The sequence below is a fragment of the Coregonus clupeaformis genome, chromosome 24 (assembly GCF_020615455.1).
Source record: "Coregonus clupeaformis isolate EN_2021a chromosome 24, ASM2061545v1, whole genome shotgun sequence".
NCBI lineage: Eukaryota > Metazoa > Chordata > Actinopteri > Salmoniformes > Salmonidae > Coregonus > Coregonus clupeaformis.
Window position 1 is genome coordinate 53,798,072 of NC_059215.1, and position 144,179 is coordinate 53,942,250.

Genomic DNA, 144,179 nt, shown 5'->3' on the forward strand with positions numbered 1-144,179 from the left:
TGGGGGTGTTGTCTCTGGGCCTCTCCTCTGTGTCATACAGCCGGGACAGTGCGTCTGCCTTCACGTTCTTCGTACCCGGAATGTATGACAGTGTAAAATCAAACCGGGTGAAGAATAGGACCCACCTGGCCTGGCGAGGATTCAGCCTCCTCGCTGCCCGGATGTACTCCAGGTTACGGTGGTCCGTCCAGACGAGGAAAGGGTGTTTCGCCCCTTCGAGCCAATGCCTCCACACGGTCAAAGCTCGGACCACAGCCAACAGCTCCTGATCACCAACGTCGTAGTTCTGCTCTGCCGGGCTGAGCTTCTTAGAGAAGAAGGCACAGGGGCGGAGCTTGGGTGGCATGCCCGAGCATTGGGACAGGACAGCGCCTATCCCTACCTTGGACGTATCCACCTCCACTACGAATGGTAGTGATGGATCGGGGTGAGCCAGTACCGGAGCTGAGGTGAACAAACCCCGCAGTCTCATGAAGGCCAGGTCAGCCTCAGCAGACCAGCGGAGCCGGGATGGCCCACCCTTCAACAGGGATGTATTGGGAGCTGCAAACTTGCCAAAGCCCCAGATAAACCTCCTATAGTAGTTGGCAAAGCCAAGGAAGCACTGCACCTCCTGAACAGTGGTTGGAGTCGGCCAATTACTCATGGCTGAAATGCGATCTCCCTCCATCTCCACACCTGAGGTGGTAATGCGGTATCCGAGGAAGGAGTCGAACTGCTGGAAAAACTTCTCTGCCTTGGCATAAAGGTCATTTTCCAACAGTCGGAACAGCACTTTGCGAACCAGGGACACATGCTCGGTGCGAGTAGCAGAATACACCAGGATGTCATCGATGTAGACCACCACACCGCAACCAAGCATGTCCCGAAACACCTTGTTCACAAAGGACTGGAAGACAGATGGCGCATTCATCAAACCGTAGGGCATCACCAGGTATTCACAATGCCCCGAGGTTGTGCTGAATGCTGTCTTCCACTCATCCCCCTCCCGAACACGCACCAGGTTGTAAGCACTCCTGAGATCTAGCTTAGTGAAGAAGCGCGCCCCATGCATTGACTCAATCATTGAAGGAATGAGGGGGAGAGGATAAGTAAATCTAATTGTCGCCTTGTTCAGTGATCGATAATCAATGCACGGGTGCAGACCGCCGTCTTTCTTCTTCACAAAGAAGAAACTCGAGGAGGCGGGTGAAGTGGAGGGACGTGTATACCCCTGGCCCAGGGACTCGGAGACGTATGTTTCCATAGCCTCCGTTTCAGCCTGCGACAGGGGGTACACATGACTCCTGGGAGGTACAGCGTCTACCCGAAGGTTTATCGCGCAATTCCCCGCCCGATGAGGTGGTAATTTAGTCCCACGCGTCTTTGAAAACGCGTGCGCCAAATTGAGGTATTCGGGGGGAATGCGCACGGTGGAGGTACCGTCTGGACTTTCCACCGTGGTTGCACCAATGGAAACATCTAGACACCTACCCTGACACTCTCGCGACCACCCCGTGAGAACCCTCTGCGGCCATGAGAAGGTGGGGTTGTGGAGTGCTAAACACTTTCCACAGGGAAAGCAGGAGACTCAATAATCGAAAAATTAACCTGCTCATAATGTGTCTCCTGGGTGATCATGGTGACTGGTATAGTGACTTCCGTAACAAACCCGGACCCTAATGGTCGACTATCGAGTGCTCTGATGGGGAGTGGAATGGATAGGGGAACAAATGCCTTGACGGCGTGCGAATGCCCTGTCCATAAATATCCCAGCTGCGCCTGAATCGACTAGCGCCTTACACTGGGGAACTACCATGTGATCGCAAAAGTGGATAGGTAGGGTACAGTGCGCAGCAGAGGGCTCTGAACAAGTGTGGGTGTTCGATACCTGGGGTGATGCGTGAGTGCCCTGCCTGCCGCCTCCAGGCCCAAAAGAATGTTGACTACGACATGTGGTGTACTGTCCCTTCGTGCCACCAGAGTGGCACTGTCGCTGTCCTCCTCCGCTCTCTCGGCCGGCGGCTCCACCCAGCTCCATTGGCTCGGGACCCGAGTCTTCTGGGGTGGAAAGGGGCAGACCCCTACCAGGACGTCCTCTGGCTGCCAGTAGGTTGTCCAAATGAATGGCCATGTCCACCAGTTTATTGAAGGACAACATGGTGACCCGGCAGGCTAGCTCCCGTCGGACGTCCTCCCGCAGATGGCACCGGAAATGGTCGATCAGGGCCCGCTCGTTCCACCCAGACCCCGCTGCCAGCGTCCGAAACTCCAACACAAAGTCCTGCGCGGACCTCGTCCCCTGCCTCAGGTGGACCAGCCGCTCGCCCGCCTCTCGACCCTTGGACGGGTGATCGAAGACCGCCCGAAAGAGGCGAGCAAACTCCTGCAGTCCTCCTCCTTCTCCAGCTGACTCCATAGCAGGTGGGTGATTCTGTGATGAGTGTGATGGAAAGGAGTCAGGCGCAGGAGGGTAATCACTGAATACAGAGTTTATTCCTTCGTAGACACACAAATGCACTCAAATAGCGATCAACGAAACAGGCACAGGGGAAACTATCATCCCTGGCAAATACACTGTAACGGATAGCAACAATACATAGGCACAGGGGAAAATCTACCCTGGCAACAATATGTTACGAGTAGCTCCACCGAGCTACACTACTCTCACAAATAACAATCACCCACAAGGACAAGGGGGCAGAGGGAACACTTATACACTGACTAATTAGGGGATAGGAACCAGGTGTGTGTGATTGACAAGACAAGACAATTGTGATGATGATTGGGGCGGCAGTGGTTAGTAAGCCGATGACGACGAACGCCGAAGCCTGCCCGAACAAGGAGGGGAGGCAGCCTCGGCCGAAGTCGTGACAGTTGTAATATCCTACAAAAATTCATTAAAAAAAGACTGACAATGCCACAGTCCAATATTGACACATTTCTGTTTATTAGTGTGTGATAATCTTCTCTTAACATAGTATTTTCTGAGGTAGACCATTATTACAGTTCAAAAACATTGTTATCAGTTTGAAAACAGACATAAAAAAACAAACATGAAATCAATACTTTCATGTACAATATGTTGCAAAATGAGGTAGAAATGGTTACAGAAAATGTACAAGAACCAAAAACAAAGTCACTAATAATAGATTAAAAACAGCTAACAAAAGCCTATTTTGTTGGACAAACTGTTTTCGTATTTTTCATTTCCTCATTAGCTTTATGAAGACAAAACACTGATTACACAAACGTGTATTGTGGACATGATGGACTTCAGTGACATGAACACAAAATCCTAACCTGCTGCTGCATTGGTGAAACATTTTCTCCATGAGTAGGAATGTCATTTGAAACTTTGGCATTATGGCGTTATCCCAGATCAATTCAGGACAGGGCTTTCTCTCTCAGTATTTATGTTCAATCTGAGACTGTTTAGTGACTATCCTATGACTATTTATTCATATTGGGTGACTATTCTGTGATAATAGCCTCCTGTAGCTCAGTTGGTAGAGCATGGCGCTTGCAACGTCAGGGTTGTGGGTTCGTTTCCCATGGGGGGCCAGTATGAAAAATGTATGCACTCACTAACTGTAAGTCGCTCTGGATAAGAGCGTCTGCTAAATGACTAAAATGTAAAATAATCAGTTTATCATCAAGTTGCACAGGTCTTTTCCCAAGAAATCAGTCAGACATTGTGAGGTCATTGGACTTCACTTGAAAAGGGCTACCTCACCTAATCATCAATACCTTCTAATGATCTGAGCCATTCCTGCTAATTAACTTGGACTGATGCAGTAACATACATGTTTAGCGAGGTAATCCATAAACTAAAAACAACAAAACAACAAAAACTGACAGAAACATTTACAAAATAAGTACGTTCTTCTAAATCTACATGTTTGACAAACATGGACATTTTGGGGAATCTGAGCTTGGTGAAATGGATGAAAGATGTTTAGCGAATCACATTGACTAATGAGAGTATAGATATAGGCTGCTATTCATGAACTAAACTCTCATTACCTCTGTTTTAAACTGCGACAGTTGGCCTCAAGCCCCAGGCCCTGCCTGATATGCAACACCTCTATCTGAAAGCTAATTATAAGAGCCTGTAATGATTATTATCAATTATGTATCTTAATGTAATTACATATAAATGATTACATATTTAAACCCATCTCTCAGTACCTCCCTAAGGCTGAGTTCTCCTGCTTAGTTTAAAGATGTGTATTTTTAGTTTCTTAGACCTGTCATGTGGCCCATGGCACCCTATTCCCTATATAGTGCACTACTTTTGACCAGGGCTCTAGTCAAAAGTTGTGTACTATGAGACGAAGTGATCAATATGTGCCTGAACCCTGGGGTTAGTGTGTTTGACCCGGCTGTATGGCATGACTGAAGACACCAGCTGTACTGAGGACTCTGGGAGGCCAGAGCGGGGATACATACAATCAGAGCAATGCCACTCCAAAAGAAGGAGGGAGCGAGGAGGGCGATACTACCATAATATATATTAGAGAGAGAGAGAGAGAGAGAGAGAGAGAGAGCATTACTTCATCCTCCAGTGTGCCTCCAGTCATGACATCACGTCAGTGCCTGCAGCTGAACTGAATGACCACATTTTTCCGGGCTGTTGTTAAACAGAGTAGTAGCGATAGCACAACCCTTTCCCCAGGCTGTTGTTAAACAGAGTGGCAGCGATAGCACAACCCTTTCCCCAGGCTGTTGTTAAACAGAGTGGCAGCGATAGCACAACCCTGTGAATATGTTTTCCTCTGGATTGTCTACATGTTATATCTAGTATTGTATTGTACATAAAGCATAATACTGATTAACAATATATTGTTATTGTTAGACATCATCTTTAGGTCCTTGTCCATTTTCTATTTTCTTCTGTTATTTCAAGTTAGCTAGCTGAATAAACTAAGTTAGAGTCTATTCCTAGAAAACATTGAACCGCTGTAGTTTACAACAATTATAATTTCTAAAGTGGAAGTTGGGAGAGTTATATTTGAGTGTTTCAGTGAAAGGTAAGTGAGGGAGGCCCCGCTCTCTCGCTTCCCCAGATGTTTAATTATTTTATTCCGATCTCTTTTGCATTATTGTAGCCTTTTCTGTAGCCTGTCAACTATGTGCCTGTCTATCCCAGTTCTCTCCTCTCTGCACAGGCCATACAAACGCTTCACACCGCGTGGCTGCTGCCACTCTAATCTGGTGGTCCCTGCGCGCATGACCAACGTGGAGTTCCAGGTCTCAGGCAGCCTCTGGAACTGCCATTCTGTGGCCAACAAGGCACAGTTCATCTCAGCCTATGATACCCTCCAGTCCCTCGACTTCTTGGCGCTGACGGAAACATGGATTACCACTGAAAACACTGCTACTCCTACTGCTCTTTCCTCGTCTGATCATGTGTTCTCGCATACCCCGAGAGCATCTGGTCAGCGCGGCGGTGGAACAGGAATCCTCATCTCTCCCAAGTGGACATTCTCTATTTTCCCCCTGACCCATCTGTCTATCTCCTCATTTCAATTCCATGCTGTCACAGTCACTAGCCCATTCAAGCTTAACATCCTTATCATTTATCGCCCTCCAGGTTCCCTTGGAGAGTTCATCAATGAGCTTGACGCCTTGATAAGTTCCTTTCCTGAGGATGGCTCACCCCTCACAGTTCTGGGTGACTTTAACCTCCCTACGTCTGCCTTTGACTCATTTCTCTCTGCCTCCTTCTTTCCACTCCTTTCCTCTTTTGACCTCACCCTCTCACCGTCCCCCCCTACTCACAAGGCAGGCAATACACTTGACCTCATCTTTACTAGATGCTGTTCTTCTACTAATCTCACTGCAACTCCCCTCCAAGTCGCCGACCACTACTTTGTATCCTTTTCTCTCTCGCTCTCCTCCAACACTACTCACTCTGCCCCTACTCAGATGGTAATGTGCCGTCGCAACCTTCGCTCTCTCTCTCCCGCTACTCTCTCCTCTTCCATCCTATCATCTCTTCCCTCTGCTAAATCCTTCTCCCTCCGATCTCCTGATTCTGCCTCCTCAACCCTCCTCTCCTCCCTTTCTGCATCTTTTGACTCTATGTCCCCTATCCTCCCGGCCGGCTTGGTCCTCCCCTCCTCTCCGTGGCTTGACGACTCATTGCGAGCTCACAGAACAGGGCTCCGGGCAGCCGAGCGAAAATGGAGGAAAACTAGACTCCCTGCAGACCTGTAATCTTTTCACTCCCTCCTCTTTACATTTTCTTCCTCTGTTTCTGCTGCTATAGCCACTTTCTACCACTCTAAATGTCAAGCCTCTGCCTCTAACCCTAGGAAGCTCTTTGCCACCTTCTCCTCCCTGCTAAATCCTCCTCCTCCTCCCCCTCGCTCCTCCCTCTCTGTGGATGACTTCGTCAACCATTTTGAAAAGAAGGTTGACGACATCCGATCCTCATTTATTAAGTCAAATGACACCGCTGGTCCTGCTCACACTGCCCTACTCTATGCTTTGACTTCTTTCTCCCCTCTCTCTCCAGATGAAATCTTGCGACTTGTGACGGCCGGCCGCCCAACAACCTGCCCGCTTGACCCTATCCCCTCCTCTCTTCTCCAGACCATTTCCGGAGACCTTCTCCCTTACCTCACCTCGCTCATCAACTCATCCTTTAACGCTGGCTATGTCCCTTCCGTCTTCAAGAGAGCGAGAGTTGCACCCCTCCTCAAAAAACCTACACTCGATCCCTCCGATGTCAACAACTACAGACCAGTATCCCGTCTTTCTTTTCTCTCCAAAACTCTTGAGCTTGCCATCTCTAGCCAACTCTCCTGCTATCTCTCTCAGAATGACCTTCTTGATCCAAACAAGTCAGGTTTCAAGACTGGTCATTCAACTGAGACTGCTCTTCTCTGTGTCACAGAGGCTCTCCGCACTGCTAAAGCTAACTCTCTCTCCTCTGCTCTTATCCTTCTAGACCTATCTGCTGCCTTTGATACTGTGAACCATCAGATCCTCCTCTCCACCCTCTCCGAGTTGGGCATCTCCGGCGCTGTTCACTCTTGGATTGCGTCCTACCTGACAAGTCGCTCCTACCAGGTGGCGTGGTGAGAATCTGTCTCCGCACCACGTGCTCTCACCACTGGTGTCCCCCAGGGCTCAGTTCTAGGCCCTCTCCTATTCTCTTTATACACCAAGTCACTTGGCTCTGTCATATCCTCATATGATCTCTCCTATCATTCCTATGCAGACGACACACAATTACATTTCTCCTTTCCCCCTTCTGATAACCAGGTGGCGAATCGCATCTCTGCATGTCTGGCAGACATATCAGTGTGGATGTCGGATCACCACCTCAAGCTGAACCTCGGCAAGACGGAGCTGCTCTTCCTCCCGGGGAAGGACTGCCTGCTCCATGATCTCGCCATCATGGTTGACAACTCCATTGTGTCCTCCTCCCAGAGTGCAAAGACCCTGGACAACACCCTGCCGTTCTCCGCTAACATCAAAGCGGTGACCCGATCCTGCAGGTTCATGCTCTACAACATTCGCAGAGTATGACCCTACCTTACACAGAAAGTGGCACAGGTCCTAATCCAGGCACTTGTCATCTCCCATCTGGATTACTGCAACTCGCTGTTGGCTGGGCTCCCTGCCTGTGCCATTAAACCCCTACTACTTATCCAGAACGCTGTAGCCCGTCTGGTGTTCAACCTTCCCAAGTTCTCTCATGTCACCCCGCTCCTCCGCACACTCCACTGGCTTCCAGTTGAAGCTCGCATCTACTACAAAACCATGGTGCTTGCCTACGGAGCTGTGAGGGGAACGGCACCTCCTTACCTTCAGGCTCTGATCAGACCCTACACCCAAACGAGGGCACTACGTTCATCCACCTCTGGCCTGCTAGCCCCCCTACCTCTACGGAAGCACAGTTCCCGCTCAGCCCAGTCAAAGCTATTCGCTGCTCTGGCACCCCAATGGTGGAACAAGCTCCCCCACGACGCCAGGACAGCGGAGTCACTGACCACCTTCCGGAGACACTTTCTATTCTTTAAGGAATACCCGGAATAGTATAACAGTAATCCTTCTACCCCCCCCCCTCCCCCTCCCCCCCATTTAAAAAAAGAAGGAAAAAAAAAGAAAAAAAAAGAGTGGTTGTTCCACTGGCTATCCTAAGTTGAATGCATCAATTTGTAAGTCGCTCTGGATAAGAGCGTCTGCTAAATGACTTAAATGTAAATGTTATATCTTGTCTGTGTCCAGGTTTGAAATATAAGTATACATAAATGTGCACCTTTTCTTTATATCTTTCAATGAAGATTTGCATCTATTACAATACAATCTGCATATAACATTCATTTGTGAACAGTACATGTAAACACAATGCTTTGGGTTGATTTGTAAACAGTTTGTCCAACAAAAAATGAATATTTTCTGTGCTCTACATATCAATTCATAAACACAACCATCATTCCACCCAAAAGAATCTACATTAAAAATGTAAAAAAAAGTATTTATATTCATATATAATAATAAAAACATTGATTTTATGGCGTCAAACATCCTGTGAAATACCTGAATTACATTCAATGTTACTCTTTGTAGCATTTTCAAGTTTCTCCCCCAAGGTATATGCACAGACAGCTTCTGTTAGGGCTCTTCTCTTATTCTTCCTCCTCTTTCTCTCCTTCTCTACTCTCTCCACCAAGACCCGAAGATTACATACATACATTCTTTATTACAAATGTCTGAGGTAAATACATTTTTCCTGAGCATTTCAAACAAGACTACCGCCATCTTGCCTTGCTGTGCCTGTCTGTGTTATGTGTGTATACGGCTGTATTAAAGCAACATCCAAGGAGCCGCCATCTTGCCTTGCTGTGCCTGTCTGTGTTATACGGCTGTATTAAAGCAACATCCAAGGAGCCGCCATCTTGCCTTGCTGTGCCTGTCTGTGTTATACGGCTGTATTAAAGCAACATCCAAGGAGCCGCCATCTTGCCTTGCTGTGCCTGTCTGTGTTATACGGCTGTATTAAAGCAACATCCAAGGAGCCGCCATCTTGCCTGGCTGTGCCTGTCTGTGTTATACGGCTGTATTAAAGCAACATCCAAGGAGCCGCCATCTTGCCTTGCTGTGCCTGTCTGTGTTATACGGCTGTATTAAAGCAACATCCAAGGAGCCGCCATCTTGCCTTGCTGTGCCTGTCTGTGTTATACGGCTGTATTAAAGCAACATCCAAGGAGCCGCCATCTTGCCTTGCTGTGCCTGTGTGTGTTATACGGCTGTATTAAAGCAACATCCAAGGAGCCGCCATCTTGCCTTGCTGTGCCTGTCTGTGTTATACGGCTGTATTAAAGCAACATCCAAGGAGCCGCCATCTTGCCTTGCTGTGCCTGTCTGTGTTATACGGCTGTATTAAAGCAACATTCTCAGGAACGGGTGGATGAGGAATGTGTGATAAATCACCATTCAAATAAATGTGTGGACATTATGTTTATGTATTTGAATTATAGTGTTGTATATTAAAGCAATAAGGCCCAAGGGGGTGTGGTATATGGCCAATATACCACGGCTAAGGGCTGTTCTTAAGTACGACGCAACACGGAGTGCCTGGATACAGCCCTTAGCCATGGTATATTGGCCATACAGTATACCACAAACCCCTGAGGTGCCTTATTGCTATTATAAACTGGTTATAAACGTAATTAGAACAGTAAAATTAATGTTTGTCATACCCGTGGTATACAGTCTCACGCTTTCAGTCAATCAGCATTCAGGGCTCGAACCACCCAGTTTATAATCAACTACAACCCAGTCTCATGACCAATATGTTCCATTTCAACGTTTTTATAAAAGTTAGCTTACAGTAATTGTCATGATGTCATGATTTTGGTGAGAAGCTATGTTTTAAGTTAATAACCCATAATGATAAGACATGATGAGGTACTGTTGATGATGTTTGGTTAAAAAAAAGATATAGTTGTTCAAATAGAGCCTATGCCCTTTTCACACACCAAATGACCAATAATTATGCAAAATAAGGTAATTAAATCTAAAACACCACAGGAGTGGACTGGTAATAAATAAGGTCCTGAGAGTAGCAGTCAGTCAATGGGGGGATCTCCCAAATCAACCCTGGGTCCTGTTCATTAGGGCAAACATTTTTAAAAGTTTTGCAACGGAAAACAAAAATGTGCATTCTTTGTTGGACGAGTCCAGGTAGTTCTGCCCCGTTTCAGTCTGTTTTGCAATGGAAATCGAAAATAAGTGTTTCTTATTAAACAAATCCAGGTGGTTCCTTCCCTGTTTCTGTATGTTTTCTTTCGTTTGGTGCCTCATGAACAGGACCCTGATTATCCATCACCTTGGATGACATCACCTTGACAACACATTACTGATTTATGTCCTGGATCACGAATAATCAGGATCTTTGGATGGAATCCTAACTAACTCGAGATGCATGTTGCGCTCAACTCAGCTTTGTGTAAAAAGCGTCAGGCAGGCCCACGTGGTAGCTCTTGGCGAAGCTCCGATGCACAGCATCCTGGAGCAGGTCTGGCCTGCCGGTGGCACACACCATGATCACCAGCCCAGGGGCTCCTCCCGCCGACCCTAACTCCATCTGGGTCTTCTCCAGGGCAGATAGCAACACCTGCTTCAGCCCCTCCTCCTCCATAGCTTCCACCTCACTGAGCAGCACCACGGAGAGCTGCCTCGCCCCCGCCACCTGCAGTGTGGCCCCCAGGATCCCCTCAGCCTCTGCCTTGCCTTTAGAGGCTAACATGGCCCCGCTGAGCCTATAGAAGGAGGCCCCAAGCTGGGAGGCCATGGAGCGTGCCAGGGTGGTCTTCCCGCCTCCCTGGGGGCCGAATAACAGAATGGTGGCTGGGGGGCGGACAGCGGGGCTGGGCCTAAGACAGGGCCACAGCAGCTCCTCCTCCAGGGCAGCCTTGACGTGGGTCAGCCCAACCAGGTCCCCCCATAGCAGGGCCGGGCTACAGTCCAGCACCTCTCCGTTGACTAGATCCAGAAGCCTGGGGTCTGGGCTCTTCAGGCTGCCCGACTCCCCTGGTCCAGACCAAGGCTGGCCCTGGCCATGCAGGGAGGGGCTTTTATGGTTGTGGGCCAGGGAGGAGTGGTGCTGCTGGGAGAAGCCCTGGTTCTCTGACTCCCCTCCTCCTCCTACGTTCTCCCCAGTCATCCCTGCTGGTGGGCTGTACTCCCCTGCTACAGCCACCCTGTACGGAGGGGACACGAGGGGCTGGGAGGAGGGTTTACTGGGCTTGAAGGCCTGGGGATCTGTGCTGCCCGTGGTGAAGCCACTGTTTTCTTTATCTCCCACTCTGTAGGGAGAGAGAGAGTCCCCTCCTCTGGGCTTCACTGGGTCGTAGCCTGTATACTTCCTGTATCTAGAGCCATCCTCCTCCTCGTCCAATGACATCTCAAACGCCTTCCTCTTCAACCCACCTCCGGACTCCTGGTAGCCGTATCTACCCCCAACCACGGTAGGCCGGGAGGGGAGAGGAGTGGGGGTGGCCAGCCCCGGGGGTAAGTACCCCGCAGAGGGGTGGCTGTAGGTGGGGCCCAGGCTGGGCTGGTGGGGGTAGCTGGTGGGGGTGTAGTTGTAGACCGGGGTGGAGAGGGAGTAGCTGGGCACCAGGGTGGGTGTGGGCTGGGGGGGGTGGTGGAGGGAGGCGGGGGGAAGTGCTGAGGGGGGCTGGGGGCAGTAGCCAGACGAGAGGTAGGTATCGTTGTAGCTGGGGCGGTTGTAGTCACCGGAGTGAGAGCCAGAGCAGGAGCTGCTACCACTATAACCAGAGTCTGAGAGGTTACTGTTGACCCCCGACATATTGCTGGCCCCTGGGGGCCCTGCTGATGTGGCCCCGGCCTTGGGGCCCGACAGACCATCCAGGGACCCGGGGTAGAGCCCCTCCACGCGGTGGCTCAGGGGCCAGGGTTCCAGCTCAGTCTTGAGGCCATTGAGGCCCCCGAAGGTCCCTGGCTCTGGGTAGGCCCCTACAGCGGGCCCCGGTGGACGGTCGTATGGCGAGTCTAGAACATCACAATACTTCTCTGCATAGCTCTTCAGCAGGTTGGAGGCGGTGAGGGCCGAGATGTCGTCATTGGCCCAGGCATAGCTGTGGGCGGAGCCTCCTCGGCCGTGGGTGCGGCCAGCAGCGTAAAGCTCAGACTTGTGGGCCGGTGAGGAGGTGGTGGAGGACACATCCAGGTGCTGCTCAGGCCACTGGCTGAGGGACTGGGCATGCTCCGGGTTCCAGTGCATCTTATACAGGCCTGGAGGAGAGGACACAGACAGAGAGACACCAAGTTATATACTGTAAGGTGCTGCTTAAAAACTCAGACACACCAGTAGGATTGTCAAACGTTTGCCTGCTGACAGTACTTAGCACCTCTGAACAGAGTGTCGGCTGTCAATGTCTTTTGTGTTCACACAGCAAAGACCTTGGGAGTTGTCAGCCACTCAGCCTTGTTAAAATATTCCAAACCAGAAGGTGGCAGTAGCGTTGTTTGGCAATGCATATCTGTGCGTCTTGCTTATGGTCTAGATTCCAAGCTATCTGCGCTAATGTTGCTATTTTGTAGAAAGCCCTTGTTGATACTAGCCAGATGGCAACAGCTAGATAACTATCTAGCAAGATGACAAAAAACAATTTAATTCACTGCTCATAATCCCATACTGCCAGTGACAGCCCATAGCCAAATGTTTATCTAGCTAGTTAGCATATTAGCTAGCTAGCACAACATAGCTAGCTAGCTAAGGACACTGCACTAACTCGGCAGCTAACACAGGCAGTGTCACGGTTTCGGCCGAGGCTGCTCCTCCTCCTTGTTCGGGCAGGCTTCGGCGGTCGTCGTCTCCGGAGTACTAGCTGCCACCGTTCTATGTTTCATGTTCGTTTGGTTTTGTCTGTTTGTAACACCTGTCCCTTGTTTGTGTTTGATTGTGTTCCCTATTTAGTTTCGTTTATTTGGGTCAGGTGTTATGTGTGATTGTTATTGTCAGCTTGCCTCCGAGGAGTTTCTCTCTCGTTTATTGTATTTTCGAGAGTTCGCACTGCGTGCGCTTTTTCTTGTTTTCCGCACTGTGTGTTGTGCGTAATTGTTCGCGCCGCCCGGTTGGGTTGGCGACTCATTCCTGTGTTGGATATTACTAAAGTCTGTTGAAGTACATCCTTGTTCCTGCGCTTGATTCCCTTCACTACATCCACACACAGCACTCTGACAGAATCACACATCAAGCATGGAATCAGCAGGAGCGACCGCGCCAACAGCAAGTATGGAGAAACGTCTTCGTGGGCAGGAGGACCGGATTAACCAGGTCTGTCATGCCCTGGAGGGGGTGATGAACACTCTCCACCGATGGGAAACCAGCGGGGTACCCACGACCCCACCTACCGAACCATCCCCATCGGTCAGTCCTCCTGTCCCATCTCCGGAACCCAGTGGGATTCGGCTCTCGCTCCCGAGGGCGTACGACGGCTCCGCTGCCGGGTGTCAAGGGTTCCTGCTGCAAGTGGAGCTCTACCTCGCCACCGTACACCCGGCGCCCTCGGGACACGAGAGCGTCTCAGCCCTCATCTCCTGTCTCACCGGCAAGGCGTTGGAGTGGGCCAACGCCGAATGGAGGAGAATGGACGCCGCTACCACTACCTATGCGGAGTTCTCCCGCCGCTTCCGTGCTGTGTTTGACCATCCACCGGAGGGGAAGGCGGCGGGGAGCGTCTGTTCTACCTCCGACAGGGGATGAGGAGCGCCCAGGACTTTGCCTTGGAATTCCGGACTCTAGCGGCCGATGCAGGGTGGAATGAGCGGGCCCTTATAGACCACTTCCGTTGCAGCCTCCGGGAGGACGTCCAGCGAGAGTTGGCGTGCAGGGACACCTCGTTGACGTTTGACCAACTTGTCGACATGGCCATTCGGCTGGATACCCTGCTCGCCACCCGTGGACGTCCCGGGTGGGGTTCGCCCATTCCACTCTCCAGCACCTCTGAGCCGAGCCCTATGGAGCTCGGGGTGCTGGCGCTAGAGAACGGAGGGAGTAGGAACCCGAGGGGCCGTTCCCTGCACTAATTGTGGCCGTGGAGGGCACACCGCGGCTAGGTGTTGGGGAGGGTCCCCCGGGGGAGGAGAAGGCAGGTCACGCATTGGGGGGTCCCCCCAGGTGAGTAGGCGCCCTACTTACCCAGAGCTTTCTGTCGTTCACCTAACCTTGCCTGTTTGTTTTCCACAGGTTGCACCTCGTTCCCAGCATAAGGCGCTGGTAGATTCAGACGCAGCTGGGAATTTTGTAGATCGCCAGTTTTGTATAGAGTTAGGGATTCCCCTCCTTCCAGTTGATAAGCCTTTCCCTGTTCATGCCCTAGATAGCCGTCCGTTAGGGTCTGGGTTGATTAGGGAGGTCACAGCACCCCTTAAAATGATGGCGCAGGAGGGTCATGAGGAGACGATTCAGCTCTATCTGATTGACTCTCCTGCGTATCCGGTAGTGCTGGGCCTTCCCTGGTTGATGACCCATGACCCTACTATTATGTGGCGAGAGAAAGCTCTTAAAGGGTGGTCTGCCCAGTGTGAGGGGCGGTGTCTGGGTGTTTCCATAGGGGCGACCTCGGTGGAAAGTCCGAATCTAATGCCAGCACTGCATATTCCCCCCGAGTATGAGGATTTGAAACTGGTGTTTAGTAAAACTAGGGCGGCGCAGCTGCCGCCTCATAGACGGGGGGATTGTGCGATAGATTTCCAGTCAGGAGCAGCTCTCCCGCGGAGCCATGTGTATCCCTTGTCTCAAGAGGAGAGGAAGGCAATGGAGACGTACATCGCTGAGTCTCTGAGACAGGGATACATACATACGGGCCTCCACTTCACCCGCTTCCTCGAGTTTCTTTTTTGTGAAGAAAAAGGATGGAGGTCTGCGCCCGTGTATTGATTACCGCGGTCTCAATCAGATTACGGTGAAGTACAGCTATCCACTTCCTCTGATTGCGACTATGACGGAGTCATTGCACGGTGCGCAGTTCTTTACAAAATTGGATGTAACGATCCCGGCAGTCTGAGTCGGGTCCTGTCTGGTGACTAGTTTTTCCTGTTCGTGATCTCCAGTTTCCCGAGGGTTCGGGAACGCTCCGGGGAGCTCTCTTGTTTTCCGCACCTGCATCCCATCAGCAATCTGCACACCTGGTCCTGATCATCACCCTTCTTAGGCTCTGGCCGAACATCCAGTTCCTGCCGGATCGTTAGCCATGAACAGTATGTTTGTCCGTGTATCAGCCTGGAAACATCTAGCGTTAGTTTTGTTGTTTTGCACCTTGTTGAATTGCTGTGTACTTACCTCCGTTTTGTTCTGTCTGCAGTCTCTCACCCGGAACCTTCACCCAACCTCTGCCTGATGGTCGGCGGCTGCCGAGCCATTTCTGGACCCACCACTGCACCCTCAACAACCCATCCACGCCACCCGCCCTGTTCCCTGGATTATTCAGCCTCACTCGGAGTCTATTCAATAAACACTCACCTTTGTCTCAAAGTACCTTGTCCTGGTCTGCTTCTGGGTTCTGGCTTAGTAAACCGTGACAGAACGATCCGGCCAGTAATGAACCCAGCGGACCTGGACTCTGTTCGCGATGCCATTACCCATCAGGAGAAGATGTTGGGCCATCATAGCACGGAGCTACAGGAGATCGCGTTGGCAGTTCGGAACCTTTCTACCGGTCTGACGGAGGTCCAGAACCAGCGCGAGTTTCCAGTGGAGGATCCACTACCGGTTTCACCCATCTCGCCTGCCGCGTCTGGAGCGGTGTCCTTCCGTGAGCCCAAGGTTCCGGCGGATAAATATGAGGGGAGCTGGGAAGATGCCGTTCTTTCCTTATGCAGTGTGGGTTAGTGTTCGATCTACAGCCCTACTCTTATGCCACAGACAAGGCTAGGATAGCCTTTGTGATTGAGTTGCTGCGTGGTCGAGCGCTGGAGTGGGCTTCAGCCGTTTGGGAACGACAAGACCCCTGCATGGCTTCATACCCGGGGTTCACGGGCCGAGCTGAGGAAGCTTTTCGACCATTCCGTCCGAGGAGGGACGCAGCTAGGCGCCTGTTTTCGCTTCACCAAGGAACTGCGCAGCGTGGCCGACTTCGTGATCGAGTTCAAGACGTTGGCTGTGGAGAGTGGGTGGAATGAGGAGTCCCTGCAAGCGGCCTTCTACCAGGGTCTGTCGGAGCAGCTCAAGGATGAGTTGATCTCCTATCCGGAGCCTAGTGACCTGGACAGCTTGGTAGCCTTGTCTATTCGGGTGGATAATCGAGTCCGAGAGCGAAGGAGGGGAGAAGCAATGGGTTCCGTCCAATCGATCAGCTTCTCAGGTTCCAGTCGGGTCGGGGATTGGACCAGAATACGTCGATCATCGTCCACCACACAGGATTAGTGGAGAGGTCCTGTCTCCCGATTCGGAACCAATGCAAGTAGGGCGGCACGGGTTAACCAAGGAGGAACGCCAACTCAGACGTAGGACTAACTGTTGCCTCTACTGTGGTGGTTCGGGACATTACCTCGCCACCTGTTCCCGGCGGTCGTCAAACTGCCCGGCTCGCTAAAGTTGGGAGGACTTTTAGCGAGCCAGTTTCAACTCTCTCAGTACCTCTGTCAGACCCCGTTTCCGGCTACCCTTGTGAACAGGAATCAGAGCTTAGCGATTAACGCTTTTATCGATTCAGGTGCCGATGGAAGCTTTCTTGATGCCGAGTTGGTGGAACAGCTGGGGCTTTCCAAGGAGCAATTGCCGGGAAGCCATTGAGGCGACCACTCTGAACGGCAGTAGTCTGGCACGTATCACGATGAGGACTGAACCGGTTAAGATGCGGTTGTCGGGGAATCATTCTGAGATGATTTCATTCTTCATTCTGCCGTCTTCCCATGTTCCTCTGGTCCTTGGATACCCCTGGCTGAAGGAACACAATCCCACGTTCGATTGGGTGACGGGCAAGGTAACGAGTTGGAGCCTTGATTGTCATGCTAACTGTCTCAAGACTGCCTGCCCCCATTCGGTTCCCAGTCAGGTGATTGAGGCTAAACCCCCAGATTTGTCCCTGGTTCCCGAGACATATCACGATTTGGGGAAGTTTTCAGTAAGCAGAAGGCTCTGTCACTCCCCTCCCCACCGACCATATGATTGTGCCATCAACCTGTTCCCGGGAGCTGTCTACCCCAAGGGAAGGTTATACAGTATCTCCCGACCTGAACGTGAGGCGTTGGAGACCTACATCAAGGAGTCCCTAGCGGCTGGTCTCGTTCGTCCCTCGTCATCACCCCTGGGGGCAGGATTCTTCTTTGTGGGTAAGAAGGATGGCTCTCTTCGACCGTGTATTGATTATCGGGGGTTGAATGCCATCACGGTCAAGAACAAGTATCCCCTGCCCTTGATGAGTTCTGCCTTCGACTCCTTACAGGGTGCTACGGTGTTCACCAAGCTAGACCCTACGCAATGCGTATCACATGGTCCGGATCAGAGAGGGGGACGAGTGGTTGACGGGTTTCAATACACCGATGGGTCACTTCGAGTATCAGGTGATGCCGTTTGGACTGACCAATGCTCCAGCGGTATTCCAGAGTATGGTGAACGACGTCCTGAGAGATATGATCGGTCTCTTTGTGTTTGTTTACCTGGATGACATTCTGATCTTCTCGAAGGAACCTTCCGACCACGTCCAGCATGTCCGGCAGGTTCTGCAGCGATTGTTGGAGAATCGCCTGTTCGTGAAGGCCGAGAAGTGCGAGTTTCACGCCCACACGACATCCTTTCTCGGGTACATCATCTCCAGGGGAGAGATTAGGATGGACCAGGAGAAGGTTAGAGCGGTTCTGGAATGGGCCCAGCCCGGTACGAGATTGCAGCTCCAGAGATTTTTGGGGTTTGCGAATTTCTACCGCAGATTCATCCGGGATTACAGCTGTGTGGCCGCTCCGTTAACTGCCTTGACTTCCAGTATCAGGACCTTCAAGTGGAATCCGGAGGCGGATCGAGCGTTTCTGGATTTGAAGAGGCGATTCACCAACGCACCGATTCTCTCTCAACCGGACACGGCCCGTCAGTTCGTCGTTGAAGTGGGCCCGCGTCTGATGTGGGAGTTGGCGCCATCCTGTCGCAGCGATGCTCCACGGACAGTAAACTCCATCCCTGCGCCTACTACTCTCGTCGCTTTCGCCTGCGGAGAGGAATTACGATGTGGGTAACCGGGAGCTTCTCGCGGTGAAACTTGCCTTGGAGGAGTGGCGCCACTGGTTGGAGGGGGCGGAGCAACCGTTTATTGTCTGGACTGACCACAAGAATCTTGCTTACGTGCAATCGGCTAAACGTCTCAACTCCCGTCAGGCCAGGTGGGCGTTGTTTTTCGGACGATTCAAGTTTTCCCTGACGTTCCGACCTGGATCTAAGAACGGCAAGGCGGACGCCTTGTCCCGGATGTTCTCCAAGACGGAGGAGAGTGGGTCCAAGACCGAGACAATTCTCCCCCGGAACTGCGTCGTGGGAGCAGTTACGTGGAAGATTGAGGAGGAGGTGCTGGCGGCCCTTCGGACTCAGCCCGGTCCCGGTAACGGTCCACCCGGTCGGTTGTTTGTGCCTGAGTCGGTTCGTCCTGCTGTCCTCAAATGGTCCCACGCCAGCAAGATGGCTTGTCACCCTGGCGTGGCTCGGACAATGGCGTTTCTTCGCAGACGTTTTTGGTGGCCTGCCATGGCCGAGGATACTCGGGGTTTTGTTGCTGCCTGTCCAGTGTGTGCGCAGAATAAGAGTACCAATCGGCCCAGCTCTGGACTACTTCACCCCCTTCCTATTCCCCGGCGACCATGGTCGCATCTGGCCCTGGACTTCGTCACTGGGTTGCCCGCTTCTGAGGGGAACACGGTCGTTCTGACTATCGTGGACAGATTCAGCAAGTTCGCCCACTTTGTGCCAATTGCCAAGCTTCCCTCTGCCTCGGAGACGTCCGAGATCCTGGTTAGGGAGGTTTTCAGGGTCCACGGTTTGCCCAGTGATATCGTTTCCGACCGTGGCCCTCAGTTTACCTCTGCTGTCTGGAAGTCCTTCTGTTTGGCCATTGGAGCTACAGTCAGTCTCACATCTGGTTTTCACCCCCAATCCAATGGTCAGGCGGAGAGAGCCAACCAGAAGATGGAATCCACGCTACGCTGTCTGGTCTCTTCCAACCCCACCTCCTGGGTCTCTCAGTTGCCTTGGGTTGAGTATGCCCACAATACTCTCCTACATCTGCCACTGGGATGTCCCCCTTCCAGTGCCTGTATGGCTACCAACCTCCCTGTTCCCTTCTCAGGAGAAGGAGCTCTCAGTGCCTTCTGTTCAGGCCCATATTCTGCGTTGCCACCGGACCTGGCATCGGGCCAGAAGGGCACTCCTTAGAGTTTCGGACCGGTATCAGCTCCAGGCGAATCGTCGCGGATCCCCGCTCCCACCTATACCATCGGAGATAGGGGTTTGGTTGGCCACACGGGATCTTCCGTTACGGACTGAGTCTAGGAAGTTGTTACCGAAGTTCATTGGTCCGTTTGTGGTGGAGAAGGTGATCAATCCAGTGGCAGTTCGACTCAAACTACCGAGGACGCTCAGAGTCCATCCCACCTTTCATGTCTCCTGCCTCAAGCCTGTCTTCCTCAGTCCTCTGTTGCCTCCTCCGCCTCCTCCTCCTCCTCCTCGGATGATCGGAGGTGGTCCTGCCTACACGGTGCGTCGCATCATGGATTCCAGACGGCGGGGCCGGGGTTTCCAGTATCTCGTGGACTGGGAGGGGTATGGTCCTGAAGAGAGGAGTTGGATTCCGCGGCGACAGGTCCTAGATGCTGACCTCATCAGTGATTTCTACCGCCTCCATCCTGGCGCTCCGGGGAGTCCGCCCGGTGGCGTTCGTCGGAGGGGGGGTACTGTAACGATCCCGGCAGTCTGAGTCGGGTCCTGTCTGGTGACTAGTTTTTCCTGTTCGTGATCTCCAGTTTCCCGAGGGTTCGGGAACGCTCCGGGGAGCTCTCTTGTTTTCCGCACCTGCATCCCATCAGCAATCTGCACACCTGGTCCTGATCATCACCCTTCTTAGGCTCTGGCCGAACATCCAGTTCCTGCCGGATCGTTAGCCATGAACAGTATGTTTGTCCGTGTATCAGCCTGGAAACATCTAGCGTTAGTTTTGTTGTTTTGCACCTTGTTGAATTGCTGTGTACTTACCTCCGTTTTGTTCTGTCTGCAGTCTCTCACCCGGAACCTTCACCCAACCTCTGCCTGATGGTCGGCGGCTGCCGAGCCATTTCTGGACCCACCACTGCACCCTCAACAACCCATCCACGCCACCCGCCCTGTTCCCTGGATTATTCAGCCTCACTCGGGAGTCTATTCAATAAACACTCACCTTTGTCTCAAAGTACCTTGTCCTGGTCTGCTTCTGGGTTCTGGCTTAGTAAACCGTGACATTGGATCTCAGGAGCGCATATAACTTGGTGCGCATTAGAGAGGGCGATGAATGGAAGACAGCGTTTAGCACGACTTCCGGACACTACGAGTATCTAGTCATGCCATATGGGTTAATGAATGCTCCCTCAGTCTTCCAATCCTTCGTCGATGAGATTTTCCGGGACATGCAGGGACAGGGAGTAGTCGTGTACATCGACGATATTCTGGTGTACAGTCCTACCCGAGCAGAGCATGTAGCCCTGGTGCGCCGAGTATTGAGGAGGCTGTTGGAGCATGACCTATATGTCAAGGCAGAGAAATGTCTGTTTTTTTCAGAAGTCGGTCTCCTTTCTGGGTTATCAGTTGTCTGCGTCAGGGGTGAAGATGGAGGTAGACCGGGTGTCAGCTGTGCGTAATTGGCAGACCCCAACCACTGTGAAGGAGGTGCAACAGTTCTTGGGTTTTGCAAATTATTACCGGAGGTTTATCCGGGGTTTTGGACAGGTGGCAGCTCCCATAACGTCTCTGTTGAAGGGGGGTCCGGTGCGCTTGCGGTGGTCAGCTGAGGCGGACAGGGCTTTTGGGAAACTGAAGGACCTGTTTACCTCGGCGCCGGTGTTGGCGCATCCGGATCCCTCTTTACCTTTCCAGGTAGAGGTGGACGCGTCAGAGGCCGGTATAGGGGCCGTTCTTTCCCAACGTTCTGGCACACCACCTAAACTCCGTCCCTGTGCGTTTTATTCTAAAAAGCTCAGTCCGGCAGAGCGGAATTATGACGTAGGAGACAGGGAGCTGTTAGCCGTGGTACAGGCCCTAAAGGTGTGGCGGCATTGGCTCGAGGGGGCTCAACACCCTTTCCTCATTCTAACTGACCATCGTAACCTGGAATACATCCGGGCAGCTAGGAGACTGAATCCTCGCCAGGCCCGCTGGACTATGTTTCTAGCCCGGTTTGTGTTTAAAATCACTTACATCCCTGAGTCCCAGAACGGGAAGGCAGATGCTCTGTCTCGGCGGTATGACGCGGAGGAGAGGTCCGTTGAGCCCACGCCCATACTACCAGAGTCTTGTCTGGTTGCACCGGTGGTGTGGGAGGTTGATGCCGAGATCGAGCGGGCGTTACGCACCGACCCAAGTCCTCCACAGTGTCCAGTGGGTCGGACGTACGTTCCGCTCGAGGTACGCGATCGCCTCATTTGTTGGGCTCATCGTCCCCCTCCTCTGGACATCCGGGTATCGGCCGGACAGTGCACTGCCTTAGCACGAAGTACTGGTGGCCAACGTTAGCTAGGGATGTGAGGATTTATGTCTCCTCCTGTTCGGTGTGTGCCCAGTGTAAGGCGCCCAGACATTTGCCCAGGGGTAAGCTACAACCCCTGCCTATTCCACAACGACCCTGGTCCCACCTCTCGGTGGATTTTGTTACCGACCTTCCCCCCTCACAGGGGAATACTACCATCCTGGTCGTTGTGGATCGGTTCTCGAAGGCCTGTCGTCTCCTTCCCATGCCGGGTCTACCCACTGCCCTACAGACCACTGAGGCTCTGTTTACCCATGTCTTCCGGTATTACGGGGTACCCGAGGATATAGTGTCTGACCGAGGCCCCCAGTTCACCTCCAGAGTGTGGAGAGCGTTTATGGAACGGTTGGGGGTTTCGGTAAGCCTTACCTCGGGTTACCATCCGGAGAGTAATGGGCAGGTTAAACGTGTTAACCAGGAGGTGGGTAGGTTTCTGAGGTCTTATTGCCAGGGCCGGCCGGAGGAGTGGGCGAGATACGTTCCCTGGGCCGAAATGGCACAGAACTCTCTCCGCCACTCCTCCACCCAACTAACCCCTTTCCAGTGTGTGTTAGGGTACCAGCCGGTTCTGGCACCTTGGCACGAGAGCCAGATCGAGGCCCCTGCGGTGGATGAATGGGTACGGCGCTCGGAGGAAACATGGAACGCTGCCCACGTACATCTGCAGCGGGCCATCCGTCGGCAGAAAACGAGCGCCGATCTCCACCGCAGTGAGGGGCCTGTGTACGCACCTGGAGATCGAGTCTGGCTCTCGACCAGAAACCTGCCCCTCCGCCTGCCCTGCCGGAAGCTGGGTCGGCGGTTTGTGGGGCCATTCAAAGTCCTGAGGAGGTTGAACGAGGTGTGTTACAGGTTAGAACTGCCTATTGACTATAGGAATATTAACCCCTCGTTCCATGTGTCTCTCCTCAGGCCGGTGGTAGCTGGTCCACTCCAGGAGTATGAGATAGAGGAGACTCTCCGCCCCGTTGGACATCGAGGGGCTCCGGCGTACACTGTGAGGTCCATCCTTGATTCGAGACGCCGGATGGGGGTCTTCAATATCTCGTGGAGTGGGAGGGGTACGGCCCGGAGGAGCGGTGCTGGGTGCCAAGGAGGGACATATTGGACCAGTCCCTGCTGACCGAGTTCCATCGGGGTCATCCTGCACGCCCTGCTCCGCGTCGTCCGGGTCGTCCCCGAGCCCCGGGTCGGCGCACGGCTGGAGCCGCGCGTCAAGGGGGGGGTACTGTCACGGTTTCGGCCGAGGCTGCTCCTCCTCCTTGTTCGGGCAGGCTTCGGCGGTCGCCGTCTCCGGAGTACTAGCTGCCACCGTTCTATGTTTCATGTTCGTTTGGTTTTGTCTGTTTGTAACACCTGTCCCTTGTTTGTGTTTGATTGTGTTCCCTATTTAGTTTCGTTTATTTGGGTCAGGTGTTATGTGTGATTGTTATTGTCAGCTTGCCTCCGAGGAGTTTCTCTCTCGTTTATTGTATTTTCGAGAGTTCGCACTGCGTGCGCTTTTTCTTGTTTTCCGCACTGTGTGTTGTGCGTAATTGTTCGCGCCGCCCGGTTGGGTTGGCGACTCATTCCTGTGTTGGATATTACTAAAGTCTGTTGAAGTACATCCTTGTTCCTGCGCTTGATTCCCTTCACTACATCCACACACAGCACTCTGACAGGCAGCTGTTTGATGGAAACTAGCTAATCCATTGTGATTTAATTACAATGTCAATACTACAGTGAACAGCTAGCTTGGAAAAGGTATTTAGTGTTTTGTGTGCATTGCGTCTGTGCACTTAGCTAGCTACCATCCCTTAGCCTACATTGCATATCAAGTGTGACTGGCTCATCCGTGGATGTACGGATAATTTTTGTTGGCTCCCACACTTGGGGGTCGTTCTCTCTGATTGGCTCAAAGTCAAGTTGTTGGCCACTGATAAGCATTGTGATTTTACAAGTTGAATCAGTAGGTTCGTTGCTACCGGGTCGGCACGCAGCAGGTACCGCTTTTGTTCTAGCAAGAGAAGGAACGGCCTCCCACTGTGATAAGTACCTATCGGCAATCTATCGGCAGTTGAGATTCTCGATGTGGTTCATGCTTAAGACAGTGGTTTCTGGTGCATCTTATAGAAGCCTGGAGGAGACAGACACAGAGAAAACAGATCAGAGACTGTATGATCATACAGATGTAGGATCTTAATTTGATCACCCTGTTGCAGGAAAACTTTCCTGTAATGCAGGAAATTTAAAACGTGTAGTGCATTTGAGGTTTAAAAAGGCTTCTGAAGTTTATAATTTCCACTTACGAAAAATGTATCAACCCCTACATAAATGTCCATTAATTATAGACGGGTTAGCTGACAACATCACGAAAACAATGCGCACGCAGTGTGTTGTGATTCTGGATGGCCAGATAGCTAGCAACAATGACAAGAAGCTGCCATGTGGGGAATCGTACAGTGGGGGAAAAAAGTATTTAGTCGGCCACCAATTGTGCAAGTTCTCCCACTTAAAAAGATGAGAGAGGCCTGTAATTTTCATCATAGGTACACGTCAACTATGACAGACAAATTGAGAAAAAAAAATCCAGAAAATCCCATTGTAGGATTTTTAATGAATTTATTTGCAAATTATGGTGGAAAATAAGTATTTGGTCACCTACAAACAAGCAAGATTTCTGGCTCTCACAGACCTGTAACTTCTTCTTTAAGAGGCTCCTCTGTCCTCCACTCGTTACCTGTATTAATGGCACCTGTTTGAACTTGTTATCAGTATAAAAGACACCTGTCCACAACCTCAAACAGTCACACTCCAAACTCCACAATGGCCAAGACCAAAGAGCTGTCAAAGGACACCAAAAACAAAATTGTAGACCTGCACCAGGCTGGGAAGACTGAATCTGCAATAGGTAAGCAGCTTGGTTTGAAGAAATCAACTGTGGGAGCAATTATTAGGAAATGGAAGACATACAAGACCACTGATAATCTCCCTCGATCTGGGGCTCCACGCAAGATCTCACCCCGTGGGGTCAAAATGATCACAAGAACGGTGAGCAAAAATCCCAGAACCACACGGGGGACCTAGTGAATGACCTGCAGAGAGCTGGGACCAAAGTAACAAAGCCTACCATCAGTAACACACTACGCCGCCAGGGGACTCAAATCCTGCAGTGCGAGACGTGTCCCCCTGCTTAAGCCAGTACATGTCCAGGCCCGTCTGAAGTGCATTTGGATGATCCAGAAGAGGATTGGGAGAATGTCATACGGTCAGATGAAACCAAAATATAACTTTTTGGTAAAAACTCAACTCGTCATGTTTGGAGGACAAAGAATGCTGAGTTGCATCCAAAGAACACCATACCTACTGTGAAGCATGGCGTTGGAAACATCATGCTTTGGGGCTGTTTTTCTGCAAAGGGACCAGGCGACTAATCCGTGTAAAGGAAAGAATGAATGGGGCCATGTATCGTGAGATTTTGAGTGAAATCCTCCTTCCATCAGCAAGGGCATTGAAGATGAAACGTGGCTGGGTCTTTCAGCATGACAATGATCCCAAACACACCGCCCGGGCAACGAAGGAGTGGCTTCGTAAGAAGCATTTCAAGGTCCTGGAGTGGCCTAGCCAGTCTCCAGATCTCAACCCCATAGAAAATCTTTGGAGGGAGTTGAAAGTCTGTGTTGCCCAGCGACAGCCCCAAAACATCACTGCTCTAGAGGAGATCTGCATGGAGGAATGGGCCAAAATACCAGCAACAGTGTGTGAAAACCTTGTGAAGACTTACAGAAAACGTTTGACCTGTGTCATTGCCAACAAAGGGTATATAACAAAGTATTGAGAAACTTTTGTTATTGACCAAATACTTATTTTCCACCATCATATGCCAATAAATCCATAAAAAATCCTACAATGTGATTTTCTGGATTTTTTTTCTCATTTTGTCTGTCATAGTTGACGTGTACCTATGATGAAAATTACAGGCCTCTGTCATCTTTTTAAGTGGGAGAACTTGCACAATTGGTGGCTGACTAAATACTTTTTTTCCCCACTGTAGGTGGCTCGTTTCAGCTAGTTTTATCTTGTTCTTGATACCATGTCTTGTTTTGAGGTGTTTGGACTGATGTCACGTCTATGCTAATATGGCAAGAATTTGCTAGCTAGCTAACCAACAGCTGTAACAATGTATTTGAAAGACAACAAGTGCTCATTGTGCAAATTTAGCAAACTGGCTCAAAGTCAAAGTTGTAACTGAGAACTTGTTCTCAACAGGCTTACCTGGTTAAATAAAGGTTAAATTTAAAAATAAATTTAAAAAAGATCCTACATCTGTAAGAAATAATATAGCACATATGATTCATACAGGGAATTACTATTTATTTAACCTTTAATTATCCAGGTTAGTCTCATTGACATAAGATCTCTATTGCAATAGAAACCTTTTACTAATGAGCACGCTCATGTCTTTTCAGATTGCGAGTAGCCTGAGGTTTTATGGTTAGAGAGGTGATGAAGGTCTGAGGCCTTTCAACACTCCTTTTTTCAAACCTCTCTTTTTCCTCAGCCTGTTTTCCTGTTTTCCTCTTTGCTACTTCTGTTTCCACAGTGAGACATGGTCTGAACTCCTCTCATCCCCTCCTCCTCACAGAGACAGAGAGGCTGTTAGTGGGAATGCCTTTCTCCTGTTTCTCGTGCTGGTAGTGGTATGGATTTTAGTGTTACCGTCATGCATGGCAGCAGAAGGAGCTCATATTACAGAGAGAGAGAGAGAGAGAGAGAGAGAGAGAGAGAGAGAGAGAGAGAGAGAGAGAGAGAGAGAGAGAGAGAGAGAGAGAGAGAGAGAGAGAGAGAGAGAGAGAGAGAGAGAGAGAGAGAGAGAGAGAGAGAGAGAGAGACCAGTCAGTGGATATACAAGGTTTAAATGGCAATAAGAGACCAGTCAGAAGAATGATTAATGAATCATCACACAGTCCTCTACTGCTAAAGGGAAGACTAGGTCTGCATCCCAAATGGCAGCCTATTCCCTATATAGTGCACTACCTATGGACCCTATGGGCCCAAAAGTAGTGTGCTTGATAAGGAATAGGGTGCCATTTGGGGCAGAGGAGAGGAGGCACCACATAATAATAATAATAATAATAATAATAATAATAATAATAATAATCACTTTATTTGTATAGCGCTTTTCATCAACTAATAAATGTTGTGTGTTCGAGGTAGAGCGAAATGAAATGGGGCCAGGAGGAATTGAATGTGTTAGTAGTGGTGCGGACTGTGTTAGTACACTCTTAGAAAAAAAGGTGGTATCTAGATCCTTAAAGGGTTCTTCGGCTGTCCCCATAGGAGAATCCTTTAAATAACCCTTTTAGGTTCCATGTAGAACCCTTTCTACAGAGGTTTCAACATGGAACCCAAAAGGGTTCTACCTGGAACCAAAAACGGTTCTCCTTTGGGGACATCCGAAGAACCCTTTTGGAAGCCTTTTTTCTAAGAGTGTAGTGGTACTGTGTTAGTAGTGGTGTGGGCTGTGTTAGTAGTGTTGTGTCTGTGTTAGTAGTATGGGTGGTCCTCTGTAGCTCAGCTGGTAGAGCACGGCGCTTGTAACGCCAAGGTAGTGGGTTCGATCCCCGGGACCACCCATACACAAAAATGTATGCACGCATGACTGTAAGTCGCTTTGGATAAAAGCGTCTGCTAAATGGCATATTATTTTTATTATATTATTAGTGGTGTGGGCTGTGTTAGTAGTGGTGTGGTCTGTGTTAGTAGTGTTGTGTCTGTGTTAGTAGTGGTGTGGTCTGTGTTAGTAGTGGTGTGGGCTGTGTTAGTAGTGGTGTGGTCTGTGTTAGTAGTGGTGTGGTCTGTGTTAGTAGTGGTGTGGTCTGTGTTAGTAGTGGTGTGGCTGTGTTAGTAGTGGTGTGGTCTGTGTTAGTAGTGTTGTGTCTGTGTTAGTAGTGTTGTGTCTGTGTTAGTAGTGTTGTGGTCTGTGTTAGTAGTGTTGTGTCTGTCTTAGTAGTGTTGTGTCTGTGTTAGTAGTGTTATGTCTGTGTTAGTAGTGTTGTGTCTGTGTTAGTAGTGTTGTGTCTGTGCTAGTAGTGTAATGGTGATGATAGTGATAAGGCCATACCACTACTCCCTGCACCAGCATCTGCATCATCCCCAGAGGACCTATTGTTATCTCCCTGCTGCATGTTTCACTGCCACCCCTTCACCCCCAACCAACCCCCACACCCACAACCCCCACCAACACACACCATCGCTCCAAAACAGAGCAGTGGTCGGCTGGACAGAAAAGGGGGGAGAGGGAGGAGGAGAATGCTGGACAGCGGTGTGGAGAGAGAGGGGGAAGAGGGAGGGAGAGAATGGACACCGGACAATGCTGTTGGAAGAGGGGGGGGATAATGGACACTGGACAATGCTGTGGGAAGAGAGTGGGAGGAAGGAGGGAGAGAATGGACACTGGACAGTGGTGTGGAGAGAGGTGAAAGCAGTAGGGGGTTGGGTAGGTTTGGAATCACAGAATAGTATGCTGTTCATCTGCAGCCTCCCATGGAACATTGGGAGAGTGGAATGCCTGTTCCTCTCTGTTACTCTGTTCTCTGGCTGACTAGATAGTGCTGTTCTTCTGTGTGTGTGTGTGTGTATGTGTGTGTGTGTGTGTGTGTGTGTGTGTGTGTTTGTGTCTCTGATTGATCACGCCTGCTCTACACCGGCCAGACGGCCAGACAAACAGATGCAAGAACAGCCAAACAGTGAGAGGGACAACCAATGGAAGAAGGGAAAAAACAACTGATGTCAGTAGAATCAGACGTTTCATGAAGGCTATACTCAGTCAGACTACTTCTTGCTGAGGCATTAGCTTTACATTCCAAGCATAGTTTGACATTATTGAACTGTCACGAATTGACCTGGGGTGAGGAGGAGGGGAGTACTAGAACTATAGCCAGGAAGATGGAGAAGAGAGGACAGGAGAGGAGAGAGGACAGGAGAGGAGAGAAGAGAGGACAGGAGAGGAGAGAAAATGAGAGGTAAAGTAAAGGAATGATGTGCCCCAAATGGCACCCTATTCCTTATCAAGCACACTACTTTTGGGCCCATAGGGTCCATAGGTAGTGCACTATTTAGGGAATAGGCTGCCATTTGGGATGCAGACCTAGTCTTCCCTTTAGCAGTAGAGGACTGTGTGATGATTCATTAATCATTCTTCTGTCTGTCTGTATGACTGTGAGGCTGGTCTCTTAAATCAAATCTTGTATATCCACCGACTATTGACTCACTCTTTCTCTTTCTCTCTCTCTCCCTCTCTCTCTCCCTCTCTCTCTCTCTCTCTCCCTCTCCCTCTCCCTCTCCCTCTCCCTCTCTCTCTCTCTCTCTCTCTCTCTCTCTCCCTCTCTCTCTCTCTCTCTCTCTCTCTCTCTCTCTCTCTCTCTCCCTCTCTCTCTCTCCCCCTCTCCCTCTCCCTCTGTGGCTTGTCTATGGAAATGTTGTCTAGATGTAAAGGTGCGGGGGGAATATTATGCCTCCACATTATACAGTACCTTGCCATACACTTTTCCTGCACTGCGTTCTTCTGATTCGACTCTATCATAGTCCGTCCTATGCATCCCCAAAGCATTTGCAGTTTAGTTTAAATTCTGTAATGCTAGTCTATCAACCCTCGATGAGTGAAAGAGACTCCATTACTGAATTATCAGTAATCAATGATTTGCAGGAAACCAAACCACAGTCGCTCCCCCACGACGCCAGGACAGCGGAGTCACTGACCACCTTCCGGAGACACTTGAAACCCTACCTCTTTAAGGAATACCTGGAATAAAGTTTTTAATGAAAATATGTAAATCATTATTTGAATATGTTGGCAACTCGTTGTATAAAAGTGATAATGCCGTCGAAGCCGGTGTTCTCGGGCATTATCACTTAAGTGTAGAGGCAACAAATCTCAATCAGATAGTGATCGGGTCATCTTGATTGGATGATAACAACCTCATGTTAATGAAAGGTGTAACCACGGCTCTTCAAATTACAGCTTACCTATTTATCAAGTCCTGCATATTTAAATACCTTTGCCTCCCATACATACACTGCGGTTAACAACATTAACAACGTCTACTGGACCCCATTGTATTTTTAACATGCTGAAGACATCTGGACATTCTCCTCCACACCCAGCCAGCTGACCACATATTTCTGTGGTTTGACTCAAAGGTCATTGTCCAGCAGGCTGGAGAGAATGATGGAGAGAGAGAGAGGGGGAAGGGGGAGAGAGAGAGAGAGAGAGAGGGGGAGGATTGGGGGAGGAGAGAGAGAGAGATGAGAGAGGAAGGGGGAGGGGGGAGGAGAGAGAGAGAGAGAGATGAGAGGCAGAGAGAGAGAGAGAGAGAGAGAGGGGGGGCCTTCTATGCCATCAAAAGGATCATCAAGGGGTGGAGGCGGAGAGGGAGAGGGAGAGCGAGAGAGCGAGAGAGAGAGAGAGAGAGGGCCTTCTACGCCATCAAAAGGAACATCAAGGGGTGGAGGCGGAGAGAGCGGGAGAAAGGAAGAGAGAGGGGAGGAGAGAGAGAAACAGAGAGAGAGAGAGAAAGAGATTAGATGTATTTATGTATTAGGATTCCCATTAGCCTATGCCAATGGCGACAGCTAGTCTTACTGGGGTCCGACGTATAACGAGAAAGACATTACAGACAAAATACTTTAGAATTTACATTTAAAAAAAATTAACATGTAGTGTGTGTGTGCATCTATCAGTTACACATACATACATACTGTCACGGTTTACTAAGCCAGAACCCAGAAGCAGACCAGGACAAGGTAGGTTGAAACAAAGGTGAGTGTTTATTTAATAGATCCACGAGTGAGGCTGAATAATCCAGGGAACAGAGCGGGTGGCGTGGATGGGTTGTTGAGGGTGCAGTGGTAGGTCCAGTAATGGCTCGGCAGCCGCCGACCATCAGGCAGAGGTTGGGTGAAGGTTCCGGATGAGTGACTGCAGATGGAACAAAACGGAGGTAAGTACAAAACAAGCAAATAAGGTGCAAAACAACAAAACTAACGCTACATGCTCTAAGGCTGATCCACTGATAAACATACTGTTCATGGCTAACGATCCGGCAGGGAATGGATGTTAGGACAGAGCCTAAGAAGGGTGATGATCAGGACCAGGTGTGCAGATTGCTGATGGGATGCAGGTGCGGAAATCAAGAGAGCTCCCGCCTAGCAACGTTGCCCGGCAACCAGGCAGGGAGCGTTCCAGAACCCTCGGGAAACTGGAGATCCCGAGCAGAAAAACTAGTAACACAGACAGGAACCGACTCAAACTGCAGGGTTCGTTACAGTACCCCCCTCCGACTAACGCCACCGGGCGGACTCCCGGAGCGCCAGGATGGAGGCGGTAGAAGTCACGAATGAGGTCAGCGTCCAGGACCTGTCGCCGCGAATCCAACTCCTCTCTTCAGGACCATAACCCTCCCAGTCCACGAGATACTGGAAACCCCGGCCCCGCCCGTCTGGAATCCATGATGCGTCGCACCGTGTAGGCAGGACCACCTCCGATCATCCGAGGAGGAGGAGGAGGAGGCGGAGGAGGCAACAGAGGACTGAGGAGAACAGGCTTGAGGCAGGAGACATGAAAGGTGGGATGGACTCTGAGCGTTCTCGGTAGTTTGAGTCGAACTGCAACCGGATTGATCACCTTCTCCACCACAAACGGACCAATGAACTTGGGGACAACTTCCTAGACTCAGTCCGTAAAGGAAGATCCCGTGTGGCCAACCAGACCCTATCTCCGATGGTATAGGTGGGAGGCGGGAATCAGCGACGATTCGCCTGGAGCTGATACCGGTCCGAAACTCTAAGGAGTGCCTTTCTGGCCCGATGCCAGGTCCGGTGGCAACGAATATGGGCCTGAACAGAGGGCACTGAGAGCTCCTTCTCCTGAGAAGGGGAACAAGGGGAGGTTGGTAGCCATACAGGCACTGGAAGGGAGACATCCCAGTGGCAGATGTAGGGAGAGTATTGTGGGCATACTCAACCCAAGGCAACTGAGAGACCCAGGAGGTGGGGTTGGAGGAGACAAGGCAGCGTAGCGTGGATTCCATCTTCTGGTTGGCTCTCTCCGCCTGACCATTAGATTGGGGGTGAAAACCAGATGTGAGACTGACTGTAGCTCCAATGGCCAAACAGAAGGACTTCCAGACAGCAGAGGTAAACTGAGGGCCACGGTCGGGAAACGATATCACTGGGCAAACCGTGGACCCTGAAAACCTCCCTAACCAGGATCTCGGACGTCTCCGAGGCAGAGGGAAGCTTGGCAATTGGCACAAAGTGGGCGAACTTGCTGAATCTGTCCACGATAGTCAGAACGATCGTGTTCCCCTCAGAAGAGGGCAACCCAGTGACAAAGTCCAGGGCCAGATGCGACCATGGTCGCCGGGGAATAGGAAGGGGGTGAAGTAGTCCAGAGCTGGGCCGATTGGTACTCTTATTCTGCGCACACTGGACAGGCAGCAACAAAACCCCGAGTATCCTCGGCCGGCAGGCCACCAAAAACGTCTGCGAAGAAACGCCATCGTCCGAGCCACGCCAGGGTGACAAGCCATCTTGCTGGCGTGGGACCATTTGAGGACAGCAGGACGAACCGACTCAGGCACAAACAACCGACCGGGTGGACCGTTACCGGGACCGGGCTGCGTCCGAAGGGCCGCCATCACCTCCTCCTCAATCTTCCACATAACTGCTCCCACGACGCAGTTCCGGGGGAGAATCGTCTCGGTCTTGGACCCACTCTCTTCCGTCTTGGAGAACATCCGGGACAAGGCGTCCGCCTTGCCGTTCTTAGATCCAGGTCGGAACGTCAGGGAAAAATTGAATCGTCCGAAAAACAACGCCCACCTGGCCTGGCCGGGAGTTGAGACGTCTAGCCGATTGCACGTAAGCAAGATTCTTGTGGTCAGTCCAGACAATAAACGGTTGCTCCGCACCCTCCAACCAGTGGCGCCACTCCTCCAAGGCAAGTTTCACCGCGAAGCTCCCGGTTACCCACATCGTAGTTCCTCTCCGCAGGCGAAAGGCGACGAGATAGTAGGCGCAGGGATGGAGTTTACTGTCCGTGGAGCATCGCTGCGACAGGATGGCGCCAACTCCCACATCAGACGCGTCCACTTCAACGGCAGAACTGACGGGCCGTGTCCGGTTGAGAGAGAATCGGTGCGTTGGTGAATCGCCTCTTCAAATCCAGAAACGCTCGATCCGCCTCCGGATTCCACTTGAAGGTCTTGATACTGGAAGTCAAGGCAGTTAACGGAGCGGCCACACGGCTGTAATCCCGGATGAATCTGCGGTAGAAATTCGCAAACCCCAAAAATCTCTGGAGCTGCAATCTCGTACCGGGCTGGGCCCATTCCAGAACCGCTCTAACCTTCTCCTGGTCCATCCTAATCTCTCCCCTGGAGATGATGTACCCGAGGAAGGATGTCGTGTGGGCGTGAAACTCGCACTTCTCGGCCTTCACGAACAGGCGATTCTCCAACAATCGCTGCAGAACCTGCCGGACATGCTGGACGTGGTCGGAAGGTTCCTTCGAGAAGATCAGAATGTCATCCAGGTAAACAAACACAAAGAGACCGATCATATCTCTCAGGACGTCGTTCACCATACTCTGGAATACCGCTGGAGCATTGGTCAGTCCAAACGGCATCACCTGATACTCGAAGTGACCCATCGGTGTATTGAAACCCCGTCAACCACTCGTCCCCCTCTCTGATCCGGACCATGTGATACGCATTGCGTAGGTCAAGCTTGGTGAACACCGTAGCACCCTGTAAGGAGTCGAAGGCAGAGCTCATCAAGGGCAGGGGATACTTGTTCTTGACCGTGATGTCATTCAACCCCCGATAATCAATACACGGTCGAAGAGAGCCATCCTTCTTACCCACAAAGAAGAATCCTGCCCCCAGGGGTGATGACGAGGGACCGAACGGACCAGCAGCTAGGGACTCCTTGATGTAGGTCTCCAAAGCCTCACGTTCAGGTCGGGAGATACTGTATAACCTTCCCTTGGGGTAGACGGCTCCAGGGAACAGGTTGATGGCACAATCATATGGTCGGTGGGGAGGGAGTGACAGAGCCTTCTGCTTACTGAACACTTCCCCAAATCGTGATATGTCTCGGGAACCAGGGACAAATCTGGGGGTTTAGCCTCAATCACCTGACTGGGAACCGAATGGGGACAGGCAGTCTTGAGACAGTTAGCATGACAATCAAGGCTCCAACTCGTTACCTTGCCCGTCACCCAATCGAACGTGGGATTGTGTTCCTTCAGCCAGGGGTATCCAAGGACCAGAGGAACATGGGAAGACGGCAGAATGAAGAATGAAATCATCTCCGAATGATTCCCCGACAACAGCATCTTAACCGGTTCAGTCCTCATCGTGATACGTGCCAGACTACTGCCGTTCAGAGTGGTCGCTTCAATGGCTTCCGGCAATTGCTCCTTGGAAAGCCCCAGCTGTTCCACCAACTCGGCATCAAGAAAGCTTCCATCGGCACCTGAATCGATAAAGCGTTAATCGCTAAGCTCTGATTCCTGTTCATAAGGGTAGCCGGGAAACGGGGTCTGACAGAGGTATTGAGAGGTCGAAACTGGCTCGCTAAAAGTCCTCCCAACTTTAGCGAGCCGCGCAGTTTGACGACCGCCGGGAACAAGTGGCGAGGTAATGTCCCGAACCACCACAGTAGAGGCAACAGTTAGTCCTACGTCTGAGTTGGCGTTCCTCCTTAGTTAACCCGGTACCGCCCTACTTGCATGGGTTCAGCATCGGGAGACAGGACCTCTCCACTAATCCTGTGTGGTGGACGATGATCGACGTATTCTGGTCCAATCCCGACCCGACTGGAACCTGAGAAGCTGATCGATTGGACGGAACCCATTGCTTCTCCCTCCTTCGGCTCTCGGACTCGATTATCCACCCGAATAGACAAGGCTACCAAGCTGTCCAGGTCACTAGGCTCGGATAGGAGATCAACTCATCCTTGAGCTGCTCCGACAGACCCTGGTAAAAGGCCGCTTGCAGAGACTCCTCATTCCACCCACTCTCCACAGCCAACGTCTTGAACTCGATCACGAAGTCGGCCACGCTGCGAGTTCCTTGGCGAAGCGAAAACAGGCGCCTAGCTGCGTCCCTCCCTCGGACGGAATGGTCGAAGAGCTTCCTCATCTCGGCCGTGAACCCCTGGTATGAAGCCATGCAGGGGTCCTGTCGTTCCCAAACGGCTGAAGCCCACTCCAGCGCTCGACCACGCAGCAACTCAATCACAAAGGCTATCCTAGCCTTGTCTGTGGCATAAGAGTAGGGCTGTAGATCGAACACTAACCCACACTGCATAAGGAAAGAACGGCATCTTCCCAGCTCCCCCTCATATTTATCCGGCGTCGGAACCTTGGGCTCACGGAAGGACACAGCTCCAGAAGCGGCAGGCGAGATGGGTGAAACCGGTAGTGGATCCTCCACCGGAAACTTGCGCTGGTTCTGGACCTCCGTCAGACCGGTAGAAAGGTTCCGAACTGCCAACGCGATCTCCTGTAGCTCCGTGCTATGATGGCCCAACATCTTCTCCTGATGGGTAATGGCATGGCGAACAGAGTCCAGGTCCGCTGGGTTCATTACTGGCCGGATCGTTCTGTCACGGTTTACTAAGCCAGAACCCAGAAGCAGACCAGGACAAGGTAGGTTGAAACAAAGGTGAGTGTTTATTTGAATAGATCCACGAGTGAGGCTGAATAATCCAGGGAACAGAGCGGGTGGCGTGGATGGGTTGTTGAGGGTGCAGTGGTAGGTCCAGTAATGGCTCGGCAGCCGCCGACCATCAGGCAGAGGTTGGGTGAAGGTTCCGGATGAGTGACTGCAGATGGAACAAAACGGAGGTAAGTACAAAACAAGCAAATAAGGTGCAAAACAACAAAACTAACGCTACATGCTCTAAGGCTGATCCACTGATAAACATACTGTTCATGGCTAACGATCCGGCAGGGAATGGATGTTAGGACAGAGCCTAAGAAGGGTGATGATCAGGACCAGGTGTGCAGATTGCTGATGGGATGCAGGTGCGGAAATCAAGAGAGCTCCCGCCTAGCAACGTTGCCCGGCAACCAGGCAGGGAGCGTTCCAGAACCCTCGGGAAACTGGAGATCCCGAGCAGAAAAACTAGTAACACAGACAGGAACCGACTCAAACTGCAGGGTTCGTTACACATACAACAAGTAGGTCACATGGGGGAGAGGCGTTGTGCCATGAGGTGTTGCTTTATTTGTTTTTTGAAACCAGGTTTGCTGTTCACTTGCGTTATATAAGATGGAAGGCAGTTCCATGCACTCATGGCTCTGTATAATACTGTACGTTTCCTTGAATTTGTTCTGGACCCGGGGATTGTGAAAAGACCCCTGGTGGTATGTCTGGTGGGGTAAGTGTGTGTGTCAGTGCTGTGTGTAAGTTGACTATGCAAACAGTTTGGAATTTCCAACACATTAATGTTTCTTATAAAAACAAGAAGTGACGTAGTCTTTTCTCAACTCTTAGCCAAGAGAGACTGGCATGCATAGTATTAATATTAGCCCTCTGATTACAATGAAGAGCAAGACATGCCGCTCTGTTCTGGACCAGCTGCAGCTTAGTATGTCTTTCTTTGCAGCACTTTACCATATGACTGCAAAATAATCAAGATAAGATAAAACTAGCCTGCAGGACTTCCTTTGTGGAGTGTGGTGTCAAAAAAGCAGAGGATCTCTTTATTATGGACATATCTCTCCCCATCTTTACAACCATTGAATCCATATATTTTGACCATGACAGTTTACAATCTAAGGTAACACCAAGTAATTTAGTCTCCTCAATTTGTTCAACAGCCAAACCATTCATTATCAGATTCAGCGGAGGTCTAGAACATAGGGAATGATTTGTACCAAATACAATGCTCTTAATTTTAGAGATGTTCAGGACCAGTTTATTGCTGGCTACCCATTCCAAAACAGACTGCAACTGTTTGTTAAGGGTTTCAGTGACTTCATTAGCTGTGGTTGCTGATGCGTATATGGTTGAATCATCAGCATACATGGACACACATGCTTTGTTTAATGCCAGTGGCAGGTCATTGGTAAAAATAGAAAATAGTAGAGGGCCTAGAGCCCTGTGGTACACCACACTTTACATGTTTGACATTAGAGAAGCTTCCATTAAAGAAAACGCTCTGAGTTCTATTAGATAGATAGCTCTGAATCCATGATATAGCAGAGGTTGAAAAGCCATAACACATATGTTTTCTCAACAACAGGTTATGGTAAAAAATATCAAAGGCTGCACTGAAATCTAACAGTACAGCTCCTGCAATCTTCTTATTAACAATTTATTTCAACCAATCATCAGTCAGTTGTGTCATTGCAGTACATGTTGAGTGCCCTTCTCTATAAGCATGCTGAAAGTCTGTTGTTAATTTGTTGTCATTTTTTTCCGACAGTTGCTAAGAGCTGGCAGTAAAGCTGATAGGTCTACTGTTAGAACCAGTAAAGGCCGCTTTACCACTCTTGGGTAGCGGAATGACTTTGGCTTCCCACCAGGCCTGAGGACAAAGACTTTCCTCTAGGCTCAGATTAAAGATATGACAGATAGGAGTGGCTATAGAGTCAGGTACCATCCTCAGTAGCTTTCCATCTTTGTTGTCAATGCCAGGTTTGTCATTATTGATCGATAACAATAATATTTTCCATCTCTCCCACATTAACTTTACAAAATTCTAACTTGCAATGCTTTTCTTTTCTTTCATTTATTTTTATTTTTATACATGAGTACAATGGCTCACTGTTCGTTGTTGGCATTTCCTGCCTAAGTTTGCCCAGACCTATTAGCCACTTATTTTGCCCCATCTCTTTCAGCCATTCAGTTTTTCAATTCCTCATCAATCCATGGAGCCTTAACAGTTCTAACAGTCAGTTTCTTAACAGGTGCATGTTTATCAATAATTGGAAGAAGCAATTTCATAAATTTCATAAATTCATCAAGTGCAGCATCTGGATGCTCCTTACTAATCACATCAGACCAAAAAATATTTTTAATATCATCCACGTAAGAGTCACAGCAAAATCTTTTGAATGATCTCTTATACACTATTTTAGGCCCAGCTTTTGGAACTTTGGCTTTCCTGGATATAGCCACTATATTGTGATCACTGCATCCAATTGGTACGGATACAGCTTAAGAACAAAGTTCTACAGTATTAGTAACAATTTGATCAATACATGTGGATGATCTTGTTCCTGTAGTGTTTGTAAACACCCTGGTAGGTTGACTAATAACCTGAACTAAATTATATTACAGGCACTGGTTACAGTGAGAAACTTCCTCTTGAGTGAACTGCTTGATGAAAACCAGTCAATATTCAGGTCCCCAAGAAAGTAGACCTCTGTTCACATCACATACACGATCAAGCATTTCACATATATTATTTAGATACTGACTGTTAGCACTTGGTGGCCTATAGCAACACCCAAAAAGAAAAGGCTTTAGGTGTGCCAGGTGAACCTGCAACCACAACACTTCAATAACACTTGACATAAAATCTTCTCTAAGCATTACAGGGATATGGCTCTGAATATATACAGCAGCACCTACCACATAATCATTATCATTATTATAGTCTCTTCTATAGAGGTTATATCCTTGTATGGCTATTGCTGTATCATCAAATGAATTATCTAAGTGAGTCTCAGAAATGGCTAATATATGAATTTTATCTGATGTTAGCAAGTAATTGATTTCATGAACCTTATTTCTAAGGCTACATATATTAATATGGGCTATTTTCAGCCCTTTCCTGGGTAGCTTATCAGAGATCTGTCAGCTTTCATGGCTGGGATAAGTTATTTCCTCTTCTGGCGAACAGCTTCAGGATAGTCCTCGTTGAGGAAGACATACGTTCCTCTCAAGTTCTTGGCTCTTTCCAGAACAGCTACCTTGTCCTTGAACCTCAGGAACTTGACCTGGGCCTGTGGTGGGTTTTCCAGTCCTGTGGGTGCACTCCACTTCAATCTTCCTGTGGTCCATCTTCAGTCCTCAGACTACGTCCAGGTTTCATGTGGAGATTCTACAATTCCGTCAACAACCATGTTGTTCCGCCTTGATTGTCCCTCGAGATCAATCAAATATCAATCAAACATGGATTCACATACAGAACTGTTATCCTCTCTCAATGACTTCAGATTGCTGTCATCTTGCCGTTCTCCTGTTTAAACTAATTGAGCTGACCCTGGGAGAGCTGCAAACTGTTCATTCTTGTATTAGTTGACTCCACCAGTATTTGGACAAAACATTTTAAGCTATTTTCTTGTTGTTGTAACAACTGCTTGTACAACTATTTTTGTTCGTTTAAAATATCCTTCACCTGTGATAGAGAGACACCACTGTCCTCAACGATACTCCCGCCGGCTTTGGTGTTTGTCATGGTAACAACAGTAGGTTACGCTGTTACTCCTCGCAGTTCCAGACAGGGCAGGTCGCAGGGAGTATTGAAAACAACAACAACAACAACAAACAGCGGGGGTCTAGAACTGCCGTTCTGCGGCCAACAAGGCAGAGTTCATCTCAGCCTATGCTACCCTCCAGTCCCTCGACTTCTTGGCGCTGACGGAAACATGGATTACCACTGAAAACACTGCTACTCCTACTGCTCTCTCCTCGTCTGACCATGTGTTCTCGCATACCCCGAGAGAATCTGGTCAGCGGGGTGGTGGCACAGGAATCCTCATCTCTCCCAAGTGGACATTCTCTCTTTTTCCCCTGACCCATCTGTCTATCTCCTCATTTGAATTCCATGCTGTCACAGTCACTAGCCCATTCAAGCTTAACATCCTTATCATTTATCGCCCTCCAGGTTCCCTTGGAGAGTTCATCAATGAGCTTGACGCCTTGATAAGTTCCTTTCCTGAGGATGGCTCACCCCTCACAGTTCTGGGTGACTTCAACCTCCCTACGTCTACCTTTGACTAATTTCTCTCTGCCTCCTTCTTTCCACTCCTCTCCTCTTTTGACCTCACCCTCTCACCGTCCCCCACTACTCACAAGGCAGGCAATACGCTTGTCCTAATCTTTACTAGATGCTGTTCTTCTACTAATCTAACTCCCCTCCAAGTCTCCGACCACTACTTTGTATACTTTTCTCTCTCGCTCTCCTCCAACACTACTCACTAAGCCCCTACTCAGATGGTAATGCGCCTTCGCTCCCCCCCCCTCCTCCCTCTCTGTGGATGACTTCGTCAACCATTTTGAAAAGAAGGTTGACGACATCCGATCCTCGTTTGTTAAGTCAAATGACACTGCTGGTCCTGCTCACACTGCCCTACCCTATGCTTTGACTTCTTTCTCCCCTCTCTCTCCAGATGAAATCTTGCGACTTGTGACGGCCGGCCGCCCAACAACCTGCCCGCTTGACCCTATCCCCTCCTCTCTTCTCCAGACCATCTCCGGTGACCTTCTCCCTTACCTCACCTCGCTCATCAACTCATCCTTGACCGCTGGCTATGTCCCTTCCGTCTTCAAGAGAGCGAGAGTTGCACCCCTTCTCAAAAAACCAACACTCGATCCCTCTGATGTCAACAACTACAGACCAGTATCCCTTCTTTCTTTTCTCTCCAAAACTCTTGAGCGTGCCGTCTTTAGCCAACTCTCTTGCTATCTCTCTCAGAATGACCTTCTTGATCCAAACCAGTCAGGTTTCAAGACTGGTCATTCAACTGAGACTGCTCTTCTCTGTGTCACGGAGGCTCTCTGCACTGCTAAAGCTAACTCTCTCTCCTCTGCTCTTGTCCTTCTAGACCTGTCTGCTGCCTTTGATACTGTGAACCATCAGATCCTCCTCTCCACCCTCTCCGAGTTGGGCATCTCCGGCGCGGCTCACTCTTGGATTGCGTCCTACCTGACCGGTCGCTCCTACCAAGTGGCGTGGCGAGATTCTGTCTCCGCACCACGTGCTCTCACCACTGGTGTCCCCCAGGACTCAGTTCTAGGCCCTCTCCTATTCTCGCTATACACCAAGTCACTTGGCTGTGTCATATCCTCACATGGCCTCTCCTATCATTGCTACGCAGACGACACACAACTAATCTTCTCCTTTCCCCCTTCTGATAACCAGGTGGCGAATCGCATCTCTGCATGTCTGGCAGACATATCAGTGTGGATGACGGATCACCACCTCAAGTTGAACCTCGGCAAGACAGAGCTGCTCTTCCTCCCGGGGAAGGACTGCACGTTCCATGATCTCGCCATCACAGTTGACAGCTCCGTTGTGTCCTCCTCCCAGAGTGCGAAGAGCCTTTGGCGTGACCCTGGACAACACCCTGTCGTTCTCCGCTAACACCCTGTCTCCGCACCACGTGCTCTCACCACTGGTGTCCCCCAGGGCTCAGTTCTAGGCCCTCTCCTATTCTCGCTATACACCAAGTCACTTGGCTCTGTCATATCCTCACATGGCCTCTCCTATCATTGCTACGCAGACGACACACAACTAATCTTCTCCTTTCCCCCTTCTGATAACCAGGTGGCGAATCGCATCTCTGCATGTCTGGCAGACATATCAGTGTGGATGATGGATCACCACCTCAAGTTGAACCTCGGCAAGACAGAGCTGCTCTTCCTCCCGGGGAAAGACTGCACGTTCCATGATCTCGCCATCACGGTTGACAACTCCGTTGTGTCCTCCTCCCAGAGTGCGAAGAGCCTTGGCGTGACCCTGGACAACACCCTGTCGTTCTCCGCTAACATCAAGGCGGTGACCCAATCCTGTAGGTTCATGCTCTACAACATTCAGAGAGTACGACCCTGCCTTACACAGGAAGCGGCACAGGTCCTAATCCAGGCACTTGTCATCTCCCGTCTGGATTACTGCAACTCGCTGTTGGCTTGGGCTCCCTGCCTGTGCCATTAAACTCCCTACAACTCATCCAGAATGCCGCAGCCCGTCTGGTGTTCAACCTTCCCAAGTTCTCTCACGTCACCCCGCTCCTCTGCACACTCCACTGGCTTCCAGTTGAAGATCGCATCTGCTGCAAGACCATGGTGCTTGCCTACGGAGCTGTGAGGGGAACGGCACCTCCGTACCTTCAGGCTCTGACCAGTCCCTACACCCAAACGAGGGCATTGCGTTCATCCACCTCTGGCCTGCTGGTCCCCCTACCTCTGCGGAAGCACAGTTCCCGCTCAGCCCAGTCAAAACTGTTCGCTGCTCTGGCACCCCAATGGTGGAACAAGCTCCCTCACGACGCCAGGACAGCGGAGTCACTCACCACCTTCCGGAGACACTTGAAACCCCACCTCTTTAAGGAATACCTGGGATAGGATAAAGTAATCCTTCTACCCCCCCTTACCCCACCCCAAAGAAAGAAAAAAATAACATATTGTAAAGTGGTTATCCCACTGGCTATAAGGTGAATGCACCAATTTGCTAAATGACGTAAATGTAAATGTAAATGTAGACAGCCACAAGCCCGAGACAATCCTCGGTCCCAGCTACAATGGCTAACCGCGTCGCAGGCTGCGTTGAAGCCCTCAAGGAAACCCTGCTAGCTTGATAGGCAGCTAGCTATCAGCTAGGCTTGGTCGGCAGGATCACTGGACAGATAGTAGCGGTCCCAGCAACTGATGCCACCTGAGTCGCAGGATCCAAACTCAAAACGTAGCTAGCTAGTAACCAAATTAGTTTTTCAAACGACTTTCAAAACTTTCCAAAACAACAAACCGAGCTCTCCCTCATCTCGCGTTCAACAGGAAGTGACGACAGGAAGTGAGAGAGAGAAAGAAAGAGAAAGAGAGTAAGAGAGAGAACGAGAGAGCGAAAGAGAGAGAGAGAGAGAGAGAGAAAGAGAGAGAGAGAAAGAGAGAGAGTGTCACGACCCTCCGAAGCTGCCTCCTCTCCTTGTTCGGACATGCTTCGGCGTTCGTCGTCACCGGCCTTCTAGCCACTGCCGCTCCTCATAATAATAATAATAATAATAATAATAATGTCATTCCATTTGTTTTGTCTTGTTTATTACACACACCTGGTTCATATCCCCTCATCAGTACCTGTATAAGTATTCCCTCTGCCTCCCATGTCTTTGTGTGTGATTGTTTATTGTGGAGGTCACTATAGCTTGGTGGAGCTATATTGTATTGTGTATCGCCGGGATATTCACCCGTGTGCCTTGTTTTCCCCTGTGTGCCGTTTTACCACACTGGAGTGTTGGACGTATTGCTGCGTACCTCTGTATTGCCGAATAAACCATTTATTCTGTGATTTTCCCTCCTGCGCCTGACTCCGTCCAAAATCACCCGCTACAGAGAGTAAGAGAGAGAGAAAGAGAAAGAGAGAACTGCAGGCCGTTCCCATCTGCAGCAGGACTAGACCAGGCAGCATTACTATAATATGCCATTTAGCAGACGCTTTTATCCAAAGTGACTTAATGTGTGCATACATTTTTACGTATGGGTGGTCCCGGGGATCGAACCCAATCAGGCAGCAGGATTAGGCCAGGCAGCAGGACTAAACCAGCCAGCAGGACTAGACCAGGCAGCAGGACTAGACCAGGCAACAGGAATAGACCAGGCAGAAGCCCTAGACCAGGCAGAAAGACCAGGCAGAAGGACTAGACCAGGCAGAAGCCCTAGACCAGGCAGCAGGACTAGACCAGGCAGCAGGACTAGACCAGGCAGCAGGACTAGACCAGGCAGCAGGACTAGATAAGGCAGAAGGACTAGACCAGGCAGCAGTAGGCAGTTTGTGAGCAGCATAAGGCCCAATAATGGAGCCAGTGTGTGACAGAGATGGATGGGAGCCCAGGGGAACTCATCAAACCTGCAGTGGATGGAGGGAGGGAGGGTGTTGTCCTCTAGTTGCTCTCTCTGTCTGGTCTTGTACTTAGATTTAGTTCTGTAGAGCAGCAGCATCTCTATTCCCTCCACAATAATCGGAACAGGTTTTAATCTACATGTCTGCTAGTCCCAGATTAATCTGCTGTGGACCCAAGGTAGGCACATGGAGGGAGGATGCTAAAATTAACAGGAGGAAATCAGCACAATGTGGATGGACTAGTGGGCTTTAGTTACGTAGTATTTCATAATCACACAGGATTATTGGTAAAAACCCACATTTAGAAAGGTTATAGGCAGTAACAACTACCGTATTATGAAACTGAGAGATTCTCTCAGTCTCAGTTGTTTTGGATGCTTACTGAATGAAAATATCTGCTTTACTGTGTGAATGGGAGAGTATGTAATCCTTTCCGGCAGTCAAATGACCTAGTGGGTGGAATATTATTAATATTTTTCATAATTTCATAATGAATAAACATCATTTTGTTTTTAACGCTGGAAATCTGGTGTTTCTATGTCAAACCATTTTGTTATATTTCAGTCTTCTGTGATGTATATAAAGTGTAATATTGGGATGCAAACTGATAATTGAATACATTTAAACTCTATATCTGACATGGTACAGGTGTATTGTTTTTTTAAGCCTATAACCATGTGTGTGAGGTGTATACTTTAATTTCAAAGTAGTTTGTTTAAGACTACCAAGAATCACTCTGTGTGACCCTGATTTATCCCACTGCAGTTAAAGGAAAGGTTCTCTCATTTTGAATGTTATATTGTTTTTGTGCATCTCTGAGTGACGTTCTATCGATTCCCTGTGTCATTTCATGTTTTCATGTGTATCTTAGTTATTGGCATTCAAGCAGGCAGAAATCCGCCCGGTATGATGTAGCACCGTGATAAAGTCGGTCTCACTACACTGGACGTTAATAGGAATATTACTTTTAGATCGGGAAAACGTCTATCATACAGTGCCTTGCAAAAGTATTCATCCCCCTTGGCGTTTTTCCTATTTTGTTGCATTACAACCTGTAAATTAAATTGATTTTTATTTGGATTTCATGTAATGGACATACACAAAATAGTCCAAATTGGTGAAGTGAAATGAAAAAAATAACTTGTTTCAAAAAATTCTAAAAAATAAATAACGGAAAAGTGATGCGTGCATATGTATTCACCCCCTTTTCTATGAAGCCCCTAAATAAGATCTAGTGCAACCAATTACCTTCAGAAGTCACATAATTAGTTAAATAAAGTCCACCTGTGTGCAATCTAAGTGTCACATGATCTGTCACATGATCTCAGTATATATACACCTGTTCTGAAAGGCCCCAAAGTCTGCAACACCACTAAGCAAGGGGCACCACCAAGCAAGACCAAGGAGCTCTCCAAACAGGTCAAGGACAAAGTTGTGCAGAAGTACAGATCAGGGTTGGGTTATAAAAAAAAATCAGAAACTTTGAACATCCCACGGAGCACCATTAAATCCATTATTAAAAAATGGAAAGAATATGGCACCACAACAAACCTGCCAAGAGAGGGCTGCCCACCAAAACTCACGGACAAGACAAGGAGGGCATTAGTCAGAGAGGCAACAAAGAGACCAAAGATAACCCTGAAGGAGCTCCAAAGCTCCACAGCGGAGATTGGAGTATCTGTCCATAGGACCACTTTAAGCCATACACTCCACAGAGCTGGGCTTTACGGAAGAGTGGCCAGAAAAAAGCCATTGCTTAAAGACAAAAATAAGCAAACACGTTTGGTGTTCGCCAAAAGGCATGTGGGAGACTCCCCAAACATATGGAAGAAGGTAATCTGGTCAGATGAGACTAAAATTGAGCTTTTTGGCCATCAAGGAAAATGCTATGTCTGGCGCAAACCCAACACCTCTCATCACCCCGAGAACACCATCCCCACAGTGAAGCATGGTGGTGGCAGCATCATGCTGTGGGGATGTTTTTTCATCGGCAGGGACTGGGAAACTGGTCAGGATTGAAGGAATGATGGATGGTGCTAATTACAGGGAAATTCTTGAGGGAAACTTGTTTCAGTCTTCCAGAGATTTGAGACTGGGACGGAGGTTCACCTTCCAGCAGGACAATGACCCTAAGCATACTGCTAAAGCAACACTCAAGTGGTTTAAGGGGAAACATTTAAATGTCTTGGAATGGCCTAGTCAAAGCCCAGACCTCAATCCAATCTGTGGAATGACTTAAAGATTGCTGTACACCAGTGGAACCCATCCAACTTGAAGGAGCTGGAGAAGTTTTGCCTTGAAGAATGGGCAAAAATCCCAGTAGCTGTAATTGCTGTGGCTCTACAAAGTATTGACTTTGGGGGGGTGAATAGTTATGCACGTTCAAGTTTTCAGTTTTTTTTGTCTTATTTCTTGTTTGTTTCACAATAAAAAATATTTTGCATCTTCAAAGTGGTAGGCATGTTGTGTAAATCAAATGATACAACCCCCCAACAAATCAATTTTAATTCCAGGTTGTAAGGCAACAAAATAGGAAAAATGCCAAGGGGGGTGAATACTTTCGCAAGCCACTGTACATGTCAGATTTCAATACTGGCCGATGTCATAACTCAGGAGGATGTCTTCTCTCGAATGGGCCATTGATCATATTGTTGCGATATTCCTACCTCGAGAAATGTCTAGAAAATGTTTCCTATTTGTCTGCCTCTTTAGTCCAGGGTGCATTGCATGGTGCAGTTGCCAGAGATATTATAGAAAGGAGATAGGAATCCAATGAATGAAGGAAGCCTTGGGACAATTGAGACAAGAACTGTGTCCCAGTCAGAGGTTAATGGGAAAGACAAAATATTTAAGTGCCTTTGAAAGGGGTATGGTAGTAGGTGCCAGGTGCACTGATTTGAGTGTGTCAAGAAATGCAACGCTGCTGGGTTTTTCAGGCTCAACAGTTTCCCGTGTGTATCAACAATGGCCCACCATCCAAAGGACATCCAGCCAACTTGACACAACTGTGGGAAGCATTGGAGTCAGCATCCCTGTGGAACGCTTTCGACACCTTGTAGAGTCCATGCCCCAACGAATTGAGGCTGTTCTGATGGCAAAAGGGGAGGGGGTAACTCAATAGTAGGAAGGTGTTCTTAATTTTTTGTACACTCAGTGTAAGTTGCATTTATTTGCAAAAATAAAGCCCTTCCTCAATATCTCTACTACATCTTCACATGGCAGTGCACCCTGTGCAGGATGGCTGAAAAGGAACTTCTGGGTATTTGCATGTTTGCCTATGTTTGTTTGTGTTTGTGTGAGTGTGTTTATGTGTAGGTGTGTGTGTGTGTGTGTGTGTGTGTGTGTGTCCTCACTCAGTCCCTTTAGAGAGGGAAGGGACAGATGTTCCCTACTGACCGTTTTAGTCCTACTGTCTCTGAGTCTCTTCAGTCATTGTGAGAGCTGCTCGTTCACCAGACATCCTCTCTGGCCCCTCTGTGTGTGTGTGTGCCATCCACTACTCGGACTATCCTGTTGGCTCTGAGACAAAGCCTAGAGGATCCCATTGTCAGAGGTCTAATTATGGAAATCGTATTAATCTATACAGCAGCAGCTAGCCTTCTGACAGCCTTTGTTCCTGCCAGGGATTTATTGAAGGACCGTGTGTGTGTGTGTGTGTGTGTGTGTGTGTGTGTGTGTGTGTGTGTGTGCTGCTGCATCCTTTGTAGGGGAGAGGAGCCTCCTCGACTACTTGAACTTTGTTGCAAAACATTTGCAGTTGCAAAACATTTTGCCACATTCACTAATCACAGGGTCATTCACCGGTCTGGTATTCCTCATTTTCCTATTGGGTTGACTGAGTAAAACTGGGAGCTTTAGAGTTGTGATGATGGACTGGAGCTGAACTCTCAGTCAATGTGTTGTGGTTTTCTCTGAGGCAGAGATTGAAACTTGAGCTTGGCAGGGAACCTTGTGCTGGAGGGGCCCGGTGCTGTTTCATTGCTCCCCTGGGGCTCTTCCCCCTCTCCTCTTCTCCCTTCTCTCCACCTCCGCCTATCATCTCCCCTGGCCGCAGAGGAAGGGAGGGGATGGAGTAGAAAGGAGGGGAGAGGAGAGGATGGATAGGAGAGGAGAAAAAGCAGCTTGTAAACAACAAGAGCTCTCTCTGGATCAATCCAGTCAGCCTGTATTCAGGAAGAGAGAGACACACCAAACCCTGTAAACTAGCTACGTCCTCCACCTCCTCTACCTAACCCACCAAACCCTGTAAACTAGCTACGTCCTCCACCTCCTCCACCCCCACCTAACCCACCAAACCCTGTAAACTAGCTACGTCCTCCACCTCCTCCACCCCCACCTAACCCACCAAACCCTGTAAACTAGCTATGTCCACCACCTCCTCCACCCCCACCTAACCCACCAAACCCTGTAAACTAGCTACGTCCTCCACCTCCTCCACCTCCACCTCCTCCACCTAACCCACCAAACCCTGTAAACTAGCTATGTTCTCCACCTCCTCCACCTAACCCACCAAACCCTGTAAACTAGCTACGTCCTCCACCTCCTCCACCTCCTCCACCTAACCCTGTAAACTAGCTATGTCCTCCACCTCCTCCACCTCCTCCACCTAACCCACCAAACCCTGTAAACTAGCTATGTTCTCCACCTCCTCCACCTAACCCACCAAACCCTGTAAACTAGCTACGTCCTCCACCTCCTCCACCTCCTCCACCTAACCCTGTAAACTAGCTATGTCCTCCACCTCCTCCACCTAACCCACCAAACCCTGTAAACTAGCTACGTCCTCCACCTCCTCCACCTAACCCACCAAACCTTGTAAACAAGCTACGTTCTCCACCTCCTCCACCTAACCCACCAAACCCTGTAAACTAGCTACGTCCTCCACCTCCTCCACCTCCTCCACCTAACCCACCAAACCCTGTAAACTAGCTACGTCCTCCACCTCCTCCACCTCCTCCACCTAACCCACCAAACCCTGTAAACTAGCTACGTCCTCCACCTCCTCCACCTCCTCCACCTAACCCACCAAACCCTGTAAACTAGCTACGTCCTCCACCACCCCCACCTAACCCACCAAACCCTGTAAATTAGCTACGTCCTCCACCTCCTCCACCTAACCCACCAAACCCTGTAAACTAGCTACGTCCTCCACCACCACTTCCTAACCCACCAAACCTTGTAAACAAGCTACGTTCTCCACCTCCTCCACCTAACCCACCAAACCCTGTAAATTAGCTACGTCCTCCACATCCTCCACCTAACCCACCAAACCCTGTAAACTAGCTACGTCCTCCACCTCCTCCACCTAACCCACCAAACCTTGTAAACTATCTACGTCCTCCTCCACCCCCACCTAACCCACCTAACCCTGTCAACTAGCTACGTTCTCCACCTCCTCCACCAAATCCTGTAAACTAGCTACGTCCTCCACCTCCTCCACCTAACCCACCAAACCCTGTAAACTAGCTACGTCCTCCACCTCCTCCACCTCCACCACCTAACCCACCAAACCCTGTAAACTAGCTACGTCCTCCACCTCCACCACCTAACCCACCAAACCCTGTAAACTAGCTACGTCCTGCACCTCCTCCACCCCACCTAACCCACCAAACCCTGTAAACTGGCTACGTCCTCCACCACCCCCATCTAACCCACCAAACCTTGTAAACAAGCTACGTTCTCCACCTCCTCCACCTAACCCACCAAACCCTGTAAATTAGCTACGTCCTCCACCTCCTCCACCAAACCCTGTAAACTAGCTACGTCCTCCACCACCCCCACCTAACCCACCAAACCTTGTAAACAAGCTATGTTCTCCACCTCCTCCACCTAACCCACCAAACCCTGTAAATTAGCTACGTCCTCCACCTCCTCCACCTAACCCACCAAACCCTGTAAACTAGCTACGTCCTGCACCTCCTCCACCCCACCTAACCCACCAAACCCTGTAAACTAGCTACGTCCTCCACCACCCCTTCCTAACCCACCAAACCTTGTAAACAAGCTACGTTCTCCACCTCCTCCACCTAACCCACCAAACCCTGTAAATTAGCTACGTCCTCCACCTCCTCCACCTAACCCACCAAACCCTGTAAACTAGCTACGTCCTGCACCTCCTCCACCCCACCTAACCCACCAAACCCTGTAAACTAGCTACGTCCTCCACCACCCCACCTAACCCACCAAACCCTGAAAACTAGCTACATACTCCACCCCTTCCACCCCCACCTAAATCACCAAACCCTGTAAACTAGCTACGTCCTGCACCTCCTCCACCCCCACCTAACCCACCAAACCCTGTCAACTAGCTACATCCTCCACCTCCTCCTCCTAACCATGTCAACTAGCTACATCCTCCACCTCCTCCTCCTAACCCTGTCAACTAGCTACGTTCTCCACCTCCTCCACCTAACCCACCAAACCCTGTAAACTAGCTACGTCCTCCACCTCTACCACCTCTACCACCTAACCCTGTCAACTAGCTACGTCCTCCACCTCCACCACCTAACCCACCAAACCCTGTCAACTAGCTACATCCTCCACCTCCACCACCTAACCCATCTATCCCTGTCAACTAGCTACGTCCTCCACCTCCACCACCTAACCCACCTAACCCTGTAAACTAGCTACTTCCTCCACCTCCACCACCTAACCCACCAAACCCTGTCAACTAGCTACATCCTCCACCTCCACCACCTAACCCATCTATCCCTGTCAACTAGCTACGTCCTCCACCTCCACCACCTAACCCACCTAACCCTGTCAACTAGCTACGTCATCCACCTCCACCTAACCCTGTCAACTAGCTACGTCATCCACCTCCACCTAACTCTGTCAACTAGCTACATCCTCCACCTAACCCTGTCAACTAGCTATGTCCTCCACCTCCACCTAACCCTGTCAACTAGCTACGTCCTCCAACTCCACCTAACTCTGTCAACTAGCTACGTCCTCCACCTCCACCTAACTCTGTCAACTAGCTACATCCTCCACCTAACCCTGTCAACTAGCTACATCCTCCACCTAACCCTGTCAACTAGCTACGTCCTCCACCTAACCCTGTCAACTAGCTACGTCCTCCACCTAACACTGTCAACTAGCTACGTCCTCCACCCCTTCCACCCCCACCTAACCCACCAAACCCTGTCAACTAGCTACGTCCTCCACCTAACCCTGTCAACTAGCTAACCCTGTTGCTGCTCCTAATCAAATGTTTGCAGAGTGCATGAAGCCTCTCTCCCTACAAACTCAGATGTGGGTTGAATAGCTGTTTATTAAATGGACAGTATCTTTCTTTGATGTACCAACTAACTTATTCTCCTCAATTCCTCAGTACACCAGGAGTGGAATTGATTCCAAACAATTTGCTTACGTATGCTTTCACAACTGATTAACTGAATACAATGCATTCATGTTTACCTAGCAACCTATTAGCTGTTTGACCATGATTACTCTCCTTACCGCTCTAAGCCTCCATCACACGAACATGGTTGATAGATCACTGTCACGCCCTGGCTCTGGGGACTCTTATATGTTGAGCCAGGGTGTTAGTTTCTATGTTTAGTGTTCTATGTTCTTGTTCTAGTTCATGTGTTTCTATGTTGGCCGGGGTGGTTCCCAATCAGAGGCAGCTGTGGCTTGTTGTCTCTGATTGGGAACCATACTTAGGCAGCCTGTTTTGCACTTGTCATTTGTGGGATCTTGTTCCGGAGAGGTTTGTGTTTGTTAACCTTAGGACTTCACGTATTGTTTTGTTGTTTTGTTATTGTTATAGTACTCATTAAAAGATGTACGCATATCACGCTGCGCCTTGGTCCGCTTCATCTTATAACAATCGTGACAATCACTTCTCAGTCTTGAACTAAAACACACAGTGCAAGTGTGTAGTAATGAAGCACATTCTAGGTTAACTAAGTGCCTCCACCTACTATAATTGACCTCAAAATGCCACTCTGTCTGTGTGTCTGTAAAGCAGATGACACATAAATTCCTTGAGAGAATTCACAGCTCTAACAGGTTCTGAGACGGTCTGAATGATTTGGAACCGAGGACTGATCACAAAAGTGGAGACAAATTTGACTCCAATAACTACCGTGGTATATGCGTCAACAGCAACCTTGGGAAAATGCTCTGCATTATCATTAACAGCAGACTAGTTCATTTCCTCAGTGAAAACAATATACTTAGCAAATGTCAAATTGGCTTTTTACCAAATTACTGTACGACAGACCACATATTCACCCTGCACACCCTACCCTCGACAAACAAACAAAACAGAGGCAAAGTCTTCTCATGCTTTGTTGATTTCATAAAAATTTATGGAAAGTGGGTTTGGGGGGAAAACATTCAACATTATAAAATCCATGTACACAAACAACAAGTGTGTGGTTAAAATTGGCAAAAAACACACACATTTCTTTCCACAGGGCCCTGGAGTGAGACAGGGATGCAGTTTAAGCCCCACCCTCTTCAACATATATATCAACAAATTGGTGAGGGCACTAGAACAGCCTGCAGCACCCGGCCTCACCCTACTAGAATCTGAAGTAAAATGTATAATGTTTGCTGATAATCTGGTGCTTCTGTCACCAACCAAGGAGGGCCTACAGCAGCACCTAGATCTTCTGCACAGATTCTGTCAGACCTGGGCCCTGACAATATACAGTGGGGAAAAAAAGTATTTAGTCAGCCACCAATTGTGCAAGTTCTCCCACTTAAAAAGATGAGAGAGGCCTGTAATTTTCATCATAGGTACACGTCAACTATGACAGACAAAATGAAAAAAAAAAAATTCTCCAGAAAATCACATTGTAGGATTTTTTATGAATTTATTTGCAAATTATGGTGGAAAATAAGTATTTGGTCAATAACAAAAGTTTCTCAATACTTTGTTATATACCCTTTGTTGGCAATGACACAGGTCAAACGTTTTCTGTAAGTCTTCACAAAGTTTTCACACACTGTTGCTGGTATTTTGGCCCATTCCTCCATGCAGATCTCCTCTAGAGCAGTGATGTTTTGGGGCTGTCGCTGGGCAACACAGACTTTCAACTCCCTCCAAAGATTTTCTATGGGGGTTGAGATCTGGAGACTGGCTAGGCCACTCCAGGACCTTGAAATGCTTCTTACGAAGCCACTCCTTCGTTGCCCGGGCGGTGTGTTTGGGATCATTGTCATGCTGAAAGACCCAGCCACGTTTCATCTTCAATGCCCTTGCTGATGGAAGGAGGTTTTCACTCAAAATCTCACGATACATGGCCCCATTCATTCTTTCCTTTACACGGATCAGTCGTCCTGGTCCCTTTGCAGAAAAACAGCCCCAAAGCATGATGTTTCCACCCCCATGCTTCACAGTAGGTATGGTGTTCTTTGGATGCAACTCAGCATTCTTTGTCCTCCAAACACGACGAGTTGAGTTTTTACCAAAAAGTTCTATTTTGGTTTCATCTGACCATATGACATTCTCCCAATCCTCTTCTGGATCATCCAAATGCACTCTAGCAAACTTCAGGGGGACACGTCTGGCACTGCAGGATTTGAGTCCCTGGCGGCGTAGTGTGTTACTGATGGTAGGCTTTGTTACTTTGGTCCCAGCTCTCTGCAGGTCATTCACTAGGTCCCCCCGTGTGGTTCTGGGATTTTTGCTCACCGTTCTTGTGATCATTTTGACCCCATGGGGTGAGATCTTGCGTGGAGCCCCAGATCGAGGGAGATTATCAGTGGTCTTGTATGTCTTCCATTTCCTAATAATTGCTCCCACAGTTGATTTCTTCAAACCAAGCTGCTTACCTATTGCAGATTCAGTCTTCCCAACCTGGTGCAGGTCTACAATTTTGTTTCTGGTGTCCTTTGACAGCTCTTTGGTCTTGGCCATAGTGGAGTTTGGAGTGTGACTGTTTGAGGTTGTGGACAGGTGTCTTTTATACTGATAACAAGTTCAAACAGGTGCCATTAATGCAGGTAACGAGTGGAGGACAGAGGAGCCTCTTAAAGAAGAAGTTACAGGTCTGTGAGAGCCAGAAATCTTGCTTGTTTGTAGGTGACCAAATACTTATTTTCCACCATAATTTGCAAATAAATTCATTAAAAATCCTACAATGTGATTTTTTTGATTTTTTTTTCTCAATTTGTCTGTCATAGTTGACGTGTACCTATGATGAAAATTACAGGCCTCTCTCATCTTTTTAAGTGGGAGAACTTGCACAATTGGTGGCTGACTAAATAATTTTGTTCCCCACTGTATATCAGTAAGACAAAAATAATGGTGTTCCAAAAAAGGTCCAGTTGCCAGGACCACAAATACAAATTCCATCTAGACACCGTTGCCCAAGGACACACAAAAAACTATACATACCTCGGCCTAAACATCAGCGCCACAGGTAATTTCCACAAAGCTGTGAACGATCTGAGAGACAAGGCAAGAAGGGCCTTCTATGCTATCAAAAGGAACATATAATTCGACATACCAATTAGGATCTGGCTAAAAATACTTGAATCAGTTATAGAACCCATTGCCCTTTATGGTTGTGATGTCTGGGGTCCGCTCACCATCCAAGAATTCACAAAATGGGACAAACACCAAATTGAGACTCTGCATGCAGAATTCAGCAAAAATATCCTCTGTGTACTACGAAAAACACAAAATAATGTATGCAGAGCAGAATTAGGCTGATACCCGCTAATGATCAAAATCCAGAAAAGAGCCGTTAAATTCTATAACCACTTAAAAGGAAGCGATTCCCAAACCTTCCATAACAAAGCCATCACCTACAGAGAGATAAACTTGGAGAAGAGTCCCCTAAGCAAGCTGGTCCTGGGGCTCTGTTCACAAACACAAACAGACCCCACAGAACCCCAGGACAACAACACAATTAGACCCAACCAAATCATGAGAAAACAAAAAGAGAATTACTTGACACATTGGAAAGAATTAACAAAAAAACAGAGCAAACTAGAATGCTATTTGGCCCTAAACAGAGAGTACACAGTGGCAGAATACCTGACCACTGTGACTGATCCAAACATAAGGAAAGCTTTGACTCTGTACAGACTCAGTAAGCATAGCCTTGCTATTGAGATAGGCCGCCGTAGGCAGACCTGGTTCTCAAGAGAAGACAGGCTGTGCACACTGCCCACAAAATGAGGTGGAAACTGAGCTGCACTTCCTAACCTCCTGCCAAATGTATGACGATATTAGAGACACATATTTCCCTCAGATTACACAGATCCATATAGAATTTGAAAAAAATAACAATTTTGATAAACTCCCTTATCTACTGGGTGAAATACCACAGTGTGCCATCACAGCAGCAATATTTATAACCTGTTGCCACAAGAAAAGGGCAACAAGTGAAGAACAAACACCATTGTAAATACAACCCATATTTATGTTCAGTAATTTTCCAATTTGTACTTTAACTATTTGCACATTGTTACAACACTGTATATAGACATAATATGACATTTGAAATGTCTTTATTCTTTTGGAACTACTGAGTGTAATGTATACTGTTAATATTTATTGTTTATTTCACTTTTGTTTACTATCTACTTCACTTGCTTTGGCAATGTTAACACACGTTTCCCATGCCAATAAAGCCCTTAAATTGAAATTGAATTGAATTGAAATTAAAGGGGAAGGATTGAGAGAAAAACAGGGTCCCTATATATAATTTATGTGTGTGTGTGCCCACTAATATAGCTGTGTGAAGACAAATCACCCCCTCCATCTGTCTCCCTCTTCATTCTCCTCCTCCCTCATTCTTCTTCATATCTTCCCCCTCCAATCTACTCCTCTATCTCTCCCTCTCCTCTACAGCTCTGCTCCATCTTTTCCTTCCCATCTCATCTCTCCCCCTCTTTATAATCTATCTCTTCTCTTTCTTTCTTTCTCTCTCTCCCCCTCTTTATAATCTATCTCTCTCTTTCTTTCTCTCTCTCTCCCTGTCCTTTGCTCTGACCACCCAGCGTCGTCTGGGTTTGGCCGGTGTAGGCCATCATTGTAAATAAGAATTTGTTCTTAACTGACTTGCCTAGTTAAAAAAAAAATGGACACCAGCTCTGGGATGTGTTGTTTCGGGTTAGCATACAACACAAAAAATATGAAAACAATGTTGTTACCAGTGTAATTACAATGCTACTACACAGATATTGGAGCAACTCAATGATGTTGTGATGTGTTTTACGATACCTATGTTTTTGCATTACAAATGGTCAGCTAACTGCATAGTGATGAAGGTAGGTGTGTTATTTCTGAAGTGTGGTAATTGACTAATTAGCCACCATAGTGTGAACTGTGAAAGCCGGTGAGTCTCATTGTTCTGGCTGAATTCTGCTGCCTCAGGACCCTTGTGAACTCTGAGTGTGTGTCTTAATTGGACCCTTTGTGGTAATGGCGATGTCCTTAATGAGATGATGAACCCAGGGAGAGGGAAGCCTGGCTGTGCTGAGCTGGACCTAGGGACCCTAACCCCCTACCCCATCTCTGGACATAAACACACTCACACACACACACACACACACACACACACACACACACACACACACACACACACACACACACACACACACACACACACGCACACAGCGCTGGGGGCTAATTAGAGCTCATTCACACCCCTCACTAACGATCTCAGCTCTCATTCACACAGACACTTCAGCACACTTCAGCAGGCGCTGAGTTTATACAAGGGGCTTCCACTGCACCTCTAGAACCATGCTCCATACAAACTACCCACTCTACCACTCTATCCCTAGAACCATGCTCCATACAAACCCTCCACTGTACCCCTAGAACCATGCTCCATACAAACCCTCCACTGTACCCCTAGAACCATGCTCCATACAAACCCTCCACTGTACCCCTAGAACCATGCTCCATACAAACCCTCCACTGTACCCCTAGAACCATGCTCCAAACAAACCACTCAGTGCACCCCTCACCATCTCTCTCTCCATGCTACCACCACTGTACCCCTCATACCCCTCCTCTCCAACCTGGTCCTCTCACTATAGAAGAAAACACATGCCCTGAAAATCCTGGAAAAACCTGTGCACACACAGAACAAACAAGTGCTTTCCTTTTTTAATATGGCACTGTGTCGACCAGTTTGACGTACTCGCTTTATAGAGTGACCAACCTAGGGCACAATGAGAAACAGGGATGCTTGGCAGATATATGTGGGAGCCATGCTCTAACCTAGTCCTATGGGGGGGGCCTTGTAAAATGCACCCCTGCCCCTGTCTGCCCCATGCCCCGGCCTGTCCTTATTCCATTTAAACAGCTCCATGACTCAAGCCAGCCCGGCTCTCATGAGTCAAGCCAGCCCAGCTCTCATGAGTCAAGTCAGCCCGGCTCTCATGAGTCAAGTCAGCCCGGCTCTCATGAGTCAAGCCAGCCCGGCTCTCATGAGTCAAGTCATCCCGGCTCTCATGAGTCAAGTCAGCCCGGCTCTCATGAGTCAAGTCAGCCCGGCTCTCATGAGTCAAGCCAGCCCGGCTCTCATGAGTCAAGTCATCCCGGCTCTCATGAGTCAAGTCAGCCCGGCTCTCATGAGTCAAGTCAGCCCGGCTCTCATGAGTCAAGTCAGCCCGGCTCTCATGAGTCAAGTCAGCCCGGCTCTCATGAGTCAAGCCAGCCCGGCTCTCATGAGTCAAGTCATTTACAGAGAGGAGAGAAAACAAGAAAACAAGAGAGAAGGAGAGCGAGCGAGAGAGAGAGAACGAGAGAACAACAAAACGAGAAAACGAGAGAGGAAAAACTGATAGTCGGTGTGTTGAAAAGAAAAGGTATCCCTCCACCAGCAACAAGAGTTAGAGCACTCCTGGGCTACCGGTCTGGAACTAATTTAGGAGCCTGTTTGAAGTGCAGATTACTGATTATTTGCAGCAAATCCCTCCAGGAGTATCCATGGCCCCTGAACTCTCTCTCAGGTTTCATTCAAGTCCGGCCCTAGCTGCCAGGCCCAGCTTGGGGTCTCCTGGACAAGAGATAGAGAGCCAGGAGCCAGGGGGTATGAACAACGGCCGGACGGACAAACAGAGGGGACATGAGGGAACAGATAAGGTGAATAGAAGGTCTATGAACGCTCTCTATTAGGAAAGAGTGTATTTGAGCAGTGTGTGTGTGTGTGTGTGTGTGAGTGAGACTTAGCTGAAATACCAGTGATAGCAGTCAGAAGTAACCTAAGAAAGTAGGAATGTTTAATCTTCCCCACAAAGAAAATTATGACATGTAGGTGAGATTGTTCACATGTACACCACATACATTAACCCTCCTCTTCACATGATTTGTGCCCAGAAGAATCATGAAGAAACGGTTAATAAAATAATAGAACCAGGAGTGTCACAATGCATGCTGAGAGAGAGAGACTATTTACATATTACTAAAACACTGTACATAGCTGATAATATAACACTAGAAATGTTTCGATATTTTTCAAACCTTTGTGAGTGCAAGGTTTACTGTTAATTTCGAATCGTTTTTTGTTGATATTGTTTTGTCTTCTCACTTTTGTTTATTGTTTATTTCACTTGCTTTGGCAATGTAAACACGTTTCCGATGCCAATAAAGCCCCATTGAGAGAGAGAGGGAGAGGGAGAGGGAGAGGGAGAGGGAGAGGGAGAGGGAGAGGGAGAGGGAGAGAGAGAGAGAGAGAGAGAGAGAGAGAGAGAGAGAGAGAGAGAGAGAGAGAGAGAGAGAGAGAGAGAGAGAGAGAGAGAGAGAGAGAGAGAGAGAGAGAGAGAGAGAGAGAGAGAGAGAGAGAGAGAGAGAGAGAGAGAGAGAGAGAGAGAGAGAGAGAGAGAGAGAGAGAGAGAGGGAAATGGAGAGAGAGGGAGAGAGAGAGAGAGGTAGGAAGAGAGAGAGAGGGAGAGGGAGAGGGAAAGGGAGAGAGAGGGAGAGAGAGAGAGGTAGGGAGAGAGAGAGAGAGGGAGAGGTAAGGAGAGAGAGAGAGAGAGGGAGAGGTAGGGAGAGAGAGGTAAAGAGAGAGAGAGAGAGAGAGAGGGGGAGGTAAGGAGAGAGAGAGAGAGAGGGAGAGGTAAGGAGAGAGAGAGAGAGGGGGAGAGGTAGGGAGAGAGAGAGAGACACCTCTCTCTCTGTGTCAGTGGTCTGAGATAGTATAAGCTGTATGTGCTCTCCTACGATCTCACTGTCCACAAAGAGACACACTAGCAACCTGTTCCCAACCCTTCACACAACAGAGCAGTTATTCTAATGAAACAACCTCAAGCTATAGCTTCAGTACAAGAAAACCTGTACTGTGTTTGTACAGGCAGAGCCAGCCGAGACTATTTCAGACAAAGCCCAATATTTGGTGTGTTGAATGAGTCCAGTAAAGGAAAGCAGTGTTCCGGAGTCTAGAGGCATTCAAAGGCATTCTAAATATTCCACCAGTAGTTTGTGACATTCTTGGATCTACATGTTCTGAAGAGAGCAGAGGAGAGTGTTGATTGGTTGGTCAGTATGTATGGACTGCCTGATGGAACTCAGTTCACAACAGTTCCATCAGTTCCATGAGTTCCATGAGGATCTACCAATTGAATTACCTCCTCATAAAATAAGATTATAAATAAGATGTTCTATTAAATCAGCTAGGGATGGCCATTGCAAAAAAAAAAAAAAAAGTTTCATATAATGATAAATAAGATCAGACATTTATTAGTGAACTGGCAACGTTTCTGTCTTCTGATAACATCATGACTGGTATCCTTTCAACATCTAGAAGACAAATAAACTAGAAGAAAAAACAAGAAACTGTGAATTTCACAAATACGTTAGTGGCTCTAATTGCAAAGTTTGTCCAGTTTAAATTCTCATTACCACACTCCCACAAACACCAGATAAATCCTACCACTCCACAACGTACTCCAGAGTGCAAGAAAATGATTTATATTCCAAGCCATTATGAAGTTATACTTTGTAAATTGGTCATTCTGTTAGATTTGTCTCTTTTGTCTTGTAACTATCAGGCCAATAAAGCCCCTTTCAGAGGAGATAAAGAGACAGGAGAAAGGGGCTCTTAAGACGCAGAGAGACGTAGCAGCCCCATGCTGCCTGCTAGACAATGCTGTTGTGGAGAGGTAGAAAGGAGGAGAGGGAGAGATGAAGAGAGGAAGAGAGGAGGAGAGGAGGGGAGGTAAAGAGGAGGAGAGGAGGAGAGGAGGAGAGGTAGAGGGGAGGAGAGGAGGAGAGGAGGAGAGGTAGAGGGGAGGAGAGGAGGAGAGGAGGATAGGAGGAGAGGAGAGGAAGAGGGGAGGAGAGGAGGAGAGGAGGGGAGGAGTAGAGGTAGAGGTAGAGAGGATGAGAGGAGGAGAGGAGGGGAGGTAAAGAGGAGGAGAGGAGGAGAGGAGGAGAGGTAGAGGGGAGGAGAGGAGGAGAGGAGGAGAGGGGAGAGGAGGGGAGGAATAGACGAGTAGAGGAGGAGAGGAGGAGAGGTAGAGGTTGAGAGGAAGAGCGGAGGAGAGGAGGAGAGAAGGAGAGGGAGAGAGGAGGAGAGGAGGGGAGGTAGAGAGGGAGAGAGGAGGAGAGGAGGAGAGGTAGAGGGAGGAGAGGAGGGGAGAGGAGGAGAGGAGGAGAGGAGGAGAGGAGGAGAGGAAGAGGGGAGGAGAGGAGGAGAGGAGGGGAGGAGGAGGAGAGGTAGAGAGGAGGAGAGGAGGAGAGGAGGGGAGGTAGAGAGGAGGAGAGGAGGAGAGGAGGAGAGGAGGAGAGGTAGAGGGGAGGAGAGGAGGAGAGGAGGAGAGGAGGAGAGGAGGGGAGGAGTAGAGGAGTAGAGGAGGAGAGGAGGAGAGGTAGAGGTTGAGAGGAAGAGCGGAGGAGAGGAGGAGAGAAGGAGAGGGAGAGAGGAGGAGAGGAGGCCAGGTAAAGATGAGGAGAGGAGGGGAGGGAGAGAGGGAGAGAGGTAGAGAGGAGGAGAGGAGGAGAGGTAGAGCGGAGAAGAGGTAGAGAGGTGGAGAGGGAGAGAGGAGTAGAGGAGGAGAGGAGGAGAGGAGGAGAGGAGGAGAGGTAGAGAGGGAGGGAGGAGGGGAGGAGGAGAGAATGAGAGGTAGAGAGGAGGAGAGGAGGGGAGGTAGAGAGGGAGAGAGGAGGAGAGGAGGAGAGGTAGAGAGGTAAAGAGGATGGGAGGTAGAGAGGGAGAGAGGAGGAGAGGTAGAGAGGGAGAGAGAAGGAGAGGTAGAGAGGGAGAGAAGAGGAGAGGATGTAGAGGAGGAGAGGAGGAGAGGAGGAGAGTAGGAGAGGATGTAGAGAGGTAGAGAGGAGGAGAGGAGAGGAGGAGAGCTAGAGAGGTAGAGAGGTTGACACACTACACTACACATTGATACATAGTGTACACTACACTTCACATTGATACAGTATACACTACACTCACATTGATACAGTGTATACTACATTTCACATTGATACAGTGTACACTACACTACACATTGATACATTGTACACTACACTTCACACTGATACAGAGTGTACACTACACTTCACATTGATACAGAGTGTACACTACACTACACATTGATACAGAGTGTACACTACACTTCACATTGATACAGAGTGTACACTACACTTCACATTGATATAGAGTGTACACTACACTTCACATTGATACAGAGTGTACACTACACTCACATTGATACAGAGTGTACACTACACTTCACATTGATACAGTGTACACTACACTTCACACTGATACAGAGTGTACACTACACTTCCCATTGATACAGTGTACACTACACTTCACATTGATACAGAGTGTACACTACACTTCCCATTGATACAGTGTACACTACACTACACATTGATACAGAGTGTACACTACACTTCCCATTGATACAGAGTGTACACTACACTACACATTGATACAGAGTGTACACTACACTTCCCATTGATACAGTGTACACTACACTACACATTGATACAGTGTACACTACACTACACATTGATACAGAGTGTACACTACACTTCCCATTGATACAGAGTGTACACTACACTACACATTGATACAGAGTGTACACTACACTTCCCATTGATACAGTGTACACTACACTACACATTGATACAGAGTGTACACTACACTACACATTGATACAGAGTGTACACTACACTTCACACTGATACAGAGTGTACACTACACTTCCCATTGATACAGTGTACACTACACTTCCCATTGATACAGAGTGTACACTACACTTCCCATTGATACAGTGTACACTACACTACACATTGATACAGAGTGTACACTACACTACACATTGATACAGAGTGTACACTACACTTCACACTGATACAGAGTGTACACTACACTTCCCATTGATACACTGTACACTACACTTCCCATTGATACAGTGTACACTACACTACACTACACATTGATACAGAGTGTACACTACACTTCCCATTGATACAGTGTACACTACACTTCCCATTGATACAGTGTACACTACACTTCCCATTGATACAGTGTACACTACACTTCCCATTGATACAGAGTGTACACTACACTTCCCATTGATACAGTGTACACTACACTACACATTGATACAGAGTGTACACTACACTACACATTGATACAGAGTGTACACTACACTTCACACTGATACAGAGTGTACACTACACTTCCCATTGATACACTGTACACTACACTTCCCATTGATACAGTGTACACTACACTACACTACACATTGATACAGAGTGTACACTACACTTCCCATTGATACAGTGTACACTACACTTCCCATTGATACAGTGTACACTACACTTCCCATTGATACAGTGTACACTACACTTCCCATTGATACAGAGTGTACACTACACTTATGAGAACACCTGAGAACTTAAAGTCCAGTCTGGCTCAGTTGGTAGAGCATGGCGCTTATAATGCTAGGGTTGTGGGTTCAATTCCCATGGGGGACCAGTATGAAGTTGTACGCACTTGCTACTGTAAGTCTCTATGGATTGTTAAATGACTAAGGTAGTGTGACTCTTGAGTCCAGGGAGGGAGGCTGTAGTGTATGACAGGTAATAGAATGCACAGTGTGTTTACTACAGGGAGGCTGTAGTGTATGACAGGTAATAGAATGCACAGTGTGTTTCCTACAGGGAGGCTGTAGTGTATGACAGGTAATAGAATGCACAGTGTGTTTACTACAGGGAGGCTGTAGTGTATGACAGGTAATAGAATGCACAGTGTGCTTCCTACAGGGAGGCTGTAGTGTATGACAGGTAATAGAATGCACAGTGTGTTTCCTACAGGGAGGGAGCGAGGGTGTGTATGGTGACATTTAGCAGTAGTGTACTTACTATCGACTTCTATCACAAAAAGCACTGTACTTACAGTGTCTTGCAAAAGTATTCATCCCCCTTGGCGTTTTTTCCTATTTTGTTGCATTAAAACCTGGAATTTAAATGGATTTTTATTTGGATTTCATGTAATGAACATACACAAAATAGTCCAAGTTGGTGAAGTGAAATTCAAAAAATGACTTGTTTAAAAAAATTCAAAAAATAAATAATGGAAAAGTGGTGCGTGCATATGTATTCACCCCCTTTGCTATGAAGCTTTAAGCCGTACACTCCACAGAGCTGGGCTTTACGGAAGAGTGGCCAGAAAAAAGCCATTGCTTAAAGACAAAAATAAGCAAACACGTTTGGTGTTCGCCAAAAGGCATGTGGGAGACTCCCCAAACATATGGAAGAAGGTATTCTGGTCAGATGAGACTAAAATTGAGCTTTTTGGCCATCAAGGAAAACGCTATGTCTGGCGCAAACCCACCTCTCATCACCCCGAGAACACCATCCCCACAGTGAAGCATGATGGTGGCAGCATCATGCTGTGGGGATGTTTTTCATCGGCAGGGACTGGGAAACTGGTCAGAATTGAAGGAATGATGGATGGCTAAATACAGGGAAATTCTTGAGGGAAACCTGTTTCAGTCTTCCAGAGATTTGAGACTGGGACGGAGGTTCACCTTCCAGCAGGACAATGACCCTAAGCATACTGCTAAAGCAACACTTGAGTGGTTTAACGGGAAACATTTAAATGTCTTGGAATGGCCTAGTCAAAGCCCAGACCTCAATCCAATTGAGAATCTGTGGTATGACTTAAAGATTGCTGTACACCAGCGGAACCCATCCAACTTGAAGGAGCTGGAGCAGTTTTGCCTTGAAGAATAGGCAAATATCCCAGTGGCTAGATGTGCCAAGCTTATAGAGACATACCCCAAGAGACTTGCAGCTGTAATTGCTGCAAAAGGTGGCTCTACAAAGTATTGACTTTGGGGGGGTGAATAGTTATGCATGCTCAAGTTTTCAGTTTTTTTTGTCTTATTTCTTGTTTGTTTCACAAGTAAAAATGTTTTGCATCGTCAAAGTGGTAGGCATCTTGTGTAAATCAAATGATACAAACCCCCAAAAAATCCATTTTAATTTCAGGTTATAAGGCAACAAAATAGGAAAAATGCCAAGGTGGGTGAATACTTTCGCAAGCCACTGTAACTACAATATCGGGCAGGGGTGTCAAACTCATTCCATGGAGGGCCTAGTGTCTGTGGGTTTTAGTTTTTTCCTTTCAATTAAGACATAGACAACCAGGTGTGGGGAGTTCCTTACTAATTAGTGACATTAATTCATAAATCAAGGACAAGGGAGGAGCGAAAACCCGCAGACACTCGGCCCTCTGTGGAATGAGTTTGACACCTGTGATATACAGTGGGGAAAAAAAGTATTTAGTCAGCCACCAATTGTGCAAGTTCTCCCACTTAAAAAGATGAGAGAGGCATGTAATTTTCATCATAGGTACACGTCAACTATGACAGACAAATTGAGAAAAAGAAATCCAGAAAATCACATTGTAGGATTTTTAATGAATTTATTTGCAAATTATGGTGGAAAATAAGTATTTGGTCACCTACAAACAAGCAAGATTTCTGGCTCTCACAGACCTGTAACTTCTTCTTTAAGGGGCTCCTCTGTCCTCCACTCGTTACCTGTATTAATGGCACCTGTCCACAACCTCAAACAGTCACACTCCAAACTCCACTATGGCCAAGACCAAAGAGCTGTCAAAGGACACCAGAAACAAAATTGTAGACCTGCACCAGGCTGGGAAGACTGAATCTTCAATAGGTAAGCAGCTTGGTTTGAAGAAATCAACTGTGGGAGCAATTATTAGGAAATGGAAGACATACAAGACCACTGATAATCTCCCTCGATCTGGGGCTCCACGCAAGATCTCACCCCGTGGGGTCAAAATGATCACAAGAACGGTGAGCAAAAATCCCAGAACCACACGGGGGGACCTAGTGAATGACCTGCAGAGAGCTGGGACCAAAGTAACAAAGCCTACCATCAGTAACACACTACGCCGCCAGGGACTCAAATCCTGCAGTGCCAGACGTGTCCCCCTGCTTAAGCCAGTACATGTCCAGGCCCGTCTGAAGTTTGCTAGAGTGCATTTGGATGATCCAGAAGAGGATTGGGAGAATGTCATATGGTCAGATGAAACCAAAATATAACTTTTTGGTAAAAACTCAACTCGTCGTGTTTGGAGGACAAAGAATGCTGAGTTGCATCCAAAGAACACCATACCTACTGTGAAGCATGGGGGGTGGAAACATCATGCTTTGGGGCTGTTTTTCTGCAAAGGGATCAGGACGACTGATCCGTGTAAAGGAAATAATGAATGGGGCCATGTATCGTGAGATTTTGAGTGAAAACCTCCTTCCATCAGCAAGGGCATTGAAGATGAAACGTGGCTGGGTCTTTCAGCATGACAATGATCCCAAACACACCGCCCGGGCAACGAAGGAGTGGCTTCGTAAGAAGCATTTCAAGGTCCTGGAGTGGCCTAGCCAGTCTCCAGATCTCAACCCCATAGAAAATCTTTGGGGGGAGTTGAAAGTCCGTGTTGCCCAGCGACAGCCCCAAAACATCACTGCTCTAGAGGAAATCTGCATGGAGGAATGGGCCAAAATAACAGCAACAGTGTGTGAAAACCTTGTGAAGACTTACAGAAAACGTTTGACCTGTGTCACTGCCAACAAAGGGTATATAACAAAGTATTGAGAAACTTTTGTTATTGACCAAATACTTATTTTCCACCATAATTTGCAAATAAATTCATAAAAAATCCTACAATGTGATTTTCTGGATTTTTTTCCCTAATTTTGTCTGTCATAGTTGACGTGTACCTATGATGAAAATTACAGGCCTGTCTCATCTTTTTAAGTGGGAGAACTTGCACAATTGGTGGCTGACTAAATACTTTTTTTCCCCACTGTAGGGGATAGGTGTAGGGTACTTACTATAAGGGGTAATGGGACTCAGCATTCTGTGGAGCTGGTCTCAGTTAGGTGGAGAGTAGTTCTGTGAGAGTAGTCCAGGAACCAGCCAGGTCCAGGTTAGCATCTGTCTGGCTGTAGTCCATCACTGTTAGGGGCTGCCAGTACTAATACACTACAACACCCTAACCCTGTAGAAGGAGAGGAGAGGCAGTTACAGACCAGCTACAGACCAGCTACAGACCAGTTACAGACCAGTTACAGACCAGTTACAGATGCACAATGTCTTTGGACAAACTTTTTTTTTAATTGCGGAGGGGACTGTGGATCTGTGTATGTCCGTCCGTCCGTTAGTTCGAACGTTAGTCACACGCAATATCTCAGACAGCACTTGGCCGACTTGGACGAAACTTGGGTGAATGATGCGTCTTGCCATAGAGATCCGGCATTTACAAAATCACACTGATTAGCCCAAAGTGGGAGCTATAGTAATTAACTGATATTTGTTAGTTTTTGGGGGGGGTCATTCATGGGGGATAACATGTTTACTGTTGCCTTGTTTTATTTAAATTGATTTAAACAGGGAACTCCCATTGCAGGGCGCACACAATCATACAAATTCACAATATTTACAAATCCAACTCAATGAAAACATACAATATTTACAAGCAATTTAAGAAAGGTAACTTACAAAACACGATTATGAAAAACAACCAGACGACTGCCCTAGCGGCACCAAAACATTCGACTTTAGAGAGTTCTGGAGATCATTCCACAAGTAAGCACACGCATACACTCACACACATGTATGCAAGTAAGCACGAGTGTATGTACACACACACGCATACAAGCACGCTAGCACGTAACACACACACACACACACACACACACACACACACACACACACACACACACACACACACACACACACACACACACCAATACACAGGCATCAACTAACCATTTCACACACACTAATCTAAACACACAACATATATGAAAAAATTCTAACAAACACAAACACACACGTCCACACTAACACTCGCTGTCTCCCAAATTGAGGCACACAAAGACACAGAGGTACAGATGCGGTCAAATATATTGGCACCGTTGCATAAATCACTATTTATTCTAAAATAAGTAGAAATTGAAAATACTTTTGGTGTTTACATGTGTATTTGTTTGATTTACAACTTCACAGGACAAAGAAGAAAACAATTATCTAAACCAAAATGTTGAGTTTTCACTTCAAAGTCAAATATGGCCTGGACTAAGTTATTCAAAATTCAAATTAATTTTGTTGGAGACAATGATTCTCATTTACTGTGTAATTTATCTCACCTGTGGAGGTTGCAGGTGACTACAGGGTAAAAATTGGCATTCACCAATAACAAAATAAAGAAAATAGAACATTTTGTTCCATTGCACTCAATTGTAAAGTGCAAGGGTGCCAATATATTTGACCACATCTGTATTCATTAGCCTGAGGCAGACAGGAACGGACATAGAGCATTAAGCTGATTGTGAGGCTGTGGCCAGAGAGCAGAGCTCTAAAGAGGGCTTTCTAAATCTGACTCCCTCAGCTAAAAGAACCAGAATACCTCTGTTTCTGTGCGATAGCTGAGACCAGTGCTCTGTGTGTTCGCTGAGACCAGTGCTCTGTGTGTTCGCTGAGACCAGTGCTCTGTGCGATCGCTGAGACCAGTGCTCTGTGCGTTAGCTGAGACCAGTGCTCTGTGCGTCAGCTGGGACCAGTGCTCTGTGCGTCAGCTGAGACCAGTGCTCTGTGAGTTAGCTGAGACCAGTGCTCTGTGTGTTCGCTGAGACCAGTGCTCTGTGAGTTAGCTGAGACCAGTGCTCTGTGTGTTCGCTGAGACCAGTGCTCTGTGAGTTAGCTGAGGCCAGTGCTCTGTGCGTTAGCTGAGACCAGTGGTCTGTGCGTTAGCTGAGACCAGTGCTCTGTGCGTTAGCTGAGACCAGTGCTCTGTGCATTCGCTGAGACCAGTGCTCTATTCATCGCTGAGACCAGTGCTCTGTGCATTAGCTGAGACCAGTGCTCTGTGCGATAGCTGAGACCAGTGCTCTGTGCATTAGCTGAGACCAGTGCTCTGTGCATTAGCTGAGACCAGTGCTCTGTGCGTTAGCTGAGACCAGTGCTCTGTGCATCGCTGAGACCAGTGCTCTGTGCATTCGCTGAGACCAGTGCTCTGTGCGTCAGCTGGGACCAGTGCTCTGTGCGTCAGCTGAGACCAGTGCTCTGTGCGTTAGCTGAGACCAGTGCTCTGTGCGTTAGCTGAGACCAGTGCTCTGTGCGTTAGCTGAGACCAGTGCTCTGTGCGTTAGCTGAGACCAGTGCTCTGTGCGTTAGCTGAGACCAGTGCTCTGTGCGTTAGCTGAGACCAGTGCTCTGTGCGTTAGCTGAGACCAGTGCTCTGTGAGTTAGCTGAGGCCAGTGCTCTGTGCGTTAGCTGAGACCAGTGCTCTGTGCGTTAGCTGAGACCAGTGCTCTGTGCGTTAGCTGAGACCAGTGCTCTGTGAGTTAGCTGAGACCAGTGCTCTGTGCGTTAGCTGAAACCAGTGCTCTGTGTGTTCGCTGAGACCAGTGCTCTGTGCGTTAGCTGAGACCAGTGCTCTGTGCGTTAGCTGAGACCAGTGCTCTGTGAGTTAGCTGAGACCAGTGCTCTGTGCGTTAGCTGAAACCAGTGCTCTGTGTGTTCGCTGAGACCAGTGCTCTGTGCGTTAGCTAAGGCTGAGATGCATATCCCTGCTCTGTTGCTCTGTGCGTTAGCTAAGGCTGAGATGCATATCCCTGCTCTGTTGCTCTGTGCGTTAGCTGAGGCTGAGATGCATATCCCTGCTCTGTTGCATTAGCTGGGGCTGTAAAGACTGCGTTCTCATGAGACTAAAAACACAATTAGGCAGTAGAAGTAGTCAAAATAATGAGAAACAATGTTTCCTACAACAACAATGTTTGACCCACAGCATGTATTCGATTTTTGGCTGACTTATCTTCCAGTTTTCAGATATACTCTTGATACAAATGAAAGGAAATGTCAAAACAAGGACATTACATTTTTGTTTTTGCTCTACTTTCCAGGGAAAATAAAACATCATTTTATTTTAGCAGATAATAAAAGCCAAGCATTTCTAGGGAAATCAGATGAAATGTATTATAATCCTGCTGCAAATTCTATCTTTGTTGATCTAATATGACTTCAGCCTCTCCAACAACCCCAGAACAATATCAGTTCACAGAGAATTGAACAGATCTTACATAAAAATGGCAATCATACTATGTCATGTCTCAAACGGTGCACGTATTAAAACAACTTGGTTCTCAAAACATAATGCATAAATCCACATACTGTTTCAAACCAGCTAGAAGAGTATTAGGCTAAATATTGAAAAAGGTCTGTTGACAGTCAGAATTAACGTGCAATTTTCCGTTACACACAGGATTAGAAGATAATATTAATATATATTTTTAAAAGGTAACACATTTTTTAACAACTTAAAATCCATGAATATCCTAAATCTGTAATGTGGATTTTAGCATGTTTCATAAATGCAATAAAGAGCATGAAACTCTACGTAAAGCAGTCCAACCATTACCATCCAATCATATGGAAGTGAATATTATGAAATAACCCCACCGCACGCCTGTCCCTGAACAACAGGCTGCACAAGGCTTCTTTCTGTCTGAAGTGGGTTGAACTGATTCTACTTCTCCTGAGACACACACATCTCTAAATGAACTTTTCCAAGTAGACTCATTTCTAAAAGCTGACAATTGCTTTGCAATAAACAGTGCTATTTATACAATTCTATAAATATTAAATAGTGCAAGCAATGAGAAAGAAGTATAGAAAAAAAGAATGGCAGAGAGAGGGCAGAGAGAGGGCAGAGAGAGGACAGAGAGAGGACAGAGAGAGGACAGAGAGAGGACAGAGAGAGGACAGAGAGAGGACAGAGAGAGGACAGAGAGAGGACAGAGAGAGGGCAGAGAGAGGACAGAGAGAGGACAGAGAGAGGGTAGAGAGAGAACAGAGAAAGCCACAGGGGCTAAACAGATGGACAGATAGACAGAAGAACACGAGATGTTGAGGTTGGGAATGTACATAGTGGCCAGAGACAAGTCCAGGCTTCCTGTACTCCTTTACACCCCCAGAGATAGAGCCAAGTCAAACAGACAGACAGCAGCCGCCTCCTACCACGCTACAGTATAAACACAACACAGTGCTGCAGTCACAACACTCCAACACTGAGACAGAGGAGAGAGAAGCTGTTCTTACCTATTCATGCCTGCATGTCCTCTTTCTATCAGATCTGAACGCAGCAGTTAGATAATCCTGTGGAGCAGAGAGCAGAGTGAGTTGACCTTGTGTTCACTGCTGGGCTTCTTTTTTCTTCACATATGGGACACAACTCAACTCTCCTTCTCCCTCCCTCCCTCCTGCCTCTCGCTCTCTTTCTAGCTCTGCCTGCCAGTGACAACAGTGCACACACACAATTCCCCTCCCCCATCGCTCCCATCCATCCCTCCCTCCCTCTTTATGTTAAAAGTATTTAAGCAGGGAGAGAGAATGAGAGTGGGGGAGTTGACCAATCATGCTTTGAGAGAGAGAGGGAAGGAGAGAAGAGGAAAGAGGTTTGGAGGGAATTGAGTTTCTCCCAGGAGAATTAGCTAGGGGCAGGGGGGTAAGGGGAAGAAGATAAGAGGAAGAGTGCTTACAGATTTGTGTGGAAACACTCTCATTTAACTCCCCTCAGTTTTGTGTCCTGAGATAAAATACTGATAGTCCAGATTGTTTATTTTCTTTATTCCACAGGTATGACAATTCATGTAATTAATTCACAAATAGGATTTTGGTCATAGAAGCCATCTGACATCCCAAACACTATAAAATAAAACGGATTGCAAATCTCTTCAAATCAATTTCCTAATTTGTTATACTGTAATAACAGCTCAATCCACAATCCAACTAAACTGAACAGTTGAAGCTCAACAGTTTTCTCTGTTTCTAGTTTGGACAGTACGGTAAGGGGAGGACAGAACAGAATGTTAAATGGATGTGATGTTGATGATGTAAGCTGTTCCTACAGTTGGCTCCAAAATTACTGGCACCCCTGACTGGCAATGCACAAACAATACTTTAAACAATATAAACAATATAATTATAGAGATAAACTCAAAATACCAACATGTGAGAAATACTGTACTATATTCATGTTTCAATGGAACCAACCAAAATCATACAATTATTTAATACAAAATAAATGTTACCAAAATCAAGTTTTCATAATTTTTGGCACCCCTCATTTAGTACTTAGTGTAACCACCTCTGGCAAGGATAACAGCATGGAGTCTTTTACTGTAATGTTTGACAAGGTTAAGGAACACATTTGGAGGGATTTTGGACCATTCCTCTATGCAGATCCTTCCAAGATCCTTCACATTCTTGGGTTTGCGCTTATCAACTGCCCTCTTCAACTCAGCCCACAGATTTTCAATTGGATTGAGGTCCGGCGACTGAGATGGCCATGGCAGAACATTGATTTTGTTGTCACAGAACCATTTCTGTGTGGATCTTGAGGTATGTTTTGGGTCATTGTCTTGTTGGAAAGTCCACCTACGGCGAAGTCCCAGCCTTCTGGCAGAGGCAACCAGATTGTCAGCCAAAATTGCCTGATACTTGGTGGAATTCATTATGACACCAATCTTAACCAGTGCCCCTGGACCTCTGGAATTAAAACAGCCCCAAAACATCACTGACCCACCATCATATTTCACCTTGGGTATGAGGTGCCTCCCCTTCTATGCATCTCTGTTTGGACGCCAAACATGCCGATGCTGTATTTGACCAAAACTTTCAATTTTGGTCTCATCTGACCAGAGCACCTTCTTCCAGTCATAATTTAAATGACATTTGGCAAGCTCCAAGCGCTTGCGTCTGTGTCTTGGGGTCAGAAAGGGCTCTCTTCTGGCAACCCTTCCAAAGAGCCTGTGGTTGTGGAGGTGGCGTCTGATGTTGCTTTTTGAAACCTGGTGACCCCAAGATGCCACCAAGGCCTGCAATTCTTTCACAGTGATTCTTGGGGATTTTGTTGCTTCTCTCACCATCCTCCTCCCTATCCTGGGGGGCAAAATGCATTTGCATCCTCTACCCGTGAGGTTTTCAACTGTTCCATATCTTTTTTTTATTATTATAATTGCCCTGACAGTGCTCAGTGGTATATTCAATCGTTTGTGGATCTTCTTGTAGCCATTACCAGATTTATGAAGGTCTACGACCATCTGTCTCTTTTGAACTGCAAGTTCTTTTGTTTTCTTCATGGTATTGGATGACAAAGGGATATTGCATGCGTGTTACCTCATTTTTATACCCTAGTGAAACAGGAAGTGATGTAATGGCTCAATATAGTTCCTTAAGACTTAGATAAACTTAAATAAGTGGAATTTAATTCCTGGTTTAATTTTGGTAGATGTTATCTACAATAATCTTTAAGGGTGCCATTAATTGTGAAACCTTGATTTCTCTCTCTCTCTCTCTCTCTCTCTCTCTCTCTCTCTCTCTCTCTCTCTCTCTCTCTCTCTCTCTCTCTCTCTCTCTCAATCTCTCTCTCTCTCTCTCTCTCTCCACAGCTGTGTGCCTGGTTTTAGAGTCACACCAAAGACCACATGTCCAGCAGAACTCCTCCTGTTACACACAGACACTAAACTACTCTCCACACACACACATCCATCCCCACCACGTTACCACACATTTTATCTCCTGCCCTGCCTTGTCTTACCACACGCGACACACACACACACACACACACACACACACACACACACACACCTACACTCAGACACAGAGACACACACCACTCACCAACACACAGACACACACACACACACACACACTGACACTGACACCGACACACACAGACACACAGACACAGAGACACAAAGACACAGAGACACACACGGAGCATACATAGTGTGAGTGGCTGGATATAGAGGGGACACGGCGCTATCGTATGTTTGGTGTTCAGAGCATCCCAGGATCTCAAACCCTTCATCATGCATATAACATGCAAATCATTTGTTTACTGCAAAGGAGCTGGCCGTATTATTCATCACATGATGTTGGTTCCTCTGGCATCATTTATACAGGCTATCTTTACCTTATAGCCAGTTAAAAGTAGGTGTCCCCTTGGAAGACGTGACCTCATTTATTTGGCAGAGGCTATAAGTAACCTCACAAAACAGTCTATGGCCATGCATTCTAAGTGGTATGCTGGTGTGGATATTGGAACAGAACCTTTCTCTGGTTGATCCACTGGCTGAGCTGATTGAGCGCTGATTGAACCTCTATGGGGATGAAAGGTGAATTGATGAAGATGTTGAAAACAGAGCACTGCCTTTCTTCTCTCCTCCTCTACCACTCTCTTCTCCTCCCTTCTCTCCTCCTCTACTACTCTCTTCTTCTCTCTCCTCTCCTCCTCTACCACTGTCACGACTTCCGCCGAGGCTGCCTCCCCTCCTTGTTCGGGCAGGTTTCGGCATTCGTCGTCACCGGCTTACTAGCTACTGCCGATCCCATTCTCATCACTCCACTTGTCATGTCTTGTCTTGTCAATCACACACACCTGGTGCTCATTTCCCTAATTAGTATGTGTATAAGTGTTCCCTCTTTTCCCCTTGTCTTTGTGAGTGATTGTTTATTGTGAGAGCGAGTAGCTCGGTTGAGCTACTCTTCCAGTTGTATTTGCCAAGGTGGAATATTTTCCCTTGTTATAGTTTCATTTTGACGCTGGGTGCGTTTGATTTATGTAAACGGAATAAACTCTGGACTTCGGTGTTTTAAATTACTAAAATGTAAATGTTTTACCTCCTGCGCCTGACTCCTTCATTCACACCTCGTCACAGAATCACTCACCCGCTGAATGGAGTCAGCAGGAGAAGACTGCATGCCTGGAGTTGTGGCAAGGGTCCAGGAGCATTCCTCGATGCTGGCCAGCTTGGGGGAAGCGATGGATCGGGTTCTTCAGGTAGTAGAACGCCTGGGGAGGAGAGGACCCAATCTATCGAGATCAGCTGGTCAACCGGATCCAGCCACCTACACCCCAGCCCCTGGAGGGATCCAGATATCCTGTCCACTGGCGTTTGATGGGACGGCAGCGTGATGTAAGGGATTTCTGCTCCAACTTGAGCTGTATTTCTCCAGCATCAGGCCGGTGCCACTGGAGCGGGAGAAGGTATCCGTCCTCGTTTCCTGCCTTTGTGGGAGAGCCCTGGAGTGGGCCAACGTGGTGTGGAGCGAGGGAGGTGCTGCATTGGAGGACTACGGGGAGTTTGCTCGCCTCTTTCAGGCCGTTTTAGATCACCCGTCTGAGGGTCGAGAGGCAGGCGAACGACTGGTTCATCTGAGGCAGGGGACGAGGACCGCACAGGACTATGCGCTGGAGTTCCGGTCGCTGGCAGCGGGGTCCGGGTGGAACGAGCGGGCCCTGATCGACCATTTCCGGTGCCACCTAAGGGAGGACGTCCGACGGGAGCTAGCCTGCCGTGATGCCATGCTATCGTTCTCCCAACTGGTGGACATGTCCATCCGGCTGGACAATCTGCTAGCAACCAGAGGACGTCCTGTTAGGGGTCTGTCCGTTCCCACTCCGGACGACTCTGACCCCGAGCAGATGGAGCTGGGGGGAGCCGCCGGTCGAGAGAGTGCAGGAGGACAATCCACCTCACGTCGCAGTCAACGTTCTTTTGGGTCTGGAGGCGGTAGGCAGGGTACTCACGCATCACCCCAGGTAACGAACACCCAAACTTGTTCAGAGCCCTTTGCGGCGCACTGTACCTTATCTATCTCCTTTCCCGATCACCTGATAGTTTCCCAGTGTAAGGCGCTAGTCAATTCAGGCGCAGCTGGGAACTTTATGGACAGGGCATTTGCACGCCGTCAAGGCATTTCATTGGTTCCCCTATCCATTCCACTCCCCATCAGAGCACTTGATAGTCAACCATTAGGGTCCGGGTTGGTTAAGGAGGTTACTGTACCAGTCACCATGATTACACAGGAGACGCATGTTGAGCAGATCACTTTTTTGATTATTGAGTCTCCTGCTTACCCTGTAGTCTTAGGTATTCCATGGTTAGCCCTTCACAACCCCAATTTTTCATGGCCGCAGAGGGTTCTTACGGGGTGGTCGCATGAGTGTCCAGGTAGGTATCTAGGTGTTTCCATTGGTGCTATCACGGTGGAAAGTCCAGACGGTACTCCCACAGTGCGCATTCCCCCAGAATACCATGATCTGGCGCTCGCGTTTTCCAAGATGCAAGCGACTAAATTACCACCTCATCGGGAGGGGGATTGCGCGATAAACCTTCGGGTAGACGCTGTACCTTCCAGGAGTCATGTGTATCCCCTGTCGCAGGCTGAAACGGAAGCTATGGAAACATACGTCACCGAGTCCCTGCGCTAGGGGTATATACGTCCCTCCACTTCACCTGCTTCCTCAAGTTTCTTTTTTGTGAAGAAGAAAGATGGTGGTTTACGCCCGTGCATTGATTATCGACCACTGAATAAGGTGATGGTACGATTTAGTTATCCTCTTCCCCTCATTCCTTCAGCGATTGAGTCAATGCATGGGGCCCGTTTTTTCACCAAATTAGACCTCAGGAGTGCCTACAACCTGGTGCGTGTTCGGGAAGGGGATGAGTGGAAAACAGCATTCAGCACAACCTCGGGGCATTATGAACATCTGGTGATGCCCTACGGTTTGATGAATGCTCCATCCGTTTTCCAGTCCTTTGTGAATGAGGTGTTTCGGGACATGCTTGGTCGCGGTGTGGTGGTCTACATCGATGACATCCTGGTGTATTCCTCTACGCGCGCCGAGCATGTGTCCCTGGTTCGCAAGGTACTGGTCCGACTGCTGGAAAAAAGTATCTTTATGCCAAGGCAGAGAAGTGTGAGTTTTTCCAGCAGTCAATCTCCTTCCTCTGATATTGCATTACTACCACAGGTGTGGAGATGGAGGGAGATCGCATTTCAGCCGTGCGTAATTGGCCGACTCCAACCACGGTAAAGGAGGTGCAGCGCTTCCTTGGCTTTGCCAAATACTATCTGAGGTTTATTCTGGGCTTTGGCAAGGTCACAGCTCCCATTACCTCCTTGTTGAAGGGTGGGCCGTCCCGGCTCCGCTGGTCTGCTGAGCTGATTTGGCCTTCAGTTGATTGCGGGGTCTGTTCACCTCCGCCCCGGTACTGGCTCACCCCGATCCATCACTACCGTTCGTAGTGGAGGTGGATGCGTCCGAGGTAGGGATAGGCGCTGTCTTATCCCAACGCTCGGGCACGCCACCCAAGCTCCACCCCTGTGCCTTCTTTTCGAAGAAGCTCAGCTCGGCGGAGCAGAACTACGGCGTTGGTGATCGGGAGCTGCTGGCTGTTGTCCTAGCTTTGACGGTGTGGAGGCATTGGCTCGAAGGGGCGAAACACCCTTTCCTCGTCTGGAAAGACCACCGTAACCTGGAGTACATTCAGGCAGCGAGGAGGCTGAATCCTCACCAGGCCAGGTGGGCCCTCTTCTTCACCCGGTTTGATTTCACACTCTCATACATTCCGGATACGAAGAATGTGAAGGCAGACGCACTGTCTCGGCTGTATGACACAGAGGAGAGGCCCAGAGACAACACCCCCATACTCCCGACTGGACTGGACGCGGATATAGCGCAGGCATTACGCACAGATCCATCTCCACCGCAGTGTCCAGCTGGGCTGCAGTACGTGCCTGCGCTTATCTGTGATCATCTGATCTACTGGGCACACACGTAACCCTCCTCTGGTCATCCAGGTATCGGTCGTACTATGCGCTGCCTGACCGAAAAGTACTGGTGGCCTACCTTGGCTAAGGACGTGAGGGTGTATGTTTCCTCCTACTCAGTGTGCGCCCAGAGTAAGGCACCTAGGCACCTCCCAGCGGGTAAGCTACAACCTTTACCAGTTCCACAACAACCATGGTCTCACCTTAGTATTGATTTTCTTACTGATCTTCCCCTTTCCCAAGGTAACACCACTATCCTGGTCGTTGTGGATCGCTTTTCCTGCCGCCTCCTTCCTCTGCCCGGTCTCCCCACGGCCCTACAAACTGCGGAGGCTCTGTTTACTCACGTCTTCCGGCACTACGGGGTACCAGAGGATATAGTGTCCGACCGAGGTCCCCAGTTCACTTCTAGAGTCTGGAAGGCGTTCATGGAACGTCTGGGGGTCTCGGTCAGCCTGACCTCTGGATTTCACCCCGAGAGCAATGGGCAGGTGGAAAGGGTGAATCAAGATGTGGGTAGGTTCCCTCGGACATATTGTCAGGCCCGGCCGGGGGAGTGGTCGCTGTTCCTGCCATGGGCAGAATACGCTCAGAACTCTCTCCGCCACTCCTCCACTAACCTAACACCCTTCGAATGTGTTTTGGGTTACCAACCGGTCCTGGCACCGTGGCACCAGAGCCAGACTGAGGCTCCTGTGGTGGATGACTGGTTTCGGCGCGTGGAGGAGACCCCGAGGCCGAGGTCGGCGCACTGCTGGAGCCGAGCGTCAAGGGGGGGGGGTACTGTCACGACTTCTGCTGAGGCTGCCGCCCCTCCTTGTTCGGGCAGGTTTCGGTGTTCGTCGTCACCGGCTTACTAGCTACTGCCGATCCCATTCTCATCACTCATGTCTTGTCTTGTCAATCACACACACCTGGTGCTCATTCCCCTAATTAGTATGTGTATAAGTGTTCCCTCTGTTCCCCTTGTCTTTGTGAGTGATTGTTTATTGTGAGAGCGAGTAGCTCGGTTGAGCTACTCTTCCAGTTGTATTTGCCAAGGTGGAATATTTTCCCTTGTTATAGTTTCGTTTTGACACAAACAGGCCCCACAGAGCCCCAGGACAGCAACATAATTAGACCCAACAAATCATGACAAAACAAAAAGATAATTACTCGACATATGAATCAACAACAAAAACACGGAGCAATCTGGAATGTTATTTGGCCCTAAACAGAGAGTACACTGTAGCAGAATACCTGACCACTGTGACTGACCTAAAATTAAGAAAATCCTTGACTATGTACAGACTCAGTGAGCATTGCCTTGCAATTGAGAGAGGCTGCCATCGGCAGACCTGGCTCTCAAGAGAAGACAGGCTATGTGCACACTGCCCACAAAATGAGGTGGAAACTGAGCTGCACTTCTTAACCTCCTGCCAACTGTATGACCATATTAGAGACACATATTTCCCTCAGATTACACAGACCCACAAAGATACATTCCCATGTATATTGGGTGAAATACCACAGTGTTCCATCACAGCAGCAAGAGTTGTGACCTGTTGCCACAAGAAAAGTGCAACCAGTGAAGAACAAACACCATTGTAAATGCAACCTATATTTATCTGTTTATTTATTTTTCCTTTCATACTTCAACTATTTGCACATTGTTACAACACTGTACATATCCAAAAATAAAATATTTGAAATGTCTATATATATATTTTTTTAATTATGAGTGTAATGTTTACTGTTCATTTTTTATTGTTTACTTCCCTTGTTTATTTCCTGTCTATTTCACTTGCTTTACCAATGGAAACATACGTTTCCCATGCCAATAAAGCCCTTTGAATTGAATTGAGAGAGCGAGAGAGAGAGAGAGAGAGAGAGAGAGAGAGAGAGAGAGAGACACTCCCATGCAGACCAGCCCTGCGCCAAATTTTATTTATCAGGGTGTTTGACAGGTGTCAGTCTCAAAAGTCACTCTGAAAACACCCATTCCTCCCTCTTTCACATGTCACCACGTCACACTGTAAGAAACGGCTCTGAAACGCCCCAGAGCTGGAGAGGGATTCTCACAAGTCAAGACATTAGGCATTATGTTATCTTCTTTTACATATAATAAAAAACAGTTGATCAAAACAAGAGACATTAAGCAAGGTAGGGGAATTGAACTGTTACTGCAATCGTAGCAATCTGCTTTGGGCTGTTTGGCTTAATGGAGATAGAGGCGAGAGTGTCAGCACTGTGTCAGGCGGCAGATCAACAACATGCTAGTGTTATTATCTCTCACTGCAGGGCATGTCAACTCAACACCTCTACAGCAGGTTGGCTGAGTTCTCTCTGGACTGTGTTTGAGGGTCAGCGTGTGTGTGTGTGTGTGTGTGTGCATGTGTGTGAACTGTGTTAGCAGGTCAGCTGGCTTAATCACCCGTGATCTGATGAATCTGATGAATAACGGTCATATTTAATTTGGTTAGATGGAAACCTGCAAGACAAGCACCGCATACCATGTTATCGTATGTTGATTAGCCTAGCTGGGCAAAATAATATGTCATAGTTGTAGATGGCTAGAAGAACATTTAGACCTAGCTGGTTTAATGTGTGGTTTCCAATCTGAGATGGTTTAATGTGTGGTTTCTAATCTGAGATGGTTTAATGTGTGGTTTCTAATCTGAGATGGTTTAATGTGTGGTTTCCAATCTGAGATGGTTTAATGTGTGGTTTCTAATCTGAGATGGTTTAATGTGTGGTTTCTAATCTGAGATGGTTTAATGTGTGGTTTCTAATCTGAGATGGTTTAATGTGTGGTTTCCAATCTGAGATGGTTTAATGTGTGGTTTCTAATCTGAGATGGTTTAATGTGTGGTTTCTAATCTGAGATGGTTTAATGTGTGGTTTCCAATCTGAGATGGTTTAATGTGTGGTTTCTAATCTGAGATGGTTTAATGTGTGGTTTCTAATCTGAGATGGTTTAATGTGTGGTTTCTAATCTGAGATGGTTTAATGTGTGGTTTCCAATCTGAGATGGTTTAATGTGTGGTTTCTAATCTGAGATGGTTTAATGTGTGGTTTCTAATCTGAGATGGTTTAATGTGTGGTTTCTAATCTGAGATGGTTTAATGTGTGGTTTCTAATCTGAGATGGTTTAATGTGTGGTTTCTAATCTGAGATGGTTTAATGTGTGGTTTCTAATCTGAGATGGTTTAATGTGTGGTTTCTCATCTGTAGCTCAGCTGGTAGAGCACGGCGCTTGTAACGCCAAGGTAGTGGGTTCGATCCCCGGGACCACCCATACACAAAAATGTATGCACGCATGACTGTAAGTCGCTTTGGATAAAAGCGTCTGCTAAATGGCATATTGTTATTATTATTATAATCTGAGATGGGTGCGTAATATAAGGAAAGAGCTCCAATTTGTGAATGGTTGAGAATGTAGGCCTGGTTATAGAAGGACTGGTAATATTTTTGGCTACAGACAACAGCTCAGGACAAAAGAGACGGAAGGGGGGAAGTCAGTGGACGGAAAAATGTCCCGTTTTCATCCAGGACTGTCCCAAAATAAGAGGCACCTATTATTAGAGCTGTGTTGGGGAACTAACGAGAATGACGCTCGAGTCCCACCAACCCCCCACTGACCATGCTTTAAACATTTAACTGACCATGCCTAGACACTAAACATCCCCACTGACCATGCTTTAAACATTTAACTGACCATGCCTAGACACTAAACATCCCCACTGACCATGCTTTAAACATTTAACTGACCATGCCTAGACACTAAACATCCCTACTGACCATGCTTTAAACAATTTAACTGACCATGCCTAGAAACTAAACATCCCTACTGACCATGCCTAGAAACTAAACATCCCTACTGACCATGCCTTAAACTGGCCATGCTTCAAACTACTGGCTAAAGACTATCCACAGTGTGATCAATTCAATTATGTTTATTCAAAACAACACGTTTTAAAAGCATACAAAGTGTGAAATCATATGTTATAAATTGCATGTAACTTGTGGAAAACCGTGTGTGTGTGTTTGCGTGTGCATGTGCTGCTTGTGTGCATGCATGCATGCTTGTGTGTCTGTCTTTCTGTGAGTTTGTGTGTGTGTGTGTGTGTCTGTGTGTGATAATCAGTTTCAGGCTCCCGGGGTTGGGTGATATGATTTCATTAGAGCTGTGGAAGTGAGTGCTGGGGGTTTACCAGAGATTAGGGTAGTGGAAGGGGAGAAACCCTACCCCAGCCCCAGTTGCTTGTCCAGGGTTGGGTAGAGGGTGGTGGTGGTAGAGGTGGAGGGGAGACACACACACCGCGAGTAACACACACAGGCACACACACAAATACACACACACACAGACACACAAGTACGCACACACCCACGCACGTACGGCACGCACACACACAGGAGGAGGAGGAGGGGTGGGTCATTGGGATTATTGCAGGGCGGTTCAGCTGTTTATTATTCTCTCTCTAACAGCTGAACCTGGAGAATGAGACTGGAGCTGCCTGGGATCAACAGAGCACAGAGAGACAGCCTCACATACTGACACAGCACTGTGCACTTTGTGTGTGTGCGTGCGTGCGTGCGTGCGTGCGTGCGTGCGTGTGTGTGTGTGTGTGTGTGTGTGTGTGCGTGTGCGCACGCTACAGGCTCAGAACAGACACACATCAGGGTCACTCACACAACTTAACAGACACATCAGATTTACCGCTGCCTAAAGTGATAAGGGTAGTTCACAGATGAATGCCTATAGCTTAGCTTCACAGTTGTAATAGATGACCAGGATAAAGAGGTGGACAGCTTAGCTGCTTACTGTGGCTTTATTTCAGGTTTTGTGAGGCGCTTGCTTTCTTTTCTCTATAAAAAGAAAACACAGGCAGTAAAGTTTACAGTAGTGGTAAAGTTTTAGGCGCACTGTTGGTAGCATTTCATGAAACGTTAACGGCAAGCTACGGAGACAGAAGAAAGGTTCTATTGTTGTGAAAATGAGGAATGAGGAAGAAAAAGTGTCATTCCACCAATTCGGTGCCTTTTCAGAAGTGTAAGCTGGTCCCCCAAAAAACTTGTAACATTCTGTCATAAAGAGCACATGTTCAACTTAATAAAAAACATGTTTTCCCATCTCAAGAGGTTAAGCAAAAAAAGGACTATAGTAAGTGCCTATTAAGTGCCAAATAAAGTAACAGGGATGATAGTATCAGGGTTGACAGTAACAAGGATGACCGTCACTGTCACACCCTGGCTCTGGGACTCATTATGTTGAGCCAGGGTGTGTTCATTTCTATGTGTGTATTTCTATGTTGGTGTTCATTCTAGTTTGTTGTATTCTATGTTTGCCTGAGTGACTCCCAATCAGAGGCAACGAGTGTCAGCTGTTGGCTGGTTGTCTCTGATTGGGAGCCATATTTAAACTGTATGTTTTCCCTTTGTGGTTGTGGGTTTTTGTTCCGTGTTCGGTCATTGATACCGTGGACGTCACGAGTCGTGTTTTGTTTTGTATTTTGATGCTTTAACTAATTAAAGTATGTTTGTTCATCACGCTGCGCCTTGGTCTACTCCTTACCTCGATCGTGACAGAAAACCCCACCATGCAACGACCAAGCAGCGTGTCCAGGGGCAGCTCTTGGGCTGGACATGGGAGGAAGCGCCGGGAGAAGAGACGGTGGAGGCGCGCCATAGAGAGGAGCTACGGCGTGATCAGGGTCGTCGTCGGACGGTCGTGAGGCAACCCCAGAAATTTTTTAGGGGGGGGCACACGGCATGGACGACGGGGCTGACGGAGGAGAAAAGGGGGGCGGATCCAGAAGGCCACCAGGCCAGGGGTACACCGCCCTGTACGTCCTGTGCGGATGCCTCACACAGAGTGTGTGAGGGTAGGCATTCAGCCAGGACGGGTGGTGGCCGCTCTTCACTCCAGGCCTCCTATCCGTCTCCACAGCCCGGTTCGGCCTGTCCCTGCTCCACGCACCAAGCCTACGGTGTGCGTCGCCAGCCCAGTCCGGCCTGTCCCTGCTCCACGCACCAAGCCTACGGTGTGCGTCGACAGCCCAGCCCGGCCTGTCCCTGCTCCACGCACCAAGCCTACGGTGTGGGTCGACAGCCCAGCCCGGCCTGTCCCTGCTCCACGCACCAAGCCTACGGTGTGCGTCGACAGCCCAGCCCGGCCTGTCCCTGCTCCACGCACTAAACCTACGGTGCGCGTCGCCAGCCCGGTCCGGCCTGTTCCTGCCACCCGCACCAAGTCTACGGTGCGCGTGTCGCCAGCCCGACCCGGCCTGTTCCTGCCACTCGCACCAAACCTACGGTGCGCGTCGCCAGCCCGGTCCGGCCTGTTCCTGCCACCCGCACCAAGTCTACGGTGCGCGTCGCCAGCCCGACCCGGCCTGTTCCTGCCACTCGCACCAAACCTACGGTGCGCGTCGCCAGCCCGGCCCGGCCTGTCCCTGCTCCACGCACCAAGCCTACGGTGTGCGTCGACAGCCCGGCCTGTCCCTGCTCCCCGCACTAAACCTACGGTGCGCGTCGCCAGCCCGGTCCGGCCTGTTCCTGCCACCCGCACCAAGTCTACGGTGCGCGTCGCCAGCCCGACCCGGCCTGTTCCTGCCACTCGCACCAAACCTACGGTGCGCGTCGCCAGCCCGGTCCGGCCTGTTCCTGCCACCCGCACCAAGTCTACGGTGCGCGTCGCCAGCCCGACCCGGCCTGTTCCTGCCACTCGCACCAAACCTACGGTGCGCGTCGCCAGCCCGGTCCGGCCTGTTCCTGCCACCCGCACCAAGTCTACGGTGCGGCGTCGCCAGCCCGACCCGGCCTGTTCCTGCCACTCGCACCAAACCTACGGTGCGCGTCGCCAGCCCGGTCCGGCCTGTTCCTGCCACTCGCACTAAGCCAGGGGTGCGAGAAGTCAGCCTGGTAAGGCCCGTCCCTCTTCCACGCACCAAGCCAGGGGTGCGAGTCGTCAGCCTGGTAAGGCCCGTTCCTCCTCCACGCACAAAGCCAGGGGTGCGAGTCGTCAGCCTGGTAAGGCCCGTTCCTCCTCCACGCACCAAGCCAGGGGTGCGAGTCGACAGCCTGGTAAGGATCGCTCCTGTTAAGTCCAGTCCTGCTCCAGCCGGCGGGGCCAGACTGGACCAGGGGCACTATGGGGGGTGTATTGGAGGGTGGTGGTCAAGGCCGGAGCCAGAACCGCCGCCGAGGAGGTATGCCCGCCCAGCCCTCCCCTGGTTTGTTTAGTTGAGGCGCGGTCGCAGTCCGCACCTTTAGGGGGGGGTACTGTCACACCCTGGCTCTGGGACTCATTATGTTGAGCCAGGGTGTGTTCATTTCTATGTGTGTATTTCTATGCTGGTGTTCATTCTAGTTTGTTGTATTCTATGTTTGCCTGAGTGACTCCCAATCAGAGGCAACGAGTGTCAGCTGTTGGCTGGTTGTCTCTGATTGGGAGCCATATTTAAACTGTATGTTTTCCCTTTGTGGTTGTGGGTTTTTGTTCCGTGTTCGGTCATTGATACCGTGGACGTCACGAGTCGTGTTTTGTTTTGTATTTTGATGCTTTAACTAATTAAAGTATGTTTGTTCATCACGCTGCGCCTTGGTCTACTCCTTACCTCGATCGTGACAGTCACAGGGTTGACAGTGACATGGATGACAGTAACAGGGTTGACAGTAACAGGGTTGACCATAACAGGGTTGACTGTGACAGGGATGACAGTAACAGGGTTGACCGTACAGGGCTGACCGTAACAGGGTTGACAGTAAATGGTTGACAGTAACAGGGTTGACAGACACAGGGTTGACCATTACTGGGTTGACAGTGTCTTCTTAAATCAGCCATAAATCCCCTTGTGACAGGGGGAATGGAAGTTTATTGTGTGCAACAGGGAGTCGCAATTGAATGCAAGTTTCACAAGAACAATTTTTTTTTGTTAAAACATGTCTACCCTGTCCTTCTATGAGTAACAGGATTGATGTGTTATGCTCTACCCACTCAGTTTTTCACCACAAAACACAAGAAAATGACCAAAAACTGTAGAACCAGCTCACCTGATGGTACTCTATGATTTGACTATTAAATGTTCAATGTTTCGTTCAGAAAAAATATTTAAAAAGGAATAGTTTCCCCATATCAAAATGAGAGTTCAGTTCACGTAACAGGGTTGACCTTAAAATAAAGGACAGATGTAAATGAATCACTAATCACATGAAATAAATAATAATAATCTGACTTTATCAAAGCAACAAAATAACTAGGGCTTTACAATGATGGTAAAACTTGGAGACATTTGGGGATTAAGTAGGTTCAAATCTTCCTGGAAGTGACACAGGGTTGACGGAGGGACATGTCAAAATGCTGAATTTTGGCACTTTAGCAAGCGTGTAATCATATATATAAAACAATTGAATTCTCCAAGTGGTCTATATTAAGGGGCTCTTCGTTTAAAGCTGCAATGTGTAAATGTTTGGGCGATCTGACTAAATTCACATAGAAATGTGACTTATAGATCTGTAATTATTATTATTATTATTTATTTTTTTGTGGGGGTAGATAAGCTTAATATTGCAGATAGATTGTAACTTCCATCAATGTAATTGTCTGCATCACTTCCAATCCCCCATGTTTTTTATATACACTGCTCAAAAAAATAAAGGGAACACTAAAATAACACATCCTGGATCTGAATGAATGAAATAATCTTATTAAATACTTTTTTCTTTACATAGTTGAATGTGCTGACAACAAAATCACACAAAAATTATCAATGGAAATCAAATGTATCAACCCATGGAGGTCTGGATTTGGAGTCACCCTCAAAATTAAAGTGGAAAACCACACTACAGGCTGATCCAACTTTGATGTAATGTCCTTAAAACAAGTCAAAATGAGGCTCAGTAGTGTGTGTCGCCTCCACGTGCCTGTATGACCTCCCTACAATGCCTGGGCATGCTCCTGATGAGGTGGCGGATGGTCTCCTGAGGGATCTCCTCCCAGACCTGGACTAAAGCATCCGCCAACTCCTGGACAGTCTGTGGTGCAACGTGGCGTTGGTGGATGGAGCGAGACATGATGTCCCAGATGTGCTCAACTGGATTCAGGTCTGGGGAACGGGCGTGCCAGTCCATAGCATCAATGACTTCCTCTTGTAGGAACTGCTGACACACTCCAGCCACATGAGGTCTAGCATTGTCTTGCATTAGGAGGAACCCAAGGGCCAACCGCACCAGCATATGGTCTCACAAGGGGTCTGAGGATCTCATCTCGGTACCTAATGGCAGTCAGGCTACCTCTGGCGAGCACATGGAGGGCTGTGCGGCCCCACAAAGAAATGCCACCCCACACCATGACTGACCCACCGCCAAACTGGTCATGCTGGAGGATGTTGCAGGCAGCAGAACGTTCTCCACGGCGTCTCCAGACTCTGTCACGTCTGTCACATGTGCTCAGTGTGAACTTGCTTTCATCTGTGAAGACCACAGGGCGCCAGTGGCGAATTTGCCAATCTTGGTGTTCTCTGGCAAATGCCAAACGTCCTGCACGGTGTTGGGCTGTAAGCACAACCCCCACCTGTGGACGTCGGGCCCTCATACCACCCTCATGGAGTCTGTTTCTGACCGTTTGAGCAGACACATGCACATTTGTGGCCTGCTGGAGGTAATTTTGCAGGGCTCTGGCAGTGCTCCTCCTGCTCCTCCTTGCACAAAGGCGGGGGTAGCAGTCCTGCTGCTGGGTTGTTGCCCTCCTACGGCCTCCTCCACGTCTCCTGATGTACTGGCCTGTCTCCTGGTAGCGCCTCCATGCTCTGGACACTACGCTGACAGACACAGCAAACCTTCTTGCCACAGCTCGCATTGATGTGCCATCCTGGATGAGCTGCACTACCTGAGCCACCTGTGTGGGTTGTAGACTCTGTCTCATGCTACCACTAGAGTGAAAGCACCGCCAGCATTCAAAAGTGAACAAAACATCAGCCAGGAAGCATAGAAACTGAGAAGTGGTCTGTGGTCACCACCTGCAAAACCAGTCCTTTATTGGGGGTGTCTTGCTAATTGCCTATAATGTCCACCTGTTGTCTATTCCATTTGCACAACAGCATGTGAAATGTATTGTCAATCAGTGTTGCTTCCTAAGTGGACAGTTTGATTTCACAGAGGTGTGATTGACAATTTTTTTGAGCAGTGTATATACTCCCCTTTATTACTTTTCAACCCCGTCATACTTTCCCTACTTGGGGTAAATTAGTGAACAACAATGCTTAGGCCTCTACTTCCAGCTTATACTTACTATCTACATTTTATGGACACAGTCAATTTTACAATAATTCTATTTTATTTGTTTTTGCTCCTGAACTTCTTCTACTCTCAACCTCTCCGATCATTTTCATGATGTCCATCCGGTTTGCTTCTATATGCCATATCTTTCTAACTGTGCTCTTTCTCAAAAGCTCCCAACATACAACCTATATACTTAATATGGACACAGTATGCTTACATTATTAGTTATCTTGTTATTATGTGTTGTTATTTGTTATTAGTCCCATCCTTCAACTCCATTTAACACCTCCCATCTATCTCTTAATAACATCCATATAGGATTTATATTTGCCATATATATTTCAACTGTACTGTGATGTTTTACAAAAGTTCTTAACCTTTCTATTCTCATTGCTTCTACAGATTGTGAATTAAAAATAAACATTTTTACTAAAAGTATTATTATATTATTGATCGATTGACTATGACTTTTCAGATCACCCAGTAATGCTATCTGCAAAGTTATCTCCAGGTAAATATTGCAATCCTTTAGCCATTCCTGGACCTGTGTCCAAAAACAATCTACAAATGGACAGAACCAAAACAAATGATCTAATGATTCTGTCTCTTCACAGCAAAATCTACAGAGCTGGGAAGATTGTATCCCCCATATAAATAATATTCTATTGGTAGCAAGAATTGTATATAATAATTTAAATTGAAAGATTCTAATTTTTGAATCCGGTGTTGTTTTGCGTGTCAGTTCATAAACACTATGCCATGGGATCGGTACGTCAAAAATCTCTTCCCAACTATTTTGCAATCTATATGGGACGGCTGTCAATCCTTTGGTCCTTAAATGAAACTGATATACTTTTTTATTTATCACAGTTTTCCTTAACCAATTATGTTCTTTAATGCAAGGCCGACAGACAAGTTCCTTACTTTCTCCGCCTTCCACTTTCCTCTTCCATTTTTGCGGTAAGGCTGCAATTATTTGGTTGTAATTTTGGGTAGAGCAGACATTTCCATATGTTTTTGATAACTGCATGTGCGACAACTCCACCAGTCCTACCGATGATATCATTTACGAAGATTATACCTTTTTTAAACATTTTGTCAAAAAATAAAGTTATTTTGTCAATTAGTATATTTGAATTTAACCACAATATTTGTTGAATTATTTGTTATGTCGTTTCTGGAGGATTAAATTGAAATTGCAACCAACTTTCTATGGCTTGTTTTAGAAATAGTGATATTTGGGAGATGATTTCCTTTTCAAATAACTGAAAATGAGTGGTTGTAATCCGAATATAGGGAAAAAGCCATTCTTGAACATTGGGTGAGACAATCTTACTAATTTGCTTGAGAACCAGTTCGTATTTAAGTATAACTTTTGTATGACTGAAGCTTTTATTGATAGGTCTAATGCTTTAATATTTAATAATTTCTGTCCTCCGAATTCATATTCATTATATAAATAGGCCCTTTTAATTTTGTCTGGCTTGCCGTTCCAAGTAAAATTGAATAATTTTTTCTCATATAATTTAAAGAACTGTTCGCTAGGCGTAGGCAAGAACATAAGCAAATAGGTAAACTGGGATGATACTAAAGAGTTAATCAGGGTGATTTTTCCACAAATTGACGGGTATTTACCTTTCCATGGTAGCAAGATCTTATCTATTTTTGCTAACTTTCTATTAAAATGTATTGAAGTGAGATCATTTATTTCCTTTGAGATATGTATTCCGAGTATATCCACATCACCATCAGACCATTTTATTGGTAAACTACATGGTAATGTAAAAATTGTATTTTTTAGTAATCCAATACGCAATATAGTACATTTGTCATAATTTGGTTGTAATCCAGAGAGGTTAGAAAATGTATCTAGATCCTCTATGAGGCTGTGGAGGGATTCTAGTTGTGGATTTAAAAGAAAACATGAATCATCAGCGTACAATGACACCTTTGTTTTTAAGCCCTCGATTTCTAATCCTCTGATATTATTATTGGATCTGATTTTAATAGCTAACATCTCGATGGCCACAATAAATAGATATGCCGATAGTGGACAACCTTGTTTCACTCCTCTTGACAGTTTAAAACTTTCTGAGTTCTGTAATTCTTATTGAAAGCAAGTCTAAGAAGCAGTAGATCTGTTCTATGTGAGCTAATTTTAATACCTCCACAGAACTGGTTCAGGTGCAGATGCGTCAGTCCCATTCAGCTTTCTATTGGTATTGATTACTATACAACAAGAGTATTGTGCACCGCATCCCGCCACAGTATCACAGTGTGATTTCCCATGTCACAACCACAGTAAGGCCTGGGAAAGATGGGCTGACTCAGACTCAGGAAGCAGTGTGCTTTCATTTGAGCTACAGATAGAGGTAGAGAGAGAGAGAGGTAGAGAGGAGGTTCCAGACCAGACCCCTAATGCTGGCCAACCCAGCACAGTGTATTGATGCATACCTAATGGAACCCTGTTCCCTACACAGTGCACTAATTTTGATTAGAGCCCTGGTCAAAAGTAGTGCAGCAGTTTTGGGACACATCCAGAGAGAGATAAAGCTTGCTCCAGGCCCCTCGATGCAAGCCAGTCCAGCCCAGTCCCAGTTATTGCTGTAGTATGTCTCTCTCCTCTGGTGGACAAGATGAATAATTGATGGATGGCTGATTGGGAACTAAATTACATGGAGATTACTGGGACTGGGGCTGGGGCTCATGGAGCAGAGCATCTCTCTCTGAGACACTGGAGAGACTGAGATACTGTCAGATTGGCTGAGAGACTGTCAAAGAGGCTGAGAGACTGTCAGATTAACTGAGAGACTGTCAGAGAGACTGCGAGACAGTGTCAGATTGACTGAGAGACTGTCGTAGAGACTGAGAGACTGTCAGATTGTCTGAATTAGAGATGAGAAGAAGGAGGGAAAGTGTCATTCAGAGTTGCCTCTGCCCCTCCCTCCCTCCCTCCCTCCCTCCCTCCCTCCCTCCCTCCTTCCTCTCTCTCTCTCTTTTCCTTCCTCTTCTGGACATCCTGATATGACCTTCGTTTTCAACGATGGCATCTGTTTGTGCTGCTTTACTGAGGCTAGTGTGGGCCATGTTCCGCAATGTCTAGAATAGATCATTTCAATATATACGAATACATAATAACATCTATCTTACAATCTCTGTTATATTATTTTATTTGTGTGTGTGTTGAAGTGTGTGTGCATGTGTGTTTTCATTTTTCCTATAGTATCTGTACAATTTGATGTATCAGAGGCAGCTGGTCTGAAATAGGAACCATGATGAGAGATGGACAGACTGGGAATGTACAGTTGAAGTCGGAAGTTTACATACACCTTAGCCAAATACATTTAAACTCAGTTTTTCACAATTCCTGACATTTCATCCTAGTAAAAATTCCCTGTCTTAGGTCAGTTAGGATCATCACTTTATTTAAGAATGTAAAATGTCAGAATAATAAAATAAAATAAAATAAAATAAAATTATACCTGAGCGGTATGGCGGCTGCGTCTTCCCATGGTGTAATAGTAATAGTAGAGAGAATTATTTATTTCAGCGTTTATTTCTTTCATCACATTCCCAGTGGGTCAGAAGTTTACATTTACTCAATTAGTATTTGGTAGCATTGCCTTTAAATTGTTTAACTTGGGTCAAATGTTTTGGGTAGCCTTCCACAAGCTTCCCACAATAAGTTTGGTGAATTTTGGCCCATTCCTCCTGACAGAGCTGGTGTAACTGAGTCAGGTTTGTAGGCCTCCTTGCTCGCACACGCTTTTTCAGTTCTGCCCACACATTTTTTATAGGATTGAGGTCAGGGCTTTGTGATGGCCACTCCAATACCTTGACTTTGTTGTCCTTAAGCCATTTTGCCACAACTTTGGATGTATGCTTGGGGTCATTGTCCATTTGGAAGACCCATTTGCGGCCGAGCTTTAACTTCCTGACTGATGTCTTGAGATGTTGCTTCAATATATCCACATAATTTTCCTTCCTCATGATGCCATCTATTTTGTGAAGTGCACCAGTCCCTCCTGCAGCAAAGCACCCCCACAGCATGATGCTGCCACCCCCGTGCTTCACGGTTGGGATGGTGTTCTTCGGCTTGCAAGCCACCCCCCTTTTTCCTCCAAACATAACGATGGTCATTATGGCCAAACAGTTCTATTTTTGGTTCATCAGACCAGAGGACATTTCTCCAAAAAGTAAGATCTTTGTCCCCATGTGCAGTTGCAAACCGTAGTCTGGCTTTTTTATGGCGGTTTTGGAGCAGTGGCTTCTTCCTTGCTGAGCGGCTTTTCAGGTTATGTCGATATAGGACTCGTTTTACTGTGGATATAGATACTTTTGTACCTGTTTACTCCAGCATCTACACAAGGTCATTTGCTGTTGTTCTGGGATTGATTTGCACTTTTCGCACCAAAGTACATTCATCTCTAGGAGACAGAACGCGTCTCCTTCCTGAGCGGTATGACGTCTGCGTGGTCCCATGGTGTTTATACTTGCGTACTATTGTTTGTACAGATGAACGTGGTACCTTCAGGCGTTTGGAAATTGCTCCCAAGGATGAACCAGACTTGTGGAGGTCTACAATATTTTTCTGAGGTCTTGGCTGATTTCTTTTGATTTTCCCATGATGTCAAGCAAAGAGGTACTGAGTTTGAAGGTAGGCCTTGAAATACATCCACAGGTACACCTCCAATTGACTAAAATTATGTCAATTAGCCTATCAGAAGCTTCTAAAGCCATGACATCATTTACTGGAATTTTCCAAGCTGTTTAAAGGCACAGTCAACTTAGTGTATGTAAACTTCTGACCCACTGGAATTGTGATACAGTGAATTATAAGTGAAATAATCTGTCTGTAAACAATTGTTGGAAAAATGTCCTAACCGACTTGCCAAAACTATAGTTTGTTAACAAGAAATTTGTGGAGTGGTTGAAAAACAACTTTTAATGACTCCAACCTAAGTGTATGTAAACTTCCGACTTCAACTGTATATGCATAAATATGGGCATTTCTTCTAATCTCATTCATATAACATGGCTCCTTGAATTGGAATCAAGTGTAATGTGAGATGTGGATTGAAGGAGAGGAGAGAGGGAGCTCAAGCATTTATCTCATCCTTTCTGTTGGTCAGCAAAGTGCTCAGAGAGGAAGAAAAAAGGAAAGAAAGGAATAAAGCTGATCAAGAAGAAGAGAAATCATTCGCTTCAGAATCTGCATTGTACATCTGTCTACCTATGGCTACAGTTGATTGTATTTACAGTATTAATAAGGGACGAACCTCTATGATTCCTCTATCTTTATGTATTATTTTTTTATTCACAGAACGGCAATAAATCATTACCAATACAGAGTATGTGCCAACAGATTTTTATAGCTGGACTCAATGCAAAAAAAAAGTCACATACCGATCGATATATGAGCTTGATAGTGTGTTGGTGAGGAGACCATGCAGCTATTGGAAGATGCCATTGTTTGTGCTTGTGTTGTCATTGGAGACAGAGACATAGCTGGGATTAGTTGAACAAGAGGCAGCTTTCTGCTTTGTCCAGCCAGGGCTTCTAGATCTGTCCAGGAGTTCTAGAGATTTCCAGGGCTTCTAGAACTGTCAAGCGGTTCTAGAACTGTCCAGGGGTTCTAGGGCTGTCCAGGGGTTCTACAACTGTCCAGGGGTTCTAGATCTGTCCAGGGGTTCTACAACTATCCAGGGGTTCTAGAACTGCTTTGTCCATCCAGGGGATCTAGAACTGTTCAGGGGCTCAGACCTAACTCCCACTTCCGGTAATGGAAGTAGTAGAGGGACAGAATAAGAGCAGTTGGTGGCTGTGGCAGTCTGTGGGGATGTCAGAACTCCCATTCTCTTTTCAGACTGAGGAGTAGTACTCTAACAAGGGTTTAGAGCACACTGAGACATGCACTGCTATGGAATACTCAATGAGTTTAATGGCTAAAATGACTTGAGTTAGCTAATAGCCAAGCTTGGGACAACAGGCACCATCAGCATTACTCTACCACTGTCACTGTCCATCCAATATTGTGGATACTCTCTCTCTCCCCCATCATCGCTCCACTGGACTCAGTGTAATCTGGCCTCTTCCTTTATTACCGCTGCAGGGTCCTTCCATCTCTCTCTCTCTCTCTCTCTCTCTCTCTCTCTCTCTCTCTCTCTCTCACACACAATTATTGCCTTGCTCATAAGAAAACTCATATTGCTTCCCAATGGAGTCATACAGTGTCACAGGACGTGTGTGTGTGTGTGCCAGCATGCACGTGCGCGTGTCTGTGATACTACCATTTCCCTGGATGATATTCCTCCTCGCTTGTCACCTGCGTTCCTTCTCTTGACTAACATGGCATTCCCATGCAGAGCAGAGGGATCATTTCATCTGTGAGATTGCATAGATATTTATTGTCTCTAAGAATAAAATCTATTTATAAATATCCCAGAAGTCCTCTCTGGCCTGGAACCATCAATCATGGTGAGATAGAGTGAGGAGAGGAGCTGTTGATTATTGTAATGATCATAGTGGCATCCCAAATGGCACAATATTCCTTATATAGTGCACTACTTTTGACTAGGACCCATAAGGAATTGGGTGCCATTTGGAAAGCAGCCATGTAGTATGTAGGCCTACTCCCACTGTGCCGTGGTGAGGTTGGACCCAGGAGCAGAAAAGAGACCAGACGAGGAATCAGTGGTTAAGGATAAACGTAAATACTTTACTGAGAAATGGTAACAGAAGGATCACATTAACACTGGGAAAACAACAAACACTAAGTTTAGAAAACTCACGCAGGAGACAAACACACATGGCAAACAAATCAAGCTTCTGCAAAGGACAACAGAAAACACACCTCTCTTAACAGCGAAATCATAATGAGTAATAGAACAAACCTGAGTGTCATTAATATCTCTAGGACGGTCTCTGCCGCCCTCTGGTGACAGGTGGAACCATGACAGTACCCCCCCTTCTAGGAGTGGCTCCAGCTGCAGGAGCCAGGGCGACCACCACGTAGTTGGTTGAAGTCCCGTACAAGTCCCGGATCCAGGATGTCCCGGACAGGCACCCATGCCCGCTCCTCGGGGCCGTAGCCCTCCCAGTCCACCGGGTGCTGCAGGGTGCCTCGGACCCGATGAGTCTCCAACCAGAACTGACACTCGAACGGCGACAGTCCAGTGGACGAGTTAGTTCGGCAGTGTGTTATGAGCATATTCCGCCCAGACGAGGAACTTGCTCCAGTTGGTGGCCTGAGTGGAGATGAAACAGCGAAGGTACTTCTCCAGCTTCTTGTTGGCCCACTCAGTTTGCCCATTCGACTGTGGGTGGAACCCCGAGGAGAGACTCACCGACCCCCCAACAGGGAGCAGAAGGCTTTCCAATACCGTGCGACGAACTGGGGCCCACAATCCGAGACAATGTCCTGGGGAAGTCTGTGTAGTTGAAAGACATGGGTAATCATGAGATAAGCGGTCTCCTTCGCCGAGGGCAACTTGGGTAAGGCGATGAAATGGGATGCCTTGGAGAACCGATCGACGACCACCAGGTTAGTGGTAAGCCTTTGGGATGGAGGTAACCCTGTGATAAAGTCTACGGACAGGTGGGACCAGGGCCGGCTAGGGATGGGCAGAGGTTGGAGCAACCCAGCCTGTCGCTGTTGTGAGGACTTGCTTTGGGCACAGGTGGAACAAGCCGCAACGAAGGATCTCACATCCTCAATCATGTTGGGCCACCAGAATTTCTTCCTCAGGAACTCCAGTGTCTGATTAACCCCTGGATGCCCAGTTAATTTAGAGGAGTGTCCCCATTGTAGTACTCGAGAACGGGCTGATTGCGGAACATAAAGTCTGTTAGTGGGACCCCCGCCGGGGTCAGGTTCTCGGGTCTGGGCTTGTCAGACCGTGGTCTCAATACTCCATACCACGGGAGCCACAATGCGAGAGCTGGGGCTCGGAGTCCCTCTCAATAGAGACATCGTGTTGACGGGACAGGGCGTCTGCTTTCTGATTCTTGGATCCCGGGCGATAGGCTAGAGTGAAGTTGAACCTACTAAAAAACATAGCCCACCTAGCCTCTTGGCTTCTTGAATGTAGACGAAGTTCTTATGGTCCGTCCAGATCACGAAAGGATGAGGTGCCCCCTCCAACCAGTGTCTCCACACCTCAAGGGCTCACTTGACTGCCAAGAGCTCCTGGTTTCCTTCATCGTAGTTGCGTTCCACTGGTGAGAACCGCTTGGAAAGAAAGGCACATGGGTGCAGTCTCTTGTCCCCCTCATTCTGCTGTGAAAGGACAGCCCCTGCTCTGGTGTTCGAGGCGTCCACCTCTACCACGAAGGGATGAGTAGGATCAGGATGAACGAGGATGGGTCTGGAGGTGAAACGTCCCTTGAGCTCCACGAATGCCCTGTCAGCCTGAGGAACAGCTGGACTTGTTTGAGTGAGGCGGGACGGGGTCAGTCGGTGACCGCCTTAACCTTAACGAGGTCCATTTCGATGCCGGTGGTAGAGATAATGTGGCCCAGGAAAGAGACTTGGGATACATGGAACTCACACTTCTCTATCTTGATGTATAGTTGACTCTGCAGGAGGCGTCTCAGGACTTGGCGGATGTACAGGATGTGTTCCGGAAGGGTCTTGGAGAAGATCAGGATGTTGTTGAGGTAAACAAAGACGAACCAATTCAACATATCCCTAAGAGTGTCATTGACCAATGCTTGGAAGAATGCCGGTGACTTCGATAATCTGAATGGCATGACTAAATACTCATAGTGGACACTAGGGGTGTTAAAGGCAGTTTTCCATTCATCTCCCTTCCTGATTCTCATCAGATTGTAATAATAATAATAATAATAATATGCCATTTAGCAGACGCTTTTATCCAAAGCGACTTACAGTCATGTGTGCATACATTTTTATGTATGGGTGGTCCCGGGGATCGAACCCACTACCCTGGCGTTACAAGCGCCATGCTCTACCAATTGAGCTACAGAGGACCACCATTGTAAGCGTTGCGGAGGTCCAGTTTGCGGAGGTCCAGTTTGGTGAAGAATTGGGCCCCTTGGGCCAGCTCCAAGGCGTTGGACATCAGGGGTAATCCTGTTCAGCCCTCGGTAATCGATGCATCCTTCTTTCCCACGAAGAAGAAGCCTGCACCAGCTGGGGCTGTTGAGGAGCGAATGAAACCTGCTTCCAGCAACTCCCGGATGTAATTGTCCATGACTGCTGCTTCAGGGGTCGAGAGGGAGTAAAGACTGCTCCGGGGAGGGGTGGAGCCGGGTAGGAGTTCTATGGCGCAGTCGTATGGATGATGAGGAGGGAGGGTGGCGGCTTGCCTCTTACTGAAGGCCTCCCGGACGTCTAAGTATTTGGGAGGGAGAGCGGATAAGTCTTGGTCTTCAATGGATGCAGGGGGACGCGGTGAGACTCTTGGTGGGGGTCCAGTAGGTGTCCCGTGGACCAGGAGAATAGTGGGTTATGTAGCGCTAGCCAGGGGTACCCTAGGATAAGGGGGTTCTCGGGAGCAGTGATCAAAAGAAAACTAAGAGTCTCTGAGTGGTTCACCCCAACCTGCAGTAGAATGGGCTTGGTCTGATATTCCACCTTGCTGGAGCCAATGGGGCATCCATCGAGGGTTTGAATCTGCAGAGGGATAGGACATTTCACGCAGCGGATTTGTAATTCTCTGGCGAAGTCTTGATCAATGAAATTATCTGCGGCCCCGGAGTCCATGAAGGCTTGAATCTATTGCTGACAGTTGTCCCAGTGGAGGGTTGCGGGTAGTGACAGATGGTGTCTGGGTAGCCGGGGTGAAACTGCACAGCTCGTCAGGGTCTCCCCTTGTCCTGGCGAGCGCTGGCATTTCCCATCAGCTCTGGGCATGTAGCACAGAGATGGCCGAGACCTCCGCAGTAGAGGCAGCAGCCTTCGCACATGCGCCTGTCACATTCCTGTGGGCTCAGACGTGTGCATCCCAGCTGCATGGGCTCCTTAATGCTGGGCTCGGGGGGTTTGGGGTGCTCAGGAAACCAGGATACTGGGAATGTGTCAAAAAGGCGCTGTCTCACACGTTCTCGGAGGCGGTTGTCAATCCTGATTGCCAGCGTTAACAGGGACTCGAGGTCCTCTCCCAGTTCCCGAGAGGCCAGTTCATCCTTGATGGAGTTAGACAGACCTTGGTGGAAAGCGGTGGCCAGTGCCTCCGTATTCCACCCACTCTCGGCGGCGAGGGTGCGGAACTCAATGGCGAAGTCAGCCACTGGTCTGGCCCCTTGGCGGATGTTGGACAGTCGGCTGGCCGCTTCTCGTCCGCCGACTGGGTGGTGGAAGACTCGTCGCAGCTCGGCAGTGAAGGCTAATATGGAGCTTCAGGATGGTGGCTGCTGTTCCCACACCGCCGTTGCCCACGCCAAGGCCTTGCCCAAGAGTAGAGAGATGATGTAGGCGATCATGGCCTGATCGGTGTGGAACGAGGAGGACTGTAGCTCGAACACCAGAGAGTGAGGAACCCCTTGTATCCTCCCGGGAAGCCGTCACACCGCTCGGCAACGCCTGTAGCACTGGGCGATGAGACTTATTGGCTCCTCCTGGGTTGGGGTTGGACTGTGGTTGGAGGGAATCGGTAAGTGCCCAGAGGGTCTCTGATATTTGGGAGAAAAAAATATATATACACACTACCAGTCAAAAGTTTTAGAACACCTACTCATTCAAGGGGTTTTCTTTATTTTTACTATTTTCTACATTGTAGAATAATAGTGAAGACATCAAAATGAAATATGAAATAACACACATGGAATCATGTAGTAACCAAAAAAAGTGTTAAACAAATCAAAACATATGTTATATTTTATCTTCAAATAGCCACCCTTTGCCTTGATGACAGCTTTGCACACTCTTGGCATTCTCTCAACCAGCTTCACGAGGTAGTCACCTGGAATGCATTTCAATTAACAGGTGTGCCTTCTTAAAAGTTAATTTGTGGAATTTATTTCCTTCTTAATGTGTTTGAGCCAATTAATTGTGTTGTGACAAGGTGGGGGGGTATACAGAAGATAGCCCTATTTGGTAAAATACCAAGTCCATATTATGGCAAGAACAGCTCAAATAAGCAAAGAGAAACGACAGTCCATCATTACTTTAAGACATGAAGGTCAGTCAATACGGAAAATGTCAAGAACTTTGAAAGTTTCTTCAAGTGCAGTCGCAAAAACCATCAAGTGCTATGATGAAACTGGCTCTCATGAGGACCGCCACAAGAATGGAAGACAAGTTCATTAGAGTTACCAGCCCAAATAAATGCTTCACAGAGTTCAAGTCACAGACACATCTCAACATCAACTGTTCAGAGGGGACTGTGTGAATCAGGCCTTCATGGTCAAATTGCTGCAAAGAAACCACTACTAAAGGACACCAATAAGAAGCAGAGACATGCTTGGGCCAAGAAACACGAGCAATGGACATTAGACCGGTGGAAATGTGTCCTTTGGTCTGGAGTCCAAATTTGAGATTTCTGGTTCCAACCGCTGTGTCTTTGTGAGACGCGGTGTGGGTGAACGGATGATCTCCGCATGTGTGGTTCCCACCATAAAGCATGGAGGAGGAGATGTTATGGTGTGTGGGTGCTTTGCTGGTGACACTGTCTGTGATTGATTTAGAATTCAACGACAGCATGGCTACCACAGCATTCTGCAGCGATACGCCATCCCATCTTGTTTGGGCTTAGTGGGACTATCATTTGTTTTTCAACAGGACAATGACCCAACACACCTCCAGGCTGTGTAAGGGCTATTTTACCAAGAAGGAGAGTGATGGAGTGCTGCATCAGATGACCTGGCCTCCACAAACCCCTGACCTCAATCCAATTGAGATGGTTTGGGATGAGTCGGACGGCAGAGTGAAGGAAAAGCAGCCAACAAGTGCTCAGCATATGTGGGAACTCCTTCAAGACTGTTGGTAAAGCATTCTAGGTGAAGCTGGTTGAGAGAATGCCAAGAGTGTGCAAAGCTGTCATAAAGTTAAAGGGTGGCTATTTGAAGAATCTCAAATATAAAATATATTTTAATTTGTTTAACACTTTTTGGGTTACTACATGATTCCATATGTGTTATTTCATAGTTTTGATGTCTTCACTATTATTCTACAATGTAGAAAATAGTAAAAATAAAGACATACTCTTGAATGAGTAGGTGTGTCCAAACTTTTGACTGGTACTGTACACTAGAGATACACCAGAGATACACCAGAGATACACCAGAGATACACTAGATACACCAGAGATACACCAGAGATACACCAGAGATACACCAGAGATACACTATGTCACAGTTTCTCAATGGAGATCGCTACATCATAGTCGAGTGTAAATGGGTTCGTTGTGAAGTGAAATTCAACAGAATGTAGAGATTGTCTTATTAGGCGTTTCACTGCTTTTCCCTGACACCATTCGATAGAAATACATCTTAGTCTCTAGATTGTGAATTCATTTCTCATGTCTCATTTACATAGTAAAGAGTAGGTTCCCACTAACAAAGATCAAGCCAATCTATGAGTGGCCGATGGTGGACCCCTAACAGTAAGACTGTGGGTATGTTCCAAATGGCACCCTATTCCCTACACCATATTCCCATAGGGCTCTGGTCAAAAGTAGTGCACATAGGAAATAGGGTGCCATTTGGAACGCAGACTCTGTCGATTCCATTCGAGGTGGGGCAAGAAGTTTGTCATTACCCTTATGAATAAGCAAACAAACACACACACCCTCACACACCTACACGCACACACACACACACACACCTACACACATCCTTATTGATAAGCACAGGGTCAATACTGTGATTTATTCAGCTGGGAACAGACTTAAGCTTTAGTCACAAGTTTCAGCAGGACCCTGAGGAATAGTACACAAAAGACAAGTACAACATGACAACATGAACTGCTAAGAAGAGGACACAAACAATGGAGCACAGGAGCACGCACAGGAGCACGCACAGGAGTACACATGAGAGCCCATGAGTTCATGTTGAGCAACATTTCTATAGGCTATGCAATTGCGTGAGAAAACAGAGTTTTGATGGCCTCTATTAAAAAGAGGAGGATCCCATCAGCTTTCTATAGGCTAGGCCTACTATATTTATTTCTCAACTTTCCTAATATTAAGCACATTGCTTCTCTTTACAACAGGAATATAGCCTACCTGGATGGCATGAAAATGAACCACGGGAAAAGCGTCCTCCATTCGCTATTTACAGTAAGTGTATAGATGTATTTTTTCCCATTCCCCTGTTCAAGACAGTAAAGATAAAGATTAAATCAAGAATAGTCTGATGGGTGACAATATTAGCCTATCACTTGTGAATGATATATTATCACTTGTGAATGGTGCCCAGCTTGTGTGCAGTAAGGCCAGAAACAGCGCATGCCTTTTTTAGCTAATTTTTCAAATCATATTCGCACATCTCATGTAGCCTAGCCCATAGGCCTATATGTTTGGATAAGGTTTGTACCACAACTAAAGTGGCCAAATAACTTCTTAAAATGAAGCACATTCATCCGCTTTACAATGGGTGTAGAGTCTAACTGGCATACATAGGCGGTGCGTGAGTTTCAATTTTGGGGAAGATCATTTTCACCATTAAAATTCACCTTTATAATAAAGTATTACATGCATAATCGCATTTGTGGTCACTTTTGAGAATGGTGTTTTCCCGCTAAGTGATTGCATTTAGGAGCATTCACATTTATAACCTACTGCCGTGTGCACATTGCTGCACTTTTAATGTGAAGAAATAGCCTAATAGTTTATCAACATTTTAGAATAGGTCAACTTTTGTACTATGGGGGATAGTAGATTGACATAGGCTAGTGCTTTTGCTGTTCGTTAGGCCTACTCATCTTGTTGGCTGACGAAAAGTACATGTGGACAGTTCTTCCAACATCTTCAATATGCACTTCGGAATTCAATAAGGACGCGAGATGCCTGTGAGTAGGACCCGATCACGTGATGGGCATTGGCTAATAAGAATTGAGATATCTGAGAGAGCCATGTGAGTGAGAGAGGTGCTTCGGAGCACACAGCAGGGAGAAGGGAATTATAATTATTATATTCAGCCCAAGGGCACTACGGCCACTGGCCGCAAAGGCATGGATTCTTTTAGGGGGCATTACGGCTACCCAAAGAGGATGCCGCCGGGAAATTCGAGGCATTATCAAGTGCTTGTCAAATTGTAAATGAGAGACTAATGAAGTGTGTGCAGCCTGCGCAAAAAACTAAGCAGAGCTCATGCCTTGCAACTTTTTTTCAAATCATCCTTAGAGTCGCATCATGTAGCCTTAGAATGTATTACAAATCAAAACATATAACCCAACGTTTGTATCATAACTAAAGTTGCATAAATAACCCTAAATTAAGCATATAGGAGGACCTGTTTCTTTGTTAACTGCTCAACACAGAACAGCTGCATGTGCGCACTCCCTCAAATCGTTTGGAGAAAATACCCTGTCTATTTTATACAGCTATGTTCAATTGTTTTCTTCATACTATAAAATAATATAAAATAATGCCAGGGAATTCTAATATTGTCTGCTAAATGAACTAGTGTAGCCCACAGCCATATGGCATAGCCAGATCAGGGCCTAACATAAGGACAACTCAGAGTATGCTATTCTGTTCTTCTGAAATATACTACATTTTCTTCATATCATGTTTCTTTAGACCTGTCTAAAATAAATAATGGATTTATTGTGATGGTGTAGGCTATATTAAATGGATTCATTAGACTTTTTAAAATGTGGATGTTCCAAAGGTCTGCATCAGTGGCTTGTAGGCTATGCGTGGAAGCCAGGAGATGCTAAATGTGTTTATGTTCATAGCAATCAATTACCGTGAGACGGGCAGTTATTTGCTTGACAATCATCGGCTGACAAAATGTAATGACCGCCACAGCCCTACACACACACAACACACACACACACACTCTACATGCCACTCCAGTGATTTGGGAGGACACACACACACACACACACACTCTATGCGCAACTCCAGTGATTTGGGAGGACACACACACACACACACACACACACACTCTACATGCCACTCCAGTGATTTGGGAGGACACACACACACACACACACACACACACACACTCTACATGCCACTCCAGTGATTTGGGAGGACACACACACACACACACACACACACACTCTATGCGCCACTCCAGTGAATTTCTCAAAATGCACCTTGTTCATTAAGCAAATATGGCAAGGGAACAGAGCAGACTGGAACGGAAGGGAGGTAGGTTCCACCCCAGGTGACTGAGCCTGGAGTTGTAATAAGAGCACTTTGTAAAGGCAGAGCGGAGCTGTAAAAAGAAGAGAGGAAGCGAGGGAGGAAGGAAGGTGGTGAAATAGAATTATCCACCAAGGTGTTATGTATTATAGATTACCCTGTTAGGCTGGCCAGCCGGGGAGTGGGTGTGTTTGTGTGTGTGTGTGTGTGTGTGAGTGCGCGCGTGTGCATGTGTGTGTGCGTTCAAACACTTTATTACATACAGTGGGGAAAAAAAGTATTTAGTCAGCCACCAATTGTGCAAGTTCTCCCACTTAAAAAGATGAGAGAGGCCTGTAATTTTCATCATAGGTACACGTCAACTATGACAGACAAATTGAGGAAAAAAAATCCAGAAAATCACATTCTAGGATTTTTTAATGAATTTATTTGCAAATTATAGTGGAAAATAAGTATTTGGTCACCTACCAACAAGCAAGATTTTGGCTCTCACAGACCTGTTGCTTCTTCTTTAAGAGGCTCCTCTGTCCTCCACTCGTTACCTGTATTAATGGCACCTGTTTGAACTTGTTATCAGTATAAAAGACACCTGTCCACAACCTCAAACAGTCACACTCCAAACTCCACTATGGCCAAGACCAAAGAGCTGTCAAAGGACACCAGAAACAAAATTGTAGACCTGCACCAGGCTGGGAAGACTGAATCTGCAATAGGTACGCTAGGGGGTCAACTGTGGGAGCAATTATTAGGAAATGGAAGACATACAAGACCACTGATAATCTCCCTCGATCTGGGGCTCCACGCAAGATCTCACCCCGTGGGGTCAAAATGATCACAAGAACGGTGAGCAGAAATCCCAGAACCACACGGGGGGACCTAGTGAATGACCTGCAGAGAGCTGGGACCAAAGTAACAAAGCCTACCATCAGTAACACACTACGCCGCCAGGGACTCAAATCCTGCAGTACCAGACGTGTCCCCCTGCTTAAGCCAGTACATGTCCAGGCCCGTCTGAAGTTTGCTAGAGTGCATTTGGATGATCCAGAAGAGGATTGGGAGAATGTCATATGGTCAGATGAAAGCAAAATAGAACTTTTTGGTAAAAACTCAACTCGTCGTGTTTGGAGGACAAAGAATGCTGAGTTGCATCCAAAGAACACCATACCTACTGTGAAGCATGGGGGTGGAAACATCATGCTTTGGGGCAGTTTTTCTGCAAAGGGACCAGGACGACTGATCCGCGTAAAGGAAAGAATGAATGGGGCCATGTATCGTGAGATTTTGAGTGAAAACCTCCTTCCATCAGCAAGGGCATTGAAGATGAAACGTGGCTGGGTCTTTCAGCATGACAATGATCCCAAACACACCGCCCGGGCAACGAAGGAGTGGCTTCGTAAGAAGCATTTCAAGGTCCTGGAGTGGCCTAGCCAGTCTCCAGATCTCAACCCCCATAGAAAATCTTTGGAGGGAGTTGAAAGTCTGTGTTGCCCAGCGACAGCCCCAAAACATCACTGCTCTAGAGGAGATCTGCATGGAGGAATGGGCCAAAATACCAGCAACAGTGTGTGAAAACCTTGTGAAGACTTACAGAAAACGTTTGACCTGTGTCATTGCCAACAAAGGGTATATAACAAAGTATTGAGAAACTTTTGTTATTGACCAAATACTTATTTTCCACCATAATTTGCAAATAAATTCATTAAAAATCCTACAATGTGATTTTCTGGATTTTCTTTTCTCATTTTGTCTGTCATAGTTGACGTGTACCTATGATGAAAATGACAGGCCTCTCTCATCTTTTTAAGTGGGAGAACTTGCACAATTGGTGGCTGATTAAATACTTTTTTCCCCCACTGTAACTATAAAACTAAATAAACACTTAATGTGAGCACGTACAAATTCGTCACATATGGTATGAATTGGAATTCGGATTTTTGAATATATATTTGTATATAAAAAATGCAGGACATAACATTTAATATGAAATGTATGGCGTTGTACACAATTTTGCACCATTTTCGGGGACCCATTTTGGCTTGTGAGTGCTACTTTCAAAACTACTAGCTGAAATTATAAAAAACCTCTGTAGCATTACTTTAATCAGTAGGCTTCCTTTCATGTGTCCTACAAATAACGAGTGGATGATAAAAAATGATAACTGAAGCAAAATAGGACCTTGGGGGGTTTGTAACATAACACTGCAAGTCACTGACATTAATATACAAAAACGCTTACTTAATGAACATAATTTCCTGAAATAATATCATGCATTTATTCACTGCCAAAGAGGTCAGATACAAATTGCATGAATTTATTCATGATTTCTGACAGACATCTTTCTATGGATTCTCTCTCATGACCCAAATGTTGAGCAACGTTTGCATCCCAAATGGCCCACAGGGCTCTGGTCAAAAGTAGTGCACTACATAGGGAATAAGGTGCCTTTTGGGACACAGCCAACAACTTTCAGAGCATAGCTAACTCCTCTAGTATAATTTTAGCCAGCTCAGCCTTTTGAACACTTTCTGCCAGTGCGTCCTCCTCACAAGGTCTGATGGTAGAAACACTACAAACAGCTGCAGTGCAGTCACAGACAGACAGCCAGACAGAGAGACAGACAGCCAGTCACAGACAGCCAGTCACAGACAGACAGCCAGTCACAGACAGACAGCCAGTCACAGACAGACAGCCAGACAGAGAGACAGACACAGTGACGACCCGTCATTCAGGGCAGGTGGGGTAGAGCCCCACCTGTTTTGAGGACCACCTGTTTAGCCCAAAAAAATATATACAGTACCAGTCAAAAGTTTGGACACACCTACTCATTCCAGGGTTTTTCTTTATTTTTACTGTTTTCTACATTGCAGAATAATAGTGAAGACATCAAAACTAGGAAATAATACATATGGAATCATGTAGTAACCAAAAAACTGTTTAAAAAATATATTTTATATTTAAGATTCTTCAAAGTAGCCACCCTTTGCCTTGATGACAGCTTTGCACACTCTTGGCATTCTCTCAACCAGCTTCACCTGGAATGCTTTTCCAACAGTCTTGAAGGAGTTTCCACATATGCTGAGCACTCTGGTTGAGAGAATGCCAAGAGTGTGCAAAGCTGTCATCAAAGGCAAAGGGTGGCTATTTGAAGAATCTCAAATATAAAGTATATTTTGATTTGTTTAACACTTATTTGGTTACTACATGATTCCATATGTGTTATTTCAGAGTTTTTATGTTATTCTACAATGTACAAAATAGTAAAAATAAAGAAAAACCTTTGAATGAGTAGGTGTGTCCAAAATTTTGACTGGTAGTGTATCTCTGTCAAGCCAGTGAGGAAGAATTCAGGAGATCAGATCTAATCAATGTGAGTCCACAGATATCTAGAGAGGTGTTGAGCTGGTGGTTTATGACAGACAGACAGACAGACACTTTGCAGAGGTAGCAATATGTCCTGTCCTGGCCTGCATGGTCTGGTCTGGGCTCTGGGCTCTGGGCTGAGCTCTGGGCTGGGCTCTGAGATGGGCTCTTGGCTGAGCTCAGGACTCTGGGCGGGACTCTGTGTTGGGCTCTGGGCTCTGGGATGGGCACTGGTCTCTGGGCTGGGCTCTTGGCTGGGCTGGGCTCTGGGTTGGAATCTGGGCTCTGGGATGGGCTTAGGTCTATGGGTTGGGCTGTGGTCTCTGGGCTGGGCTCTGGGCTCTGGGCTGGGCTCTGGGTTGGGCTCTGGTCTCTGGGGTATCTGGGGTCTCTGGAGCACTGCACAGCTCCACACATGATGGCTCGTCATATCCAGGGACAGGAGTTATTCCACATTATCAGGAAAAAACTCAGGGTCCTAGTAACAGAGACTATGGTCAAGTTCCTGCCCGACTAGATGTGCAGGCGTTGCATTGCATCAACCAATGGCTGCGTCCAATGCCATCGACTGTGCAGTCGGGCATGTGATTGCTATATAAAATGATGTGATTAGCTGATAAATACCTATCCAGGTGTTGTATGATCTGGCATGTGTCTGCAATGTAGTCAGGCAGGAATATTTTATATTACATTTACATTTTAGTCATTTAGCAGACGCTCTTATCCAGAGCGACTTACAATTAGTGAGTGCATACATTTTTATTAAATTTTTTTCATACTGGAATCGAACCCACAACCCTGGCGTTACAAACGCCATGCTCTACCAACTGAGCTACATCCCTGCCGGCCATTCCCTCCCCTACCCTGGACGACGCTGGGCCAATTGTGCGCGGCCCCATGGGTCTCCCGGTCGCGGCCGGCTACGACAGAGCCTGGATTCGAACCAGGATCTCTAGTGGCACAGCTAGCACTGCGCCACTCGGGAGGAACGTAACCTACAGATGTAGGATCTTAATTTGATCACTGTTTTGTTGCTGAGCATTTCCCTGCAAAATTGTAGTGTATTTCAGTTTTTTTTTTATGTATGCACTCACTAACTGTAAGTCGTTCTGGATAAGAGCGTCTGCTAAATGACTAAAATGTCAAATGTAAAAAGGCTTCTAAAGTTTGGAATTTCCACTTTGAGATTTCAGAATCAAAAAATTTATCAACACTACAAAAATGTCCATTAATTATGATCCACATAATAAATCACATTTCCTGTTGCTGCAGGATTATTTTCCTGCTTTAGCAAACTGGCTCAAATTAAGATTCTACATCTGTATGTAACGTTAGACCCCAAACAAGAGCAGCCACAGACCTTTCTCTGTTTAGCCCAGCTCGGTCCATCTATTATCCCAGCGGGCAAAACTGGTTGCAATGACATCACGTCATTCTGTCGAGTTGCATGAATAGAAATTGCACACTGCAAATTCAAAGAGGAAATACATAAGGTACAGAGAAACAGTAGTTATTTTCCTAGAAAGAAATTGGGACGGGAGATGGTAGACAGGAGGCCCAGCCAGTGAAATGTATCCGTGTTGACTCATAAAAGCCAATCAAGTGTCTCTTATTTCTTTTTCCATCCTGATGATTCCTGTTGGATCTCTACTTCATGTAGGGATGATTCCTGTTGGGTCTCTACTTCATTTAGTGATGATTCCTGTTGGGTCTCCACTTCATTTAGTGATGATTCCTGTTGGGTCTCTACTTCATTTAGTGATGATTCCTGTTGGGTCTCCATTTAGTGATGATTCCTGTTGGGTCTCCATTCAGTGATGATTCCTGTTGGGTCTCCATTTAGTGATGATTCCTGTTGGGTCTCCACTTAATTCAGTGATGATTCCTGTTGGGTCTCCACTTCATTTAGTGATGATTCCTGTTGAGTCGCCACTTCATGTAGTGATGATTCCTTTTGGGTCTCCATTTAGTGATTATTCCTGTTGGGTCTACATTTAGTGATGATTCCTTTTGGGTCTCCACTTCATTTAGGGATGATTCCTGTTGGGTCTCCATTTAGTGATGATTCTTGTTTGGTCTCCACTTCATTTAGTGATGATTCCTATTGGGTCTCCACTTCATTTAGTGATGATTCCTGGTGGGTCTCCAGTTAGTGATGATTCCTGGTGGGTCTCCACTTCATTTAGTGATGATTCCTCTTGGGTCTCCACTTCATTTAGTGATGATTCCTGTTGGGTCTCCATTTAGTGATGATTCCTGTTGGGTCTCCATTTAGTGATGATTCCTGTTGGGTATCTATTTAGTGATGATTCCTGTTGGGTCTCCATTTAGTGATGATTCCTGTTGGGTCTCCATTTAGTGATGATTCCTGTTGGGTCTCCATTTAGTGATGATTCCTGGTGGGTGTCCATTTAGTGATGATTCATGTTGGGTCTCCATGTAGTGATGATTCCTGGTGGGTCCCCACTTCATTTAGTGATGATTCCTGATGGGTCTCCATTTAGTGATGTTTCCTGTTGGGTCTCCACTTCATTTAGTGATGATTCCGGTTGGGTCTCCACTTCATTTAGTGATGATTCCTGTTGGGTCGCCACTTAATTTAGGGATGATTCCTGTTGGGTCTCTACTTCATTTAGTGATGATTCCTGTTGGGTCTCCACTTCATTTAGTGATGATTCCTGGTGGGTCTCCAGTTAGTGATGATTCCTGGTGGGTCTCCACTTTATTTAGTGATGATTCCTGTTGGATCGCCACTTCATTTAGTGATGTTTCCTGTTGGGTTTCCACTTCATTTAGTGGATGGAGCACAACACAATGAAAAGGCTGACTCGTAAAGCAGGGTCTGGCTGCATTATACACACACACACGTGGGCATTTGCAAGAGCACACACACACACACACACACACACACACACACACACACACACACACACACACACCAACGGTTTAATAGTACCATTTAATTATGACAAGGTTTAGGACCCTCTGTGATCTTCAGTTGGATCAATTCATTTCAACTCCAATAGGATCTCTGCACCATCTCTGTACACTTACAATATACACTTATAAGACACACAAGCATGCATGCAGTTCACAAAGGCACACACACATACACTTACAAAACACATTATTTAAAAAAATTATTCGCTCGTGAAGGTCTCTCATTAAATGTCTCTGTCAATGTATAAATGGTCAGTCACATGCAGCAGTAAGTTGACCAAGCAGTGCGATAACAGCACAGTGTACACACACACACACACACACACGTTTGTGTTACTATCCTTGTGGGGACCAAACAATTAATCCCATTCAAAATCATATTTTCCCTAACCCTTAACTTAACCCTAACCCTAACCTTAACCCCAAACCCTAATTCGAACCCTAAATGTAACCCTAACCCTAAACCTAACCTCTAAGCCTAAAATAGCCTTTTTCCTTGTGGGGATAGGCGAAATGTCCCAACTTGTCCGAATTGTCCTTGTTTTACTGTTCTTGTGAGGACTTCTGGTCCCCACAAAGACAGTAAAACCAAACACACACACACAGACACACACACTCACACAAACACACTGAGTGCACAGCTCTTGATGCAGAAATGTAGGCTATTCTATTTAGCTGTGTCTGTCACACCTAACATCCACCCACCCTGTGTACAATGTCTTATCAGAATGCTAACAGAATGTAGGCCAAGCATGGAACAACACACTTGGCTAGCTCAACCAGCCACAGACCGACAGAGAGTCTGAAATAGAACCCTATTCCCTTTATAGTGCACAACTTTTGACCAGTGCCCATTTGGCTCTGGTAAAATGTAGTGCACTATAGAGAATAGGGTGCAGTTTGGAATGTAGACACAGCAGCAACATAGCATTGTCTGGCCACAGAATTACAGTAGCTTCGCCTCAAATGAAGATGGTTTACACAGATAAACAGATCCACAGGACAGGTATTAAAATAACTACACAGACAGTCATTGATATGTTGTTTATAATACTGTTGAAGACAGCTGGAGCCTACGTTCTTTGTCTCACTACATCTATCTGGAGTCTGGACCACAAAAACACAACACAGACTGAAACTTTAGGCTATGTTCGCAATAAGTGTGTGTGAGACAATACTGTAAACATTAAACTGCCTGTATACAAAAACAATGGACTGTTTTCTCCTAATGCAATCAATGCTTACTAGAATCAATTTCTATGGTTATTTTTTTCACAAGAAAAATTGGGTTGTGGTTTTGGCGAAGTGAGGGATAAAGCATCATAAAGTCTTGTGAATGTAATTTTTTATTTACGGGCAAAGAGAGAGGTAGTCAGAGCAGAGAAGAGCAGAGCAGAGCAGAGCAGAGCAAGGCAGTTTAACTGGGCCTTCTACTCCCAGCCTCTAGCCCCTCCTTCAATCCTGTTACCATGGGGATTTGTTCTGCTAGCCCTATAAAATATTATTCCTCAAGGAGAGAGAATGGACTTGATTATCTAGACAGCAATTTAATGGGATTGTCAGAGCAGGCGAGGATAAATCAGCTTTTGTGATTAAATGGGATCTCCAGTAAAAGTTATACGTCCGTCTCCAAATCAATAACTATTGAATGTTTCTCCCTTTGTTCCTGTGGTGGAGGAAAGAGAGAGAAAAAACTGAGAAACAAAACCAAAATGATATTTTCCAGGCGCTGGTGGTGAGAAGCGGCTTACGTGTTCTACAGGGAGGGAGGGAGGGAGGGAGGGAGGGAGGGAGGGAGGGAGGGAGAGCGAGAGAGCAGGGGAGACACAGAGAGAAAGATAGAAAGAGAGAGAGAGGCCAACCAACCTGCACATGTCCTCTATGCCATCGTTATTGTTATTGTTCAATGTATAGTTATTTTTACCCTTGATTATTGTTGTTACTGATTGTCCCGTTGACAATTTTCATTATTATCATTTTAATTATGTTATTATTGTAAATATATCACTTAATCTCCAAAGTACGCTTTGGTAATATGTACATTGTTACATCATGCCAATAAAGCAAATTGAATTGAATTGAGAGAAAGATAGAAAGAGAGAGAGAGCAAAAACATTTGTGTCTGGGATAAGGAGCACAGTAGAGGGAGAACTGGAATAGTAAGAGCAGTAAGCAAAGCCAAATGTACTTGAAAACAGTATATATTTCCATGTCATTTGTCTGATATAATTTCCTGCTGCAGTGTAATGGACAGCCACAGCTCTGAGTGACTGAATACAGTGTTTCTTAGACTGTGAGTGAAGCAGCAGAGAAATACACCATTAGATTGTTACAAGGTGTCTCTCTCATTGTGATTTAACAATAGTGGGAAGCAGGGCTTGGAGCTTGCTTGGTCTATTAGAGGGAAATTAAGCTGGACTAGAGGCTGGAGGCCCAATACTGCCGGCTAGGCCACGGCCCATAACCCCATGGAGTGATGGATTGCTGCCCTGGTCAATTAACCAGAGCCGCTCTCTGATAGGCCCATACATATTAACCACCAAACATACTTTAGTCTAACAGGAGAGAGACTGAAGAGGGGAGGGACCTCTGACCTTCTCATCCAATGGGTTTTAAGAAGGAGGCGAGGAGAGAAAATGCGGGGAATCAAGGAAATGCAATTGAGATTCTCCCTTAGAAACCAATGCCCAGCCGGTGGACTGAGCACACACCCATTAACCCTAACCCATCCGGTGGACTGAACACCCATTAAATAGATAGAGATTTTCATTTGGCAGAGGTCATCACAGGATTATGGCAGAAAGAACACTTGACTCGTATATAATCAGATGTCATATCAATACATACTGTGGATACATGCAGTGAACCGTGTAAATCAACAATATATTCCTGGTCAATTTATTCAGTGTTATTTTAGAGAGAATCTTTCATGTTTAATATTAATTAATCATCTTTCAGAGCCAATTGAAACCATAGCTTTTTCAGTGGAATGGTAGTATGTATCAGTGGCGCAACTTTGGTTTTAGAAGTGGGGGGAGACATAACCTGGCGAGGGGTCTGGGGGTCCTCCCCCAGAATCTTTTGGGCCATCTAAAAGTCATTTCCTGTATTTCTACACAATCTAATATGACCCATTGCTCTTCTCGCCGTCTCTATTTAGAACAACAAAAAGTAAACAAAAATCCAGTCATCAAGCTAGGTAAGATAACATTATTAAATATGTTTAAGTGATTGATAAGACTGAACTAAATTTTGTTCAGTGTAATTCATATGATAGGCCTAATAGTACTGTAGAGCTCTTTTGACTTTCACACAATATAGCTGGGTCGCCCCGTCCTGCTCCTAGGGGTCCACAGCCCTGCAGCGCCCCAACACAACACACCCCACTCAGGTTTAGGATCTTAGTGAAACATTCCTGATTGGTTTCAGGTGTGTTAGGCCAAGGCCAGAGAGACAACAGTACGGCAGACCCCCAGGGCCAGGACTGAGCAGCCCAGCAGACCCCCAGGGCCAGGACTGAGCAGCCCAGCAGACCCCCAGGGCCAGGACTGAGCAGCCCAGCAGACCCCCAGGGCCAGGACTGAGCAGCCCAGCAGACCCCCAGGGCCAGGACTGAGCAACCCAGTAGCTAGGGATTGTCTAATCCCCTGACGTCGGCATGTTTTCAATAGACTGTTTTTGTCGTACAGTATTCTATATAAGGCATCCATACCTTATGAAAGTTGCACAGTATACCCTTATTCTGGTAATAAATCTAATCTAGTGATACATAACTTGACATTTCTTCCATAACCAACCTTCCAATTAATGGCACTCCATTTCTTAGCCGCTATAAATGCTTGGTTACACAGTTTCTTCAGATAAGTCTCCGGTATCAACATTTCCAAGCAAACAAAAACAGGTAGAAGGGAGAATCTGTAGACATGCTGAGATTTACATTTTTTACATTCTACATACTCTTTGCCAGAATTCAGCCATCCTTCACAAGACCATAACATATGCAAATATGTCCCCTTTTGTGTTTTACACCTCCAGCAGAAGAATAACATTTCTGAGGGCATGATATTCAGTTTCACTGGCATATAGTACATTCTATGGATGGTCTTAAACTGCAGTAATGTATGTCTGAGATTATATGAACATGACTGGGAATTTAACATATCTGTATCCATTCATCATCATCATCAATAGTGTCTCCCAGGTCTTCCTTACATTTTTGTTTTACATGTTTTGTGTCATCGCGAAAAGCCTCTATTAACCCTTAGTACAGTTTGGAAATCAACTTTAGAGGTTTGTCAGACTGCCTTAAAATAGCTTCAATCTTTGAAGCTTCTTGCTTGTCCAGTGTTTGATGCACAGAGAGAATAAAGTGTTGTATCGGCAAAAGTTCACCTCCCTGGCTGTCTGACCCTGATGACACCTGTCACCATCTGATCCTGCTCAGATGAGGCATGACAAATAATTACCTTGGTGTACATTTATACATTATATTATCCATGGATATAATCAATGGTTCAATAATTGAAATTACCATTATACCCAGATCCCAGACTGTAGCCTACCCATCAACTCAAGATGGAACTTTGTATCAATTCACTGATTGTTAGAATATACTGCAAAATTCACCTGAGCTCCGTACACTGGTCTTCCCTGGCTGTCTGACCCTGCAGGGGACACCTGTCACCATCTGATCCTGCTAAGACATGATGAGCATAGTGTTGTGTACTGACTGTGCACCATGACAGTGTAGCCTGTAGAGCTGTTTATACCGTGTCAGTGTGAAAAGTATGAAATTAGCGAGGGAAACTGACAGATCAATAACGTTACATTGCTATACAGACTAATAAAAACTCACAATCGTTTGGCAGCTTCAATCGTTTGTCTTCATCGTTTGGTTCAGGTCTCGTGTGGTTGAGGCAAAAATAATAGTTAAAGTTAGTGACCTAGCTAGCTAGCTAACGTTAGCCAACTTTTGGCTAGTTCTAGCTAATGGTATATTGGTACATCATCAAATTTACTTAATGTTGAAACGGGACAAAACAAAGGCTACAAAACATTTCCATACACACAACAGCTGTTAGATAGCTAGCGGCTAGCTAGAGCTGAACTGGCTGTGGTAACTACTAGCTAGCTAACTAGCTGTTAGTAGCTAGTTCATTCACTTCAGTCGAGAGGGGATGAAACATTAGCTAACGACACGTAACACGTCAGTTACAATACTAGCTGGGAATAAATACTTATTTTCTGTCAAATAGCAGTTACCTTGCCAGCTATATCAGTCAACTAAAGTATCCAGTTTCTGCTCTGCCTACTTTTACAACTCAGACAAAAAGCGCAACACAGACAGCAGCTGCCTCTGTTCATCTCTCCTGTGCTGGTCCTATACGCCAGCCTTTCAGAAGCTTTGCCTTCATACAGCCTGTCCGCACGCTCTGTGGTGTCCGTGTGGTCCTAAATTCTGCCGTCTGAAACCGGAAAACAGCTTACCTGCTCTGAGGTGTCCGCATGGTCCTAAAGCACATAGCTGCTGCGATGTATATCACAGTGCAATGATAAAACTGGGGGGGACAAATATGCAATTTCAGAATGTGAGGGGGGTCATGTCCCCCCATCCCCAGTGAAAGTTGTGCCCCTGGTATATATTATTGGAAGGTTAGTAGCGTATCCTGTACACTGTGTAGGTGTGGTATACAGCTGCATGGATAAGGCTCTGTTATTTGTTCTTGTCACGATCGTCGGAAGGAGCGGACCAATACGCAGCGCGTGGAGTGAACATGATGACTTTATTTATAAAGCAACCACGTAAAAACAACAAAAGACGATAGTGAAGTCCTAACGTAACAATACACTGAACTTGGAACAAAAACCCACAAACAAACAGTGAAACACAACAGTTTAAATATGGCTCCCAATCAGAGATAACGAGCCGACAGCTGACACTCGTTACCTCCGATTGGGAGTCACACGACACCAATCAACGACCTAGAAATAGACACCCAGAACTCCCAACCTAGAAATAAACGTGACAGACATGCAAACATAAACAATCACCCAAAACCCAACAAAACAACATACACCCTGGCTCAAATACACAAGTCCTGGAGCCAGAGTGTGACAGTTCTCTACTGCTGTGTCTCACCGCTCTACATATCAGGGAGAGAGAGAGAAAGAGAGAGCGAGAGAGAGAGAGAGAGTGAGAGATAGAGAGGGGGGGAGAGGGGGAGAGAGAGAGAGAGAGAGGGGGAGAGAGAGAGAGAGAGAGAGAGAGAGAGAGAGAGAGAGAGAGAGAGAGAGAGAGAGAGAGCGCAGCAGGCTCAGAGGTTCCAGGTCTCACCAGTCTCCTGCTCTACATTCCTGCTGCTTTGATCCCCCCCAGTTCAGAGGGATTCAGCATCTCTGGAAAGTGTTCCATTTCTCACAGGCCACATCCTTGATAGCTTAATGGCCTCTAGCTGAGGAGAACATGGAGCTGGGAGAGACAGGGGTTGCGTCCGAAACGGCACCCTATTCTGTATGTAGTGCGCTACTTTTGACCAGGATCCATAGGGCTCTGGTCAAAAGTAGTGCACTACATTTATAGGGAATAGGGTGCCATCTGGGACGGACACCGGGAGAACTGCAGGGAGCTACAACATAAAAGTTACTCTCCATATTAAACTCATTTAAAACCCAGGGATTGTTGATTTTAGCTATGGAGTTTTTGTTAGATGATGTCATAAAGACCATGGTGTCAGTGTGTTGGAGGTCAGAGGTCAGAGGACACTGAGTTCTGTGTTCTGTGCTGTCTGTTCTCGTTACCTGGCAATACAACCCTTTCTCTCCACTTGGTACAATAGGGCTATGTTGGCTACAGAGATGCAGGGCCTTTACCTTCCACAGGCTGTAGTAGTGGAAAACTAGGCCAACAGACAGACACAAGGGACACAACCTTGAGTCATTGTTTGGTGCCTTGAACATTAGAGAAAAATGGTAACAATGCATCAGTAGGTGCTGCTACTCTGTAATGTACACAAGAGTCAATTCAATTTCTGTCTTCTCTTTTTCTATTCAGCTCTGTTCCATTTTGCCTGTACATAAAGGGACTGGAGATGGAGAGATGGAGAGAGTGAAAGAGAGGGATGGAGAGAAAGAGAGAAGGTGTTTGTCCTCCCACTCACAGGGTGTATCACAGGGGGACAAAGAACACAGCTATGATTATGATTAAGGCCACTCCATACTCACACACACAAACACACACACACACACCCCATGCAAAGGTTCCTGGGTCCATTCAGCCAGCATTTAGCCCACTGAGTCCAGACAGCTCTTTGTCAGTCCTATTTGGCATGTGGAGGACTGTGCCGTCTGCACCTCCAAGGTCAGCCATGTGTGTGTGTGTGTGTGTGTGTGAGTGCTGAGCAATTGACCGAAATGTAGGTAATTTTTCGGTTTTTAAACAACTAATTGACTGACGTCTGTTCAATTATTTTAATTCCATTTTGTTCTGTTTTTTTTTGTGTGAGCTCAATGCACTGTTTTTTGTAGAGATAAATCAGATCAACCCTGAACTGTGCGATGTAGTAGGGAGTTGAAAAGGGTTAGGGTTAGGGTTACTATTAGGTTTTGGGTTACTATTACAGTAATACAAGTGAACAGTGTATGCTCATAAGTGCCAACAGGGGTCAAGTGAAGCAAAAGGCCAAGCACTATGACAAATGTGGAATATATTTTAAAAAATATGTATTAATTTATTTTGTATACATTTTGGGAACACAAAACAAATTAAATTGGGAAGTGAGAGGTGCACACACACACACACACACACACACTTAGCGAAGCTAAGAGAAAGTAAGGGATGGTGACCACAGCTGGGGGAGAGGGGAGAGAGAGGTGAGGGGATAGAGAGAGAGTGGGGAGAGAGGGGAGAGAGAGAGAGTGGGGAGAGAGAGAGAGAAAGAGAGGGTACAGAATATGGAATGGAGATGGTAGGGGACCCTAGGTTAATTTCAGGTGTTGTGGGACAGTTTAATATAGATGTACTCCTCTCTGTGTGTGTGTGTGTGTGTGTGTAATTGGTTTTGGGGTTATTACAGATGGGTCTGGTTGATCTATCTATTTATCTCCACACCACTATGGGTCTATCAGGGCTGCTGGGATGGGGATTCACACTAAACAGATTTGGTTGGTATAAAGTACGAGTTATTTTCAGTGATAGGTGCAAATAGTCTAGTCTTGATTGACTAGCTAGCTAGATTTCTATAGAGCCATGTCCTGCAGTGAAACAAATGAAAGTATCCAGAGAGAGATATGCCATCATAAACCCACTGGGATTGGTTTTTGCATTTTGGCCAACAACCCCTCTTGTCATACCACACACAAGCATGTACACACATACCTCAGTATAAGGGTGGTCTGAGCTTGCTTCCCATCATCAGAGATATTCAGAGCGAGCTTCCACCTTGTCAGAACTCGCCCCAGATGGGGTGTCTCAAGGTGGAGTGAGCTGTCATAACAGCACGCCTGGAGGGCAGCTGGATCCCTCAGAGAACACTCTCTCTCTCTCTCTCTCTCTCTCTCTCTCTCCCTCTCCCTCTCACACACATTGGGCCTTTGATCATGTGAGTGGTCTTTCTCAGAGCCGAGCAGGGCTGACAGACAGCCAACATGGGCCTCCCATCTCTCTCTCTCTCTCTCTCTCTCTCTCTCTCTCTCTCTCTCTCTCTCTCTCTCTCTCTCTCTCTCTCTCTCTCTCTCTCTCTCTCTCTCTCTCTCTCTCTCTCCTCAGATCAGCCTGGCCTCAGAGCCATATATAGCATACTATATGTATTTTTCTGCACCTCCAAGACGTGTGATATGCACTAATGGTCTAGGTACAGAAACTAAAGTAAGGAGGTTGGTCGCGACCATCTAGCATTCCAAAGATTGCGTGTTTGAGTCACATCGGGGACAACTGTAGCATTTTAGCTAACACTTCACCAAACCCTTTTCCTAACTTTAACATAATTCTCCTAACCTTAACATAATTCTCCTAACCTTAACATAATTCTCTTAACCTTGTGTGTGTAACCTTTTTGTATACCGCATATATCAAATCAAATCAAATGTAATTTCTCATATGTTTCGTAGACGACAGGTGTAGACTAACAGTGAAAAATTTTAATAGTGACAAGAGGAATAAATACACAGTGAATAATGAATAAAAATAACAAGTAAAAATAACATGTCTATATACAGGGAGTAGAAAATAACATGGCTATATACAGGGAGTAGAAAATAACATATCTATATACAGGGAGTAGAAAATAACATGGCTATATACAGGGAGTAGAAAATAACATGTCTATATACAGGGAGTAGAAAATAACATGGCTATATACAGGGAGTAGAAAATAACATGGCTATATACAGGGAGTAGAAAATAACATGGCTATATACAGGGAGTAGAAAATAACATGGCTATATACAGGGAGTAGAAAATAACATGGCTATATACAGGGAGTAGAAAATAACATGGCTATATACAGGGAGTAGAAAATAACATGGCTATATACAGGGAGTAGAAAATAACATGTCTATATACAGGGAGTAGAAAATAACATGGCTATATATAGGGAGTAGAAAATAACATGGCTATATACAGGGAGTAGAAAATAACATGTCTATATACAGGCAGTTGTGGAAAAAGTACCCAATTTTCATACTTGAGTAAAAGTAAAGATACCTCAATAGAAAATGACTCAAGTAAAAGTGAAAGTCACCCAATAAAATACTACTTCAGTGAAAGTCTAAAAGTATTTGGTTTTAAATATACTTTACTATCAAAAGTAAATGTAATCGCTAAAATGTACTTAAGTATCAAAAGTAAAAGTAAAAGTATAAATCATTTCAAATTCCTTATATTAAGCAAACCAGACGGCATCATTTTCTTGTTTTTTTAATTTACGGATAGCCAGGGGCACATTCCAACATTTAGACATAATTTACAAACAAGCGTGTGTGTTTAATGAGTCGGCAAGATCAGAGGCAGTAGGGATGACCAGGGATGTTCTGTTGATAAGTGCGCGAATTGGACCATTTTCCTGTCCTGCTAAGCATTCAAAATGTAACGAGTACTTTTGTGTGTCAGGGAAAATGTATGGAGTAAAAAGTACAAACTACTTTACTTTACTTATGTACTTTACACCATAGGGAGTAGAAAATAACATGGCTATATATAGGGAGTAGAAAATAACATGTCTATATACAGGGAGTAGAAAATAACATGGCTATATAAAGGTTGTACCAGTACTGAGTCGATGTGCAGGGGTACGAGGTAATTGAGGTAGCTATGTACTGTACATATAGGTAGGGGTAAATTGACTAGGCAAAGGGATAGACAATAGACAATAGTTAATAGTAGCAGCAGTGTATGTGGTGCGTGTGAAAGTGTGTGTGTGTGGCGTCAGTATGCATGTGTGCATGCTATGTGTGTGTGGGTGTATGTAGTGTGTATCTGTGTGTTGGGGTGTCAGTGTAAGTATGTGTGAGTGTGTGGGTAGAGTCAGTGCAAGAGAGTTAGTCGAAAATGCAGGTCAATGCAGGTAGTCCGGGATGCCATTTGATTAGCTATTTAGCAGTCTTGTTTAGAAGTCTTATGACTTGGGGGTAGAAGATGTTCAGGGTCCTGTTGGTTCCAGACTTGGTGCATTGGTACCTCTTGCCTTGCGGCAGAAGAGAGGACAGTCTATGGCTTGGGTGGCTGGAGTCTTTAACAGTTTTTTGGGCCTTCCTCTGACACCGTCTGGTATAGAGGTGTGGCAGGGAGCTAAGCCCTGGTGATGTACTGGACCGTACACACTACCCTCTGTAACGCCTTGTGGTCGGATGCCAAGCAGTTGCTATACCAAGCGGTGATGCAGCCAGTCAAGATGCCCTCTTCAAGGCTGTGTTGGTGTGTTTGGACCATGATCTATCCTTAGTGAGGTGGACACCAAGGAACTTGAAGCTCTCGACCCGCTCCACTACAGCCCAGTCCATGTGAATGGGGGCGTGCTCAGCCCTCTGTTTCCTGTAGTCCACGATTATCCTCTTTGTCTTACTGACGTTGAGGGAGAGGTTGTTGTCCTGGCACCACACTGCCAGGTCTCTGACCTCCTCCCTATAGGCTGCCTCATCATCCTCGGTAATCCAGCCTACCACCGTCGTGTCGTCAGCAAACTTAATCATGGTTTTGGAGTTGTGCGCGGCCATGGTTTTGGAGTCGTGGGTGAACAGAAAGTACAGGAGGGGACTAAGCACGCACCCCTGAGGGGCCCACACTAAGCTAACTTGATCCTGGAATTCCTGACACCCACATGTTGAGGGTCAGCATGGTGTATGTGTTGTTGCCTACCCTTACCACCTGTGGGCGTCAGGAAGTCCAGGATCAAGTTGCATAGGGAGGTGTTCAGTCCAAGGGACATTAGCTTAGTGATTAGCTTCAAGGTGACTATGGTAGTCAATGAACAGCATTCTCACGTAGGTGTTCCTTTTGTCCAAGTGGGAAAGGGCGGTGTGGAGTGCAATAGAGATTGCATAATCTGTGGATCTGTTGGGGCGGTATGTGAATTGGAGTGGGTCCAGGGTGTCTGGGATGAGGATGTTGACGTGAGCCATGACCAGCCTTTCAAAAAATGTAATGGGTACAGATGTGAGTGCTACGGGGCGATAGTCATTTAGACAGGTTACCTTGGCGTTCTTAGGCACAGGGACTATGGTGGTCTGCTTGAAACATGTAGGTATTACAGACTGGGTCAGGGAGAGGTTGAAAATATCAGTGAAGACACTTGCCAGCTGGTCAGCGCATGCTCTGAGTACGCGTCCTGGTAATCCGTCTGGCCCTCTGGCCTTGTGAATGTTAACCTGTTTAAAGGTCTTACTCACATCAGCTACGGAGAGCGTGATCACATAGTTGTCCGGAACAGCTGGTTCTCTCACGCATGGTTCAGTGTTGCTTGCCTCGAAGCGAGCATAGAAGGCATTTAGCTCGTCTGGTGCTCGTGTCATTGGGCAGCTCGTGGCTGGGTTTCTCTTTGTAATCCGTGATAGTTTGCAAGCCCTGCCACATCCGACGAGCGTCAGAGCCGGTGTAGTAGATTTCGACGTTAGTCCTGTATTGACGCTTTGCCTATTTGATGGTTCGTCGGAGGGCGTAGCGAGATTTCTAATAAGCGTCCAGGTTAGTGTCCCACTCCTTGAAAGAGGTAACTCTAGCCTTTAGCTCAGTGTGGATGTTGCCTGTAATCCATGTTTTTTGGTTGGGATATGTACGTACGGTCACTGTGGAGACGACATTGTCAATACACTTATTAATGAAGCCGGTGACTGATGTGGTAAACTCCTCAATGTTATAGGATGATTCCCGGAACATTTTCCAGTCTGTACTAGCGAAACAGTCCTGTAGCTTGGCATCCGCTTCATCGGACCACTTCAGAATTGAGCGTGTCACTGGTACTTCCTGTTTGAGTTGTTGCTTGTAAGCAGGAATGAGGAGGATAGGGTTATGGTCATATTTGCCAAATGGAGGGCGAGGGAGAGCTTTGTATGCGTCTCTGTGTGTGGAGTAAAGGTGATCTATAGTTTTGTTCCCCGTAGTTGCACAGGTGACATGCTGGTAGAAATGAGGTCAAACGGATTTCAGTTTTCCTGCATTAAAATCACTGGCCACTAGGGGGCGCTGCCTCTGGATGAGCATTTTTATTGTATTTTTTACCTTTATTTAACCAGGTAAGCCAGTTGAGAACAAGTTCTCATTTACAACTGCGACCTGGCCAAGATAAAGCAAAGCAGTGCGATAAAAACAACAACACAGTGTTACATATGGGGTAAAACAAAACATAAAGTCAAAAATACCACAGAAAATATATATACAGTGTGTGCAAATGTAGCAAGTTATGGAGGTAAGGCAATAAATAGGACATAGTGCAAAATAATTACAATTAGTATTAACACTGGAATGATAGATGTGCAAGAGATGATGTGCAAATAGAGACACTGGGGCGCAAATGAGCAAAATAAATAACAATATGGGGATGAGGTAGTTGAGTGGGCTAATTTCAGAAGGGCTGTGTACAGGTGCAGTGATCGGTAAGGTGCTCTGACAACTGATGCTTAAAGTTAGTGAGGGAGATAAGAGTCTCCAGCTTCAGAGATTTTTGCAGTTCGTTCCAGTCATTGGCAGCAGAGAACTGGAAGGAATGGCGGCCAAAGGAGGTGTTGGCTTTGCGGATGACCAGTGAGATATACAGTGAGGGAAAAAAGTATTTGATCCCCTGCTGATTTTGTACGTTTGCCCACTGACAAAGAAATGATCAATCTATAATTTTAATGGTAGGTTTATTTGAACAGTGAGAGACAGAATAACAACAACAAAATCCAGAAAAACGCATGTCAAAAATGTTATAAATTGATTTGCATTTTAATGAGGGAAATAAGTATTTGACCCCTCTTAGTACTTAGTGGCAAAACCTTTGTTGGTAATCACAGAGGTCAGACGTTTCTTGTAGTTGGCCACCAGGTTTGCACACATCTCACGAGGGATTTTGTCCCACTCCTCTTTGCAGATCTTCTCCAAGTCATTAAGGTTTCGAGCCTGACATTTGGCAACTCAAACATTCAGCTCCCTCCAGAGATTTTCTATGGGATTAAGGTCTGGAGACTGGCTAGGCCACTCCAGGACCTTAATGTGCTTCTTCTTGAGCCACTCCTTTGTTGCCTTGGCCGTGTGTTTTGGGTCATTGTCATGCTGGAATACTCATCCACGACCCATTTTCAATGCCCTGGCTGAGGGAAGGAAGTTCTCACCCAAGGTTTGATGGTACATGGCCCCGTCCATCGTCCCTTTGATGCGGTGAAGTTGTCCTGTCCCCTTAGCAGAAAAACACCCCCAAGCATAATGTTTCCCACCTCCATGTTTGACGGTGGGGATAGTGTTCTTGGGGTCATAGGCATCATTCCTCCTCCTCCAAACACGGCGAGTTGAGTTGATGCCAAAGAGCTTGATTTTGGTCTCATCTGACCACAACACTTTCACCCAGTTCTCCTCTGAATCATTCAGATGTTCATTGGCAAACTTCAGACGGCCCTATATATGTGCTTTCTTGAGCAGGTGGACCTTGCGGGCGCTGCAGGATTTCAGTCCTTCACGGCGTAGTGTGTTACCAATAGTTTTCTTGGTGACTATGGTCCCAGCTGCCTTGAGATCATTGACAAGATCCTCCCGTGTAGTTCTGGGCTGATTCCTCACCGTTCTCATGATCATTGCAACTCCACAGGTGAGATCTTGCATGAAGCCCAAGGCCGAGGAGGATTGACAGTTGTTTTGTGTTTCTATTATTTGCGAATAATCGCACCAACTGTTGTCACCTTCTCACCAAGCTGCTTAGCGATGGTCTTGTAGCCCATTCCAGCCTTGTGTAGGTCTACAATCTTGTCCCTGACATCCTTGGAGAGCTCTTTGGTCTTGGCCATGGTAGAGAGTTTGGAATCTGATTGATTGATTGCTTCTGTGGACAGGTGTCTTTTATACAGGTAACAAACTGAGATTAGGAGCACTCCTTTAAGAGTGTGCTCCTAATCTCAGCTCGTTACCTGTATAAAAGACACCTGGGAGCCAGAAATCTTTCTGATTGAGAGGGGGTCAAATACTTATTTCCCTCATTAAAATGCAAATCAATTTATAACATTTTTGACATGCGTTTTTCTGGATTATTTTGTTGTTATTCTGTCTAGCACTGTTCAAATAAACCTACCATTAAAATTATAGACTGATCATTTCTTTGTCAGTGGGCAAACGTACAAAATCAGCAGGGGATCAAATACTTTTTTCCCTCACTGTACCTGCTGGAGCGCATCCTACGGGTGGGTGTTGCTATGGTGACCAATGAGCTAAGATAAGGCGGAGATTTGCCTAGCAGTGATTTATAGATGGCCTGGAGCCAGTGGGTTTGGCGACGAATATGTAGTGAGGACCAGCCAACAAGAGTGTACAGGTCTCAGTGGTGGGTAGTATATGGGGCTTTGGTGACAAAACGGATGGCACTGTGATAGACTACATCCAATTTGCTGAGTAGAGTGTTGGAGGCTATTTTGTAAATGACATCGCCGAAGTCAAGGATCGGTAGGATAGTCCGTTTTACGAGGGCATGTTTGGCAGCATGAGTGAAGGAGGCTTCTTGTTGGCTTACGGACCTATATAGCTTGTTGAGTGTGGTCTCAGTGCCAGCATTGGTTTGTGGAGGTAAATAGACAGCTACGAAAAATATAGATGAAAACTCTCTTGGTATGAGTGGCAGGTATCATAGTGGTTAGAGCGCTGGGCCAGTAACCGAAAGGTTGCTGGTTTGAATACCCGAGCTGACAAGGTGAACAATCTGTGGATGTGCCCTTGGGCAAGGCACTTAACCGTAATTTGCTCTAGGGGCACCGTACTTCTATGGCTGACCCTGTAATACAACACATTTCACTGCACCTATCTGGTGTACGTGACAATATATATTTTTTGATACACAGTGCATTCGGAAAGTATTCAGACCCCTTGACCTTTTCCACATTTTGTTACGTTACAGCCTTATTATAAAATTGATTAAATTAAATTTCCCTCATCAATCTACACACAATAGCCATTATGACAAAGCGGAAACTGTTTGCAAATTTATTAAAAATAAAAAACAAAAATACCTTATTTACATAAGTACTCAGACCCTTTGCTATGAGACTTGAAATTGAGCTCAGGTGCATCCTGTTTCCATTGATCATCCTTGAGATGTTTCTACAACTTGATTGGAGTCCACCTGTGGTAAATCCTATTGATTGGACATGATTTGGAAAGGCACACACCTGTCTATATAAGGTCCCACAGATGACAGTGCATGTCAGAGCAAAGATAAAGCCATGAGGTCGAAGAAATTGTCCGTACATCTCCGAGACAGGATTGTGTCGAGGCACAGATCTGGGGAAGGATACCAAAAAATGTCTGCAGCATTGAAGGTCCCCAAGAACATAGTGGCCTCCATTCTTAAATGGAAGAAGTTTGGAACCACCAAGACTCTTCCTAGAGCTGGCTGCCCGGCCGAACTGAGCAATCGGGGGAGAAGGGCCTTGGTCAGGGAGGTGACCAAGAACCCGATGGTCACTCTGATAGGGCTCCAGAGTTCCTCTGTGGAGATTGGAGAACCTTCCAGAAGGACAACAATCTATGCAGCACTCCACCAATCAGGCCTTTATGGTAGTGGCCAGACAGAAGCTACTCCTCAGTAAAAGGCACATGACAGCCCGCTTGGAGTTTTCCAAAAGGCACCTAAAGACTCTCAGACCATGAGAAACAAGATTCTCTGGTTCCAAGAAAACAAGACTGAACTCTTTGGCCTGAATGCCAAGACAACGCACGAGTGGCTTCGGGACAAGGCTCTGAATGTCCTTGAGTGGCTCAGCCAGAGCCCGGACTTGAATCCGATCGAACATCTCTGGAGAGACCTGAAAATAGCTGTGCAGCAACGCTCCCCATCCAACCTGACAGAGCTTGAGAGGATCTGCAGAGAAGAATGGGAGAAACTCCCCAAACACAGGTGTGCCAAGCTTGTAGTGTCATACCCAAGAAGACTTGAGGCTGTAATTGCTGCCAAAGGTGCTTCAACAAAGTACTGAGTAAAGGGTCTGAATATTTATGTAAATGTATTATTTCAGGGGGGGGGGGTTTGTATACATTTGCAGAAATTTCTAAAAACCTGTTTTTGCTTTGTCATTATGGGGTAGTGTGTAGATTGATGAAGGGGTGGGGGGAAATGAATCCATTTAAGGATAAGGATGTAACGTAACAAAATGTGGGAAAAGTCAAGGGGTCTGAATACTTTCCGAATGCACTATATAGTATGGTCTACAGCTTATCATGAGGTATTCTAACTCAGGCGAGCAGAACCTCAATACTTTAATATTAGAGACAAATATTATTATGTTGGTTATATAGGTCCGCTAATACAGGACTAGTAAAGGCCCAGTGCACTATTTTTATGAAAAAATAGTTTTGCTATATATATATATATATATATATTTATTTATTTATTTTTCAGTGGGTGCTGCACCCTTGGCACCCCTACTTCCCGTGGTTATGGAACGGAGGTTGTCTAGTTTGTTCTCCAGTGATTGTACATTCGGCAATAGAACAGGGTAGAGGCGGTTTATAACGTAGTTTCATCCTCTACATCGCTGTCTTTTCCTCTTCCGAGTGTCGAGGATAAAGGCTTAGTCCCGGGTCCCGAGTCATTGAAGTAGAATTCTTCATCCAAATCAAGGTTAGTGATCTCTGTTCTGATGTCCAGAAGCTTTATATAATGTGACCGTCTAGCAATCCAAAGGTTGCGTGTTTGAGTCGCGTCAGGGACAACTGTAGCATTTTAGCTAACACCCCAAACCCTTTTCCTAACCTTAACCTAATTCTCCAAATATTTTATGCAAACTATCCTAACCTTCGTCGTTAATTCTCCTAACCACATAATGTAACCTAACTTAACGTAATATATCCTACTAAATGGGGGGAACACTTATACGTACCAAATCCTACAAATTGAGACCAGATTGTTTATGCTGACAGGGAGAAGACATTAATGGTATCTCTCCATGAAGACGAGGCATGCTTCTATATCTCCGCACACACACAGCTTGCATGGTGCTATTGAACCAATGAAATAGTCCCAAAAGTGCAGGCCCCACCAATTTAGCACTCTGGGTAGGCTCAAGCCTCAAATAACATTTGAACCCAGGTCTAGCTGTTCCTCACTCGCTCCTCTCACCCTCCTCACCCTCTCCTCACTCTCTCCTCACCCTCTGTCCTGTAGTTAAAACCTGGAGTGTTATGTGCAGCCAAAAAATATATTGTATCCAGTAACCAGATAAGATAAGACAGTTTGTGTACCATACTGTTATCACTAAACATTACAGATGTAGGATCTTAATTTGATCACTATTTTGTTGCTGATCATTTTCCTAGACAGCTGGAAATGCAAACCTGTAGTGTATTTAAGTTTTTTAAAAGGCTTTTAAAGTTTGAAATTTCCTCTTGATTTACCCAAACGAAAAATGTATCAACCCCTACAAAAATTTCCATTAAGATCCTACATCTGTATTATTGGGTTATTTTGAACTGTTATAAGTATGATGAAAAGTGCCCCCTTGACGGAGAGTGGAATTTGAAAATCACATTTTCACCTGTGTTGCTAAAAACGTACATGCTTTATCTTGCATGTCATAGCCAGCAGTTAGCGAAGCTCCCCAAAATAGAAAAAAGTGGTACCTTAACCACAAATGAACGTCCAGGGGGTGTACTTGCATGGCGTTTGCAACGCCAGGGTTGTGGGTTCGATTCCCACGGGGGGCCAGTATGAAAAATAAAATAATAAAATAATGTATGCACTCACTAAACTGTAAGTCGCTCTGGATAAGAGCGTCTGCTAAATGACGTGAATGTAATGTAAATATACTTGCACATCAAGCTATCTAGCTATCTTGTGCACCTAGCTATCTCAAAATGAATGCACCAATGTAAGTCGCTCTGGATAACAGTATGTGCTAAATGAATCAAATGTAAAAATGTAAACCTAAGCTGCCTCGCTGTAAAAACAGGAGATAGGCTCCTGCCCTTTGGGCCGTTTTGGCTTGGACCAAGCTTAGTTACTTACACTGCAGCAAACACAAAGAGAACACACTCTCACCCTTCACCTCTCTCTCCCTCTCCACCTCTCTACCTGTCTCTCCCTCTCCACCTCTCTCTCCCTCTCCACCTCCACCTCTCTCTCCCTCTCCACCTCTCTCCCTCTCCACCTCTCTCTCCCTCTCCACCTCTCTCTCCCTCTCCACCTCTCTCTACCCCTCTCCCTCTCCACCTCTCTCTCCATCTCCACCTCTCTCTCCCTCTCTCCCTCTCTACCGTTCTCCCTCTCCACCTCTCTACCTCTCTCCCTCTCTACCGCTCTCCCTCTCTACCGCTCTCCCTCTCCACCTCTACCTCTCTCCCTCTCTCTCCCTCTTCACCTCTCTCTCCACCTGTCTCCCTCTCCACCTCTCTCCCTTTTCACCTCTCTCTCCCTCTCAACCTCTCTCTCCCTCTCCACCTTTCTCTACCTCTCTCTCCACCTCTCTCTCCCTCTCTCTCCCTCTCCACCTCTCTCTCCCTCTCCACTCTCTCTCTCTCTCTCCCTCTCCACCTCTCTCTCCCTCTCCACATCTCTCTCCCTCTCCACCTCTCTCTCCCTCTCCACCTCTCTCCCTTTCTACCGCTCTCCCTCTCCACCTCTCTACCTCTCTCCCTCTCCACCTGTCTCCCTCTCCACCTCTCTCCCTCTTCACCTCCCTCTCCACCTGTCTCCCTCTCTACCTCTCTCATTCTCCAACTCTCTCTCCCTCTCCCTCTCCACCTCTCTCTCCCTCTCCAACTCTCTCTCCCTCTCCCTCTCCACCTCTCTCCACTTGGACACACACACACATACAGATGGGCCAGTGTTGTTATAGTATGCTGAGTCAGCCCCGGGATGTGTGTGTGCCGTACTGACGGCAGGACCAATCAACAGGTCACCTTTTACAAACAGGCCTTTGTTCCCCCAAACCACAAACAGCTGGGAACTATTATCTACAGGACACAGAAAGCACTGGCTTAGTTGCCAGGTAGTTCATTATGGTGCCTGGCTGAATCTGTAGCCCTGCTGGGGGATGTAAATGATATCGTCCTTTGGTCGGTGTACCCCTTCACTCCTTGTTGTATCATCTGTCACAGTCTATCCTTTCTAGCTTTTATTCCCAGCCTGGGCCCTTATCCACGAAGCATCTCAAAGTAGAAGTGCTGATCTAGGATCTGTGTCCATATAATCTTATTCATTATGATCAAAAAGGCTAAACTGATCCTAGATCAACACTCCTACCTTTCACCTCCAGCCTGATTCAATACTGCTGTAGTGTAGCCAACTCTACTATGGTTGTCATGCCATCCAAAGGACAAACACACAGAGGACTAAAGCACGGACAGACTGGACCACCAGGCTACTTCACTTCTTCTTTGGCAAACTTTCTGGGGCATTTAGGCTTCGTTTACACAGGCAGACAATTCAGATCGTTTGCCCAATTATGGGCAAAAGATCTGATCTGATTGGTCAAAAGACCAATAATTGGGCAAAAGATCAGAATTGGGCTGCCTGTGTAAACGCAGCCTTAGCTACTGTATCAGGTCGGAGTTTATTGAGATACAGTAGAGAGAGCCCTGATTTTTTTTATTTATTTGTATTTCTTTTTCACCTTTATTTAACCAGGTAAGCCAGTTGAGAACAAGTTCTCATTTACAACTGCGACCTGGCCAAGATAAAGCAAAGCAGTGCGATAAAAAACAACAACAACAGAGTTACACATGGGATAAACAAAACATACAGTCAATAACACAATAGAAAATCTATATACAGTGTGTGCAAATGTAGTAAGTTATGGAGGTAAGGCAATAAATAGGCCATAGTGCAAAATAATTACAATTTAGTATTAACACTGGCGTGATAGATGTGCAGAAGATGATGTGCAAATAGAGATACTGGGGTGCAAATGAGCAAAATAAATAACAATATGGGGATGAGGTAGTTGGGTGGGCTAATTACAGAATGGGCTGTGTACAGGTGCAGTGGTCGGTAAGGTGCTCTGACAACTGATGCTTAAAGTTAGTGAGAGAGATAAGAGTCTCCAGCTTCAGAGATTTTTGCAGTTCGTTCCAGTCATTAGCAGCAGAGAACTGGAAGGAATGGCGGCCAAAGGAGGTATTGGCTTTGGGGATGACCAGTGAGATATACCTGCTGGAGCGCATACTACGGGTGGGTGTTGCTATGGTGACCAATGAGCTAAGATAAGGCGGGAATTTGCCTAGCAGAGATTTATAGATGACCTGGAGCCAGTGGGATTGGCGATGAATATGTAGTGAGGACCAGCCAACGAAAGCGTACAGGTCACAGTGGTGGGTAGTGTATGGGGCTTTGGAGACAAAACGGATGGCACTGTGATAGACTACATCCAATTTGCTGAGTAGAGTGTTGGAGGCTATTTTGTAGATGACATCGCCGAAGTCAAGGATTGGTAGGATAGTCAGTTTTACGAGGGTATGTTTGGCAGCATGAGTGAAGGAGGCTTTGTTGCGAAATAGGAAGCCGATTCTAGATTTAACTTTGGATTGGAGATGCTTAATGTGAGTCTGGAAGGAGAGTTTACGGTCTAACCAAACACCTAGGGATTTGTAGTTGTCCACATATTCTAAGTCAGACCCGCCGAGAGTAGTGATTCTAGTTGGGTGGGCGAGTGCAAGCAGCGTTCGATTGAAGAGCATGCATTTAGTTTTACTAGCGTTTAAGAGCAGTTGGAGGCTATGGAAGGAGTGTTGTATGGCATTGAAGCTCGTTTGGAGGTTTGTTAACAGTGTCCAATGAAGGGCCAGATGTATACAAAATGGTGTCATCAGCGTAGAGGTGGATCTGAGAGTCACCAGCAGCAAGAGCAACATTATTGATATACACAGAGAATAGAGTCTGCCCGAGAATTGAACCCTGTGGCACCCCCATAGAGACTGTCAGAGGTCCAGACAACAGGCCCTCCGATTTGACACATTAAACACATGGTGTTTACTGTCTCAAGTTGGCCAACCAACATCTTCCGGATGAGTTTACCCATCGGGTGTAGAAGTTTCCCCTTGAAAAGTCTTGTTGATGACAGCAGAAACAAATTGCAATTTGAATCCCAATCAATCGTGGACCGGCTTGAACCCCTTACGTCCTTAAGAAGAGGAGTCAGCATCCGTCCAATGTGTTGGAAATGAGACAAGCCACCAACTGCTGGTCCCCTAGTCCTATTGTGAACGGAGCTGTGGAAGGGAGAGCAGCCACTCATGACAGATGTCCCTGGCTTTTGTTCTAGCCATCAGTTTGATCTCTCTACCAGGCTCCTACCATCAGATTGATCTCTCTACCAGGCTCCTACCATCAGATTGATCTCTCTACCAGGCTCTCTACCAGGCTCCTACCATCAGATTGATCTCTCTACCAGGCTCCTACCATCAGATTGATCTCTCTACCAGGCTCCTACCATCAGATTGATCTCTCTGCCAGGCTCCTACCATCAGATTGATCTCTCTACCAGGCTCCTACCATCAGATTGATCTCTCTACCAGGCTCCTACCATCAGATTGATCTCTCTACCAGGCTCCTACCATCAGATTGATCTCTCTACCAGGCTCCTACCATCAGATTGATCTCTCTGCCAGGCTCCTACCATCAGATTGATCTCTCTACCAGGCTCCTACCATCAGATTGATCTCTCTACCAGGCTCCTACCATCAGATTGATCTCTCTACCAGGCTCCTACCATCAGCCTCCTCTCTCTCTCTGCCTCCTGGTCAGCCTGGGTCTGGATGGAACTCAATGAGACAGCATCCCCTCCTCTGGGTCTGGGGGAGACAGCATCCCCTCCTCTGGGTCTGGGGGAAACAGCATCCCCTCCTCTGGGTCTGGGGGAGACAGCATCCCCTCCTCTGGGTCTGGGGGAGACAGCATCTCCTCCTCTGGGTCTGGGGGAGACAGCATCCCCTCCTCTGGGTCTGGGGGAGACAGCATCCCCTCCTCTGGGTCTGGGGGAGATAGAAGAGACGACCCCACTCTCTCGCCCCACGCTCTCACCACCCTCCCTGCTGCAGGCCTGTGGAGTCAGGAGAGTTGGGAGCCTGGGATGAGCACTTTGTGTGTGTGTGTGTGTGTGTGTGTGTGTGTCAATCAATGGTTTGAGACCACAGCTTCAGGTTTCTACAGGCCTGTCATTTATATGTGCCAGCTGGTGAATACACACACACACACATGCGCGCACGCACGCACGCACACACAGTTATCAACCAGGGGGGAAGTGATTTGTGTCGCACCAACGGGCAGCGTGTGCTATGTAATGTCATCTTTAGTGGAGCTGACTTCCTGGAAACTGGGGATGGGGAGTGGGAGTGGGGAGAGGCTAACACACAATGGAGCTGATGGGAAGAGGACATCATTGAGATAACAGTAACAGATTGAGGAAGGGATGAAATGTGGGAAATAAGAGATGTGTGAAAGTGCTGAGCAAGGCAAGCGCTGGAGAATGAGGCTTTGTCTCAGTTCATCTATACACACACACACACACACACAAACACACAGTGCATCTAAATAGGGAATCTACACACACACAGCAGCAGCACAGCTAGAGACAGAGAGTCGGAGCCAGAAGTCATAATGGGAATCAGAGAGCGGGAGGGAGGGAGGGAGGGAGGGAGGTGAATAGTTGCGGTTTCAACTATTGTTTTGTTTTCCAGTCGGGTTCCAATTTAGCTCGAAGGGCTAAAGAGTTGGAAAAGGGCGGAGGGAGGGAGGGAGGGAGGGGGACAAAAGGCCCATTGTAAAGGAGCAGAAGTGTCCCTGGAAAGAAGGGAGAGTGAAAAGAAAGAAAGCCACCACTGGCTGGTCCCCTAGCCCTATTGTGAACGGAGCTGTGGAAGGGAGAGCAGCCACTCATGACAGATGTCCCTGGCTATTGTTCTAGCCATCAGATTGATCTCTCTACCAGGCTCCTACCATCAGCCTCCTCTCTCTCTCTGCCTCCTGGTCAGCCTGGGTCTGGATGGAACTCAATGAGACAGCATCCCCTCCTCTGGGTCTGGGAGAGACAGCATCCCCTCCTCTGGGTCTGGGGGAGACAGCATCCCCTCCTCTGGGTCTGGGGGAGACAGCATCCCCTCCTCTGGGTCTGGGGGAGACAGCATCCCCTCCTCTGGGTCTGGGGGAGACAGCATCCCCTCCTCTGGGTCTGGGGGAGACAGCATCCCCTCCTCTGGGTCTGGGGGAGACAGCATCCCCTCCTCTGGGCCTGAGAGAGATAGAAGAGACGACCCCACTCTCTCGCCCCACGCTCTCACCACCCTCCCTGCTGCAGGCCTGTGGAGTCAGAGTTGGGAGCCTGGGATGAGCACTTTGTGTGTGTGTGTGTGCGTGTAGCCCTGGACGTGGGGCGTGCGCTGTTGGGGGTTTGAAAGGAGAGTTTTCAGCCTGTCATTCAACTGCTCGCACACGCTGAGGCAGCCATGCACTTGAATGCCCATACACACATTCTCAGGCAGAGAAATGCACACAGGCACGCACTATCAGTAATTTCTCACACTGTCTGCTCTCTCCTCTGTTCTTTCAGATAAAGATACATTCTACTCACTCACACTCACACACACACACACTCACTCTACAATCAGTCACCCTAAACTACCCCACCCCCTAGGCCAGATAACATTAATTTCAAAACATACACACACAAACGCACAATCACACAAGTGCATTCCAATTCGTGATGACCTCAAAAGCTGTATTGCTTTTAATTGTGGGAGAGAGAGAGAGAGAGAGAGAGAGATAGCCTTTTTGAATGCAGCGAATGTTTAACACAGGAATCAATGGTCACCATTTAGTGAATTAAAGCAGTACAGAGACAGAGGGACACAGCAGCTCTTCAGAAACACCATGGAGGTGTTTCAGCTTCCAGAGCTGTGTTCTTTCCGCCACATCAGCGCAACAATAGGTTATTACCTATAATCTGTTCTCTTTCCTTCCCTGTCTTTCTTTATCAAACTTGGCTTTGGAGTGTGGCAACGCAAGACTAAAGTTCACCCAAACAGCCTCCTGGTTTTCTCCTAACCTCTGAGCTATCTCTAGCCCTGGGGGGAAAGGCGGTTAACATACTGCGCAGTGTAAACCAACAATGCAGTTTTAAGATAAGTGTTAAGTAAAAAATTGATAAAGTAAAAAAAATATTAAAAAATAAAAGCAGCAGTAAAATAACAGTAGCGAGGCTATATACAGGGGGTACCGGTACAGAGTGAATGGGTGGGAGCACAGGTAATTAATGCATGTAAATGTTTATCCCCCTGTGTGCACCACCACACACACCGCAATCCCCTGGTCCCCTGGCTGCTATAGGCTTAGGTGACCCCCAGTCAACATCATTCAGATAGGACACAGCAGGAAGACAATGGGGAAAAGCTCTGGTCCACAGTGATTTTAATAAGCACAAGGCTGGGTGTGGATGATATTGTTGGGATTGGAAGGGCGGATCAGCCCCTTTCTCCTGGCCCAGGATAGGTTATAATCCAGGCACTGTCCTGTCCAGACCTGGTTTAAAATACTATTTAAAATAATTTGCTGTGCTTGATTGAGCTTGACTAGCTTAACGGACCAATAGAACAGTCCCCAAACTGTAAACCCCACCCAACTGGCACTCCTGGCAGGATAGAGCAAATGCTCAAAGTATTTGAAATATTTCGAATAGTATTTGAACCCAGGTCTGGTCCTGTACCCCCTCCATTCACCATACACAAACCAACAGCAATTATGCTGAGGCCCTGGATGCATGTGCTTTATAGATGAGTGGATAATCTACTTGGAAGGATTTACATCTAATCTGGCATTTCTGTTCCATAAATGTCATCACAATGGGGGGAATTCCGATCCGAGTTAAGCGCATGTATTCCATATTCTGACAGGAAACCATGAACAAGGTCTAGCGAACATACTGGTTCCAACTTGAAAAAGCATCTACTTTTTCCCACTAGAAGTAAAATCATTCTCCATGCACTTTCATTTACAACTTGATAAGAGCTATTGATAAGAGCTAGGTAAATGAGTAATGTGTTTGGATAAGGGAATTGTAAATATAAATGACACATGTTTTAGTAATATGGCAGCACACTGAAGCATATCAACATACTGTATCAACTTTCCCACAGTAAAGTTGATGAAATGCTGTGCCACTATGCAGAATTTAAATTGTACTGCCTTTTAACTTGCAGGGATGGGCACTCTCGAATTTCTAAAGTATAGGCTACCCCGACTTTCTCTGTTTCCTATTTCTATCATGTTAATATTAGCCACTATCACTATCGACCGTCAGTAGGCCTAATAATAACACATTTCCCGTGTGGTTAATAGGCCAATTTACTGTATGTTCCCTTCAATTCGTTTAGCCTACATTATCATTCCATTTCATTACATCGTTTCGTTTACCTCCATTTGCTTCCTGTCTGGGTTGTGTGGTTGTTGCTGAGGATCATTAGAAACAGTTAATAATATATATTTTTTAAATGCCATGTAGGCTAATTAAATCGTTATGGAGCGGAGCGCAGACCAAGCTGTAACATAGGGTTTCCACCACTTCCACATTTGTTAGACGAAGTTAAGCCCCCATTTATTTTCAACGGAAGCACGCGGAGCAATGTGTCGGGGATTGCGGGAAGTTTAGCAGCGCAAACCCTGCTAGTGGCGCTCTACTTTATGCAAATTCCACCGGCCACCGCTTCCATTAACCAATCAGATGAGGAGCAGATGTTTGCTTGAAAATCTTCCGTTCATGAAACATAGTTCCGCCTGTCATTATTTCCAGGAAAGCACAACCAAAAAAGATGGAGGAAAGCCAATATTCACTGTCTGGTATTCCAATTCTATATGATGTCGCTTTGCTAGAATACAGAGACAAAATCAATGGCCTGGAGGAGGATTGCAGAGATTGTTGGTGTTGATGGTGGGTGAAGAGAGCTTTGCACAACATTTGCTTGTGCTGATAGCTAGCTATGAACATAAATCAACCTTAACCTAAAAACTGTGATCAAAGCCACCATTTGTGAATGTGTTGACTAAATTAAATTGTGAAATTTGCCCACCAAAGGATAGAAATCACCTGTAACTGTCACGACTTCCACCGAGGCTGCCTCCCCTCCTTGTTCGGACAGGCTTCGGCGTTCGTCGTCACCAGCTTACTAGCCACTGCCGCTCCATATATCATCATTCCATTTGTCTTGTCTTGTCAATTACACACACCTGGTTCATATCCCCTCATTAGTCTGTGTATAAGTGTTCCCTCTGCCCCCTTGTCCTTGTGGGTGATTGTTTTATGTGAGTTGAGTGTAGCTCGGGTGAGCTACTCGTACCTTGTATTGGCGGGGTAGATTATTCCCCTGTGCCTGTATTTTGTTGTCGCTATCCAGCGCAACTGTGTACGACGGAATAAACTCTGTATTCAGTGATTTACCCTCCTGCGCCTGACTCCTTCTAATCACACTCATCACAGTAACACGCATTATAACATTGTAAATCATACACTAAGCATGAATTTCCCCTGTAATACACTTCCTGTAAAAATACATAGGCCTACATGTAAAATGCACATGAATGGGTACTTTGGGTAAAGGAAATTGTGGCTTTGACTTGCAAACATTATTGTTCAAATCTCTCTTCACCCATCATCAACATCTCTGCAATTCTCCTCCATGCCATTGATCTTCTGATTTTGTCTAAAATTCAGCAAATAAACAAGTTATCAATTAAAACAAGTTTAAACAGTTTAAATCAACATTGAATGAATCAATATATAATTTCAAAATGTACAAATAATCTAACTTTTTTCGAAGTGTTAGACATCTTAGTAAGTAGGCTATTATTACTAAAGCATAATTTCGGGTGAACAAAATAGTCCATACCAGAGGTGACCAACCTTGCTCCACTGATCGGTGATCTACTGGGTGAGCAGACTTCTATTCCAGCCCATCAATAATACACATTATTATCAACTCATTAGGTTTGATGAGTTGAATCAGGTGTGTTAGTGCTGGGCTGGAACAGAAGCCTGCACACCCAGCATACCTCCAGGAAAGGATTTGCCTGCTCCAGTTGCATTACGTTTGTAGCCTACATTGTGTGTGACTTTTAACTGTATTGTTGTATACAACATTTGCTAACATAAGTACACATACAGACCACTCAACCTTTTCCACATTTTGTTACATTACAGCCTTATTCTAAAATTGATTAATGACAAAGCGAAAACAGGTTCAGACATTTTTTCAAGTTTATAGAAAAACAAAAACAGAAATACCTTATTTACATACAGCGGGGAAAAAAGTATTTAGTCAGCCACCAATTGTGCAAGTTCTCCCACTTAAAAAGATGAGAGAGGCCTGTAATTTTCATCATAGGTACACGTCAACTATGACAGACAAATTGAGAAAAAAAAAACCTCCTTCCCCCCCCCCCCCACACGGGGGGACCTAGTGAATGACCTGCAGAGAGATGGGACCAAAGTAACAAAGCCTACCATCAGTAACACACTACGCCGCCAGGGACTCAAATCCTGCAGTGCCAGACGTGTCCCCCTGCTTAAGCCAGTACATGTCCAGGCCCGTCTGAAGTTTGCTAGAGTGCATTTGGATGATCCAGAAGAGGATTGGGAGAATGTCATATGGTCAGATGAAACCAAAATATAACTTTTTGGTAAAAACTCAACTCGTTGTGTTTGGAGGACAAAGAATGCTGAGTTGCATCCAAAGAACACCATACCTACTGTGAAGCATGGGGGTGGAAACATCATGCTTTGGGGCTGTTTTTCTGCAAAGGGACCAGGACGACTGATCCGTGTAAAGGAAAGAATGAATGGGGCCATGTATCGTGAGATTTTGAGTGAAAACCTCCTTCCATCAGCAAGGGCATTGAAGATGAAACGTGGCTGGGTCTTTCAGCATGACAATGATCCCAAACACACCACCCGGGCAACGAAGGAGTGGCTTCGTAAGAAGCATTTCAAGGTCCTGGAGTGGCCTAGCCAGTCTCCAGATCTCAACCCCATAGAAAATCTTTGGAGGGAGTTGAATGTCCGTGTTGCCCAGCGACAGCCCCAAAACATCACTGCTCTAGAGGAGATCTGCGTGGATGAATGGGCCAAAATACCAGCAACAGTGTGTGAAAACCTTGTGAAGACTTACAGAAAAAGTTTGACCTGTGTCATTGCCAACAAAGGGTATATAACAAAGTATTGAGAAACTTTTGTTATTGACCAAATACTTATTTTCCACCATAATTTGCAAATAAATTCATTAAAAATCCTACAATGTGATTTTCTGGATTTTTTTTTCTCATTTTGTCTGTCATATTTGACGTGTACCTATAATGAAAATTACAGGCCTCTCTCATCTTTTTTAAGTGGGAGAACTTGCACAATTGGTGGCTGACTAAATACTTTTTTCCCCCACTGTAGCTAGCTGATGATGTATTACATTTACATTTACATTTTAGTCATTTAGCAGACGCTCTTATCCAGAGCGACTTACATTATTATTATTATTTTTTTTTCATACTGGCCCCCCGTGGGAATCGAACCCACAACCCTGGCGTTGCAAACGCCATGCTCTACATCCCTGCCGGCCATTCCCTCCCCTACCCTGGACGACGCTGGGCCAATTGTGCGCCGCCCCATGGGTCTCCCGGTCGTGGCCGGCTACGACAGAGCCTGGATTCGAACCAGGATCTCTAGTGGCACAGCTAGCACTGCGATGCAGTGCCTTAGACCACTGCGCAAATGGCTACAAAAATGCAGAGGAGATCGGAATGAAATGAGCTAAGCATCTGGGAGAGGAGAGAGCAGGGCCTCCCTCACCAAAAACTTCTACCTCAGAAACTAAAATTGTTTCACTGAACCACCCGAACAAAAACTCTCCCAACTTCCACCTTTAGAAATCAGAATTGTTGTGAACCACAGCGGTTCAATGTTTAAAGGAATAGACTCAGCCCACTTTATTCAGCTAGCTAACTATGACACCATAGCTAACTAGCAAGCTAGCATCCAATAACAATAACACACCGTTTAGCACCAACACTTGGTCACAACAAACCACCAATAGTGTGATAACACACTAAACAGATCATTCGTGTCTGTGTCAAGTTCCTTTCATGGCGCAGCAATGATTAAACGTTGGCTAGCTAGGACAAGTATATTGTATTTAGCTACTACAGTACAGTTAGCTGGTCGTGTTGGGTAGCTAGCAATGGCCACTGTGTTGACTTTGTTTGAAGAACGGCTAGCTAGCTAGCTTCGTGCTACCCCCGGCACACAATGGCTACTGTGTTGACTCTGACTCTGTTCGAAGAAACAGCTAGTTAGCTCGCTTCGTGCTACAGCCGGCACGGCCGAAGACACTGCCAACCTACAGTAACTAACCACAACAACCCACGATGCCTAGCTATGATGCCGTAGCTAACTAGCAAGCTAGCATCCATTAACACACAATTTAGCACCAATACTTGGTTACAACAAACTGCCAAGAGTGTGTTAGCACACTAAACAGATAATTCATGTCCGTGTCTAGTTCCTATTACTTAGCTATAGAATGTAAAGTTGGCTGGCTAGCTAGCTAGTAGCTCATTAGCCTACACACAGTGGCCTGCTGTAGCTAGCTAGCTAGCGAGCTAATAAAATATAAAAAAAAATACATTTTGAAAATGTATTTACTTACTTGAATAGGTTCACGTCTACGCCCACGCAGCGGCCAATCTTTTGGAGCAAAGTGTTGTCAAGTGGATGCGCCGCTTCTGGTCGATTCTGGCTCTCCAAACCAGTTTTTTAGGATTCATAAATACTTTACGAACCCTAAATAATCTAAAATAGCAGACTTTTTTTTTTTATCTACCAATTGATGCTGAAACTAAGACAAATAGGCATATATTTAGATGGCTTTCTTTCATTGATCCCTAATATTCTGAACCCGTTCTCTTGATATATTCTAGTGAGTCTGTTGACCAAAAATTCTAACTAAAAGGTATGGTTTAAAATAAATGTACTGAAAACCCTATTGAACAAAAACTCCACAAGAAAATCTGTTGGCCAGCCAGTGGGAGCGTTTTCAGCTGTTGAATTAAATTATTCAGAGCGTGTTACGCGACTGAATAAGGGAAGTCTGAATACCAAATACTGAGAAGTGCATAGGAAAGGCATGCATAGATGTATATTTCCTAAATCTGATCCGGAATAGGATTAGGGAATAGGAATAGTACACATATTAACAGGGATTCTGAGAATAATGAGGAAGGAGGAAGAAGGATAGGATTTGTCGCATTGGACAAGATATAGAAACAGACAATAAAAAAAACAAAATGAAAGCTTTTTAAGTTTCGAGAAGCCAACCTGACCTCCTGCTAGTTCAAAGCCACTGCATGGAGACACTGTTCTACTATGCTGTGCTGTGCAATAGGCCTACAATAGGCCTACATGGCAATCTGTACATACCTTTTTAAGAGGCAGGCTGGGCTCTGGGATATCTTTCAGAGACATGCCTTAAAGCAGACAGATAGAGTTGTGCCCTGTGTGGCTCTCTATCCCTAGTAGGAAATACAGCAGCTTGCCACGTCTTTCCTCCTGCAACGTATGTACCGCAGTAATGTTGTTCTGGTTTCCCCTAAAACTCTCTCTCTCTCTGCTCCTCTCTCTTTCTCTCTCTCTCTCTCTCTCTCTCTGCTCCTCTCTCTCTGCTCCTCTCTCTCTCTCTCTGCTCCTCTCTCTCTCTCTCTCTCTCTCTCTGCTCCTCTCTCTCTTTCTCTGTCTGCTCCTCTCTCTCTCTCTCTCTCTCTCTGATCCTCTCTCTCTCTCTCTCTGCTCCTCTCTCTCTCTCTCTCTGCTCCTCTCTCTCTCTGCTCCTCTCTCTCTCTCTCTCTCTCTCTCTCTCTCTGCTCCTCTCTCTCTCTCTCTCTCTGCTCGTCTCTCTCTCTCTGCTCGTCTCTCTCTCGCTCTCTCTCTGCTCCTCTCTCTCTCTCTCTCTGCCTCTCTCTCTCTCTCTCTGCTCCTCTCTCTCTCTCTCTGCTCCTCTCTCTCTTTCTCTCTCTCTCTGCTCCTCTCTCTCTCTCTCTCTCTCTGCTCCTCTCTCTCTCTCTCTCTTTCTGCTCCTCTCTCTCTCTCTGCTCCTCTCTCTCTCTGCTCCTCTCTCTCTCTCTCTCTCTGCTCCTCTCCCTCTCTCTGCTCCTCTCTCTCTCTCTCTGCTCCTCTCCCTCTCTCTGCTCCTCTCTCTCGCTCTCTCTGCTCCTCTCCCTCTCTCTGCTCCTCTCTCTCGCTCTCTCTGCTCCTCTCTCTCTCTCTGCTACATCAGCAGACGTAGCGAAGGCAGGACAACTCAGAGGTCCACAGCATCAGCAGAATCAATAGAGAGGAGAAGGGAAGAGAAGGGAAAAGAGGAGAGTAGAAGGGAAGAGAGGAGAGGAGAGGAGAAGGGAGGAGAGGAGAGGAGAAGGGAGGAGAAGAGAGGAGAAGGGAAAGAGAGGAGAGGAGAAGGGAAGAGAGTAGAGGAGACGAGAGGAGAAGAGAGGAGAAGGGAAGGGAAGAGAGGAGAAGGGATAGAGAGGAGAGGAGAAGAGAGGAGAAGCGAAGAGAGGAGAGGCAGGAGCCGCGAGACTTCAAAGAACATGCGGGGGAAAGGGGTTAACACTGAGGATAACGTCATCAATGGACCACTGGGCTATAGAGGAACTCTGTAGATGAACAGACAGATTACATTGTTAGATAAGACTGTTTCACAGCCATTGTGTGTGTCTATCAAAGCAGGAGTACATTTTGGCCGATTATTTATTAACATTCCAACCCCCAAATGGAGCCCTTTTCAGCCAATTTGCGAGGGCCCCTTCCTCCCTCTCTCCCCTCTCTTTCAGGGCTATAACATTTTACATTTTAGTCATTTAGCCCTCTCCATTTAATTTATACTACCTGACCTGTCTCCAATGTTTCCCCTAAAACTGAGAGAGGATGGGAAGAAGAATTACAGTGCCTTCAGAAAGTATTTACACCCCTTGATGTTTTACACATTTTGTTTTGATTTTCTGTCACTGGTGTACACACAATTCCCCATAATGTCAAAGTGGAATTATGTTTTTAGACATTTTTACTAATTAATTAAAACGCTGAAATGTCTTGAGTCAATAAGTATTCATGGCAAGCCTAAATAAGTTAAGGACTAAAAATGTGCTTAACAAGTCACATAATAAGTTGCATGGACTCACTCTATGCGCAATGATAGTGTTTAACATGATTTTTGAATGACTACCTCATCTCTGTACCCCACACATACAATTATCTGTCAGGTCCCTCAGTCGAGCAGTGAATTTCAAACACACCGATTCAACCACAAAGACCAGGGGGGTTTTCCAATGCAAAGAAGGGCACATATTGGTAGATGGGTAAAGGGGGAAAAGAGCAGACATTGAATATCCCTTTGAGCATGGTGAAATTATGAATTACACTTTGGATGGTGTATCAATACACCCAGTCACTACAAAGATACAGGCGTCCTTCCTAACTCAGTTGCCGAAGAGGAAGGAAACCGCTCAGAGATTTCACCATGAGGCCAATGGTGACTTTAAAACAGTTACAGAGTTTAATGGCTGTGATGGAAGAAAACCGAGGATGGATCAACAACATTATAGTTACTCCACAACACTAACCTAAATGACAGAGTGAAAAAAAGGAAGCCTGTGCATAATAAATGTATTCCAAAACATGCATCCTGTTTGCAACAAGGCACTAAAGTAAAACTGCAAAAAATGTAGCAAGAAATTAACTTTATGTCCTGAATACAAAACGAACACAACAAATCAGTACCACTCTTCATATTTTCAAGCATGGTGGTGGCTGCATCATGTTATGGGTATGCTTGTCATCGGCAAGGACTAGGGAGTTTTTATATGATAAAAATAAACTGAATAGAGCTAAGCAGGCAAAATCCTAGGGAAAACCTGGTTCAGTCTGCTTTCCAACAGACACTGGGAGACAAATGAACCTTTCAGCAGGACAATAACCTGAAACACAAGGCCAAATATACACTGGAGTTGCTTACCAAGATGACATTGAATGTTCCTGAGTGGCCTAGTTACAGTTTTGAATTCGGCTTGAAAATCTATGGCAAGACTTGAAAATGGCTGTCTAGCAATGATCAACAACCTACTTGACAGAGGTTGAAGAATAAAAAATAAAAATAAAAAATATGTGCAAATATTGTACAATCCAGGTGTGCAAAGCTCTTAGAGACTTACCCAGAAAGACTCACAGCTGTAATCACTGCCAAAGGTGATTCTAACATCTATTGACTCAGGGGTGTTAATACTTATGTAAATGAGATAATTCTGTATTTCATTTTTAATACATTTGCAAAAAAATCTAAAAACATGTTATCACTTTGTCATTATGGGGTATTGTGTAGATGGGTTTAATCCATTTTGAATTCATGCTGTAACACAACAAAATGTGGAATAAGTAAAGGGGTATGAATACTTTCTGTAGGCACTGTAAATTGGAGAGAGGGGAGAACATGTGCAAAGGTGTGAGGCTCAGAAAGGTCAAATGTTATGTTTGATGATAAATGATGTGCTATGCCCCAAAACCCACCTAATGCTCAGCTCCATTCCCCCTGTCTACCCCTACCCCTACCCGCTTCAGTGGGTCTGCAGAGCAGTAGGCCCATGCCCTCAGCGCGCTCGCTGGACCGATAGGCCCCTGTAAGAAAGGATCCCTTTCAACCAGACTGACTCCAGATCCTGGCTACAACACTCCTACAGGCTATGGCAGGGAGAGAGGGAGCGGAGGGAGGGGAGGGAGGTAGCAGGAAAGCCAGATAGGAATCTGATAGCCTATCATTAACAGGATACATACATTTAAAAGATGACATGCTGAACTGTTGACCCCACTGGTGGTGATGTTTATAGGCAAGACTGTTATTGTTTTGTCTCAAACAGTATTTCAAACTGCCGCTTTTAGTTGCCATTTCAAAGTAAGTATTTGCTGTGAAGGATACATTCTGTAATGTGTTACGTCAACTATGATGACTCACTGATTTAGTATTGGAATTACAACAGGGAAATAACCATTAGTTAAGGCACTGTAGAAACCACAGGGACATTACCTAGTGAGGGGCTGTGTAGAGAGAGAGAGAAAGAGGTCCATCATTTGTTCTCTCTTTCATGCAAGATAGTATTACCTTTATCAATCAATACTATGGCTCTATTCTCTACCTTTCGTGTCACTGTTCAAGACCTGAGCGTGCAAAGCTGTCATCAAGGCAAAGGGTGGCTATTTGAAGAATCTCAAATATTGTTTAACACTTTTTTGGTTACTACATGATTCCATATGTGTTATTTCATAGTTTTGATGTCTTCACTATTATTCTACAATGTACAAAATAGTAAAAATAAAGACAAACCCTTGAATGAGTAGGTGTGTCCAAACTTTTGACTGGTTCTGTATAGGTCAAATATACACTAATTTATGCTCTACTTCACCAGACAGACAGACAGACAGACAGACAGACAGACAGAGACAGAGACAGAGACAGAGACAGAGAGAGAGAGAGAGAGAGAGAGAGAGAGAGAGAGAGAGAGTACATGTTTGTGTTTGTTAAAAGGGCCTGAATAAATAATGCTGTGTGTTTATTAAAACTTATCCAAGAAGCTTCATCCCTGCATACCTTAGTACAGCACCATGCAAACACACACATATACGCTCACACACAGACACAATCTGCACACACACACACACACACAAGCACACACAAGCAGCCTGTACACACAAACACAGAAAATAATGCAAAGGGAAACATATACAAACATCCTCTCAGTGACCACAGTGAAGCAGTTTTATTTATGTAGGAGAGTCCCCTATAACTCAATCAGTGATCTAAAATCAGCATTCCCTGTCCCAATACTAACCCAAGCCAGAAGAAGCCAACCAAGATAGGGCATAATGATCTAGAACCAGCCTTACAGCATGGTGGTTCTATACATGCACTCAGGGGCGGACTGGGACCAAAAAGCGTCCCTGGCATTTCTAACACGCCATCCAATTTA

General features: G+C 46.7%; 1 protein-coding gene across 1 annotated transcript; it reads right to left on the bottom strand.

Annotated features, from left to right (window-relative positions):
• Window positions 1-9,696: 9,696 nt before the first annotated feature.
• On the bottom strand, window positions 9,697-70,285 carry fignl2 (fidgetin like 2). The gene is made up of 3 exons (XM_041845466.2): window positions 70,121-70,285; window positions 65,853-66,019; window positions 9,697-12,258 (listed from the first exon to the last, which is right to left on the bottom strand). Exons 2-3 carry the CDS (start codon window positions 65,875-65,877, stop codon window positions 10,433-10,435), a joined length of 1,851 nt encoding a protein of 616 aa, XP_041701400.2. The 5' UTR covers window positions 65,878-66,019; window positions 70,121-70,285; the 3' UTR covers window positions 9,697-10,432.
• Window positions 70,286-144,179: the final 73,894 nt, after the last annotated feature.

Bases quoted from the DNA above. Each gene is read 5' to 3' on its own strand.
- fignl2 (XM_041845466.2), bottom strand. From the start codon at position 65,877: ATGCTGAGTCCCATTACCCCTTATA. The intron at 12,259-65,852 runs GTAAGTACCCTA...CCTCTCCTCCAG, and splicing joins GAGTCCCATTACCCCTTATA to GCCTGTATAAGATGCACTGG.